General features: G+C 44.8%; 5 protein-coding genes across 8 annotated transcripts in view; 3 read left to right on the top strand and 2 right to left on the bottom strand.

Moving 5' to 3' along the window:
* Positions 1-4,545: 4,545 nt before the first annotated feature.
* MYLK3 (myosin light chain kinase 3) lies at positions 4,546-35,730 on the top strand. Of its 4 annotated transcripts, none has more exons than XM_081924029.1 (14): positions 4,546-4,568; positions 4,912-5,050; positions 17,653-17,743; positions 18,888-19,299; positions 21,922-22,484; positions 23,603-23,708; positions 24,872-24,965; positions 26,450-26,559; positions 27,861-28,002; positions 28,728-28,798; positions 29,336-29,464; positions 30,025-30,177; positions 31,564-31,696; positions 35,114-35,730. In XM_081924029.1, the coding sequence occupies exons 1-14, from the start codon at positions 4,561-4,563 to the stop codon at positions 35,183-35,185; spliced, it is 2,223 nt and encodes a 740-aa protein (XP_081780155.1). In that variant the 5' UTR covers positions 4,546-4,560; the 3' UTR covers positions 35,186-35,730. The 4 variants fall into 4 exon arrangements, with proteins under 4 accessions (XP_081780155.1, XP_081780157.1, XP_081780156.1 ...); XM_081924031.1 differs by lacking the exon at positions 4,546-4,568 and adding an exon at positions 4,683-4,835 and having other exon boundaries at positions 4,928-5,050; XM_081924030.1 differs by lacking the exons at positions 4,546-4,568; positions 4,912-5,050 and adding an exon at positions 9,452-9,604.
* Positions 35,731-36,579: 849 nt separating this feature from the next.
* ORC6 (origin recognition complex subunit 6) lies at positions 36,580-43,927 on the bottom strand. Its single transcript, XM_081924128.1, has 7 exons — positions 43,687-43,927; positions 42,660-42,789; positions 41,097-41,260; positions 40,555-40,644; positions 39,707-39,819; positions 39,400-39,474; positions 36,580-37,393 (listed from the first exon to the last, which is right to left on the bottom strand). The coding sequence occupies exons 1-7, from the start codon at positions 43,749-43,751 to the stop codon at positions 37,266-37,268; spliced, it is 765 nt and encodes a 254-aa protein (XP_081780254.1). The 5' UTR covers positions 43,752-43,927; the 3' UTR covers positions 36,580-37,265.
* Positions 43,928-44,231: 304 nt separating this feature from the next.
* VPS35 (VPS35 retromer complex component) lies at positions 44,232-71,105 on the top strand. The gene is made up of 17 exons (XM_081924035.1): positions 44,232-44,346; positions 49,323-49,421; positions 50,122-50,218; positions 50,994-51,117; positions 51,432-51,614; positions 53,396-53,609; positions 55,085-55,168; positions 55,380-55,489; positions 59,390-59,486; positions 60,614-60,762; positions 61,895-62,102; positions 62,297-62,452; positions 63,527-63,649; positions 64,602-64,781; positions 66,987-67,226; positions 68,617-68,760; positions 69,935-71,105. The coding sequence occupies exons 1-17, from the start codon at positions 44,344-44,346 to the stop codon at positions 70,112-70,114; spliced, it is 2,391 nt and encodes a 796-aa protein (XP_081780161.1). The 5' UTR covers positions 44,232-44,343; the 3' UTR covers positions 70,115-71,105.
* A 2,843-nt stretch (positions 71,106-73,948) lies between these two features.
* LOC309375715 (histamine H3 receptor-like) lies at positions 73,949-81,364 on the bottom strand. Its single transcript, XM_081921619.1, has 3 exons — positions 80,678-81,364; positions 78,245-78,411; positions 73,949-75,940 (listed from the first exon to the last, which is right to left on the bottom strand). Exons 1-3 carry the CDS (start codon positions 80,943-80,945, stop codon positions 75,056-75,058), a joined length of 1,320 nt encoding a protein of 439 aa, XP_081777745.1. The 5' UTR covers positions 80,946-81,364; the 3' UTR covers positions 73,949-75,055.
* Positions 81,365-113,572: 32,208 nt separating this feature from the next.
* Positions 113,573-121,896, top strand: part of SHCBP1 (SHC binding and spindle associated 1) — a 22,066-nt gene continuing 13,742 nt past the window's right edge. The window contains exons 1-5 of the mRNA XM_081924040.1: positions 113,573-113,947; positions 115,977-116,162; positions 117,715-117,830; positions 118,739-118,950; positions 119,567-119,659. Of these exons, the coding sequence (XP_081780166.1) occupies positions 113,683-113,947; positions 115,977-116,162; positions 117,715-117,830; positions 118,739-118,950; positions 119,567-119,659 (872 nt within the window). The 5' untranslated portion in view covers positions 113,573-113,682. The remainder of the gene's footprint in view (positions 113,948-115,976; positions 116,163-117,714; positions 117,831-118,738; positions 118,951-119,566; positions 119,660-121,896) is intronic.

Here is a 121,896-nt window from a genome sequence, read left to right as displayed (position 1 = left end):
GCTTGCAAAACTCTGTATTTGTAAAAACCATATAAAAAGTGTTTATTGGGGAAAATTTGAAATAAAGCACTGATGAATTTTCATGAGGATTTCTTTTTGAATTGGTGCAAAATGTAGGAAACACAATTTAAGAATGAGAAACAGAACCAAAATTAACTCATCCTCCCATCTCTAATAAACACCCTGCAAGCCTTTCAGAAGGGCTGCACATTGCTGCATAAACCACACTGCCAACAAAATAAAGATCAATGCTCTGCGAATCGGGATCAATGCTCATCTGGAGGATGTATTTGGGACTTTATCTAGCAGTCATTCACGCTTGGCACCTATTGAAAATCCAAATTGGGAAGAGGCGGCTTCTCTTTCCCCATTCTACGCTTCTTGCTCAAAGTAATCAGAGATGAAAGCAAAACTGCGGAGCTCAATGATGTACACATGATTTGCATTCTTTCAAACAACATTCCAGATGCACACAGGAAAGAAAAATATGATTAACAATAAATCGGAGCAAATGCTTGTCAAAGCCCAGGCATAATAATAATAAAAAACTGTGTAAGCTTTATGGAAACAAGATCAGTACGACTGCTCATTTAGCAGGCTGGCCTGGAGAGGGAGCCCCATGATATTCTCTTGCTTTAAAGCCTGACTTGGGGGGGGGGGGGGAGATACATGGCAACTTCTACAGCTAGGTGGCAGTATATTCCCAAGAGAAAAAACCACACACCCTGTATACTGCTGTACTGTGGCTATTTGGCCATTAGAAACAAAGGGCATGCCATGCTGCTGCCTGGTAGCCCTGGCTGCCCCTTATTTGCAAAGCACCCTCGGGAGTGAGCGATTTGCCTTACCCTTTCCTTGCCACATGCTTTCAGCTGAAACTGCTATCTGGCCCACACCCAATACTTAAAAAAAATAAAATATTTATTATGAGTTTAAAGATTACAGAATAAAAAGAAAAAGAATTAAACAAAACAATACAATACAATACAGAAACAAAAAGACTACATATACATAACAAAACAAAATAAAAACAATTAAAAACACATCCAATACTTTCAATATCTTATCTTTTCATTTACTTGTTTCAGCGACCTCCTCGCACCTCCCTTTTTTGTATTCCACTTCAATTAACTGTTGCAGCAAATCCTTTCCATCTTCCTCAGTTTTCTGTCCTATAATTTATCTTAACACATTCTGACCTTATTTTTCCCTTTGATCCATTAACAATCTATTTGTACTTAATTCTTTATAACATTTCTTCTAAAGCCATACAGGGACGCGGACTTATAAAAAATATTGGGGGGGCCCGGGAAAGCTCATGAATAATAAATAAGCTCATGAATATGCAAATAAAGTGGCGCCGCCTCCTCGTGAGCGAATAGGGGAGAGCGTGCTGCGCCTATTAATCAGCTCCAAAGGAAATTGGGTGGAGCTTTTGCTCGGGAGGGAGGGCAGGAGGCATGCAGCCCGCCCCTCCCTGTGCATTTTGGGCTGGGGGAGGGGCGGCGATGGCGCTCTGCTGGAGGGGCGCCGGAGATTATTGGGGGGGCGGAGCCCCCCCAAACGAATTTTTGAGGGGGCTCGGGCCCCCTCAAGCCCCATGGAGTCGGCGCCTATGAAGCCATATAACTTCATTCCAACATCTTTCTAACATTCATTAATTTTACAATATTTCTGTAGATAATCTTTAAATTTCTTCCAATCTTCTTCCACCGACTCTTCTCTCTGGTCTCGGATTGTGCCAGTCATTTCCGCCAGTTCCATGTAGTCCATCAACTTCATCTGCCATTCTTCCTGGGTGGGTAAATCTTGTGTCTTCCAATACTTTGCGATGAGTATTCTTGCTGCTGTTGTTGCACACACCCAATACTTTTACTGCTGGTACGCTCCAGGCCCATGCTGGTGAGCTGTTTATTTTTTAAACACCTCATCCATCACTCTGGAAGGTTGCCTGGATGGAAAAGTTGCCATTAGGTTGGAAACCCTCTGCTGTTTTAAGCCTCCTTTTATTATGCATTTCCTCTTCTTTTTGGTGAAGCCTAAGTGGGCACCCTATGTAAGAGCTTGCACACCATTGTTCGGGGTTCCTCTCCTCCCTCCCTGTGTGGGGTGAGCGGGGGACCCTGTTGCAACAGTTTAATAAATATGCTTACTAGCTGCTTTGCTTCTCAATATTCTCTGGTTGGCCTGGTTGATTATTTTCTACCGATAGAGAACCTACTTAAGGACTCTATTTGGGCTCTTGGATACCTCATAAGGGAAAAGGATCGGTATTTTTTTATAATACATGAAAACAGCATCATTTTTATTAGTGCAACCAATGAAGGTGGACGCCAACATGTTTTGCTTTAAGAAATTAAATTTTCTGGAGGTCGGAGCGAAACAATATAAACTTAAAGTTTTTGCAGATGACCTAGTTTTGACATTACAGGAGCCAGAATCTAGTACGAAAAGAGTTTTACAATTGATACATGATTTTGGACAGGTCGCAGGATTTAAGCTAAATAAACAAAAAACGAAGGTGTTAGGGAAAAATATGACAGATGCAGAGTCAGAACGGTTTCAGAGAGAAACAGAATTATCATTGGTGAAAAAGGTAAAGTACCTAGGGGTTAATATAACAGCTAAGAATCTGAGTCTATTTAAGGATAATTATGAAAAATGCTGGTCTGAAATTAAGAGAGACTTGGAAAGTTGGGCAAAATTGAAACTTTCTTTGTTAGGCCGAATTGCTGCCATTAAGATGAATGTGTTGCCAAAGATGTTGTTTTTGTTTCAAACATTGCAAATTGTGGACAATACGGAGTGCTTTCGGAGGTGGCAGAGAGATATTTCTAAATTTGTCTGGCAGGGCAAAAAGCCCCAGATTAAGTTTAAGATACTAACAGACGCAAAGGAAAGAGGGGGCTTTGCCCTGCCAGACTTAAGGCTGTATTATGAAGCCGCAGCTTTCTGCTGGCTGAAAGATTTGCTACTTCTTGAAGACACTGACGTGTTAGATTTGGAAGGTTTTAACAATGCTTTTGGGTGGCACGCATATTTGTGGTATGACAAAGTTAAGATAAACAAGGCCTTCAAGAACCATATTGTCAGAAAAGCAGTGTTTAATGTCTGGACAAAATACAAAGACTTATTAGAAAATAAAACTCCGAGGTGGCTTTCACCCTTGGAAGCTAAGGCTTGGAAAAGACCCAATATGGAAGCCTACTGGCCGAAATATTGGGAATTGTTAGAAAAAGATGGGGACAACTGGAAATTGCAGAGTATGGAGAAAATGAAGGATAAAGTGCGAGACTGGTTACATTACGCTCAGATTAAGGAAATTTTTAAAAGTGATAAAAAGCTAGGATTCCAGGTGGAGAAATCGAAGTTGGAGACAGAGCTGTTAGAACCTAAGACTAAGGTACTTTCAAGAATGTATAACTTGCTGCTGAAATGGAATACACAAGACGAAATGGTTAAGTCGGCTATGATAAAATGGGCACAGGACATTGGGCATAACATTATGTTTGAGGACTGGGAAAGGTTGTGGACCACTGGGTTGAATTTCACTGCATGTAATGCTTTGAAAGAAAATGTAATGAAAATGATATACAGATGGTACATGACCCCAGTTAAACTTGCCAAAATATACCATTCGTCTGATAACAAATGTTGGAAATGTAAAGAAAATGAAGGAACATTCTTTCACCTCTGGTGGACTTGCCCTAAAGTGAAGGCCTTCTGGGAAATGATATATAACGAGTTGAAAAAGGTGTTTAAGTATACCTTTACCAAGAAACCAGAGGCCTTTCTCCTGGGCATTGTAGACCAGAAGGTGCTAAAGAAAGATAGAACATTTTTCATGTATGCAACAACAGCAGCAAGGATACTACTTGCTAAGAACTGGAAAACTCAAGATCTACCCACACTGGAAGAATGGCAGATGCAACTGATGGACTATATGCAACTGGCGGAGATGACTGGCAGAATCCGAGACCTGGGAGAAGAAAGGATTGAAGAAGATTGGAAGAAATTCAAGACTTACCTGCAGAAACATTGTGATTTAGTGGAATGTTAAGAAGGATGCTTGGTTATAAATAATTGGCCATCATTAAAATAGATTAAGAATTGATATTTAAGCATGTGGTCATAGATTTGGAAATAAGATGATAATTTGCTTGACAAAAATTATTAAAGAAGCAAATGGGAGCGGGAGGCGTGAGGAAGCTCAAGAATATTATGAAATTTTGTTAAAACAAAGCAATAATGTTCATTATTATTGTATTTTCTTATTTAAAAACCTTAATAAATATTTATTAAAAAAAAAAAGAAATTAAATTTTCTGTTTTCTACTCACTGTAATAGATACACACACACACACACACACACACACACACACTTTCTTTTTCTTTAAAAAGAGGCCATGGCCTAAACCCGTCTCCAGAGGGCAACCTACGCTGGGAAACTGCATTTTATAAACAAGGAACAAGTCCTGATTTTCTCCCCAGCCTCATGTATCCTACCTCAAAAATGAGAAACAGCCAGGAGAAGTGTCCTGTCCCTGGAAATGTTGCCAGGATGTATATGTATGTGATCAGCCTTATGGGGGAAGGTTTAAAAATGGAACGCCTTTGGTCCTGGGGGGATTTCCTCCCTGTGTGTTAAGAAATGCAGGAGACAAATAGATACTAATTAGCTGTGGAGAGAGCCTTGTGGCTCCCTGACCTTTCGCTCTAATCCATTTGGAGCGGAGCACCCTATTGAAATATGTTTGTGCCAAGGCAGGACAGTCAGTGGAGCTCCGGCTGCTGCATGATGCCTCTTCTGCTGGAGACCTTGACAGATCCATAAGTGTATGTTCCTCTTTCCCCCTTTCCCCCGATAACAGTTTGCAACGGTCCTTTTACATCTTTCGTTTTGTAATTTAAGGCTTCTGCCCTCCCAGCCCATCTTCCAGGCTTTCAGTGTTGCGCTGCATTCCTTCGTCTCCCCTGCTGCTGCTCCTCGGAAGTGCTATATGCTGGTATCCAATGCGGCTTTGGTGCACGGATGGAAGACGAATGAAAGGGTAGGTACCAGTGGAATGGGCAATGTTGGCTTTTCTTTGTATTTGTGGCGCTTTCAGGCATATTTCTTGCGAATCATGAATGTGAAGTTGTAGCCGGGGGCCCCCTTCCAGGCTGGTGTTTTTCTGCAACATGCAATTGTAATGGATTAGTGGTGGAATTATCCCGGGCCGTCCACACATTGTGCTGCTTTCTTAGCATTCCTGTTGAGATGCGACAGGTGCAGGCTATCTGTACTTTCTGGAAACAATTGAAGACATGCTTGTTCTGACAATCTTTCCCAGGATCAAAGCAGTTTGATCAAAAAGGATAAAATGATAATTTTTTTTCCAGTAAAAACAACAGACAACAATAACTTAAAACAATTGAACAAATTTAAAGCAGTAATAAACTAAGAACAGATTGAAACAAGTATGATCACTGTGACTATCTTGGTAGGCTGGTTTAAAGAAAAATGCTTTAAGCAGAAGCTCAAAAGAGTACAGTGAAGGCACTTGCCTGGTATCAATAGGCAGGGAGTTCCAAAGTGTGGGTTCTTCTGTCTTGATTTAAATATATATGTTTCTGTGTTTGCAACTCTTTTCAACCATCTTACGTGTAAATCGCCTTGTGGTGGTGGTTTAGAAGATGATTAATAAATCAGTAACAACCACAATATAATGTTTTGTAATACCTCCTTAATGTTGTTGTGTTATTGCTATCTAGAGGGACGCTCTTGTTCCACAGAGCAACAAAACAATAACCCCAGAACATTGGCAGTATGAAAAGTTAGAGGATTTTATCAGGAAGTTGTAGGACACACAATGATTGCAAATGAAGCAGTCAGTCCACCCTGGAACTTTTGCAGACACAAAGAGTAGGCAAAGTGGGATTGCATCTCTCTGCCCTGAATGTCAGCACAAATCATGTGTCTCTTATTCCCATCTAGTTCCACTCTTTGAATTCAACCGTCACGCTGTCTCATTGTAACAGGAGCAGTATATGTTCTCTTGCGAGAACGGGGCACATTTTCTTTTTATATTTTCTTGATCTCTCGCATAATATTGAAAATTGTCAGCTACTTGACTGACAGTGCTATTTGACTCAGTTCAGACAAAATGGCAAAATGTAGCTCAGAGCTATGAAACAAGCCTTGAAAGAGGCACATCCTCCCCCCCTCCCCTCACATCCTCAGAGTAATTGGCTGCTTCCTGGGTTTTAGAAAACCATAGCTGGTTGTTATGTCAAAACAGGAATCTATGGGTTGGGTCCAAAGATCCCTAAATGGAAGTCTGCTCATGAACCAGCGTTTTTTCATCTACTGCAAGTGGAAGGGTGCCGTGTGTGTGTGTGGTAGAGCCATTTTTATGGGAAATGGCAAGGGGGCTGCAAGCAGCAGTGAAATATTTGTGTAAGTCTCTGCTGGATTGCAGCCTCTTCTGCAAATGGAGTGGCTCTCTTGTTTGGATATCCAAATCTATGGGTTTCAAACCATAACCAGACACCGGTTTGCAATTCTGATTTGCAGGACTACAGTATACTACAGCTTGGCAATTCAGATGTAATGACAAACTATGGTTTGCAGCAAACCAGGAAGTGGTACAAAAGGAGAAGGAAGCTGTTTATGAGCTTTAGACTTCCAGGTACCTTTGTGTAGCACCAAACTATGGACTAGGCTTTGTCTTGGGAATTTGATGGCTCGAATTTGCTGGTGCATATTTTTGAAATGTTATTAAAGTCTAGTGTTTGGGAACTGTTCTGTTTAGAGTAGGTAGCATAAGATGTTAAAAAAAAATAATCAGTATCTGAAATGATCTGTGCTGCAAAACTCTCTTGGAAGCAGTTCTCTCACAGCCATGTTCCCGCTTCCAATATTCTCTTGGGAACAGTTAGGGTTAACAGATTTGTAACGCCAAATGAAGAACATGCTGGCCATTTTACTTTTCCTCCCAAATCCCAAACACGTTTGCTTTCTCCCTGCCTGCCTCTTTTTGAATCTGAGAAATATGAAGAGGAACAACATATTCTGGCTTGCAGAAGATAAAGCAGAACGGCTCAGAGAAGCTGATCGATCAGTGGAATTATCTCCACGAATTGCATGTAAGACATGCATTGATTGAAGACAATGCAGGACGGGCGAGGTGACCTTTTACACTAGCATTCTCTATTTAGAGCCGCTAATGGAGGGTGGCAGGGTGGTGAGTGTGTTTGTTCCAGCCTGGCTGCCAAATTTCCTAACGGGGACCCACTCGATCACGCAAGCCTTGTCCTTTTTCTTCTTTGGCACTCGCTAGTTCTACGTGCATTTGCCGCTATGTGTACGCCTCCCCTCTGCAAAGCGCAGGATAATAGTGTTATTTGCAAACAAAAATATTGACTTTCCTCAAGTGCCCCTATCTAAACATGGTTGTTTATCATATTTGCATCACTTCCTTCAATAAGCTCTTTTTCTCTGCGGGTGGAGCTTAATGGCTAAGATCTATGATCCAGGAAGTTCAATGTCTGAATTTTGCCTCTGTTGCTAGGGGAAGGGACCGATGCACATAGCTTCAGCTGAGAGCGGCAGGAAGCTGGTTTGTAGCAAAACAGACCATTGTTCCATTTTGTTCAATACTATCTAAACCAGAGTTCCCCAAACTGGGGTCTCCAGCTGCTTTTGGACTACAATACCCATCATCCCTGCCCGCTGGTCCTGCTAGCTTGGGGTTATGGGAGTTGTAGTCCAAAAACAGCTGGAGACACAAATTCAGGAATCACTGATACACTCACAGGGAATGGCTCTCCAGGGTTTCAGACAGGGGCCTTTTCCAGCACTAGCTAGATATGCTGGTTCTTGAACCTGGGACCTTTTGCATGCAGCTGTGAAGAGCCTTCTGGGAACATTCACTTCAGGTTTCTATTTGTTTATTTGTCATTTAATCTCAATCAGACAGAGGTACATCTTAGCTGTGGTTAGTGGAAACAAGGTGTCCTCAAGCCATAGTTCATGGGGGTGGGGAGGGCTATCGATGGCTACTAGCGATGATGGCTATGCTCTGCCTCCACATCTGGAAGCATCTGCTTGGCTATTGTGTGAACAGGACTGCTGTACTACATGGGCCTTTGGCCTGATCCAGCAGGCTCTTCTTATGAGAAATTAAATTCAGTTTTCATTTAATGGTGCACTTGCCGAGTTCATACTTTCCGAAACAATATGCCCTTCCAAAACAACATAGCCCTCCTTCAAGAGTTGCACATGAGATGCCAAGAGAAACTGAGATTGACATAGTTGCCATAAGACAAACAAGCTAGCCTGGCCCAGTGGATTAAAACTGCCTCAGAGACAAGCACTCTGGGTAGTTTGAGGTAAGTCTCTCCACCTCCCAACTCGGGGCATCATGTGGGGGGCGGGCAGGGAGAATCAGCCTTCCCTGTGTTTCGAGGCCTCTTGACTATTCCTGTTGAGCACTTGTATTGTCAATCAGCCTATTCAGTCCTATGCACTGTGTTTCACAGGCAAACATAAGCCCATCCCCCACCCTCAAGGGTGAATAAGCATTGTGAAAAGGAAAGAGGAGTGTTGGGGATGGAGAGATATGGGCTAGTGGAGTCACACCCTTATTCAAAAGCTAGGTCTTCATTGCTGGCAATGAGGATCAAGAGAATTTCTGGCCAACTCAATGGATTCTGTACAGTGATGGCATAGCAAACCATAGTTTGGTGTGACAAGAATGGGCATAGCCTCCCGCTGAGCTCACACTTCCCTTCCCTTCCTCAGGTGTAGTCAAAAAGAGATCAGAAGCTTTCCCTTCTGTTTAGTGCTTTGCCTGAACCCTCATATGTGCTTAACCATAACTATGGTTGATGAAAACAAGGCAGATTCATAAGCTCCACAAGTTTCCAGCAACTGGTATTCAGACACATTGCTGCCTCTGACTGTGGAGGCAGAGCACAGCCATGCTGAGTAGCCATCAACATTATTATTTTATTCTTATTTATTGAATTTATATACCGCCCTATACACGGAGGTCTCGGGGTGGTTCACAGAACAGAATCAAAATACAAATCCACACAATATATAATCAAAATATAAACCCAATAACCCCCTTCTCCTCCATGAATTTGTCTAATCCTCTTTTAAAGCCAACCAAGTTGTGCTCATCCTTATACCTTTCACACACATTTTTTGCTCATCCAATAGCCAAATTACAAGGGGTAACAATGTGGAGGGGGGAGGGTGCCCTCTTTGGGGGGACTTCAAATTAACAGCATCCTCTGTTTTTGCACCCACAGACTTTATCAGTGACCCAGGAAGTGAGCTGTAGGAATACAGATAAAAGCCAGGGCTTGGGAGATAAGGAAGTGGCTGAAATGCCTTGTGTAGTGGCAGATAAAGCGGAATGCCTGTTATGGCAATGTCCACAGAGGCTTTGTTTCTTAATGCAGTCAATAGCTGCAGGGCGCCTTGGTTGTTTGGCCCAGCAACAAGGCCAAAGGGGGAGGGAATGAGGACGCTGTATCAAGGATCCCCGTTGCATAAGACGCTTCGCTTGAGCATGGGAGGGTCTTGCGTTTCCGATTACATAAAGAAGTTTGCGGTAAGCAAATATATATATTTATATATTTGTAAATATATATATTTTTAAAAGTAACTTTAAAAACTGCTTGTATGTAAGGTCTAATTGACACTGTTGCATTTTGTCTCAGACCCTTTCCAATTAGCTGAGGCTGTTGTAGCTAACCTAGGGATGTGTGCTGGTTTTGGTTTTAATTGTATGTTACATTTAAAAAAAAATAAATCTCATTGATGTGCACTGTTTTGATGCATGCAGTCTTGTCTGATGAATAGTGGCATAAGAGAGGACCAGATTATGATAATAATGAATAAAAAGTCATAAATACAACAAGGGATCTCTGTGTGTGTTTGTCCAGAATGGTTCCCATTTAAATTATTTTCATTTTGTTCTGCTTTTCTTCCAAATCGTAGCACCATTGTGTTGTTGTTTTCCTCTGTCCTGTCCTATATGAGTTAATAGTACATCATCATTGGAGGTTGGGCGGTAAGGTCTGGAATGGTTTCACTGGAAAACTGTCACAAATCATGCAAAGAGAGGGATGAACTTCAAGGAGTTTCCTGCTGAAAACTGTTCAGTTATTTTTCTTTTTGCCCAAGAAAGCAACATAGCATAAAATGAAAATCAGATAGGTGGGACTTGGGGAAGCCCACTTAACAATGTTTAGAAAAATAAGGATATGACAAGAATTTGTTCGTATTGTTTGTCTTTTCTGTTTGTGTTTTTATTTGTATTATAAAATGAATAAAAAATTTTTGGGGAAAAAGAAAGAAAGAAAGCAACATAGCTAGATTCTTTGTTTCTAGTTTTTCTCTGAGCATGTCACCTAATCATTTATCAGAGATGGCAGGGAGAGGGAGCTTTTGAGGGGTGGGGGAATGAGTAATAACCTTGGTGATTTACTTAAAGGATAGAAACCTTTGCTTTTAAATGTGCATTCCTCTAATCCTGGGACCTGGGACCTTGTGACGCTACAGATGTTGTTGAACTCCATCACTCATCAGAACCAGCCAGTAAATGTAGAAGTGAGAGTTGCAGTGGAGGCCTAAAGTTGTCCACAATTTTTCTAATCCCTTAAATCCACAATTGATTTTCAGTGAAGAACAGCAATGCGGCTAGGGCTGGACTTTGGTGCTGAAGTTCTAGGCCCCACAGCCCCTCCCTGCTCCACCCACAAATGACCACCTGGTTAAAGGTAGATGGTGTGGCAGTTGCAAACAGGCTCCATATCTTCACCTGACTTGGCACTGATATCGTAGAATTCCCTTCTGTTGTCTCCATCACCGTCATTTTATAATTGACGGGCAACCAGCCAACTATAGAGAGGTTATGGTAGTTACAGATACTTACTGTTACAGATACTCTTACTGTTTTCACCTTGAAAACATATCATACTTTTCTACATCAAAAATGAGGGCTTATTTCCAAGCAAATGTGTTGATCGTTAGATGGCCACCAACTTGGATGGCTTTAAAAGAGGGTTGGACAAAGTCATGGAGGATAATGCTGTCAATGGCTGCTAGCCACAATGGCTCGGCTCTGCCTCTACTGTTGGAGGTAGCCATGCTTTGCTTCTGACTACCAGTTGTGGCAAACCACAGGAGGGGAGAGGGCTCTTGCGCTGGGGGCCTGCTTGTGGGTAGGTAAGAAATAAAGTAGGCAGGAATATTTGTGGTATAAAAAGTTGCAGAATTTTGGCAAGGAGTTGATTGGAAATGAAACAGTATGTCTACCATGAACTTTTTGCAGGTGCGAACAATATTGAAAACTTCAGAGCATGGGAAGTCACCCAAAAGATATATAATTTGGCATTGAATATTTGGCTTTTTTGATTGTATCATAATTTGGAATGTTTTAATGTGGTTTTATAGGATTGTTAAAATGGAAAATTTAATAAATATTATTTTAAAAAAGGGGAAAAAAGAAAACACATCATGTATAACTGCCCCAATACAAATAATCATGGATGCACAACGGAAAGGGCATCTGAAGGGACCATTAATGGCCTAACTCATGCGTCATGGTAAGCCAAACCATGGTTTATCTGGGACCACATGAATGCAGCTTCCTAAAGAGTCACTTGCAGCCTCGTTGCTCCTTCCATAACTTTTTACTCCTACATCATGCTGAGCTAAGCCAAAGTTTTGCTCCACATGTACTCTGAACCCAGGCTCATGGGCCCCACCTGCACGTTACATTTTAAGTATCTTCATATGACATTAAACGGTCATAGGTTCCCTCAAAGAACCATGGGAACTGTTGTTTGTTAAGGGTGCTGAGAGTTGTTAGGAGACCTCTGTTCCCTGCACAGAACTACAGCCTCCAGTATGGTTTAAAAATCGACCTCCTCTTCGCAGGGAACTCAGGGATTTTGCCAGGCCTGTAGCTGTTTTTAGAGGCAAGTTGATTCATGTGGAGGCTTCTGTAGGTGGTCCGTTGCTGCTGGCAGACCAGCCCTGGGAATGTGGCTCCAAGTGGGGAGACACCAAAAGGAAGACATCAAAAGAGTTTATCCCTTTTGGGTATCTCCTTTGGGATATGGTGAGGCTGAGAACATTCCCTTTGATGATGGTTCTGAGGATGGGCTTGCTCCTGGGTGATAGAAAGAAGCAGGTGCAAAGATATGAGTCAACGTGACTTCTACATGTGAGGTAGATGCTGAGGAGCTGTATCTCTGATGACAGTATGAATGTGGCTCATGTATGTATTTTCAATATGATTGATGGTGCTTCTGGTGGTTTTTGCTCTTTTATAATTGTATTAACTTATTGTATTTATTTATTGTGCATTTGCATTTGCATTTACTGTACTTCTATTATATCCTGTATTTGTTTTAATTGGTTTCCCGCTTGTGTGTTGGGGGGGGGCAGTTTGGGCGAAAAGCAGTACAGTGGTACCTCTGGTTACAAACTTAATTTGTTCTGGAGGTCTGTTCTTAACCTGAAAACGTTTTTAACCTGAGGTACCACTTTAGCTAATGGGGCCTCCCACTGCCGCCACGTGATTTCTGTTCTCATCCTGAGATAAAGTTCTTAACCCGAGGTACTACTTCTGGGTTAGTGGAGACTGTAAGCTGAAGCATTTGTAACCTGAAGCGTTTGTAACCCGAGGTATCACTGTATATAAATAAACCAATGAATGAATACTATGGTTAGGTGATCAGAAACTCTTGCTGCTCTACTAGAAATCACCTGGAGATCTTCCAGTAGATTCAGATCTACCTTCTGTGCACACCTGTGGTAAATAAAATAGTCTTCATTGCCTTTCCTACAGCAGACAGTGAAGGAACCAGGCATTTCATTCTTGAGAGCTCATTAGCCAAATCCAGATGTTGCAAGGCACCAATTGGCAAAGTATTAAGATCCAAGAACTTCTTCTCAAAATACCAATAGCTTTAAAATATTAATTAAGTTGTGAATGAAAGAGTTCTTGGTCTGAATTGCATCTCTGCTGTGAATGCGCTGGATATTCTTCTTGGAGGGACTTGGACCCCTGCCCCCGCAGCAGGAAGATAATGGTCTTGGCCTACCACATAGGGTCGTTGTGAGGTTTGCGACAAGAGAACCAATGTGCAGTGCTTTGAATGCTTGACAGCTAAGTATTACTGTTGCCAGGCATGACTGCTCCTCTGCTCAAGCTGTTACCCCTTCCTTGGCTCTCTGTTGTTGTGGAACTGCCGAGCCTAAGCTTCAACCGATAAATTATTCTTGTACGTGTGACTGACGTCAAATGAAAATGTCACAGAGATCTAAGTTGGCAGGTGAGCATGTGCCAGAAAGCACACACTGAGAGGAAGGTTGTGGGAGACCCAGGTATCAAAAGAGACTGCTTGGGGAGCTATTCCCATGGTTGGTGTGGTGGCTGGGAGTTGTCCCTGCCCCTCCAGGAAATACTCCAGTTACTGCTAATGGAAAGAAGATACTGACTCTCTCTCTCTCTCTCTCTCTCTCTCTCTCTCTCTCTCACACACACACACACACACACACACACACGCACGGACACCTCGGTACAGAAACAAACACATAATCAAAAGCTTGTAAGAATTAGCCTGGCCCAATGATTTCAGCAAGATTCAGGTGCTGCAAACATTTCCAGCATTAGAGCCTCAGTAATTTTTGTGGGAAAATCATTTTTGAGGGCTAATTATTTCACCGTTAATTGTGGAAACAATGTTGACATGCCATTCTGCGGAGATTTTCTCTCCCCCCCTTTCCTTTTACACTGGGGGCTCTCTTGGCACCGAATGAAGAATTCAGTTTGAGTTGTTTCAGTTGACAAAGGCATGCTGGCAGTAGATATATACTCCATATCACTGTCATGACGGTCTATTTTTAAATTTCAACTGCCGGCCAAGCTTGGGCGCGGAAGGCATGTATGTGTTTTGATCATTGTGCGCACATTTCTGTTTTCACAATGCTGGCTTCTTTTAGGCCATACTATGTTGTATCCAGCTCAATTCCATCCTTTCCTCTTCGGACGAAGCAAAGCATTTTATGTGGTTTCAGTGCACACCGCTGGCCTTCCCCAAGGAGTAGGGGGAAAACAGCAAAACATTCTTGCCCTCTCCTTTCTCTGGGTGGGGATGTCTGCTACATGACCATTGCCAATTCTCAACATGCTTGGTTATCAACAGCCTCTCAAGGAAAGAATTTTAAACGATTCTGTGACGTCAGAAGGCCAAGTGGGAGGGGGAGACATCCCTCAAGCCCACCGCCAAGTTAAGATCATCATTATAAGCCTACAGGAGGAATATCTTACATAGCAGCTAATTAGTGACGCCCTCACAAAGTGTTCTAGAATTTTCCTTCCTTTCCAACTCGAGATGGAATTTCATAGAGCTATCCTCTAATTTCAACAAGTAATGGGGCTACCGGCCTAATCCTTTTTTTTTTTTGCCACAATGTCTGAAAGCAACCAGGAGATCGATGAAGAGTTTGTAAATAAGTCACGGGTTACGAAAGGGAACAGTTTAAGCACAATGGACCAAAAACTGAACCTTCTCAACGAGAAGGTAGACAAACTGCTGAATTTTCAAGAAGACATGACAGGAAAGCTTCAGAAGGTTAACCAAGGGATCGATGATTTGGGGAAAGGCCTTCACAGGCTCACCGTCTCACGGACGCCTGCCGACCAGATCGGTGGAGTAAAAAGGGGCCTGAAATTTGAAGACGGGGTTCACCAAATGGACACTCAAAGCACATGTACTGAGATCCTGAAGCTTATAAAAGTGACCCATCAAGATGCTTCAAAGTACAGGGAGAGGCTGGAGAAGATGGAGAAAATGGTGGACTCGGTGGACAAGGTTGTGAGATGTTTGGGAGAGACTTTCAAAAACTCAAAGGTGGTGGATTTTATCCTGAAGGGTGTTGTCCCTTGGCAGAAAGGGAGCCTGGTTGAAACCGCAGAAGAGGTGAGTCCCCCTCTCCCTACGTTGCTTGTTCAAGACCTCCTGCATTAGTAGAAATCTTATCACATTTATTTAGTGGGATGGGGAACCCATGACCTTCCAGGTGGTGTTGGCCTCTATCAGTCCCAGCTAGCATGATCAATGGCCAGTGATGTTGGGAGCTGTGGTCCAACAATATGCTTTAGATCCCCTCCCACTGTGTATGATTTTATATTCCAGACAACTGGTCTTCAACAGATGAGTCAGGACCTTGAAGTGGTAAAAATATAAAAATAGAAAACCAAGTATACATAACTAAGGAACATATTTTCAACATCTGCTGGATCAATATTTCCCATGGACATCTGGCTGACCACTGAGAGAAACTGGATGTAATGTTGATAGTTTTTGAATAAAATTGTTTGTGCCCTGGAACTGTAGGATTCAATGCTAAGTTTAGCATTCTCTCTGTGATGGTATTCTGCCCATCCTTTCATCTGATTATCCTTCCTTAAAGAGAAATAAATTTTTAGTTTTCAGGCAGACAAATTGTATAAGCCTTTACATTATTTTTTGTCTCAGTTTATGAATTGCTAAAAGAGCTGTCTTGACACATAGCACCACTGTTTCATTGTATTTGTTTATGTGTTCAGTTAATTTTATCAGTTTTGCCTTTGTTATGTGTTGTCTAAATATCAGTAAGTCATCACCAAGAGGGCTAGACCAGATGGTTCCCCCCCCCCCCGATCCAGCTGATCTCTTCTTAAGTTCTTTTGTCTGGATAGACCAGTTGAGATTCATTTGTAGCAAGTGTAACAACATTAGCAAGGGGGTGCAGGCCTGGTGTGCATGTGCGTGCTCACAAAAATCACCCCAGAAATATGTCTCCAGTTATCTGTGTAAGGTCATGAGTTTAGACAAGAGCTGGGAGCTGAGCAGTAGGAGAAATGGCAAGGCGGTATGAAGGAAGACGGCTGGAGACTATAGAGTGTGTGACATATATGCATGGGGCAATGTGCTGCAGCTGTCACAGGGAGATCAAACGGCAAGAGAAGCTTCTATCCTCATGGCACTACGGCACAAAGATGTGCATTTCCCCCCCGCCCTTCCTCCTCGCCTCACTCTGGATGCTTTAAGTACTTGGTTCATGTAAAATGTAGTAGTTTCTAATATGTCTATTGTAGTACAGTGGTACCTCAGGTTAAGTACTTAATTCGTTCCAGAGGTCCGTTCTTAACCTGAAACTGTTCTTAACCTGAAGCACCACTTTAGCTAATGGGGCCTCCCGCTGCCACCATGCCGCCGGAGCACAATTTCTGTTCTCTTCCTGAAGCAAAGTTCTTAACCTGAGGTACTAATTCTGGGTTAGCGGAGTCTATAACCTGGCGTGTACTTAACCTGAAGCGTATGTAACCCGAGGTACTACTGTAAAGTGATTTGTTTGTGTGTTGCCGACACAGCTCCTTGACAAGGGCAACCCTAGGTACGTCTCCAGCCTAACGTTAAACATGCAGGGAGTTTCAAAGCACTGGTGCTGCTACACCGAAAGATGCAACTCTGAACGCAGGCAGAACAAACAGCCTTGAAGAAATGTTCATTGCACACGTCAAAGTGGTGGAGCAAGGAGGTTGAGAAACCGCCTCCTCTTACTTGCTGTGCAGTGATATGGATTGGGTCCAGAGGGAGAGGGCAAGGGAAGGAGCATTGATTTCCATGGCAAGGACACCGAGGCCATTTTGACCAAACGCTTCCCAGCCCGAATCTGAAAATGACACCGAGGGAAGTAAATGAGGGGAAAGGCTATTTAATCCTTGCAAGTTAACCATGGCAAGTGGGTGGCTATTAGCCACAATGGCTATGTTCCCCCTCCATTATTGGATGACGCCCTAAATGGCCTTGGTCCTGTATACCTGAAGGAGCATCTCCACCCCCATTGTCCAGCCTGGACACTGAGGTCCAGCACCGAGGGCCTTCTGGCAGTTCCCTCACTGCGAGAAGTGAGGTTACAGGGAACCAGACAGAGGTCCTTCTCGGTAGTGGCGCCTGCCCTGTGGAACGCCCTCCCAGCAGATGTCAAGGCAATAAGCAACTATTTTACTTTTAAAAGACAACTGAAGGCAGCCCTGTTTAGTGAAGTTTTAAATGTTTGATGCTGTGTTGTTTTTAATATTCGGTTGCTGTACAGTGATATGGATTGGGTCCAGAGGGAGAGGGCAAGGGAAGCTGCCCAGAGTGGCTGGGGAAACCCAGTCAGATTGGCGGTGTATAAATAATAAATTATTATTATTATTATTATTATTATTATTATTATTATTATTATTATTATCCCTCTGAATATCCAGCGGCTGGGAATCACAAATGGGGGGAGTGCAGATGCCCTCAGGTGTTGTTTGTGGGTTTCTTGTAGGCAGAGTTCTTCTAATGTTCCTTTGCTCATCCCCCACCACAAGATTTTGGGATGGCCACCAACTTGCATGGCTTGCGGGAGGGAGGAGTAAGACAAACTCACGAAGGCTAAGACTTGTCAAGAGCTACTAGTCCTGCTCTTGCACACATGGGCTGCTTGCAGGCTTCCCATTGAGGCATCTTGTTGGCCCCTGTGAGAACAGAATATGGGACTAGATGGGCCATTGGCCCTGATCCAGCAGGCTCTTCTTACAAAGACTTTCCCTTTCCCCCCTTTTAGACTAAAGATAAACCAGAAGAAAAAGGTGCAAAAGGGAAGCATGTACCTAGCAGCAAAGGAATCCAGGGAGAAGGCAAGTACTCCTTGAAAGGTATCTACAAATGCATCACACTGAACAGATTTGCAGAGCGGGCACAGAGTCCATTGCTGAGAAATTTCATGGCACTTTGGCCAATATCAGGACTTCACTCGAGTTGGGGTCTTAATAAGATAAGAAATGCAACAAATGAGCTAAATGTTAATTTTATTTCTTGATTTCAAGTATTCGCTATACACCTTTAGGTGCCAGGCAAAAACATTTCTCTAACCAGGCCTTTGGTTGATTGACATCCAGTGCCTTTTAAAATGTGTGTGTGTGTGGGGGGGTGTTATTGGGTTGTTTTTGGTTTTTTTGTGATTTTATCTCGTGAACTGCCCAGAGACCTGTGGGTATAAGGTGGTATACAAATACAAATAGACAATTAATAATAATAATAATAATAATAATAATAATAATAATAATAATAATGTAGTGCACACACAGAATGGAAAGCGAGATGTAGTGGTGGTACCAATTTTGGCCTCGCACAGGTCACTGCTGAATTTTGAAAGACGAGAGTCTACCCCTAATACCACTTTACAATAGCTGCTCCCAAAGAATCCTGGGAACTGCATTTGTTTCTGTTTCACTTTTTTTTAAAAATAGTGTCCAGTGACTCTTACTTTCCTCCCAGAGCTACAATTTTCAGAGTGGTTTAACAGTTGAACCCTCTTCCCAGGGAACTCTGGGAACTGTAGTTCTGAGGGGGAAATAGGGGGGCCTCCAAACAACTCTCAGCACCCTTAACAAACTACAGTTCCCAGGCTGCAGGTTCGATTCCTGCATGGCAGGGTCCCTTCCACCTCTAAAATTCTATGATTCTAATACTTCCCCCCAGAGAATATACATCCTTATTCAGAGGCTCCCCAAAGTTTTTACAATGAAGACACACCTATCAAGCCTTAGTCTTATTTGGGACCAACATACACATTCCATGCAACTGATACAGGGAACATCCTTTTTAAGATTCTATGGGAGAAGTAATAACTGTTTGAAACGGTGTGGTGCTGCTTTAAATGTACAGTACAAATGAAGCCTTAGGCAGTGCTCTCCCATCTTTTTTTCTTTTGCAAAGTGGGTCCTCCACCCCATATATACTGCCTTCCACTAATGGTTCATCCAATGCTTTCTCTGTTGGTATCATTTCTGTCCTTAGGAAACAAAAGGGAGAAAAAGTTGGATGGCGGTGATGGAGCATGTGAAAAGGTGAACGTGGCTGGTCCGGTCCTTTCCAAAGTTGACTGCAGTCCACGTACGGAACAGCAGGCAGCCCAGTTGGAAACCAAAGAAGCTCAGGGACAGGCAGGTGACCCCAAAGGTTGCCCACAGCAAAAGGACGCTGCTGGGGTCAGTGCCTTGCTCCAGAACAATGGCCTCTCCTGCGTAAGCAGCGGCAATCCAGCTGAATGCCAGAAGACAGACAAAGCCTCTGGCCTGGAAGATCCTCTTAAGAAGCATGTCAATCCAAAAGCAAAGGGAAATGAAAACGAGGTTTCCCAGCTTGGTGCTCCTTCTGTGAAAACTGTGTCATCTGCCTCTAAGCCTGGTGGTGAAGTTATACGGACAAGGTAATGGCGTAGCCTAAAGGTAAAGGTAAAGGTACCCCTGCCCGTACGGGCCAGTCTTGCCAGACTCTGGGGTTGTGCGCCCATCTCACTTAAGAGGCCAGGGGCCAGCGCTGTCCGGAGACACTTCCGGGTCACGTGGCCAGCGTGACAAAGCTGCATCTGGCGAGCCAGAGCCGCACACGGAAACGCCGTTTACCTTCCCGCTGGTAAGCGGTCCCTATTTATCTACTTGCACCCGGAGGTGCTTTCGAACTGCTAGGTTGGCAGGCGCTGGGACCGAGCAGTGGGAGCGCACCCCGCCGCAGGGATTCGAACCGCCGACCTTTCGATCGGCAAGTCCTAGGCACTGAGGCTTTAACCCACAGCGCCACCTGCGTCCCTTAATGGCGTAGCCTAGAGGTGGGCAAAGCTTTTTTGCCCAAAGGGCAGCATTCCATTGCGAACAAGGCTTCCGGGGACTACATGCTAGTGGTGGTCAGGGATAAATGTGGGTGGAGCAAGAGAGGTGACTCATAATTTTGTAGGGTAGGCTATGTTCCAACCATGCAAAAGCCAGAGTCTTTGAGAGACAGGGCTGTCTCTCCTCCCAGGCAAGCAAGGGGCGTGATTGCAATTCAAGGACACATTCTAAGCAGGCGAAAGTTCTCAAGGGAGGCATCAGTGCAGGGTAGCTGAGAGATATTACCTGGGGAATGGGCCTGGGAAAAGGGCTGAGGGCTGGATAGAAAAGCCCAGAGAGCTACATTCAGACATCGGGTTCCCCACCTTTGGCATAGCCTCTTATTTTCTCGTAAAATGCTTCTGAATGCCAGTTGCTGGAAAACACAGGAGAGAGTGCACTCATGCTTGGGTCTTGCTTGTGGGTTTCTCATTCCGGGCATCTGGTTGGCAGCTGTGAGAACAGGATGCTGGGCTGGATGGGTCATTGGCCTAATCCAGCAGGCTCTTCTTACATTCTTATCTGGACTGGAGGGCACCATGTTGGCCACTCTTGAACTAGAGTACGAAAGCTGTATACAAAATGTGGTCGGGGAGGGGCATTGCTCATGCTACAAGATGCTCTTTAGATCCAGAATTATATACTTAAAACAAACACAAAAAAATTCCCTCCACTGCAGGCTTTTGGAACAATGTTATTGACAATTGAATCTATTCAGCAACCAGGGACAGCCTGCGCACGAGGCAAGGGGAAGCAATTGGCTCTGGGTGGCAGGCTCTAGACTGTTGCAGGGGGGCGGGGAGAGACAAGGGACCACAAGTTTGCGTCGCTTGTGTGCAGCAGATGGCAGTATTAGAAAAACAGGCATTGGACCAAACAGGTTACTGTTGGAATTCTTTATGGTAACAGTTACTTTGTGTTCCTACCATGTTGAAACCTTGATCAGGCAATACCTTGAATTATGATCAGCTTGGTCATGCTGCAAAAGCTGAAGTTTTAACTTGCAATAGTCTTAAGTGAAGGAAGTATTCTGCAGACATACCGTATTTTTCGCCTTATAGGATGCACCGGCCCATAGGACGCACCTAGTTTTGGAGGGGGGAAATAAAGAAAAAAAAATCCCCCCCCCAGCCCGAGCTTCCCCCGACCCCAGCCCCCTGAACAGGCAGCTCTCCGCAAGCCTTGGGAGACTGGCGCGACTTCCCACTGGGCTCCCACTGCTTGCGGATATCTGCCTGAAGCCCAAACCAGGTTGGGGAACAGCGGGATGGCGGCGCTGCGCTCCCTGCTGTCCCCTGAGCTTGCGCCCCAGGCTTCGGTTCCCCGACCTGGTTTGGAGGCTGGTGGCGGGGAGAAGCGCGCTTCTCCCCGCCACCAGCCTCCAAACCAGGTCGGGGAACCGAGATGCAGGCTGCTATCCGTAAGCCTATGGAGCCCGACAGGAACTCCTGCAGGCTCCCAAGGCTTGCTGAGAGCTTCCTGAAGCCTGGAGAGCGAGAGGGGTCAGTGCGCACCAACCCCTCTCGCTCTCCAGGCTTCAGCGAAAGCCTGCATTCACCCCATAGGACGCACACACATTTCCCCTTCATTTTTGGAGGGGGGAAAGTGCGTCTTATAGGGCGAAAAATACAGTAATTAGGGTAGGTCAGCCTTCCGCAACCTCTAGGTGTTTGGAACTACAACTCCCATCAGCCTCAGCTGGCACAGCTGATCTGAAACATATTTCCAGTAGGAAGAAAAATCCCTACAAAGGTAATACCTTCATTAGGGCCAGCTAAAACAGTGGCTCCCAAATGGGGCAGTGGGATTATCTAGTGGGGCGGTAAGACGCAAGGGTTTGGCAGGGAGGTACTAGAGATGCAAATGACTGTCAGACTTTGAAAAGCTGGTATCAGTGGATCAAGGTCATCCATTTGGACGATTTAATTAAACTAAATAGTTTTAATTAGATTTTGACTAAATGTGCAATTAATTGTTACTGCTTTGAATTTTATCGTCGTATTATCTTCTTCAGTGGGTTGTGCAGAATGCAGTTGTGAACAATGCTTTTAATGGGGTAGGATAAGGGAGCACTGAGGATGAGTTTGTGGAACCTAGGGGGAAGTGGCCCAAATCAGTTTGGGAACCACAGAGCTAAAAGTTCAGAAGGAAACATCTGAAACTGAAAAGTGTTTGCTCTGCAGGCTTTCGATCAACATGGAAATGAGCGATGCTCAAGACAAAGCGTTGAAGGGGAAAGAAGCTGGTGTTGGAAGCCAAGGAGGCAACAGCAACGGAGCACCAGCAATTTGCCCACCGCTATCAAAAGGTGAAGGAACAAAATGCTTGCCAGACTCTTGTAAAGCTAAGCAGCCCTCGAAGAACAGCAGGGCTGAGCCAGCCCAAGAACCAAGAGGGGCAAAGTCTTCGGATAAGCAATCTGAGCAGGCGCCCAAACTGATGGGTCCTCCTCCTCCATCGCCACTTAAGAAGACCGAAGGGAGAGCCGAGGTCAAATGCAAAATGGCTCCGTGCCCAAATTCAGTGGCAAGGGACTCTGGGAAAGATCCAGGAGGCAAAGTGAAAGCTCCCAAGGAAACGACAAGGATAACGAAAGACTCTGTGAAAGACGGCAGATTGGAGACTGTGGAATCAGGTAGCTCACCTGCAGAAAGGGAAGAGAGAAGAAGACCCAGTCAGGTTGCCACGAAACTGACTGAAGATGCTGCGTCTTTAGCAGCCGGTAAAGTGGAGGAGGTCATCATTGGTAAGAAGCAGGACATGTGCTATCCAGACATGCCCTGGGTCACATGGACACTACAAATCTAAAATATTTTGAAACTGATTCAGTGGCATTGAGGAGGGGGTCCATTGAGTGCAGTATTGTCCACACTGACTGGCAGCAGCTCTCCAGGATTTCAGGAAGGGGGTTCTTGTGGTCCTACCTGGAGATGCCAGGAGTTGAATCTGGGACGTTCTGCATGCCAAGCAGATGCTCCTCCAGTGAGCTTTGGCCCTTTCCCTTGTAGAGTTTCATTAGCAGTTTCCTATCCACCCACTGACCAGACAAAGACCTGTTTAGGTCCAGCAAGGGAGGGCTTTCATTTTTTATTTTATTTTATTATTGGAAATTTTATTTACAACATAACATAACCCCCCCTACAGAAATCCACCTTCATTAAACGTGAACATAACACAGGCTTTCAGACCAGGTGTGGGGGGACAGTAGGGGCTTAATTTGCAAGTAGGTCATTGAGATAAACTGGTCAATTCTGGCTCCCTTCAGTTTCTTATTTTTCCAATCTTAAATTCCATTCCTTTCATTTCAACATCACTTTGCATTAAAAAAAAATAAATTAAAAATCCTGATGAAAATTCACTGGTATCTTAGTGTTAATTTGGTATGCCACTTTGCCTAACATGCACAATTTTTGCAAAGAGGTTCCTAATGCAATGCATTTTTGCATCCCAATATATGCATTTTGTATGCACACTTTAGCCCCAGTACATACATTTTTGTACACATTCCCTTGGCTGGTGAAAGGCATGGCAAAACTGTGAGGAAGACAACGATTTTCAAGTGGGTGGGACATCACACAATATAGGCGTAATTGCCTATAGCGTACAGACACTCTTTTGACATTTTAACAGCCTCATGCCAAACTGGTTGGGCAGATTTTGGAAGCACTCGAAGACCTATAGGCTGCATGGAATAATTAGTTGAGCGTACTCACCATAACCAGTAATGATCGGATCAAGTTAATTAATTCTGTTGATTTAATACATTTTGTTGATTTATTTAAACGAAATAGTTTTAGTTGGATTTTGACTACATGTGCACGCAATAAAAACTAGTGCAATAAGCACGGTTTGTTTCTGCTTCAGACGACAGCCCTCCGCCTCCTGCTCCTTTTGAACATCGGATCGTGAGCATCAAGCAAACTGAGCTGACGGCGTGTTACTCTGTGTGCCATCACGAAGTCTTGGGAGGGTGAGTCCCACTAAAATGCCCTCCTTATTATTTTTATATATTTAAAAATCATACCAGGTATGAGAACATGTAAACCCAGGGAGGAGAGACTGGATACGGTTGCCAAGCCAGAAGGGGAGGGGAAGATCAGTGTTGCCCAAAGTGGGCAGTAGTGGCCGCTGAGGGTTGGTGGGGTTACCTAAGCAAGCAGGGGTGCCATATCCCGCATAAGCGATCACATGATGTGGTGCATGCACACCATTTGAATGACAATGCCCATCAACTTAGGGGGAGCCTGGCCCCCTCAAATATTTTATTGTGGGGCTGAAGACGCCTTGGAGTTGGCTCCTAAGCAAGGGGGTGGCAGCGAGGCACTGGAGATGTAAATGACTATCAGGCTTTGAAAAGCTAGTATCACCGGATCAAGTCCATCAGTTCTGTTGAATTAATTCAACTGCATCATTTTAATTGGATTTTGAATACATGAGAAATTAATTGTTACTGTTTCTATTTTTTATCATTTATCTTTATAATTATCATTATTATTCATTTAATTTCTATACCACACACACACATTCTTTGGGGTGGAGCCATGCCTGTTTAAAGTGCTATGATACTGCTTTAAACACGTAGTGCAGATGGGGCCTTTCATGTCAATGGGTCTATTCTGGGTAGGACTTAGTGGAGAAAACCCTACAATGTTAGTTTGACATTTCCCAACATCTGGACTGAGGTTGTAATGTAGAAATTGAGAACGCCCGCCCATAGCTATTGACTCTGGCATCATTTAGAAACAAACAGATTTAGCACAGAAATATCCACTCGAAGGAAGCTTCGGTAATGTGTTGCTAAAGGACAGAGACCAGGCGTGTCCAGTTATGGAACCCAGCGCAGACCACCGTCAGGTTGTCATTCCACGGTGAAAACGAGGAATACAAATGGGGTGTAATATTTTAACGTAAGCACTGGACAACTGGCTGGAAAGATCAAGCCTAATCCCCTCCTAAGCTGGGAGAAAGAAGAGCCCTTAGACCTCCCGACCTCCACGATTCCGTTCCCTTTGTACCAAGTTATTTTTAATTGACGATAAGAATAGTTTGTCTCCGGAGGCGTCTGCGGTGAGTGGGCCTCTAAGCCGTTTCCCCTCCGGGCTTCACTGCTTTGTCTTCTCCGTCCATCAACAGGGGGCGTTTTGGTCAAGTTCACAAGTGCACCGAAAAGTCAACGGGACTCTGCCTGGCAGCCAAGATCATCAAAGTGAAAGTAGCAAAAGAAAGGGTAATTATATCCTCGTTAAAAATAAAAAAGCAAGGCAAAGAGTGGGGACCTTTTCTTTCAAGCCACATCTAGGCATTGCCTCCAAGCGAGACATCCTACTCCCTTTCTAGCTGTCTCTCTAAACCCCATGGCTACAGAGAATCCTCAGTCCTGATTAGGTGCTCTTTGGGATTTTATTTTATTTAAAGCTTTTTTAAAAGCTTTTTTTCTGCATTTTTGCAAACCTTGAGGTCTCCCCAAGCATGGTGATACCAACCTCCTCTTTCAGCTGAATTTGTTTTGGTTACAAACTCGGCAACACTTGCCAGTCGAGTTTGCTGTTAGAAGGACTAGATAGTTATTCCCACAATCTAAAGCCCAGTGGGTTAGATCCTGGGACTAATCGAGGTTTGTGAGAAGAGATCAGGAACGGTATGCAGGTACACAGTACACAGGTTCGCATTTGATCACAAATAGCAGATCCAGTCCTGCAAATGCACACCAGTGGATATTGATTCCTTTTAGGCTATGCACTTGGTTTGTGGTGGGCAGTTTTTTGGTGCGACCCAAAGACCTTTCAATTGGAAGCTAGACTCCACTGAAATCATCAAATCGCACTTCCAGGCTGCTTGCATTTTGAGATAGAGCTTACTCCCAAGCAGGCTATTGTTTATGGGAAAGTGTCAGGCTTCAGGGGCTTGGCTTCCTCCCACACCCCAGCTGTAGATAAGCAGTACAATGAAAAAGCAGTCTCTTACCAGTAACAGAAATGTTTAATGAATGCAGCAAAAGAACAAGTGACCATTCTCGGAATGCAGGTGCTCCCAGTTAAGGTTCCGCCCATTTCCCTCTAGTCACTTCCGTCCTCTCGTCTCCTAGCCACCTGATCTCTCAACCATTGAGCCTTTTGCACAGCCATCTTACCTAATCTCCCAGCCTTGGGACTGAGAGGCTCCACATCTCCCAGTGAGAGAGAGTTGGCTAGCTGACTCTCTTCCTGTTCTTCCTCTTGCTGTTCACCTCCCAGTTCTGTCCGACTATTGTCTTCTGAACTGTGCCCCTCAGCAAACCATTGTTCCAAATCAACACGACTCCCCTGCTCCTGTGGAGTTTCAGGATCTTGGCCATGAGTGGGGCGGGGGTGGGCTCCACCATTCCTCATCAGAGTTGTACTCCTCAGCCTGGTTTCTGACAGAAAGCCACCTTAGCAGTTCAGGATCACCCAGAGCCCTAGCAATGGACAAATAAGTCAATTTTGGTTCATAGAAATCTCACTGGAACCCACCGCTGTCGCTGTGCCTTTGTGGGCGCCGTCATGTTACCCAGCTAAGGGAGGCCTCAGCGGTGTGTGTGTGTGGCCTGCAACTGGTGGTGGTGGTGAGCAGCTTTCTGTTTCGCCTCAGGCTGCTCCTGCTGTGTTCCTTCTAAACCCTCCACCCCGCTGAAACGCAATGTCTGCAGACTGCTGCTAACGCTCACAATACTCTTAATCTTTAATATTTCAGGAGGAGGTGAAAAACGAGATCAACATCATGAACCAGCTAAACCATGTGAATTTGATCCAGCTCTATGATGCTTTTGAGTGCAAGAACAACCTCACCTTAATCATGGAATAGTGAGTCATAAAATATCTTTTGAGGGTCTTGTGCGAGCAACTGCAGGAGAAACGCTACAGAACTTGTCCGTTATAACATTGGATAAACCTGCCCTCCCCGCCGGATACCTTCCAGATGTTTTGGACTACAACTCCCATCATTCTCGATCACTGGCCAGACTAGCTGGGGCTGATGGCAGTTATAGTTAAGGGGACAAGGCTGGCAAAAGTTTGAGCAAACAAAATAATATATAATATATAAAACAGCTTGGGTTGCCCTTTATTCCCAACTTTACCAATTGAAATTGAACCTTGCTGATCTATTGATAAATCAGCTAAACCTGTGATCCTGTGCACACTAACTACAGGATGAGTTCTACTGAGTTCCACTCCTGTTCCCTCTCACAGAGCTACAATTCCCAGGGTGGTTTTATCACCAATCCCGCTTCCCAAGGGGCTCTGGGGGCTGTAGTTTTTTGAGGTCTGCTAGACCTCTCAGCACCCTTAACAAACTACAGTTCCTGGGTTTCTTTATTTGGGGGGGGCATCACTGTTTAAGTGGTATGGTACTGTTTTAAATAGGGACGCGAGTGGTGCTGTGGTCTAAACCACTGAGCCTAGGACTTGCCGATCGGAAAGTCGGCGGTTCAAATCCCCACGATGGGGTGAGCTCCCATTGCTCTGTCCCAGCTCCTGCCAACCTAGCAGTTCGAAAGCATGTCAAAGTGCAAGTAGATAAATAGGTACTGCTCCAGCGGGAAGGTAAACAGCATTTCTGTGCACTGCTCTGGTTTCGCCAGAAGCGGCTTAGTCATGCTGGCCACATGACCCGGCCAGTAAAGCGAGATGAGCACCGCAACCCCAGAGTTGTTCACGACTGGACTTAACTGTCAGGGGTCCTTTACCTTTACCGTTTTAAATGCATATTGTGGATGGGGCTATCAGTGGCTCTGTCTGTCATTGACTCAGGCTCCACCTCCTAGCTGCCCTACTTTCTGCCCCAGTTGTTCCAGCAGGTACCGCCACTGCCTGATCCATCAGGTTCAAATTGCAAGACAAGGGATTTTCACTAAAGATTAGGAAGAACTTCTTGGTGGTGCAAGCTTTCTGACAGTGGAATAGGCTGCTTTGGAAAATGGTGGACTTAGGCTGGATGGCTCAGTTGGGATAGTTGGCTAGATAACTTTTGATGTCCTTCTAACACTTATGAGCCTATGACTGATGTCTGCTGAAGTTGGGACCTAATGTATGTAAATCAATTGAGCTGAAAAGAGGATACCCATCTCCCTTCCATGTTCTGTTCTGTTCTGTCTCCCTATTAGTGTTGATGGTGGTGAACTGTTTGACCGGATCACAGATGAAAACTACAACCTCACTGAACTAGACGCTATCCTTTTCACCAAACAAATATGTGAGGGCATCTATTACCTGCACCAACAGTACATCCTTCATCTGGATCTGAAGGTGATGGAAATTTCTGCTCCCTGCCAATTTATAGCCAAAATAATTGCGGCTTATGCAATTGCAGCAAAGAAAATCTGAGCGAGAATTTCAAGCCAAACCCCCATAGTTTGCAGAAGCAACTTGTAAATTTGAGCAAGCAAAAGTTAAGAGAAACCCCAAGAAGTTTCAAGGTTGATTTTAAATTTGATTCAGTTTTAACCAGAGATTATAGGAGACTTCTGCTTTGTGCATTTTTATTTATTTCATTGACTTATGGCTATGAACAATCAATATTTATTGTATCGTTAAAATTCAGTAACACCTCCCATTCACAATCCAGTGAGAATGGTGGCACCATTTTTTCTGATCTTTTTATACTTTACACAGCTTTATCATAATTTATGGTTATGTGTTGTTGATATCTGTGTTGCCAAGGTCAGCTGGTAACTTCATGGCTAAGTGAGGATTTCAACCCGGGTCTGTCTGGTCCTAGTCCAACACGCTAATCACAACACTTCATTTGAAATATCAAAGTCAGGCATCCAAGGCTAAAACCCAGTGGGCAAAATTCATCATGTTTTGGCGCCTGAGCAAATAGCATTTGAACTTGGGGCTTTCCCCTTGCCATGCTGAAACATAATTTTACACAGATGAGCTTTGCAAAAGAATTCATTGTAATCACATACAAAGATTGCAGATGATGACTTCTCAGATTAATCTACGCATGCTTTCTTCTTCCTCTGCAGCCTGAGAACATACTGTGTGTGAATCGCACAGGAAACCAGATTAAAATAATTGATTTTGGATTAGCAAGGAGGTAAGCCTCCCCACCCACCCCCACTTCTTTTGGCTGCTAATGTTTTCTTTCATCTAATACTTTATATTCATGTTGGGGAGCTCACACAATAAGACCCGCTAATGCAACAGGTTCCCCCCTTTCTTCTTCCCCTGACCCCACCCCCCTTGGCTCTTGAGGGGGTGTTGGAAAAACACCTTGAACAGTGCACAGAGTGGGGGGGCAGGGGAGATTGTTCCATTCAGCAAGCTGAAATGCTTGAGCTGATATCATAACAGCATGATGCCGAATTCCTCTCCTTGCAATGGAAAGGCGAAGCCTGCATGTTTTCAATGGCATGATAGAGTGTTTAGCTGTATGTATAGTACAGCTGGGAACCTCCAGCTCCCATCAGCCCCAGTCAATGTATCCATTGGTCAAGCATGATGGGAGTTGTAGTCCTACAACCGCTGTCAGGTTCATCATCTATGCATGGTCCATGCACCTGCCTACTGGAGCATCACATCATCGCTGACAAATTTGCACCTCTCTCTTTCTTTTTCCTCATTGTTCATCAAGGTACAAGCCCCGCGAGAAGCTGAAAGTTAATTTTGGCACGCCAGAGTTTTTGGCTCCTGAAGTGGTGAACTATGACTTTGTGTCGTTCCCGACAGACATGTGGAGTGTGGGCGTCATTGCATACATGCTGTGAGTAAACCCTCTGGAGAACATTTGCTCCATAGAAAAGGCCACCAAGTGGCATTTTGTAAGGTCAGGATGTGGAAAAGAGAAGAGGAGTGGTGTCACATAGCAAAAGAGGGAAAACCCCTTGTGACGCAGCTATATTTACACACTCAGACCGTAGCACCAAAGCAGCACTAGTTGGAGCGCATTGGCACATTTTATTTATTTATCTTATTATTATTTATTAAATTTATTGGCCCTCCAGATGTTGTTGCAGTCCAACTTCATCAGCCTCAGCCAGAATGGCCAGTATTCAGGGAAGCTGATGATGGGACTCGTAGTCCAGCAACAACTGGAGTGCTGCAGATTGCTCATCTCTATAGGCTGGATTGTTGCCCCCTTGCAGAATGTACCAGAGAGTTGGAGCAGCCCTGAGAAGGCCCTGCACACTGTGCTGGTCTTCCACTGTATCAGACTAGACAGATTGTGCAGCCTCTTGGGAAACCTTTCTCCCAGGTAGAGAGGCACCTGACATGCAAAGAGGCAGGAATGTCTCCATATGATACCTTGGTTTCCTGTTTCAGTGTGAGCGGCTTGTCACCCTTCTTGGGAGAAACTGACACGGAGACCATGAATTACATTGTCAATTGCAGCTGGGATTTTGATGCGGAAGCGTTTGAACAAGTGTCGGAAGAAGCAAAAGACTTTGTTTCCAGGCTCCTGATAAAGGAGAAAAGGTACAGTGCCTCTCGTTTTAAAAAAGCAATTTATTCCTAATAATTCTTGTTGCCGCCCCTTGACTTGGATACAATCACCCAGCCTGCCAGATTCCCTTGAAAATTCTCAGCCCAGCTGAATCTGCCTCTGTCCTTGTGCCCAATGAACCTGCTTCCCAGCTTTTGCACACCAGAGTGATGGAGGGCAATGGGCTTATATGGTCTGCATGTACACTGAGATATGGAATCTTTCTCGAACCAAAGGATGAATCCAGGACTGGTGGGTCGTTTCTGATGCATGGCAGGGCATGCATCAGATTCAGAATTCCTGCACAGGCTTGTCTCTTACCTACCACATTAAGGTCTGAGATGAGTCTCTGCCTGCTATGTCTTAAAACAAGCAGAATCTTGTCTCCAGTGGTGCTAATACAGGTAATAAGAGATCCCTTATCTTCCAGTCTTAGCAGTCGTTGCTCAGATTGCAGATAACAGATCTTGCGGATGTGATTGGCCCAGATTTGGAAAGATGACAAAGTCCCTACCAGAGAATAATGGCAAACCAAGTTGATGAACTATGCTGAGATGGCAAAGCTGACTGGAAAACTCAGAAACCAAGAGGATAAAAACTTTATAAAAGAATGGGGAAAATTTGTTAAAAGTTATCTAGGAGACCACTGTAAGCAGATGGAAACAAGAGCAGGATTCTGACACACTTGCACAGTGGTACCTCGGGTTACAGACGCTTCAGGTTACAGACTCCGCTAACCCAGAAATAGTACCTCGGGTTAAAAACTTTGCTTCAGGATGAGAACAGAAATTGTGCGGTGGTGGCAGCAGGAGGCCCCATTAGCTAAAGTGGTAGCTCAGGTTAAGAACAGTTTCAGGTTAAGAACGGACCTCCAGAACGAATTAAGTTCTTAACCCAAGGTACCACTATAGCGTAAAAAACATTACAGATAATATGGTTCGATATCTAAACTGGAGTACAGACTAATATGCAGTTGTAGATATTTAAAATAAGAGTCTATGGACGGGGGGGAAGTCGTGAAATTTGGAGAATCTCCACATACAGTATGACTTTATTGATGTGTGTTTATTTGTATTTTTTATGTGTAAAACTAATAAAATTTCTTGAAAATAGATAACAGATCTCAGTGACTGACAGGTGGGTGTGATTTGCCCAAAACGACCTCGCAGGCCAAATTCAGAGGCCCGCAGGCTAGAGCTTCCCCACCGCTGATGTAGACCATCCCTGCAACCTGTTTGCTTTCATTTGGTTCCAAAATAATCAAACAAGACATTCAAACCTAATGCTGAATGACTGTTGTTTCATTTCCAGAGAAGGTCAGATTCCACCTCGTGTGTCCATTCACAAATTCTCTTCCACCCTCCCTCGTATCTTCACAGTGGCAGAACAAGTGCCGCAAATTGCCTTAAACACGAATGGCTGGCAGACCTGCCTGGCAAAGCCAAGAAGTCCAAGGTGCGCTTGAGGTCTCAGCTGCTACTACGGCGTTACATGGCTCAGAGGAAATGGAAAGTAAGATCTGCATTGACTTCTGACTCTTTTTCCAAGCACCATTCAAGGTTATTGTGGTTGTCATCCATGAGGCCCACTGGCTGCGTCTCTCAGCTTGCCAGGCCATGTTCAAGTTCTTGTTACTCAGAAGTGAAAACCCTAAACAACTTGGGACCCGGGGTGCCTCCAGGCGACTGTTCTGCTAGCAAGCATATTCTGTAATACGTCAGTGAGGCTCGCCTGGCACCATGATTACATGTATTTAGGCACCAGGCAAAAACTTCCCTTTTTAATCAGGCCTTTAGCTTTTATCTATCTATGGCCTTTTTGAGTGGGTGGGATGTTTTATGTAGGCTTCATGTTTTGCTTTTTGCTTAAAGTATTGTAAGTCGCTTGGAGTTGCCATAGCGAAAAAGGTGACAAATTTAATTACAGTGGTACCTCGGGTTACAAACACTCTGGGTTACAAACTCCGGAAGTGGTACTTTGGGTTAAGAACTTTATCTCAGGACTTCCGGGTCGGCGCCATCGCCGAATGGCGGGCTCCCTCCGAGCTCCGGAGGGAGCCTGCTCGGCAGGGGCTGGGTCCTACCGCACCGGCGATGCGGGGACCCTCAAAAACCACGGCCAGAGTGAGGCCGTGGACATGGAGACTCGGCTGGCACCGTTAGCGCCCTCCCGGCTCGTGAAGGAGCCTTTTTAAAGGCTACGGATCGGGCGCCGGGGAGAAGCGTGGTGCTTTGAGTTCTCTGCTATCCCTGCCGAGCGCAGCCGCATGCCATCCGGCGGAGAGCGCTGACTTCTTCTATTGAAAATCTGGATCTAAAAGAAGAACCCGTGAGTAATTGGATTATGGATTAAAAAAGAGGGATAAATTTTTAAAATCTGGAGCGAACGGGGGAGGTGGAAAAAAGGAAGTCAGCCTACCCCTTAATTGTAGAAGAGCCAAAACAAAGGACTTAACGACTAAGATCGAGCGTATCTCTATCTTCATGAATTAGCAACTTTGCGAGGGAAAACTATAAGACTGTGCTGGAGGAGAAAAGTGGAATTTGTATTAAAAAAACAACCCCCCCCGGAATCCCTGGAGTGATCCGCGAAACTACCTGGGGAAGAGCATCGGGAGTTTTGACAGCTGTCAAAGGCTGTCAAAACGGAAGAATAAAGCAGGGACTTTGCTTTGAGGACTTTGCCGGTTACATTTGTTTTAAATTGTATACAAATTGTTTCAAATAAGGATTTACAAACTATTTGGACTAATGGATTTGATCTGGAAGGGAACTTAGTTACTGCGATCCACCTAGAGGAGCTGAGCGACATTGCATGTGTTTTTCTCAGGAAACCTGAACAGTTGTAACTTTTAATCTCTTGGGAACTGCAGAAATGGAACATTGTTTTGTCTACAGAGGGCTACAAACTACAGGAAACAATGGATTCTTTAGTTGGAAAACGAAAGGGACATGACATAATGTTTTGCTTCTGAATAACAAGCCTCTGCAGAAAATAAGAAGGTCATGGAAAAAGAACATTTTTGCGGGAAAACAGGGAAACAGAAGGAGGAGAGAGAATGACAAGAATATGGAAACATCATGAACTGGACAGAATTGGGAACATTTGGGACATCCAGATTTGACAAGCTTATGGAAATTAAATGGGAGTATCTTACTCCTGGATATAAAAATCTGGATAGAAAAAATGGGCCCCTTTTTGAGACAGACTCCTTCCAAGATTGGACATTTGTAATTAAATATGACTGGCAAACTACTAGAGGGATATGGATTAAGTGGGTAGGAACTTCAGGAAGACATTAGGATGAAGGGATAGAAGGAACACAACAGAGAAAGGGGGGAGGGAAATTTGGAATCCAAAGGTTGTAAAATTATTTTTTTTATCTTTATATCTTTTTTTCTTTTTTTATAAAATTTTGAAAGGGGGAACTCGTGGAAGGGAAAAAATCGATCTTAGGGGATGGGAATTTGGAAAAATTGGGTTATTGATGTTAAGTGAGTCATGGGATAAAAACTTGTTGAATTTAATTGCTTATTCGGAAGATTTGGAACGCAATTGGGGGCGGGAAGGGGAAGTCCTGGCTTTGGTTTTGGAAGAAAGTGTATGAATTGGATCTAATTTGTTTTTAATTTGGAAAATCTTAATAAAAATTATATTAAAAAAAAAAAGAACTTTATCTCAGGATGAGAACAGGAATTGCGTGGTGGCGGCGCAGCAGGCCCCATTAGCTGAATTGGTACCTCAGGTTAAGAATGGATTCAGGTTAAGAACAGACCTCCGAAATGAATTAAGTTCGTAACCAGAGGTACCACTGTAATTAATAATAATTGATGCAACATTTATGCAGTCAGTGTGCTTCTGAGTATCAGCTGCAGGAGATGGCCGTTGCCTTCCAGCCCGCCATTTGTGGGCTTTTAAAACGCATCTGCTTGGCCACTGTGCTAAACACAACAGAGGATTGATCCAGCAGGAGCTTTCTTACATTCTTATGAGATTTCCCGGCAGAACATCTGCTTTGCATGCAGGAGGTTCTAGGTTCAATCCCCAGCATCTCCAAGTGGGCCTGGGAGAGTACCCTGCCTGGAATCTGCTGCCGGTCAGTGTAGACAGCACTGAGCTAAATGCACCAAGAGCCTGACTCGGTGTAAGGCAGGCATAGGCAAACTGGACCCTCCAGGTGTTTTGGGACTACAACTCCCATCACCCCTAGCTGGCCAGGGATGATGGGAACTGTAGTCTCAAAACATCTGGAGGGCCGAGTTTGCCTATGCCTGGCATAAGGGAACTCCCTCTGTTCTCAATCCATTTGAATCTGACATCTCCTGTATGGCCATTGCTATTCTTCAGTATCTGAGCTGTCTTGGTTGCAGTGCTAGAGGAGTAACCACAAGAAAGGCAGTGACTGCAAAAAGGTGTTTGCTCCACGAAGATATTAAGAATTTCATGTCCCGCCTCCCCAGGAGGGTTCAGGTATCGCTCTGCATTGTCTGCGTGACAAAGACCAGAGGCAGCTGCTGCTTTGTTCTTTGAGCCTGTCAACACCTTGACATGCCCCAAATGGTTGCAATTAACAGCAGGGTACCTCCAGGCATTGGGTATGCTGGCAACTGGGCAGAAAAAGGATACCCAGCAGGCTAGATGAGTAGGATGCTGTCCAAAAGGTCCCCGTGAGCCGAAAGAGGGCATATGCATGTGAGGCCCTCTCCATCAAGAGGCAATACGCCTCTGAATGAGAGTTGCCGAGAATCGCAGGTGGGGAAAAGGCCCTTGTGCTTGCATCCTGGGCTAGATGGGCCATTGGCCTGATCCAGTAGTGTCAATATGATGAAGCAAGATTCAAACCATTTCCAGCTCTGTCTCCTTCCTGTGTGACGCGACACCCAATCCTGTCACTCTTAACATCCCGGTGTTGTTTGTTTTCTTTTGCAGAAGCATTTCTACGTGGTGGCCGCTGCCAACAGGCTGAGGAGGTTCCCAAGCATGACTGAGAATCCTGCATAACCTGTTGTAGAAGACCGAAAACGGAAGGACTCTGGTTTTTAGCCATTGGCCCACCTTTACCGTTTTGGCAATTAGGATGCATTTCCTCCTCTCCCATTATCCCATAGCCACAAGCGTGAAGTTTCTGCCTTTGAGCCCTAATAGGATAGAACGGGACTTGCTATATATAAGGAGGAAATGGGTTCTGTTGTGGAGGACGGCGACCATGAGTCTTGCCTCATAATACCTTCATTTCTCTAATTATATCTTAGTGCTTAGCAGTGACCCTATCTGAGTGGGACTGGTTTCCTTTGAATAGTTTGAGAACTGTGAGGCGTATGCTATAACAAAGCAACACAGTGTGTCCTTGCTTACAACTGATTTCAGCCTGTTTGCTTTCAACTTAGTACTTGGGTGGGTGCGATGAAACAAATTGTGTATCTTCCCAAACATTTGTTTCCCACTGGACACTTTTGCTTCTTCTTCTTCTGCTGCTTCTTGACCCCATTTGCCTCCTTCCGCTTTGTTGCCACTGCTGGTTGCAATAAATGATTATAATAATTCAGGATGGAGGGTAGAGATGCTTCAGGTTTGGGGGATTTACTTTCTATTTTACAATAATACCGAGGTCCCACCACCTGAGCCAGGTGTAAAAACAGGGGCTATGAGGGCAGCACCACTTACTTTAAGCATCTCATGAGCCTCACAGTGGGACAACTTACACAGACAAGTGTGAATGTTCATCAAAGTTCCTGCAGATCAAGAAGCTGATCTCCAAATCGTCAGCCAGCAGACACTCAAAAGGCAACCAAGTAACACTTCTCTTTTGGTGAGGACGAGATGAGCAATTGAAAAAACCAACCAGCTATCACAGCAAATTAATTCTTTTTCTTTACGTTTACTTAGTTGAAAATTCTTGCAGATAGACCCACTGCAAATCAGTAATTACAAATTACCTCCTGATGGCACACCTGTTTAAGCCCCAATTGCCTGTGGTGATCCACACAAATGTTTGCTGTGATCCATAACATCAGTTATTATCGACTTATTACAAGACACCTAAGGAGGGAGGTACAGTCTCACTTTGTGGGGAAGGCAGGATATATTAGGGATCAACCTTTTGGGGCCTGTTTGCAAAGTGGAGAAACTGTCATTCAACATGCTAAACCACTACACTACCAACTGGCTATTCTCAGTAGGGCGGGTTTTCTTTTTTTACACTTCCTTCAGCAGCCTCAGACACACACATTTTAAACTTCCACGTAGGGGATTCATCAATGACGAGTTCTGCATGCGTATGATAATTTGGAATGCGGTTGACTGGCAGTAAGAAAGGGAAACAACACTAACTCTGATTTATATATTGATCTCTGTCATTTGTAAAACAAGACTAAAAAGGAGAGGAAGAAAAAATATAGAAATAAAAGTATTTATTGATGTTGCTGCAAGTGAGTGATGTCTTACACAAAGCCACAATAAAAATAAACCTGAGAGACAGAGTGAAAATGTGAAGTTAAAAATTGTGTTGTCTAAAAAGATTTTGGAAGTGGGAATGAGTTGGCAGCAGGCATATTCAGATACCAAATCTTTGCACCCTGATTTGAAGTGTCTTCCATGGAAGCAACTCCCATTGCAAATAATGGTTTACATCTGAGCAAGCATGGTTATGGTTGAGATGCCCGGATTGCCAAATCCAGAATTGGCCATAACTTGCAAGATTCCCACCTCCAAAAATCTGAGCTGCGGCACAGAAGTTCTTTCTCACTGCAAAAACAGTCCCAAGCTTCCTTGAACAATATAACGTGGAGTTCACACAGGCCCTCAACAGCAAAATAAAGAGCACACACGTTTTGAGGGCCATTTCAGTAGTGTAGCCCTCCTGACCAAGGAGAACCAATCAGTAGGGCGGGCTTTCTGCACTCATCCCAGAAGCCTCCAGGGGAGGAAGCAGAGGCCAATTCCCACAATCCATGTTTTGCGCTACGACACCCAACTGGGAAGTGTGCGCGCTCAAACCAGTGCCCAAGAAAAACCACCACGAAGGTTGCTGGCCTAAAAATACCATTGATTCTAAAAATCCCAGAAGAGTTGCCTGCTCAGGTCAAACACTGTCCCTTTGTGATTTAGCTGCGCTTTCCAAAATTCTCCTCTTCCATTCTTCATACTCTTCTTTTGCCTCCGTTTCAATTTTCGGACGCTTGCGAGGGGTCTCTGCTTCCATTTCATTTGCTGTCGTGGGGTGGAAAAGAGACAAGACTTTGGAGAAGATGCTCGTACAACAAGTAGTCTGGAAGAACCCAAATCAAGTCTACTTCTAGCTGGTTAAGGACTTGCTCCACCCTCTCAGTCATCAAGTACCCCCCCAAGATATATTTACGCATGAAAGTATTTATAATCCCGCCTTCTTGCAAAGCACCGGGGCAGTGTGCAACCATATTAAAATAGTAATAAAAGAAATGCAAAACAATCATTAAAAGGTTTGGTTGCTCAAGGGACCTTTCAGACAGCTGCATAGGCCTGCTGGCATGAATAAAGGCCTTCAATAGATGCCGGAAATTCATAAGGGAAAATGCTTGATGAATCTCCGTTGGATGAGGGCTCAACAGCACGGAGGCCAGTCAATCTTATTTAACACGGAGGACAAGTATTAGCATCACTTCTGCTATATGTCTGCAAACCTTGGGGCTCCTTTGAGCTTGCAGACACCTCCCTCTTGTGGATAGATAGCAAATGCTTTAGCTAGATAAGCAATGGCATAACACTGGAAATAAAGGGAGCAATAGATGTGGCAGAGAGTTCTCTTGATTAATTTCCATTTCTAATGTTTGCGGAGAATCAAGATGACTCGTGTGTCCTTGTCTTCCCTTTTTATTTTACTCTTATTTATATCCTGCCTGCTGTTTCAGAAGCCCATCCAGGCACTGCCTGAATCATGACCAGTTTAGCTTTTTCCAGGTTCCCACATCTGGTTGCCTTAGACAAAACGTGGACCAAATCTTCCAGGCCTGGAATGTGGCTTTGCCCAATTGCTTAAGAAACACAGTTATGTCTGACTTGAAAGCAAAACACGTCCATCACTGGAGGAACCTGTTTCCTGCTGCAGACATTAAATCAGAGGCAGGGGCTCAGCATGAACTGTGAGGGTGGGCAAAGGTCTTGCAGGAGATGGTTGGCTTAGAAAAGCCGTGGGGATGGGGGAACCCCCAGCCCTGAAACCTAATTAAATTCCCTATTTGGTCCATGGGCCTTTTTTTTTGGGCCAAGCCACGTCCACCTGTCCTGTACCTGGCACCAGGTGTGTAACAGGTAACAAAGTAGTTCCTGCGTGGTTTGCAGGCACTGCTGATCACAGATGCTCGCAAAGCACCATGCCAGCATGACAGTCAGGTGAATGACAGGTGGGTGGCTAACCACACCTATCAAAGCTGTTCCACAAGTGTGTCTGCGTGCAGCTAAGAATCCAGCCAGTGGTGCCTGTTCCTCACCTACAGCACATGAATGCACACACCAGCTCCTGTGGCCTTTACACAGACCAGAAGATAACAGGGTCTATCTATAAATATATAAAATATGGTATGTTATGGAATGTCGCCAAAATCGGGGTATTACAATTTTATGCCTATTGATACATTGCCAAGTTGAAGGTCTTGGTACTAACATAATAAGGCCCTTTACAACTTAGGACTAGGTTATCTTAACCCATAGTAGATTGCTACGGTCTGTGGGAGAGTTTATCCTGCAAGTTCCAAAGATCTCAGAACCCTGCTCAAACAGTAACTCGGAGCAGGGCTTTTAGTGTGGCTACCCCTGTTGTCTGGAATAGCCTTTCCTGGGGAGATACACTCTGTACTTTCCAGAAACAACCGTATACATTTTAGTTCTGAAAAACCTTCCCAGCTGGACGAAAAGGTCACTGCCGCAAGGTCTACTCTGTATGGTCTTAGTTTGGTTTTAAATGTATTGGCTGTTTTTGTGTTTTTAACTATCTTTACTGCACCTTGGTTGTTTAGAATGCGACTGATAAAAACAACAAAACATTGCTCTAAATATCACTATAAAAACAGCAAGATGACTCGTTGACTTTTACCAACCCTGGACGCCCCAAACTGGTTCATCTAACACAGCTGAGAACACTTTCCTATCACTGAAGCTGCTCTTAGAGCCTGGCTCCCAAGTTTCCAACAAAGGACCCTGTTTTGCAGAAGCAGTAGGCGAGCGAGTCAAGTTTCACCTACCAGCATTCTTGCCAAGGCCTTCCAGCAAGGTCTCCTGAGGTTTGGAGGCCTCCGTGGCCAATGGAACACTTTCACCTTTGGAAGAAAAGAGAACAACCTCCTCAGTGTGGTTTATGTGAAATCTGGACTTCTAGACCAGAGCGGGAAGTCGTTACCATCATCCAACCAATTTTCAGGGATGATGGGAGGTGGCATCCAGCAGCTTCACACACTCCCCACCTCGTTTCAGATCATGGGTAAAATTTATCACCTGCACATGCTGGAGACAGAGGACTGAGGCTACAAGGGATGAATAAGAAATACGTACGGCCCATTTGCTGGCTTATCTTCTCTAGCTGGCCGTGGAGACGGTCAAATATGGTTTTCTTCACCCCAGACGCAGCTACCATTTTGTTCTTATCCACTTTAAGTTTCAAACACCTGCAAGAAGAGGCCGGCTGATTTTCAAAAGGATCACACAACTGAATATTTCACCATACTCTTCGCTCTGATTGTAAACAGTCATTTGCCTGTAGCAAGCAAGAGTTGCCTGCAGGAAACTGGACATCTAGAAAATGCAGGGGTGGCCAAAAATGGTGCCCTAAAGATCCTGCTGAACTACAACTCCCATCAGCCCCAGCAAGCATGACCCATGGCCAGGTACAATGGGTGCTGTAGTTCATCTACATCTGGAGTTCCTTGAAGTGCAATTATGATGGAAAGGACAATCCCAGGGAGGGCAATCCTTGTGTACTGTCTTCTAAATTGAACTGCACTCCCCTCTGTCCAAGAACTGTTGGGCAGGCTGGGGACAGCATGATATTGATGGGGAATGTGTGTGTGTGTGTGAAATTCTGTGTTGCGGAGGATGGGCTAGGTGAACGTTGGAGCCCTTCCAATTCTGCAATATTAAGCTTCTATGAATGGGTCCATTTACCATCAGCTCAGGCCCCAGCCATGAGCATGTGGCCCTTGAGTGCCTACTCCCTGCTGCGTGTGGCCCTCTGGGGCAAAAAGGCTGCTAACTTCTGCCCTAAACAATCTCTGCATTTCTTCCTGGTGCAGAATCCTAGTTGCTATCCCCACCCGCCCATCACCTGAGCAGAATTAACACAAGGAGAACTTCTTAGTACCAACCCCACCCCAAATACAAAATGGAACCTGGCCAAACTTTACCTGCAAGCTGTAAACAATGCTGCGGTGGTGAATAAGGACTTGGACAAATCGAGATCCATCTTCTGAGCTTCTGGCAGGCTGGATTCATACCTGAAAGAGCAAAGCCACTTTCTGAAACCGCAGCCGTTTTGTCACAACACTAACAGAGGTTGTCTAGAAGGGAGTGAAGCTCTCAGAAAGCAAATTGATGCAGCCAAACAGCAACATCCATACAGAGTATCCTCTCCGGCTAGAACTCTGAACAGGAATATAGGCAGCAATTGTTTTAGGCACATCTGATATGTGCGTGACTGCACACAAACACATTGTGCCAAACCCGGAAGTGACCCGGAAGTGTCACAAAAAGGGACTTGCAGGCTTTTCAATGGTGTTTCAGATATACGTGATTTCACGTAAATATGTGGTGCCTTGGAAAGTAACCCCAGTGTAAACTGGGAGTTGCCTGTACTACAAACCAGAATGTTTTGTTGCCTGCCCTGCTGACATTTCCTAAAAGCAAGGGTAAAAGTTTATGCTGCAGGATCTCCTTAAAAATTCCCTACCTTTGCAATATTTTTGAGGCCATATTTACTGCCTCCAGGCAGCAAAACTGAACAGCCAGATCTCGGATGCCAAGGCTGGAGTTCACACCCAGGAGGCTCTCAAAGGACCTCAAGCAGCTCTGGTAAGTAGTCTTGTTCATGCCAGAAAGTTTCACTAAATAAGCCTTGAGAGGGAAGAAAAGCACAGAAAATCATGAGAAAATTTCTCCTTGCAAGTAACAGCCTCTTACCTAGTTGCCCAGGGGTAAATAAGGATCTCTTCTGTGTGACTAGCTTAACGGAAGGTGGTCTTGCATAGATGTGTGTAGTGTGTCACACAAGAAACTAACTTCTGTTGAGTTTTCTGCTCTTCTTACAAGCCTGGGATCCTTCCCACAGCTAACTTGATTGCAAGTCTGACATTGGTGCATCAGACTTGCAATGTAGATGGGCAATTCTAGTGTTAAGAGTGAGAATGCCGCGTGTACAGATTTCATCGTGCAGGTGGGTTCAACACAGAGCCACCCTGTGTCTTATAGCATCCAAGCATCTGGTACACCTTAAAGCTAGAATAACAAGGGGCTTAACTGTCCAAAGCAGTAAGAACATAAGAGCCCAGCTGGATGAGAGCAAAAAAGATCCACCTAGTCCAGCCCAGTTACTCAAAGCAGCCAACCAGATGCTCATGAGAAGCCCTCAAGTAAGATGTGAGGGCAGCAGCTCTCCCACATCCCCTCTAACAGCTTGTGTTTCAGCAACACATATCATGGAGAAGGCGACTGTCAATGGTTGCTAGCCACGAAGGCTATGATTTGTCTCCACAGTCAGAGGCAGCAATGCTTCTGAATGCCAGTTTCTGGAAACCACAGGAAGGGAGAGTGCTGTTTTGCTTGAGTTCTGCTTTCAGGCTTCCCACAGGCACCTGGTTGGCCACTATGAGAGAAGGATGCTGGACTAGGTGATCCAGCAGGCTATTCTTATGTTCTTAATTGACTATGTCAGCTCAGGCTGATGGGAGTTGCAGTGCACCAAGATCCATTCTATTCACTATCTCGTCCAATAGCCATTGATGGATCTGATTCCTACCAATTTGTCTGATATCCTGTTAAAACCCATCTAAACCTGCAGGCAAGCAGGGTGCCAGTGCCTGGGATGCTGGAAGGCAAAGGCTGCTGCCCCCAGGCCCACTATGGTTGACACTGGCTTATCTTTAATTCCCTTCCTCTTGAGAAAGATAATTCTTAGCGGCTGGTGCTGTGAAGGGAAGAACAAAACCAGGAGGCTACAAGCACAGTTCACTGCCATTTTTATGATCTCCAATGCACCTCATCTAAGCTGAGTATTGTGTACAATGACTGGCAGCGGCTCCCCAATGTTTCAGGTAAGAGGCATTCTATTTGAAGATGCTGGGGCTTGAACCTGGGTCCTTCTGGATGATCTAGCCACTGAACTACACAGCCCTTCCCTAGATCTGTCCAATCCTGCATTTGAAGCAAAGGTTTCTAGTTGCCATGTGCAGTCAAAAGAGATGGCTTAAGAAAAAAGCACTTGGGGTGGGGAGGTGGTCGTATAACCATTTATTACTTTGTCCACGGGGTTCTTTGTGAAGGCAGCAGCCAAGTCCAGGCAGATCACGGCTTTGCTTGTGGCAGTCATCTGAGCCAGCAAGGTGGCACATTTCACTTGAGACAGGCGCAGATACTCTTCAGCTTTTCTGTGGTACAGCAAACAGAAGAGACGGTTAATTCCATTTTCACAGCCGGGACAGCCAAACAGAACTTGCATATATCCTATACCTTTAAAGCACTTTCAAACCACGTGCTTTCCTGCAAAGGATCCAGGGGACTGTAGCTAACAACTCATGAAGCTGCAATTCCCAGCAGCCTTTAAGGAACTACAATACCCAGAATCCTTTGAGGGAAAGCAAGCACTTTGGATATGTTTTAAAAGTACAGCGTGCACAAGGCTAGAGCCTTCAGTCCGATCTAGCAACTGGGCCCTTCTAGCGTTTAGGGAAACTTTTAGGTTATCATGAAATTAATATTTTTGTGTTGTGCTAATTTGAATGCAGCTGATTTATACAGGTCTGAACATTTGGGAAAGGACCCAGAGGACTTAACTAAAGGAAAGACAAAGAAATACATTCTATGAACCTCCAAGGTCATTAAAGGCAAGATAGTTTCTAACCAAAACTGGTTTTCGATGTTTTAATTGCAACTGCTTTCAGAAATGTTTTGATTGTTTTAGAATATTTTTGCTTTTCTCTTTGCTTTTAAATAACGGTGTGTCTGTTTGCCTCCCTTTGAAGGGTGGGATAGAAATAAGCCATCATTGTTAATTTATTGGTCGCTCCCTGCCACCTCCACCCCGTAACTCAAAACGGCAATACGTAAACGAACACATACGTTAGAACTGGCATAAAAGGGGTGGGGGAGGGAACAAAGAAAAATCTAAAAGTTTTTTTTTTAAGGCAGGATTAAAACATCCCTCTAACTTCAGGGAGGCCACAAATAATAAAATACCAAAGGCATTTAAATAAACAAATACAAAAATGCAATGAATGAATGAATGAATGAATGCAATAAAATAAAATCCCCTTCCCCCAATTCACCTGATAACTCCGGGCGCAGTGACGCCCAGCTTGGAAGCCAAACACTGGATCACTTCGCGCTCCATTCCCGGCCCGCTAAACTCAGCCTACGCCTCCACTGCTACGATCCTCCTTTGCTTTCCCGCGCGCGCATGGAACGACGCGACACCTTCAAAGCCTGCCGGGAACGTTGCGACACGCTTGCCGCGCCCCTTTCGAACGCTCGGCTGCCTCTCCGAACGTTCCCGCCCTGGCTCCGCCCACTCCTCTGCTGTCACTCGCCGGAGGCTCTCCTCAACCCACTCCTTCCCTTCCTTCCTTCCTTCTCCGGAACGTGACGTAGCGCCGTTCCATCCTATTACAGCTGTCCAGGAGGAAGGGCTGGTGAAGAGGCACCTAATCAGTCAGGAAGACGAGCCCGAGGAGCGTGGAGGCCCTATTGGCGGAGCGGAGCGTCCGTCGCCGCTCCCGAGAGCCAATCACTGCAGCGGAAGGGAGTCTTCCCCCTTCGGCTTTCGGCCAATGGGGAGCGAGAGTAGAAGAAAAAGAGGCGGGGTCCCGAGCGGGTTTCCTTTGTCACATGACAGTGGTGGGAAGTGGGGGGGCGGCTGAGCAGGCGCCTAGCTAGGAGGGGTTTGTTGCAAGCGCTGCGGGGGTTGCAGTGAGCGACGCGCCACTATGGTAAGAAAAAAAGAAGGGGGTGGTAAAGAGGGGTGCGGGGTGGGGGTCGCCCTGGCAAGAGGGGCTGCTCAGGCCTCCTCGTCCTCCGCAGTCCTTTCTATGGGGCAAGGCTGTTGGCCTGGCTGTTCACCCTCCTCCCCAATTAAATCTATTAAGCCTTATCAGTTAATTGGGTCTATTTATATCGCCAACGTTAAGTGTTCTTTGGGTGCATTGCAGTCAAAATGAAACTGCAGGGCTGGACTACTGCAATGTGCTTTCCGTGGGATCTTGAAGACGGCTTGGGGAACTTCAGTTGCTGCCAAAGGAAGCTGTCAGGGCGCTAAAAGTGAACGGGACGGGAGGTTTGAACACGCGACATGACTTTTGTATTTAGTTGTGCTGACTGCTGGTGTGTTTCTCAGCGCAACTCAAAAGGGCTGGTATTAGCCTTTAAGGCCCCCAAGCCCACCTTTCCTCAACCTCTGGAACAGGTGTGGGCGACCTTTGACCCGATAGATGTTGCTGAAGCACAACTTCCGTCGTCTCTGGCCATTGGGCATGCTTGCTAAGGCTTTGGGAGTTGTAGTGCATGTTCCCCGCTATTGCTCTAGAGATGTTTTGGGCTGTAATTCCCAGGTAGTGCGGCTGTGCCAACCTGGACTGATGGGAGGGCACATTGTTGGGGAAGGCCATCCTAAATTGGTTGGGAATGAATTACTTTAATATTGCCTGCACTCCTGTGATACTGCCTGTAATCCAAGACTTGGATATGTGCTTGTGTACTTACTGGAGAATTTGGTTAGGCTCATGAGCATTCACCAGAAGACCTTGTTGGTAGTGGCCTCGCAGTTGTGGAAGTTTTCCGGTAATATTTCTTTGGACCCCTTCACTTCAGGCTTTGAGAATGTCTGCCAAACTTCTTACTAATGCCTTTCCTTAAGAGAATTTTGGTGATCTTATTAAGAATCTCTTACACATCTGTCTTCAACCACTCAGTGCTTTGTACTGTAAAGTTCATTTCCCCCCATGGCTTTATAAGGAATTGGCTCTGAAAAGGGACGAACGTATAATTTTAACAAGCAAATCAATATTAAAAACGCAACAATAATAACTGAACATTTTAATGTCACTCTTTATTCTTTCAGGTTCAGGACAGTGTACAGCATAAAACATTTATTTTATCTTTTTTTTAAACTACAATACACATAATTTTTTTTTAGAAAAGGTTGAGCACATCCCTAAGTGTGTTTACTATTGAGCTCAATGGGATTTATTGTCTTCAAGAAGTGTGCTTAGAATTGCACTCTACAACTAAAGTAATTTAAACTGTTAAATTAAAAGACCACTTAAATTAAGGAAGTCTCAAGTTCATGTGGAGCTGCAAAGGTCCTGCTTAGCTAGCAAATACTTTTTCCAGAAAGGGGAAGCAGTAAATAGCCTCAGGTGTGGCTTTCTTCATGACTAATACTGCAATCCTATGGGAGCCTACTCAGAAGTAAGCCCCACACTATCTAGTACTGCCCTAGTATGTAGAGTCTTACAGCACCTTAAAATACTGAGAGGTTAGGGTAGGGCTGATGGGAAATGGGGGTCTGGCAACATCTGGCGGTCCAAAGGTTCCTTGCTCTTACATTGGGGGCTTTGTGTACAGTGGTACCTCGGGATGGGAACAGGATCCGTTCCGGAGCTCGTTTGCATCCTGAAGCGAACGTAACCCGTGTCTGCGCGTCTGCGTGTGTGCGGGTCACGTTTCGGTGCTTCTGCTCGTGATGTCATTTTGACGGTCTGTGCATGCGCACACGGTGAAAACTGGAAGTAACGCGCTCCGTTACTTCCGGGTCGCCGCGGAGCGCAACCCGAAAATGCTTAACCCGAAGCGTATTCATCCTGAGGTATGACTGTATATGGAAACTTATTCATATGCAAATACAGAAATAACATACAAAAGAGAGGAATAAATGTGAAATCTGGGTCAGCAGTAAAGGTTATGAATTTGGTGGGCTCGTGAGAGAGCCATTCATGCCTTAGAAATGATCCAAGAGTCTTCTATATTTTTTGTTACCATGCGTGACTTAAGACCTTGTTGCATCAGGGGTTGGGCATCTGAGTGGTCAAATACTGTGCAAATATTTTTAAATTGTTAACCTTATCAGAACAATGAAAAAGCTACCACGTTTGATATATATGCTAATTGCAACCCCCCCCCCCCAAGTCCTACGTAAGTTTGTGCAAACAGGAACTCCTAGATTTGGGTAGCTTTATTGAGTTCCATTCATTTGTTGGAAAGCCGCCTTCTTTGAACCCAAAGAGACCTCTTCCTCTGCTGTTGGGATAGCCAATATGGAGTCTTCCAGAGATTATTGGACAACAACTCCCACCATCCCCGCCTTATGGAAGTGCTGGCTGGGGCTGATGGGATTTGTAATCCAAAACATCTGATGAGTATCACTTTGAGGAAGACTGCATTATACTTAACAAGGCTGTGCAGCTGCATGGAAAAGCTGGCATTGAGGTAGATCAGTGATGGCCAAACTTGGCCCTCCAGCTGTTTTGGGACTACAATTCCCATCACCCCTGACCACTGGTCCTGTTAGCTAGGGATGATAGGAGTTGTAGTCTCAAAACAGCTGGAGGGCCAAGTTTGGCCATCACTGAGGTAGATGGTCGGAGGTCAGGAACATTATTGAATCTTGAGCTGAGGAACTTAAAAGCTCTGAGTCTGTTTGAAAATGGTAGGGATGAATAATCTTCAGATCAGAGCAGGGATAAATCATCTTCACCCAAGGAGCTCGTTGAAATGGCTGGACCAAGAGTGATGATTAATTTGTCAGCTTATGCTATGTGGTTGTTTGCCTTGCTGGCTGTTACGATCATCATTGAAGGTCTTCCTCTTGGTGCCTGCACCATCAGACGTGACATGGGTGGCATCCTTGTTTGTGGAACCCTCCCCATTTCTATTCATCTGGCGCCAATTGTAATTCATATAGTTAATTTATTTATAAGGATATATACTTGTCCCCACCACCAGAATTCCCAGGGTGGCTTACAGAATATGAAAGTACAATAAAGCAAATCAGGTTAATGGTCTTTGGGTGTCGGCTAGAAACACTTCTGCTTCTGGGGACATTCAGAGGCCTTGACATAAAGTAGCTAGACCATGCCAGCAGGGGCTGATGGGAGTTGGAGTCCAAAACATCTGGAGGGCACCAGTTTGGACTCCCAACTCCCATCCGCTCCAGCCAGCACGATTGTGCAGTAGGGTACCAGTTTGGTGAAGGCTGAGTGAAGACAGTGTTCTTCAACCCTAAGTCCCCAGATGTTGCTGGTCTACAACTCCCATTATCTCTGGTGATCGGCTAAGCTAGCTGAGGATGCTGGGAGTTGTAGTCTAACAACCTCTCGGGACCCAAAGTTGAGGAATACAAGAATATATAGATTGCAGCCCTGTACTCACTCACCTACCTGAGAATGAGTGAACTAAAGGGGCTTTACTTTTTAAGTAGACACAAGCTTGCAGTTTGGGTCTCCACTGTGTTTTATGTTTTTTGTTGCATTGTTTGAAAACTTAGATTGTCAGGTTGTCCTGAAAATGTGTCTTAAATGATACACTTTAAAAAATATAAACTAAGAGTGTTGGGCGTGTTTTCAAGAAATGAGGGAAATGAGTCATGATTGTTAGCTGTCAGTATACATATGGCTATAGAATATATTTTTTAAGATTACTGAAAGATACGGGGAGGGGGGGGAGAATATAACAGCATGGACTTCTAAAAGCAAATGTACTTCACAGAGTACAATTATTCAAAATAATATACTTGGAACATACCGTAATTGGCTTTCTACACTAAAATAAATGCATTTCCTCTGGAATTTTGGTAAATCATTGAATGTGGTAACCAAGAAAAATAAAACCATTATAAAAGTTGGCTATATTGGCATTTCATTAAATGGAAACAAGGAAACTTTGCAAGACATGTGAAATCCTTTCTAGGCTGGACTTTCTTGTGCTACCTTGGAAGAAAATCCCATGTGTTGACACTCGGCAGGACCTTATTTACTTACTGTGAGGTGTTTATGTCTTGCCATTTAATCAAGGAATCTTCAAGGTGGCTTACAACAGATTGTACCAATACAGGTCAAACAAAGACCGCACGTCCAGCCCCACAGCCTTCAGTTCTTTGGCTGGTGGGTGGGGTGAGAGTATGCTTCTCTATGGCCAGAATGGACTTTCTACTTTTACATCTGCAGTCCCAGGTCCTTGCTGATCCTAGCTTCTGGTTGTCTTTGCCTACTCTTGGGCAGCTAAGTGCAGCATTCTCCATTACTGATCACTAGTGTTGGTCCCACAAGAACTCACCATTAGCTTATTCCCACAATGGATAATTAACTTAAGAAATTGGTTGCCAGGAGATGAGCTCCTGGGCCCCTAAACTCAGATTATTTTAAAAGAGAATTAGACGAATTTAGGGAGGAGAGGGTGATCAGCTGCTGGCTTAAAAGAGCCCCTCCAGCCCCTTTCCATAAGGTTCTAGGTGGGGTTACAACAGTATGATGTACAGTTATGAGAACGGATTGAACCACTGCAATTAGGAAAGGAGAGTTGTTCCAAGGGGAATGGAGCCGTATAAACGACATTTAGCCATGTGACCTGCTTATTTAAGAAGTTCCTTACCTGCCCTTCACTACAAGGTTGCAGGGTGGATCCCCAACCATACAGTAATGAACCCAATAAAGCAAATGAAAGTACATCAGGCAGCAGAGGTATAGGGATCCTGCGTTGTTCGAAGATTGCACGCCAGTGGAAATGAATTCCTGGGGGGCAACAGCAGGGGAGAATGGTAGCTTCCTAGAAGCCTACAAGGAGGGCTTGATTGGTTTCTGGTTGGGGGAAGCGGGGTGATGGACTAGGTGGAATATCACTCTGACCCAGCAGCTCCTGCTCCTATGTTCTTGCTAGGAAGTAATCATCTGTTTCCCTTACCCCTTTTTCCTAGCCGACTACACAGCAGTCTCCTCAGGATGAGCAAGAGAAGCTCCTGGATGAAGCCATTCAAGCTGTCAAGGTCCAGTCCTTCCAAATGAAGCGGTGTTTGGTAAGAACTGTGGGGCTTGATTCCCCTAATAGTTTGGGCCCAGAGTTCTTCAACCTCAGTGGTCCCCCAGATGTTGTTGGACTACAATTCCCATCATCTTCAGTCAGCGGTCGTTGAGGATGGGTGTTGCAGCGCAGCAACACCTGGCCCAGTGTTTGTTAAGGAGCGCCATCTCCCCAATGAAGCTACCACTTACTAAGGTCTGCCAAGGAGACCCATCCTGGATCCCTTCTCTGCAAGGGAATGCAGAACACCACACGCTGACGCTCTGGAGTTCTCTTCCCCAAAGGGTCTACAAGGCTGCCTTTCCAACCATTTTAAAGCATAAAATTACATTTCTCATTCTTCTCAATTCATTGATTTCTGACAGGCATTGTCTTTTCAGCTTCTGCTGTTTTATTTGTGTTTTGTGTTTTAATTTTATTTATTTTTGGATATAATCTTACTGCTGTAAAACTGCCTTTGGATGCCTGTTCAAAATAGTGGCCTAGACGTCATATCAAAAATATATTTCGGGTTGTTCCGGAAGGGTGAATTGGCAGGTTGCTCCTTGACCTCCAGAGCACTGGATATTCCTGAAAGTTACAAAAGGCAATCACTACCTGTCTGTGTATGACTCTTGCATGGCGGGGCGGGGGAACTAATTGGGAAATGAGATGTGCGACCAATAATCTTACTTTTAAATGTTTTGTTTTGTTAGGACAAGAACAAACTAATGGATGCCCTGAAACATGCCTCTAACATGCTTGGTGAGCTGCGGACTTCAATGCTTTCCCCAAAGAGCTATTATGAGCTCTGTATCCTCTTGAGACTTACCTTGCGGCTAGCTGAGTCTTGTTTGGGGTGATGGTGATAGGGAGGGAGGGAACCTGGAACAACACCTGCAGATGGAAGTACCATGGGAGCGATTTTCTTGCTCATCGTATGATCCAACTCCTTGCTCCCATGCAGGGAATCCAGAACTGTATTATTTATTACATTTCTCAGGGTTGGGTGGGTTAGCGCAGTGGTTCCCAAACTTATTCAGGCCACCGCCCCCTTGGTTTCACAAACTCATCCCCAGTGCCCCCATCCCTATTAAAAGCATTATTCAGAACAGCGGTCTGCACGATTCGCTAGGGACAATAAGAACATAATAAAATTCCAAATAATAACATTTACGTGCACATTTATTCGAAAGCCACTTGAACCATTGTGTTGAATTAATTCAGCAAAATTGATGAACTTGATTTAGTGATACGAGCTAATAGTTATTTACATCTCCAGCACTCCCTGCCACTCCCTTGTCTCCTAGGTAATCCCACCACCTGCAAAGGTTGGTACAACTCACTTTGGGAACCATTGGATTTCAAAGTCTTTCCTTCTTCCTCTTGCCTAGCTATCTCTGCTTGAAGACTTGAGCTTTTTGCCCTCTGAAATGCCAGCGCCTTCCTTCCTGCTGTCCCCTTCATCTGCTTTAAATTTTGAACTCTTCAAGGGCTACTGATTTTCCCTTGGTATTTCTGGGTAGTCACACACCCACACGGCACATCACCTGCTGCTCTAATCTGAATCCTTAACCGCAAGGAAAAGATATGGCGATCTCCGATGAGCTGCACTACCTGGAAGTGTACCTGACGGATGAGTTTGCCAAGGGAAGGAAGGTGACAGATCTCTATGAACTGGTGCAGTATGCTGGAAACATCATCCCGCGGCTGTAAGTAACTAAGAATCGAGGGTGATGTATTGTGTTCTGGGACCAGTAATCTGCTTTCTACAACTGCAGTAGCTTTTCCATATCACCTGAAATTTTCCTGTGGTAGAAGGGAGCATTGTTTGGTGGGCAGCAAGTAAGTGGCCTCACTTGGGCAGATGTTTTGGACTATAACTCCCATCACCCATAACAACCACACGATGGGAGTTGTAGTCCAAAACATCCAGAGAGTACAGCGCATGAGAAAGTTGCTTTTTCTTCTGTGATTTCACTTAAGTATCCTTAACCGTTTCTCTTTCTCCTCCCTCCTTCCCTAGATATTTACTCATAACCGTTGGGGTTGTCTACGTGAAGTCCTTTCCTCAGTCCAGGAAGGATATCTTAAAAGACCTGGTGGAAATGTGCCGTGGTGTCCAGCATCCTCTAAGGGGCCTGTTTCTGCGCAACTATCTCCTTCAGTGCACGCGGAACATCTTGCCTGATGATGGGGAACAGACAGAGTAAGGAGCCTGGTGGGGCGGAAGTGGAGCTTTCATAAGTGTGTTGCGTGTGTTTGGTAGGCAGACACTGGAGCAAAGCTGCCTGGTCCCCGGGCATGGGCTGAGGTCACCTGAGGGCAGCAGCAGCAGGTGCAATTAGTGCCTGGAAGAGAGGTCACCTAAGACCCCTGTGTGCACCACCTTGGTTCCAAGATGGAAGACGGTGGAGTGTAAATGGAGAGTCCAATCAGGAGCTGTCAGTTTCACCTCTGATAACAGTGATGGCTCCCAACTTGGGCAGCTTTCTAAGCAGATTAGACAAATTCATGGGAGGATAAGGCTGTCAATGGCTGCTAGCTGCCATGGCTGTATTAAGAATATAAGAGGAGCCTGCTGGATCAGGTCAGCATCCTGTTCTCTCAGTGGACCAAGCTGATGCTCCTATGGAAAGCTGGCAAGCAGGACCAGAGCACAGATGCAGTCGCCAGCAACTCTTGAGACCCAAGATGCTGAGTTAGATGGGCCCTTGGTCTGATCCAACAGGGTTTGCGTGCAGTTTGCCAATCATTTGAGGTTCCTTTTCCTGTCTGCAGAGCAGCCCAGAAAGTCTTCCAGGATCTTCTTTCTCAGTTCAGATCATCTGCTGGCACATTCCCACGTGGGAATAAACACCTCACCCTTTCTAGTTCTGCTTAAAATGACGAGTTAGCGTTACAACTTATACAACTGCTGGTCTAAGGAAAACAAAGTAAAAAACTGTGTACAGAGAATCCTTCCTTCCTGTCTGCTCAGGACAGAGTAACAGCCACCTCTTTCAGAGCCCGTCTAATAGAGAAGTAGGTTGCAGGGGAGAAAACTTGTTGCTAGGGGCAAAACTGTGCAAGGATCATTTCAAGCCTTATTTTTTAGACTACACTTACACAGAGCTTTTCTGATGTTCTTAAGTCGTGGTTGGGCAGGGGAAGGGAGGAAACCTGGATCTCTGCTTTGGGACGTTTGCCAGCTATGCAAGTTGCTTCCCAGGAAGCTGAACATTGCAAGTTGGTTGCATTCTTTCGCTTTCGTTCCCTGTTTAAGAAACAAAATAGCTTGGCCCTCCAAAGTGATCTTCTGTTGCAGCTCCAGGGGTAGAACGTGCCCCTCTAGCCTTCTCTCTCTGGCCTTGGGACTCTTACCGAGGGCACTGCCATCACTGGCCCTGCCTTTTCCCCTCCTGCAGTGTTTTCTGCAGGGTGGAATGTGTCCTTGAATTCTAAGGCGGACTCTTGTTTGTCTGGATGGAAGATAGAGAGGGTTGTGTGTGTGTAGAAACTAGCCTCCTGTACAAAAGCTAAGTTTGTATTGATTTATTTGCCTACTTTTCCTTGAAAGGAAAGGACCCCCCCCTTCACCCCAATGCCTGATACATTGTCATGCACAAAACCTCCCTAGCTGAGCACTTCTATGGGAAGAGACACACTGTGTACAGGAGCACAGCTTCATGTCCATGAAAAGGACACTCAAATCTTGTTTGGAAGAGATGCAAATTGTATGTTACAGTGTGCGGCTTTCTCCCTAATCTGGCACAGGCTTTTAAAATGGAGTGGTTCCCAGCGTGTGTTTAAATCCAGACAGGGGTTCTTCAAGCTGCATATATTTAGCCCAAAGAGGGCTCTTTTTAACGAGCATCTCTCTTCATGGTTCAAAGAGGATGCTGCTTTGTTTTATTTAAAAAATGGATTTGACCCTCATCTTGAAAGCAAATCTTCTCTGTCCTCCTGTACATCTGTAAAAAGGAAGCGCTTGCTCTCTTGACTTTACAGCGAAGAAACGACCGGGGACATCAGCGATTCCATGGACTTTGTGCTGCTGAACTTTGCTGAGATGAACAAGCTCTGGGTGCGAATGCAGCACCAGGGACACAGTCGTGACCGAGAGAAGAGGGAGCGCGAGAGGCAGGAGCTGAGAATCCTGGTGGGAACCAACCTGGTTCGGCTGAGTCAGCTGGAAGGGGTCAATGTGGAGAGATATAAGCAGGTGAGATGGTTTCTTGGCTTGGCTTGACTCCAGTTCTGAGTGGGCCTTTTCAAGTGTGGCTCCCTGCTTGTGGAATGATCTTCTGTATTCAGGCACACCTGGTGCCATCACTGTGTCTATTTCTAGGCAACATCATTCCTTTTCAACCAGGCTTTGGGCCCTTAATTCGGAGGGATTTAAGTAAATTTGTGGTCACTTTCTTGCTCATCTTTTAGCCATTGGGTTGTGTTAAACCTGCCTTTTTACGTACATTATGGAGGTGTTTTTTAGATTTTTCTTTTGGTTTTAATTTTTGTGTTATTTTGTAAATTGCTCTGGGTAATCTGTCATGAAAAAGTGTGATAATATGCTATTAATAATAAAAAGAACAGCAACACTAAAAATGAATTGGTTAGTTGTAGTTTCTTACAGCTGCAGAAAATAAAGTTATATTATTTTGTCCCCAGTAGTCATAGTTTTTAATTCAGCTTGTTAGTCACCTAACAGAGGGTTTTCTCTAGGCCAGTGGTTTTCAAGCAGTGTGCTGTGGCACCCTGGGGTGCCTTGAATGATGGTCAGGGGTGCCGCGGGCAACACTGGCCTCTGTCCCTCTTTCCTTCCTTCCCTCCTCTGACACCCTCTCATGTTTCTGCCTCCCCAAGGCTTGCACAGCTCTTTGTCATAGCAGCCCTGGTTGCAGGTTCCCCAGGTGGATGGTGCCTCTGGGGCTGGCCAGGGGTGCTTCCCAGGCCCCTATGGGGCAGTTTGAGGAGTCACTTCTCTTTGGGGTGGGGGGAGGGCAGCTAAGAGACCAGGGGCAGCAACTGCAGCTGCTCAGAGGATTCCCAAGGAGAGGGGAGATGACTGAGGGAACACTCCACAAGGGAGGGTTTGAGAAAGGGCGAGGGGCTGCCAGCTCTGCAGGCAAGGGGTGACATAACTGGGCTCCTGAGCCCCACAGGGGTGCCACAGAAAGAATGTAGTTGGTCCAGGGAGCCTTGGATTCAAAAAGGTTGATAGCCTCTGCTCCAGGCAACTAAGAATACAATTTAAAAACCACACAAAATCAGACATAACCACCAGCCATCAAATTTAACAAATCAGTAGCAAAACCTCCAGCAGCCTCCACAGGAAACAAACAAACCAGCAACTCTGAGCAACGCTAACATAAAAATTTGGCACAGCTGGATCACAGTCCAAGTGCCGGGGCGAAGATGAAAGTCCTAACCTGGTGTTGGAAAGCTTGGTGGTGACACCAGGCAGGCCTCATTCCAGAAAGCGTTCTGTGTTGGTGGTAGGGGAGTGGACAAGCGAAAAAGCAGCCTTCCAAGTCTTGGAGGGAAACACCAGATGAGGGTCTTGGAGGGTCTGGGTACGTGCATCCTGGGAGAAGTGTTTAAGTGGGGAATAGATTTTAGAGATGGGAGCAAGCGGGCAAGCTTGCAGAAGGCCCAAAGGAGGGAATTGACACACAGCTCTTTTTTTCTTCCGACCAGATTGTCTTGCCCGGCATATTGGAGCAAGTTGTCAACTGCAGGGATGCCTTAGCTCAGGAATACCTCATGGAGTGCATCATACAGGTGAGCCTGCAGAGGGATATTACAGACGGCTTTGGTTAAGTGGCATGGCCAGTACATAACAGCATGCAGGGTGTTTCTTCCTTTCGACTCTTCTGGGCCAAGGAAACAGGAAGCAACTGGGCATAGTGGTGAGTCTGTGGGAAGTATGGCAAGCGTAGAGAAACCATTGCCCTGCTCTGCTCAGCCAACTGACTCTTACTGCTCTGTCTAGGTCTTCCCAGATGAATTTCACCTCCAGACCCTGAACCCTTTTCTACGAGCCTGTGCAGAGTTGCACCAAAATGTGAATGTGAAGAATATCATCATTGCTTTAATTGACAGGTGCGTAAGGAAGCATTTTAATGACACTTCAGGTGGGGAGGAAACCGATAGGCACTCAGAAAGAACAGCTTATCTTTTCCCGGTTATGAATTTCTCTTCATGGTTTCCAGGTCCTTTGCTCCATGCAGTCTTGTTATCTTAAGCAAAAAAAGCCCCCACTGGTACAATTCCTTCCAGTGATTGGTGGAACTCCTGTGATGTCATGGAATGCTCACAACCTTTCTTTGGAGTCTGGCAAGAGTTAACCCAGGGAAGTCTTATAGACAGTGTAGCTTTCTGTTGGGATTAAAACACACAGTTGGGGGTTAAAAAAGAAAAGCTGGTCTTGTTTGTAAGAAGTAAAGTTAGACTGGGGTTTGACTAGAAAGCGGAAGCAGGAGTAGAGTAAACAGAAGACTGAGAAGAAGGAGCCAGAGTGAAGGCTGGGCAAAAAGGCTGCAGGAAAAGTTTTGTTAAGGGGGGAATGCATATTGCTGCTAAGCTATATGCCGCTTAACTCCCAAAGGGAGTTCTGAGTGGCTTATAAGTATAAAACCAAAGCAAGAAGATGCATATTTAAAATACACAATATAACGATTCCATCAGAATAAACACCCAAAATTAAAATGTGAGAAGAAGCAAGCCAATTAAAACAGCACGGCAATTAAAACTGCTTAAATAGTCATTATAAAACAGGAGGTTAGGTCAGGTGGAACGCTTGTCTGGAGCAGGTGTGCTTTTCAAGAGCCCACTCTGCAAAATCATAATTGAGGAAATGAGGTTTTATCTGATTTTTGTTTTTGTTTTTTGGAGGGGGCAGAAGAGATCTAGCATTGGCAAACCAGAATAGGGATTCTCAAGCTCACATGTGGCCCTCTGGATCTCTCTCTCTAGCCCTTGGGAGCCTTCCCAGGCCACAGCCCTCACTTCACATCTTCCATGCATATTTTTGCCTGCCTGAAATGTGCCCTTGAAGTCTAATGTTTCTCGCTAGCCTGTGTGGAGGGCATGTGCAGAAACCAGCCTACTGTGCAAGGGTAAAATTTATATCCCTTGCTCTGCCCACGTTTGCATGTGGCCCCAAAAAGGTTACCCAGAAGACAATGCGGCCCCCGGACTGCAAAAGGTTATCTTCCCCTGCTTTAAGCAGTAGCAGTTGTGTGCTGTTGACAGGGAGGAGGGAAGGATGTCTGCAAGCCAGCAAAGGCTCTTGTCCATGCCGACAGCTTGCCAGCAGGATTGGGGCATGTGCTGTTGTCAGAAAAGGGTATTGCTGGGTTTGGGTGCTTGGAGGGCAGAAGAGATTAAGACGCATAGAGGCAACAGGAAGGTTGAATTTCACACGGATTGTTCAGCCAGCCAGCCATGCCTGTTTTGCAGGTTTTGGCATGGTGGTTTGGGAGATGTCGAAGCAGAGTTCTGCCATTCCCTCTTGCCTTTCTCCGTTCCCTTGCTGCAGATGGATAGCTCTGGTTGGAGGCAACAATGCTTCTGAATGCCAGTTCAGGAGGGGAGACGGCTCTTGTGTTCTGGTCCAGCTTGCTGGATTCCCATTGTGGGCATCTGGTAGGATGCTGAACTAGATGAGCCATGGGCCCGATCCATCAGACACCTCTTTTTAAGTTGTTGGTTGCATCTACCTACAGAGTAGACCTACTGAAAAGAATGGACCCCAATTAAGTCGTGCTCATACGCTTCTACTCCAAGTAGGTCTGTCTGGCGTTGGATACAAGCTCGGATGGCAGCGTTATCAGCATCTTTCCGAGAAATGTGTGTGGTTGCATCGGTGTCTGTGTTTATAAAGCTGATTGCCTTTTAAACATTGGCAAAAGTTTGCTTTTGCATGGCGGGCAGGGATAAGCTGTGCAATTGTGTGGGAGCAATGGGTGATTCAGCCGCTCGGAGTGAGCTGAGCGCCTGTATGTTTGGAGGTGGCTTTGTTTTGACGACCTCTCTGACTCACGCAGGTTTGCATTGGGAAAAGCCTTTGTACAGCGTGAAGCAGGCAACCTTTGGGTGACTTTTTGTACTCTCTCGCTTGAGTGTTTTCCCCGGTTGTTTCTCTGGAACATCCAGTCCTCACTGCAGCTTGAAATGGCGAGAGATGCGGGTGCAAACCATCCATTTATTTCTCTAATTCCAGTGTTAAAAGCCCAGCGCTTGACAGATTCCCCACCCCCACCCCCCCAGTTCATCCTTTTGGCGTCTAATGCCTCTAATGCAGGGAGAGACTGACTTGCTCAGCTTGCTGGCTTAAATCTGTGGATAAGTTTGCACAGATCTGGTTTTTGAAGTCCTGTGACCTGACCACCTTCGGAAGTCAGTGGCGGCACCAGGGGGGAAACAAAAATTTGGGGTGGCACAGGAGGGGCAAAATATATTTCTAGGTGGGCAAGAAATTAAAATAACAGTGTATGCTAATGACAGGTGTTCAGAAATGGGGGGCAAGTGATGGGATGAGCTCCTTGTTGGCAGGGGGCATTTCACTGTACCCTTTTTGGTGCCTGATAAAACAGGTGGCACTGTGGTCTAAGCCACTGAGCCTCTTGGGCTTGCCGATCGGAAGGTCAGTGGTTCGAATCGCCACGATGGAGTGAGCTCCCATTGCTCTGTCCTAGCTCCTGCCAACCTAGCAGTTCAAAAGCACACCAGTGCAAGTAAATAAATAGGTACTGCTGTGGCAGGAAGGTAAACAGCATTTCCATGCGTTCTAGTTTCTGTCACTGTGTTCTGCCGGCCACATGACCCGGAAAGCTGTCTGTGGACAAAAACCAGCTCCCTTGGCCTGAAGCAAGATGAGCGCTGCAACCCCATAGTTGCCTTTGACTGGACTTAACCATCCAGGGGTCCTTTACCTTTTACCTTAAAACAGGTTTGTTTAGACACAGATGTTTGGAAAGCTAATGCGAGTTTTAATCTATTTTTAGTCTATAGTTGTTTTACCTTTTCGAATGTCTTAAATTAATTGGTGTACATTTTTCTTACTGATTTTATTGTTTTATTATTTTTGTAAACCTCTTTGAGGTTTTTTCTTTCTTTCTCTCAGTCAAGTGGTGTATAAATGTGAAATTGACAGATAAGTAAATAGAAAAATAAATAATAACCTAGAGTAAAAAGTAGGTGGGCATCGTCAACTTAAAAGATGCAATCCTGCCTCAAAAGCGAAAGAGCAAAATGTTTATGAAGTGTCTGGGATCAGTTTCTGGCAGGTTTCGCTCACTGCAGCAGAATATTTGGCTGCACTCAGAGGTACAAATGCATGTTGATCCGAGCAGAAGGACATAAAATGATTGCCCTGGCAGATTTGGTAAACTGGGTTCAATAAAGGTTTTATGCAAGCCGCGGTAGAAGGAGCAGCACAGGAAGATTTTCATCTCTGACTCAAGCTCTCCAAAGCTTCAGGAGCACTTACATTTTTGGACTCCAACTCCCATCAGCCTCGGCCCTCCTGGACAATGGGTCAGGAATGATGGGAACTGTAGTCCAAGAATCTGAAGGGCCACACGTATTGATGTAATGCTTCCTAATGTAATGCCCACAGGGGCTAGGAATTGTAAGGTGGCTGCTCCCCATACATTTAAAGTGCATTCAACACATACTGGAAGCACTGATTTCCCGCTCCAAAGAATTCTGGGAAGTGTAGTTCCCCCTCATAGACTGACAATCCCCAGTACACTTAATAAACTACAGCTCCCAGGATTCTTCGGTGGAAGCAATGTGCTCTTAAATGGGCATTGGATATTTTTTAAATGTAGGATGTCTGTACGCTCTAGGAACCTAGATTTTACTTTGAGAGGAAGTAGATACTAATGCCACAACCCTCAAGCACCCTGACTTGGGAAAGAGCTTCGGTGGGTATTGCTTATGAGTAGGATTGGCCTGCAAATCACATTTCCCCAAACTTCCTTTCCACGGCTTTAGGCTTGCGCTCTTTGCTCACCGAGAGGATGGGCCAGGGATCCCTGCTGACATTAAGCTCTTCGACATTTTCTCCCAGCAGGTGGCTACTGTCATACAGGTAAGTGGAGAGTTCGGCCACTTCCCTCAGCGGTTTTTAAAAAACTCGGACTTACTCTGGGTAGTCCACAAGTGCAGCTGCTGAGTCTGACGATTGGCTAGTCCTAGTCAAAAGTGGCTACTGGGCTGGGTCCCCTCCCAGTCCTCGCAGTGAGCTTTGGAGACCCTTCAAAGTAGCACCTACCAGCCCCACTTCTGGTGTCATGCGTGACATCAGGTGTAGGGCTGGTGGGTGTGGCTTACCTGAAACAACTCCTCAGGCCAAATGGGGAGGTGTGGTGGGCCAAATATGGACCGCCGTCCAGGTTTCCTGCTCCTAGTGAAGTGTGTCGAGGGTATCTGAAGGCAGCCTTATTTAGGGAAGTTTTTAATGACTGATGTTTTAATGTATTTTTAATCTTTTGTTGGAAGCCTCCCAGAGTGGCTGGGGAAACCCAGCCAGGTGGGTGGGGTATAAGTAATAATTTATTATTATTATTATTATTATTATTATTATTATTATTAGCTCAATCCCAGCTTCCTTCTGTTGCACAGGAAAATCTGAAAGATTCTTCTAAGCCTGTGTTTCCCAAACTTGGGTCTCCAGCTGTTTTTTGAACTACAGTTCCCATCATCCCTGACCACTGGTCCTGCTAGCTAGGGATGGTCAGAGTTGTAGTCCAAAAACAGACCCAAGTTTGGGAAACACTGTTCCAAGGGGAGGGTTGGACTACATGACCCTTTGGTGCACTTCCAATTCCACAGTCCTCTGATTCTATGAAAAGCCTCCCTGCAATTAGGGTCCCTGACTGCTTAATGCAGAAAAGGTTGGGACGAAGAAGCTGGTGTTGGGACTCCCTTTATGCACCCCCAGCCCATTTTGCACCCTTTCACATCTGTCTGAGTGCCTCAGCAGTGCTTGTGTGTGTTAAGAAGGCATTTGGGAATTCAAAAGAGTCTCCGTACGAGTGCCTCTTCCAGTCCCGATGCGTGTAGGCCCTTGACGTAGACCACCTGTCCCGTCCCCCCCATCAATGCTGCCCTGTGTCTGTGCTTGAATTATAAATGTAATAAATGCAAGTGCCCTTTCTGCAGCCGCCTGACATGCAGATCTCCTCTTTATTTTCCCCGCGGTGTCCGCAACTCCAGTCTAGACAAGATATGCCTTCGGAGGACGTGGTGTCGCTTCAGGTCTCTCTCATTAACCTGGCGATGAAGTGCTACCCGGATCGTGTTGACTATGTCGACAAAGTGCTGGAGACCACGGTGGAAATCTTTAACAAGCTGAACCTGGAGCAGTGAGTGGAGGCCGTCTGGCTCGCGGCAGAGCAGGCTGCGCTCCCTGCTAATTGGGGGTGGTGGGCGGAAGAGGACCGAAACCAATTAAGTCTGCCTGGCTAAATTGGCCTGGCTCTTTTTCTTCCAAGTGCAGCAGATGGTTCTGTCCTAACAATGAGTTGTTGCTGAATGGCTGAACCTTGACAACAGGAGGTCTAAATGTTTGCATTGGGCAAATATCACTTTGCTTCTAGATCTGTTTCTGCTGTCCCCCCCTCTATTCTCTTGAGATGTCAGCTTCCAAAAGTGGGGCTAGGGGGTAGAATCCATTTGTTGTTTTTCTCCGGAAGCCAGAGGGCCCTTGAGTGGTTCCTGCGGCAAAAGAAATGAAGTAGAAGTAAAGAAAAGAAAAGAAAGAAAAGAATATTGAGCCTAGGGAAACTGGTTTATGAAACCAAACTTGTCTGGAAACCAAGCCCTCATGGGGTCACATTTAAAGGAGCTGGGGATATTTAGCCTGGAGAAAAGGAGTTTGAAGGGTGGTAGTGTAGCAATCTTTAAATAAACAAAGGGTTGTCTCAGGGGAGATGGAGCAAGCTTGTTTTCTGTTGCTCCAGAGAGTCGAACCCGAACCAGTGACAACAACAGAGATTCCAACTAAACATTAAGAAGGACTTTCTGAGAGTAAGAGCTGTTTGACAGTGGAACAGACTAGCTTAGAAGGTGGTGGACTCTCCTTCCTTGGCAGTTTTAAGGCAGGCGTTGGACAGCCATCTGCCAGAGAAACTTCAGTTGCCATTCCTGCATTGCAGGGGGTTAGACTGGATGCCCCTTGGGTCATTTCCAACTCTTCAATTCTGTGAGAGTACCAGAGAGCTCACAGCCCTTCCATACTCATGTTTTTACTCCTGGTTTACTCCTAGGCATCCTTTATTTCAGTAATATAATTTGGGGGTGTGGAGTCACTTTGTTCCTGTTATCAAAACAACTGGGAGTCAAGAAAACCTTTGCTGCTCTGCTGAAAATCACCCAGAAATCTACTAACAAATCCTGATCCCTCATCTTCTTCACCTGTGTCCTAAACTATAGGAAACTTGATACATGCCAGTCCATTGTTGCCTGCTTAATACTTAATTCATTTCCTTTTTTTAGCATCGCCACAAGCAGTGCTGTATCCAAGGAGCTGACGAGGCTTTTGAAGATCCCGGTCGACACCTACAACAATGTCCTGACTGTCTTGAAACTGAAACATTTCCACCCGCTCTTTGAGTACTTCGACTATGAGTCCAGGAAGAGCATGAGTTGTTACGTGCTCAGCAATGTGCTGGATTACAACACGGAAATCGTCTCCCAAGACCAGGTAGGGAAAGAGCGTAATGGAGTTGGCAGCACTGCTCCTTCCCTGTTGACGTGAATACCTTAGTTGTATTTCTTTTGGTGCCTGCCTAAAACCTTTGGGCTTGTGGCTGTTTGATCCAGGCCAGTATACGTTGCATACTGAGCTGCAGGGAGCATGAGCTGGGCCTCACTGCCCTTATCCTCCGCCTCCTGCAGGTAGATGCCATCATGAACCTCGTGTCGACGCTGATCCAGGACCAGCCAGACCAGCCGGCTGAGGATCCAGATCCCGAGGATTTTGCAGATGAGCAGGGCCTTGTGGGCAGGTTTATTCACCTCCTCCGTTCCGACGATCCTGATCAGCAGTACCTGGTATGGCTTCTTTAAAGCGTTGCAGTGGGGCTGCTTCAAAGAGATGCTTTCTCATCTAGTTCAGCGGTGGGGGACCTTGGGCCCAGGGGCTGAATGCAGCCACCCCAACAACTCTTTCTGACCCTTGGGGCTCTCCCCACGCCACACCCCCCCTCCTTGGCCACACCCCTTAGTGGCCCTTGCTTTGCACAACTGTATCCTAACTTGTGATTCCCAGCAATTGCCATTCAAAAGCATTGCTGCTTCTAACTGTGGAGGCAGAGCATAGTCATCAGCCCTCAATAGTCCCCATCTCCATGGATTTGTCAAATCTTTGTTTAAAGAGAGTCAGCGTGGTGTAGTGGTTAAGAGCAGTGGACACGTAATCTGGGGAACCGGGTTTGCTTCCTGCTCCTTCACATGCAGCTGCTGGGTGACCTTGGGCCAGTCACACTTCTCTGAAGTCTCTCAGCCCGACTCACCTCACATAGTGTTTGTTGTGGGGGAGGAAGGGAAAGGAGATTGTTAGCCGCTTTGAGACTCCTTAAGCGGAGTGAAATGAGGGATATCGAGTCCAAACACCACCACCACCACCTCCTCCTCCTCCTCCTCCTCCTCCTCCTCCTCTTCTTCTTCTTCTTCTTCTTCTTCTTCTTCTTCTTCTTCTGCCATTCAAGTTGGTGGCCATCCCTAGCTCCTGTGGGAGGGAGTCCCACAGTTTTAACTCTGCGCTGTGTGAAGGAAGTAAACCTGATACTTTTTTTAAACTGGAAGGGCTGAGGACTGAACCTCATGCAGAGAATCTGCTTTGCTACTGAACTGTGGTTCCTCCATAGCCATCATTCTCTCATCCGTGCACATTGGCAAACAAGATTGCCTGCTGACTTGTAGAATCGTGGAATTGTAGAGGTGGGAGGTGAACCTAGTCCAACCTCCTGCGATGCAGGGATCTTCCAAACCCAGGTTGATGCATGTTATTTAGTTCATAAAGCAGGGTGTTTGTTTCTTCGGATGGGGTGGGGGTGGCGCCTCCCATCTTGCCTCCCGTCAGTTATGGACATATCATTGTGTGATGCATATATTCTCTTGATTTAGATTTTAAACACGGCCCGGAAACACTTTGGCGCGGGAGGAAACCAGCGCATCCGTTTCACGTTGCCCCCCTTGGTCTTTGCTGCCTACCAGCTCGCTTTCCGCTATAAGGAGAATTCTAAAGTGGTGAGTGAACCGAGCCCAAGATGCAAATCCCAACAGGTTTTTCCTCTCTTAAGAACATAAGAAGAGCCTGCTGGACCAGGCCAGTGGCCCATCCAGTCCAGCATCCTGTTCTCACAGGGGCCAACTAGGGAGAGGCTTCTTCTGGGAAGCCTGCAAGCAGGATTCAAGTACCAGAGCACTCTCTTCTCCTGTGGCTTCCAGCAACCTAGTATTCAGAAGCATTGCTGCCTCTGAAAGGGGAGGCAGAGCATAGCCATCATGGCTGGCAGCCTTCAGTGGCCTTTAATCCTTCATTAGATAGGGCTTGGGTAGAAACAGTTGAGTAAGAGGGCAGTAAAATTGCAAGCTGCAAGAGATGGAAGTGCTTAAAGAGAGAGGGAGAGAGACATATTCAGTGATCAAGGGTTAAATACAGTGGTACCTCGGGTTACAGACGCTTCAGGTTACAGACTCCACTGACCCAGAAATAGCACCTTGGGTTAAGAACTTTGCTTCAGGATGAGAACAGAAACTGTATGGCAGCGGCAGCGGAAGGCCCCATTAGCTAAAGTGGTACCTCAGGTTAAGAACAGTTTCAGGTTAAGAACGGACCTCCGGAACGAGTTAAGTTCTTAACCCGAGGTACCACTGTATCTTAAAACTTTCAGGAACTGCCCCCCACATGGAATAGAGCAACAACAAAAAGCTGTTTCCTTGAGCCTGTCTACATGGGACTGGAACCCTTGTCATCTCGGGTTCCATCTTGGCCGAATGGTGGGATATGAATATTCACAGATTTGGGTTTTCCGTAATTTGTTCAGGTTGCGGAATTCCAGTTCTTGTTGCAGATAATGTGGAAATGTTAAGTGGAGCCCTCTTCTTGGCCCTGTCTACCAAGTTTGCTTCTTTTTTCTGTCATACTTTTTTGACACAGTACTTTGATGTCTTGGGGTGGTTTCCCCCCTGCTTTTAGGATGACAAATGGGAAAAGAAATGCCAGAAGATCTTCTCGTTTGCGCACCAGACGATCAGCGCTTTGATCAAGGCCGAGTTGGCAGAGCTCCCTCTGCGGCTGTTCCTCCAGGGGGCGCTGGCGGCAGGAGAGATCGGGTTTGAGAACCATGAAACGGTGGCTTACGAATTCATGTCCCAGGTGGGCTCAGCAAAGGTTTTTCTTCCCACTCCTTCAAAAAACATAAGTTCAATGTGTAGACTGGTCTGATAACAGAGTTGCACATGCTTATTCTATGGGGTTGAACCCTGTGCCGGATCAAGAGCCTTAACTGAATAAGAACCTAATTAGTGTTCTACTGGAGAGCACCCTGTTCTCACCAGTAGCTATCAATAGCCCTTCATGAATTTTCTCATCTTTTAAAGCCATCCAAGTTGGTGGCCCTCACTGCCTCCTATGGGAAGGTGTTTTGTAGGTTATGTATGTACTGCATAAAGTACTTCCTTTTATGTGTCCTGAATCTTCTAGACCCAGTTTCCTTGGATGTCCATGAGTTCTAGTGTCACATAATTATAGTAATAATAATTTATTATCTATACCCCACCCATCTGGCTGGGTGGCTCCCAACAGAATATTAAAAACACAATAAAATATCAAACATTAAAAACTTCCCTAAACAGGGCTGCCTTCAGATGTCTTCTAAATGTCAGGTAGTTGTTTATCTCTTTGACATCTGATGGGAGGGCATTCCACAGGGCGGGTGCCATTACCAAGAAGGCCCTCTGCCTGGTTCCCTGTAACTTGGCTTCTCGCAGTGAGGGAACCGCCAGAAGGCCCTTGGTGCTGGATCTCAGTGTCCAGGCAGAACGATGGAGGTGGAGACGCTCCTTCAGGTATACTGGACCGAGGCAGTTTAGGCCTTTAAACGTCAACACCAACACTTTGAATCGCACCTGGAAACGTACTGGGAGCCAATGTAGGTCTTTCAGGACCGGTGTTATATAGTCACAAGTCTAGCTGGAAAGAGGGATATATTTTTTTTATCTATCCACTTTCTCCATGCCATGCATAATTTTATAAACTTCTATCATCTCAACCCTTACTTGCCTCTTCTCTCAAAGTCCTATATTGGATGTCTGCAATTGATGGACTATATTTGGTTTTCATAGCTCGGTCCTTCCTTTCTATGGAATGGAAATGTGTGTGATAAACTTCAATACAGTGAATGTAGGAAGATGCCTTTGAGTGAGCCTGACTTAATTCAAGTGTTTCACTGGTATCTCCTTTTCTGGATCTTAAGCCAGGTGGCTCCCCCAGCTCTGCTGCCTGAGACCCTTTTAATACCCAGAGATTTCAGGTACTGAAGCAGAGACTTTGCACATGGGAATCGGGTGCTCAACCCACTCCCTGCTCTCCCTGAAAAGCACAAAAGACCCTGTATAGCCACCCTCTCCTGGCAAGGAGATCCAACTGAAATTGATCCTACGAAGCAGAGCAAGATGTGCTACCAGACAGTGTGCTAGGAGTCTGGCCAGAAGCATGGCATCAAGACATCAGAGAAGTACCGTATTTTTTGCTCTAAAAGACTCACTTTTTCCCTCCTAAAAAGTAAGGGGAAATGTGTGTGCGTCTTATGGAGCGAATGCAGGCTGCGCAGCTTTCCCAGAAGCCAGAACAGCAAGAGGGATTGTTGCTTTCACTGTGCAGTGATTCCTCTTGTTGTTCTGGCTTCTGGGATTCAGAATATTTTTTTTCTTGTTTTCCTCCTCCAAAAACTAGGTGCATCTTGTGGTCTGGTGTGTCTTATAGAGCGAAAAATACGTTACTTCGTCCTCCAAAATGCCATGCAAACACTTTTATTTATTTCATAAACTTTGTACATCACTGGATTGGAGAACAACAGCAACCCTCAAAAGTAGTTTACCAAAGATAAAATAATGACACGATCACTAAGAAAAGTTGACAATATTTTACAACTAGCAGTACTTTACGACTATTTTTTTTATAAAAAAAATAGACTAAAAACAGATTAGAACTCGCATCAACTTTATAAAACACCTGAGTTAGGCTTGTCCTAAACAAAAGTGGTGTAAGGCCAGGGATCATATAGGCCAGGGTTTCCCAAACTTGGGTCTCCAGCTGTTTTTGGATTACAGTTTCCATCATCCTTGACCACTGGTCCTGCTGGCTAGGGATCATGGGAGTTAAAACAACTTCAGGGCCTCAGATTCCCCATTCCTGCTGTAGAAAGTCGTCTTGAACATCCCCTTCTCTCATGTTCCAGGGAGCTGAGAGCTCTAGCTTTCTTCACTTGTTTGTTTTTGTGAAAGCCAGGAATTGCCACAAAGCCAGTAATCAAAACTTCCGGCTGTCCGTCCTCCCTCCCTCATTTCTCTTCTGAATCAGGCGTTCTCTCTGTACGAAGACGAAATCAGTGACTCAAAAGCCCAGCTGGCTGCAATCACCTTGATAATTGGGACATTTGAGCGGATGAAATGTTTTGGCGAGGAGAACCACGAGCCCCTGAGGACCCAGTGCGCCCTGGCGGCTTCCAAGCTGCTGAAGAAGCCGGATCAGTGCCGAGCTGTCAGCACCTGTGCCCATCTCTTCTGGTCCGGCCGGAACATGGACAAGAACGGAGAGGAGGTGAGGGAGTGACTTGGACCACAGCTCTTCCATCAGCTCCAGGAAGCACAGCAGCTGTCTGGCCCTGCTCTCGGGGTGGGAGTCGGCTACTGTCCCAGAATCTGCCCAGCCTTTCCACTTGCTGGTGCTGATTCTGATTTGGATTTGAGGGGTTGTCCATGTGCCAAGGACTGTGGTCCTCTGCGTGGTCCCAAGACATTACTGCGTTGCGGGGGTTGGATTATAGATGACTACCTGCATCCCTTCCAACTCTGCCATTCTCTGATTCTGTGGTCTAAAAGCAAACTTTCTGAAGTTAAGCAGGCATAAGTCTGATCTGTGCCTGGATGACAGACTCTAGGGCTGGGCGATACCTGGTTTTCAGCATCGCAATATATCACCAGCTAAACATTGCGACAAACTGATATATCACAATGTCTGAAATAAGGATGGAGCTGTGTAGAGGCGCTGGCTTGCTTCACAGTTTTCCCCATGTCGTGATTTTGCATAGCACACACACGCATCACGATTCGCAATATATTGTCCAGTCAGAAATTACGAAACCGATGTCACAATATGGACTTCAAATCGGTTTTGGATGATATATCGCCCAGCCCTAACACACATCATGATTTGTTATATATTCCCTGGTCAAAAATTGTGAAACGGATATCACAATATGGACTTCAAACCAAGATCTCTCCCATCCCTATGATCGACTGCCTTGTAACCTCGCATTCTCTGGCTTGAGTTTCATGATGGAAGCAAGGTGGGAATCGAAATGTGCTTCAGTCAGGGGTAGGGAACCAAAAGTGACCCTCGTGGCTTCCCTTTCTGGCCGTTGGGACTCTCCCCAGACTACACCTTTCACCAGTCTTCCTCCACACTCCTCTCTTGAGTGTTTTTCACCTGGGAAGAATGTGTCCTTGAGCTCTCAACTTTGGCTTTCCTGAACAGTGGGGGATTAGAGAAGGGCAGTGTGTGCTTGCCCTACTCTACCAAGCTATGTTATGTTCCTCTGCCCACTTTTGCCTCTGGTCCCTACCCAGTGCTGGCATGTGGTCTTACCAGGTTCCCTGGAAAGGAAGGCAGCTCTCTGGCTTTGAATAACTTCATGGGCCGAGGTGAACCCTGAAGCTGAGAAAGGATCCCTACTCCTGTACTAAATGAAATAGCTTCTTGCGAAAGAGCCCCGTTGAATATGGCTGGGCTAAGCCGAGTAAATACTCATAGGTTGGAGGTGGAAAAGCAAGTTGGTGGTGACAGTGACCGTGTAGCTATTTGCATGCAGTTGGGACTTGCTGGCTGAGTTGCAGTGGGGTGAGGGCAGGAACGGGGTAAGTTGTGCCCCAAGAAAGTAAGTGTTGATATATGGGAGATGCTGACCAACTCTCTTCTGTTTGGTGCTTAGCTCCACGGCGGGAAGAGAGTCATGGAGTGCTTGAAAAAGGCGTTAAAAATAGCAAATCAGTGCATGGACCCCTCTCTCCAAGTCCAGCTCTTCATAGAAATTCTCAACAGATACATCTACTTCTACGAAAAAGAGAACGATGCGGTAAGCGGAAGAGTACCGAAACAGCACATGTGTTTGGAGGTCTTCTTAGTGGGGAAGGCTGGGCTTGGATGCCAGTGGCCTCCCAGATGTTGCTGAACTACAGCTCCCATCATCCCTGCCTGTTGGCCTTCCAAACTGGCTAGGACAGATGGGCATTGGAGTCCAGCAACATCTGGAAGACTGCAGCCCTCTCCCCCCAAGTCTAAATAAATACTAGATATGTGATAGAAGCCTGACAGCTCTGCATTTCCCTCTGAATAGCAGTGGAGTTTTCCCTCTGCTCCCTTTGCCCCGGATCCAAGTTGTTCGTTCCATCTTTTGGAGATCCTGGGTATTTCAAAGCTGGTTGAAGACCCTGCACGGGAAAAGCACCTGTGATGGAGGGAATGCATTAAACACCCCATCCATACTGGCAGCGAGTTCCTGCCTTGTGGAGCTGTTTTGCAGTGTGGCTGCAGACCTACAGAGTAGCTCTGTGTGTGTGTGTGTGTGTGTGTGTGTGTGTGTGTGTGTGTGTGTCTGTCTGTCTCCAGTTGCTGGGGATGATGGGAGTCAGAGTCCAGCACAATCTGGAAGCCTGCAGATTCCCTTGCCCTCATTTATGTAGTTACTTAGGGTTGTGTTCAACATAGTGCTAGGCAAAATATTACACCAGTGTCCGGATTTCACAATGTGCAGCAGAGCCTTCCCCCTTCCCCCCTGTGCCACCCCCTAAATCTGTTCTGGGGACTCCCCCAACCCTCCAGAGCCAGATTAGGGGACTGCAAGGTATGCATTGGGGGAGGGGAGGAGCATTGGGGGGGGCGCGCGTTGGAGCTAATCCTTACAGTATCGCAATTATGTAGTTGAATACTGCCCCTGATCATCTTAGTCCCAAGTACTGCGAGGAATAATAGTTGCAGGGTAGCTTATCTGCAGCTACCTATTTCTTCACCAGGAAGCACCCAGAATATTTTTTATTTTATCTGTTTCTATAGACCTGTTCTTCAAAGCAGATTGCAGGGCAGGAACCACTGCATGATTCAGTTTGGCGGCTAGTTCCATGGACTAATAAACCCAGCTGCCTTCTGCATCCTGCCTTCGTTATATACATTGCTCTCTTCCTTCTGATCAAAGGTTCTGACTTCCTGTTTTTTCCACATTCTGGGCTTTGTTGGGTCTTTTTCTTTCTCAGGTGACAATTCAGGTTTTGAATCAGCTCATACAGAAAATCCGGGAAGACCTCCCTAACCTTGAATCGACCGAGGAAACGGAACAGATCAACAAACACTTTCACAACACGCTGGAGCACCTGCGCATGAGGAGAGAGTCCCCTGAGTCGGAGGGCCCCATCTACGAAGGGCTGGTCATATAGAGGGGGAGCCTCCTGTGTGTTTGCACCACACCCAACCGGATCACCTTTCCATTTACAACACAGTACCTGGGTTTTGTTTTTATTGCGGCGATGCTAGAGTTTTCATAGATTTGTGCCTTTCGGAAGTGCCAAGTTAGGCTATCTGCTCTCTCTCCTTTTTTTGCTTTCATTTCTGTACTTGGCATGTATGTGCGACGTGTTCAGCGCTTTGCTTCCAAGCACTTGCGTTCACCACTTCTACCAGGTTTCTTCCCCCCCCCCCCAACTTCTTGGACCAGCAGCTCTGTAGAGACCATCAGAAAAATTAGCATGGCTGAAGTCATTCCTTCCTTTTTTTAAAAAATAAATAAAATCCATGTGGCAATGCCTCCCCCTGCCTCTCTCTCTCCCCCCTCTCCTGCATTCTAATTTGTCTTAAATAACGTCTCTTCTCTGCCCCCCTCCCACCAGCTCAGAAACCTTTAATATCCTAACCTGGCTTTCCACCTGCAAGTGTTAATAGGTAGGGGGTGTGTGTTGGTTAACTTTTACAGAGAGCTTTCATTTTCTTTATAGGTTGGATTCTGCTTCTACCCTTCCCCCCCTCCCCACCCCCTGAGGTTATGTCAGATTTTTCTTCCCTCCTACCCCTCCCCCACCCCTCTTAAAAACTAGAATATATTAATGCATGTTTTTGGAGTTGTAAAGCACCATGCTTAAAAAATTAAATTCAGAAGTTTATATTTTGCATATGGAGGCTCTGTGACCCGCGGTGGAGGGCCAGTCATTGTGCACAGGGCACTATTTATCAAGGAAACTTTATTTCCGCATAGTATTGAGGAGGAGGAAGAGGAGGAGGTGGAGAAAAGTAATAGATGAATTGTGGTCTCTCTATAGTTATATGTATAACCTTCGTTACTGTAAAATTTAGAGGGGTGGGGGAACGCATTACACAGTTCTGCTCCGTATCATGAATTTGCACCAGTGAAACCAATAAAGTTGCTATTAACGAGTCTGGCTTCGAATGTCTCCCATTGCGTCTAAAGCGGAGGGGTAGCCATCGTGGTGTCCTGCAGGTGCTGTTGAACTACAGCTCCCATTGTCTCTGCCCCATTGGCCATGCTGGCTGGAGCCGATGGGAATTGGAGTCCAGCAACGTCCAGGCAGGGACACAGGTTCTCCACTCTGTTTTAAAGGTTGGATTTCTCTCCTGTCCAAGTTTGAACAAGGTTCCATCATGTCCTCCCCCCCCCCAAACAAAAAAATCAAGAAAGGACAGCCTTTTGGCTTAAGCTAGGGATGGGGAACTTGCGACCCAATGGTCAGGGCCATAATGGGAGTTGTAGGCCATCAACAACACCTGTCTTGCGTCTGTCCCTACCCCAACCTCATTCAACACCAGGAGTCTATCTACAACAGGCATAGGCAAACTCCAGCCCTCCAGATGTTTGGGACTACAATTCCCATCATCCCTGACCACTGGTCCTGTTAGTGCTTCATGTTTTCAAGTGACTCTTGGCCGCTTTGATGCTGACGTTGTTAGGGTGGTGAGCCAAAAGGTTTCTGGTATGGAGATGCTGGCCTGGATCCAAAGAGCTCTTGCATGAATGGAAAGGCACTTTCACTCTTGGAAGACTCCTGCTTGTGGTACAGCACCTTCTCCCTCCCTCCTGGAAATGTCTCACCACCTGCATCCTTTGGGATGCTGGCTGCCATCTGATTGTGTTAGATCCTGCCAAGCTGTCAATCTACAACAGGAAGTGCAGAACATAAGAGTCTGCTGAGTCAGGCCAATGGCCCGCCTAGGCCAACATCAGTTCAATCCCCAATGGCAACTCCTAGTGAGTCTCGGAGATGCTGTTACCTAGACGCTGCTGCCAGTCAATGTAGGCAATACTGAACTAGATGGACCAAATGGTAGGCAGCTTCATGTGTTTCTGTGATATACATGGAGTGGGTGGCGCTGTGGTCTAAACCACAGAGCCTAGGACTTGCCGATCAGAAGGTTGGCGGTTCGAATCCCCGCGACGGCGTGAGCTCCCGTTGCTCAGTCCCTGCTCCTGGCAACCTAGCAGTTCGAAAGCATGTCAAAGTGCAAGTAGATAAATAGGTACTGCTCTGGCGGGAAGGTAAACGGCGTTTCAGTGCGCTGCTCTGGTTCGCCAGAAGCGGCTTAGTCATGCTGGCCACATGACCCGGAAGCTGTACGCCGGCTCCCTCGGACAATAAAGTGAGATGAGCTCCGCAACCCCAGAGTCAGCCATGACTGGACCTAATGGTCAGGGGTCCCTTTACCTTCTTAGAAGATGGTCCTATCTAGCCCAGGACTGGCCTTCTCCAGATGTTAAGAGTCAATTCCCATTTGCCCCAGGAGCCATGACCAATGATTCGGGGAGAGGGGAGTTGTTTAGTCCATGAAACATCTGCAGAGAAGTTTGCACTGGCATGGCAGCAACTCTGAAAGAGTTCCAGGTCTTTTAGTAGGAAATGGAATTGGGCCCCTTTGGGCATGCAAATCTTGTCATCTGCTAAGCACAGAGCTGATGCCAATAAACCCACATTTTAGCAGCTTTCTGTGTTTATTTTCCAAGTTAGCAAGGTGCCTGCCTTAAAGCATTTCCATAACATGTTAAAGGTGCTTCACAATCATGAAAGCCGATAAGCTGACTTTGACTAGAACATCAAAGTGGATTACCTAAGGTTGAGCAAATCACCTCCTTTTGACCCAGTTCTCCAATATTAAAAACATTTATGAAATATATACAAATGCACCATTGACCTACCAAAGGCTAGACCAGTTCACGGTTCATGATGCCAATTTATTATGATACAATGAAGCATGGGATTCTTGAGGTGGGAGATGCCAAGAGACACTGACTACAGGAAATATCTCAAATACATAGGAAGTGGAAGTCTGTTGAACTGAACTTCAGCAGTCCTGAATGGGTCATGTTGCTAATCTTTCCGTCTGTATGAAAATTATGTACAGGCAGTAACAGCCCAGTCCGATGAACTGCAGTGACTGCTGTGTTGGAGCAACTTGCAGTGCTAAGCTTTGTTATGCTGTCCTTTGTAGCTATACACATCGGGGTGAAGGAACCCATGAACCTCCAGCTGTGGTTCTGCTCTCACAAGGTCTCACCAGCATGGCCAATGGCCAACCCTGAATGACTCGGGCCCCAAGAACCTGAAAGACTGCCTCCTTCCCTACAGACCCCCTTGGGTGCTGAGATTGGCGCACGGGAGCCTCTAGGGCAGGGGTGTCCAAACTTTTTTCAAAGACGGCCAGATTTGAACATGAGTGAGGGCTGACCAAAGTTGTTGACCTTTTTCTTAGGATTGAAGTTGCTGACCTTGTTTTACAATTTTACCCCAGGCAGGCTGGATTAGGCTCCCAGGCCGGACTTTGGACATGCCTACTCTAGGGTGTTTCTCTGCCATCAGAAGCACAGGGAGGTGGCCTTCTCTGTGGCAGCCCCTAAGTTGTGGAACTCCCTCCACAGAGAGGCACACCTGTGTAGTACACAGCTTCCAGAATATGAAGAAGAAGAAGAGTTTGGATTCGATATCCCGCCTTTCACTCCCCTTCAGGAGTCTCAAAGCGGCTAACATTCTCCTTTCCCTTCCTCCCCCTTCCTCCCCCACAGCAAACACTCTGTGAGGTGAGTGGGGCTGAGAGACTTCACAGAAGTGTGACTGGCCCAAGGTCACCCAGCAGCTGCATGTGGAGGAGCGGAGACGCGAACCCGGTTCACCAGATTACGAGACTACCGCTCTTAACCACTACACCACACTGGCTCATAAATGAATATGTATTCATTTATTTAATTTTAATTAAATTTAATTAAATTAATTAAATTGATTGTTGACATTTGTATATCACCAATTCTTCCAAGGAGCTCAAAGAGCTGTACATGGTTTTCCCCTCCTAATTTTATCCTCAGAACAACCCTGTGAAGTAGACTAGGCTGAGAAACTGGACCAAGGTTACCCAGTGAGCTGCATGGCAGAGTGAAGATTTGAAGCCTGGTCTCTCCCATGTCCTAGTCTTGACACTCTAACCATTTATACCACACTAGCTCTAAAATGCAGATGACGTAAGTCTTTAACCTGGCTTTTGACACTTTAGATGTATATCTTTAGGTTTGTTTTGATACACAGGCAGCCACAATAATCCAACTATTGAAGGCAACTCATCTGCTTTAGCACAAATCTTAGGAGTGGTCTTGAATTCAACTGCGCTAGAATCTGCAGCTAACTAAAAACCTTTCAAGTTAAAGCTGCTGTGTTAAATCTTGCTGCCGTTACACCTGCTTGCCTTGGGTTAAGCCTTTCCTCCCCATTTGCATCTCTGCAATGCAAATGCTCCCTGCAGCCAATGCAGCAATCAGGCTTGGAAACAGCCTTCCATTGGCTCTAATAGAAAAGGGGAGAAAGGAGGCAGTGGGGTAGATTGAAAGCTCCATGGGCCTCATCTGGCCTCCCATCCCATAATTCCCCACCCCTGCTTGAATGAAAACCTCGATTATTATTTTTTGCAGTTAAGTGCACAAACATACAGTGTTAAATAGGCAGTGCATTTCATAGCATTGCAGACAGAATTCCACTGACTGCTAACTCTTAAGAGCTAAGGCTCCAGTTTTAAGATGCCCAATGTATGAGTTGAGTTTCCCTACAACAATATCAATAATCAATGAGTCCTCATTGAGCATATATTAGCACTGCAGGGTATAATTTGCAAAGTCTTGTATTTTCTCAAAACAGCGCTGAATTTTCTAAATTTCTGCAACACTGCAAAATAAAATATAAAAATCCAGCACGTTTGAGGGTAGAATGTTGCAAGGCCATCTTTCGAATGCAGACAAGTCTTTAGGTCTTCAGACTAGTGTACAATCAATGTTTCTTTCTCAAATGAAAAAAACCACATCACTCTTAAAACCTGTTCTCTCGCCTTAAATGTTCTCACAGGAACATATTGGGGTGGATCTTAGCTTTCCCCGGGCACAACAGTTTGAAAAAAGCTTTTCTGAAACTCATGTGGCACAAAGGGTATAAAATGGGGTTAATGGCTGAATTCAACCACAGGAGCCAAAAGGAGGCTTCGTAGAGAGCATGCGGGATGCATTTCCCATGGCAAGCTGCTCTGATGATCATCAGCAGTGTGTAAGGAGCCCAACAAAGAGCAAAAATGCAGACGATGATGGCCAAAGATTTAGCCACTTTTTTATCCCGGGAAAGCCGGAACCGGCTAGCCATGGTGTTGGCAACCTCTGTTTTTCTCTTGGTGGTGGAAAGACTCTCCAGGGCTTTGTAGAAACCATCCCATGGGGATTTAGTCTGAAGATCCACTTGCAAAGGCAGAAGGTCTTGATTGACGTTAAAATCAGCCGGCTGGCTCTGGAGGTGACCAATGCTGAGCTGCTGGACCACGGGTTCAGCAAAGGAGGAGCTGCTTGCTGTCTTCTCCTTACTCCTTTTCTGGCTCACTTTCATAAAAAAGTTGGGGTGTTCTTGCTTCTCTCGGGGGCGACCTTTGCCGCCTCTGTGACTGAGTGGCAGCGTCTCCCTCCTCAGGGGAGTCCTCTTCCTAATGTTGATGTAAATGCTTAAGTTGAAGTAGGAGACGCTGATGAAAGGAGTGAAGAACTCTATCGTGGAGGCAATCATGAGGAAGTACCAGTTGTAGAAGAACTCAGCATAGCACTCTTTCTCGGGAAGGATGCTTCGATGTGCAATGTATTCCCAGCTGATGATCGCTGGGCCATAAAGGAGAAATGCTGCTACCCAGACCATAACCATTTTTACCACTGTGTTCCTGGTCATCCCCTTCTGAGCTCTGTAACTCACCTAGGTGGAAAGGTAAGAGGAAGAGTCAAGTGATTAAAAACCCATTGCCATTAAAAAAAAACCCATGTTGTTTCTGGGGTTGTGGAAGTGCTCATGGAATAGCTGCACTAGCTGCTGCTCTTGGCCGGAGGTTGAAATTAATTTTCATCCTTTTTGCAGCCAGGTGTGTGAAGGTTGAAAACAGGTTTGTCCTGCTCCCTTAGGGCAAGAAATGCAAATAGGTCTGAGAAGAAGGCTGGGATTGGTGTGATGGCTGCTGGTGTCCCAAAGTTTTCTGCTTAGAGCAGGAGAAAGTGGTGGGGACTGTGATATTAGCTCAGCAGGGATGCTGAGATGCTTAGAGGGAGCTGGAATGATGTGATGAAGTTGGACAGAATAAGGAAGGGTGGCTTGAGCTTCACAATAGTGGGTGCCAGAGAGCCAGGGGCAGAGGGGGGGGGGGTTACAAAGGAATTGGGGCAGGAGGAAGAACAGCATGGCAGAAAATGAATGGCAAATGGGGGCTTTGGGAGGGGATTTTATTTCTTTTACAGAGGGGCAGCTATGGGTCCAGAAGCAATTTTGTTGGGGTAAGGTAAAGGTAAAGGTACCCCTGCCCGTATGGGCCAGTCGTGTCTGACTCTAGGGTTGTGCGCCCATCTCACTTAAGAGGCCGGGGGCCAGCGCTGTCCGGAGACACTTCTGGGTCACGTGGCCAGCGTGACGAAGCTGCTCTGGCGAGCCAGCACCAGCGCAGCACACGGAAACGCCGTTTACCTTCCCGCTATAAAGCGGTACCTATTTATCTACTTGCGCTTAGGGGTGCTTTCGAACTACTAGGTGGGCAGGAGCTGGGACCGAAAGATGGGAGCTCACCCCGCTGCGGGGATTCGAACCGCCAACCATGCGATCAGCAAGTCCTAGGCACTGAGGTTTTACCACAGCACCACCATCGTCCCCTGGAGTTGTTGGGGTGGGGAGAGGTAAATGCCACACCTCTGAAATCCTTTTTATCTACAGGTCCTTGAACAGACAAATGCAAGAAATTTCCTAATATTCAAGCTATGACAGGAGTGTACATTTTTGCTTTGATAAGTGACTTCTCATGGCTGTTCTTTTGTACCAAGAAGCTCCTTGCATGTGGATGAAATGGATGCACTCAAGCTACTTTGCATTTTACTCTGGCTTGTGTTTACAATGCTAGAGGTGGTGGAGAAAGAGAGGAGGGGAGGGGAGCTTATTTTCCAAAGGAATGTGAAAGCCTCACAGCGTGCATCTGATTACCATAGGGCAGTGAGGGCTGAGATTAATACTTAGAGGAAATTATAGTAGCGCCACGAACAAAACGTTAGGAAGAGGAATGCAATAAAAGCAGTTTCCTTTCACCGCAAGCCCTTTGATAAAGGGAAAGCGATCTCAATGATAGAACGAGGTCCAGAATAAAGTTGGTTTTGCTGCGGGTTTAGCTCTCACAGCTCCCTGAAGGTCACTCAAATTATTCAGGGTAGCTGGCTGGTGCGGTCCTGAAATGCTATCGACAAAGATCCGGAGCAGGGTTGGGCAGCCTGCAGTCGTAAGGCCACATGTGTCTGCCAAGGCTAATTTTCTGTGGTCCTTGCACTAAATTCAGGTGGGTAGTGAGGAAAGGTGAAAAGAGGGGAAAGGGAGTGGAGAGAGAGAGAGAGAGAGAGAGAGAGAGAGAGAGAGAGAGAGAGAGAGAGAGAGAGAGAGAGAGAGAAGGGGATGGTGGGGAGAGAGGGAGGTAGAGAGTGAGAGAGTGAATGAGAAAGGGGTGGAAGAGAAATATTTGGCAGAAATAGAGAGAGAGAAGGAGAAAGAGAGAGATGGCAAAAAGAAAAGCGAATTGGGGTGGCAGAGAGAACGGGATGGCACAGAGAGAGACACAAAGAGAGAAAGGATGGCATAAAAAGAGAGGGAAGGGGGAAGGGGAGAAGGGAGGGCAGAGAAAGAGATAAAAGACACACAGAGAGAAAGAGATAAAAGATACACGCACAGAGAGAAAGGGAAGAGGTGGAAGAAAGATAAGAGTCCCCACTCACTTTGTCTCTGGCCTCATCCACAAATATTATGCAGCCCCTGAAAGATTACCCCTAGGGAATTTGGCCCTCAACAATTACAGAGAAAAATGGAGCTACACAGCATATAACCAATTTTTCATAACTGGGAGTTATTGATAATGGGAATTAACATACTGATGGAGTAACAGGAGAGCAAAGAAAAGCAACTTCCTAGTCCCAAAGCCCTGGGACTTTGGAAGGCCTTAAGAAGCTCAGGGTGTCAGTAGTAGAAAGTGATGTCCCTTACCGCCTTTGTCACAGAGATGAATCTGTCAAAACTGATCAAAACAATGTTGAAGACGGAGGCGCTGCAGACCAGGTAATCGGCCACCAGCCAGAGCTTGCACAAGCCCTTTCCAAACTTCCACTCGCCTGTCAGGATGTAAGGGATGTACAGAGGGATGCAAAATCCACCTGTGGATATTGACAAAGAAACAGCACAGGTGAGAGGGTCTTAGCCTAGCTTTCTTACCAGAGAGACAGGTTTTGATGTGGAGGAGCTTTCAAAGAAATATACCTCCCACCCTCCCCATTACACAGAACATGAATTCTGAGGTGGCACAGTCAAATATTGGTTGGAGACCTCCATTTTGTCAGAATACTTAAGGCAGGGGTGGGCTAGGTGATTATTGTTTGCACTCCAGTTGTCCAGCTGGGGCTCTAGTTTTGTGTCTGGAATGAGGTTAGCTGACACAAGAGGGGGAGTCTTCCTTTGGTGGCCCCACACTTGTGGAACTCTGTTCCTATGCAATACATCAGACTCCATCACTGTAGGGCTTTAAATAAATTGTGTGTGTGTGCGTGTATACGTGCATATGTAATAATTAATGCTTGTGAATGGGGGTGTATGCCATTACCAGGACATATTTTATTTTCCATTCTGTGTAGAAAAATACATGCTGGCAGTGTCTTCCTGGTGTATGTAGTGAGATGAAACGAGCACATTCTGCAACCTATCTTACACCACAAAAAATCATACAGCTTGTACAGCAGGAATCAGTTCTCAGTCTGCTTCCTCCAGACTTTCATTTGCTGCAAGCAGACAGCCAGTGCTACTAAATAGTACACTAAAGGTTCCTTAAAGATTTAGTTTAGCACATGTTTGTAGGCTCAAATACATGAGCGATTTCATATATTGCATGGTATTACAAGATAATCACTCCTGAGTGGAACACCCTCCCTTATTCCAGATGTTGCAATTGATTAGATGCCACATAAAAATAAAAGCCACCTTTAAGAGCTAGTGTGGTATAGTGGTAACCTTTAAGAGCCAGTACTGGACTAGGACCTGGAAAACCAGGGTTCAAATCTCTACTTGCCCATGAAGCTCACAGGGTGACTTTGAGCCAGTCCCTGCCTCACAGCCTAATCAACTTTGCAGGGTTGTTGTGGGGATGAAGAGAGGAGGGGGAGAACCATACACACCACCTTGAGTTCCTTGGAGAGCAAACAATACTTATTGAGAAGTGGTGGAAGCAACCTAATGCAATGTCTACTGATACAGCTACAAACTATGAATTTGCTCATATACAATTAACCCAACCATCTGTTGTTGATCATCTGTATAATGCATATGCAAAAACATTTTCTAATTTTGTTTGTGCTTACAAATACACATAGTGACTTCCTCTATCCACTTACATACATGGTAAGCTGAGGCTGAGAAAGATAAAGCCACGTAGAGGCCATTTCAATGCAAGCATCTTGGCTGCAGTTTACTGTTTATCATTTATACAGCGTGTTCATTTTGCCAAGTACTTTCATCTTGAGTTTGCATCCACCAAAATCTCCATTGTGTATTATTGTTGTGTTATACACACACACACACACACACCGCATTTAAACCCTTTGCTCCAAAGAGTTCAAGGGAGCCACATGCTTCTTTTCAATTTGATCCTCACAACAACCATGTTGGGTAGGTACAGCTGAGAGACAGTGACTGGTTGAAGGCTCTCTCCCAGTGAGTTTCATAGATAAGTGAGGATTTGAAACATGGGTCTTTTGGGGCTTAATCTGACATACCAGCCACTACACTGCACTGATTTTGTTACACACACACGCACACAATTTTTCAGTTAATGTTTCCAAAGTAGTGCCCAAGTAAATAACTGCATTAAAACAATTAAAAATATAAATATCAAATTAGCCTAGCACACAGGAAAAACAGTATTCAAAACCCTACCTATCAGCAGGAAATAGGCAACTTATTAAACGAGGTTCTGTTCCAAAAGCCCAGCAAAACTAGTTTGCTCACACTTGGTTAGGGAGCCATATGAAAGAGGGTGAAAAATGACAAAGGGTGTTCTGCTTCTGTGGGGCTGCAACCATGAAGTTTCTGCTGCTTGTGGAATCAGTCACACCTCCAAATAAGTTGGAACTTGAAACACAGTTTCATTGGCTGACTTTAAACTTTGGGGGCTTTCCATATATAATTATTAGTGTGTCCCCCATGGGGGAAAAGGGGCCAAGAGAAGAAGCTAGGGGCCAGATTTCACTCTACCAGATCCAACTTTCTTGATCCCCTGGCCCACTGCCCTTCAACCTTGTAGCCCCGAAACATCTGGGGACCCAACTCCCATCACTCATGACGATTGGCTGAACTGGCCAAGGGTGAAGAATACTGTCCTGGCCCCTGCCCCAAACTCAAGTTGTTTGTGGGGAGCTCCCTGGCTTGACTCACCTACTAGAAGATCAGCAATGGCCAAGTTGAGGAAGAAGAAATTCCCTTGGGTCCGGAGGCTCTTGTCCACCACGAAAGCCAAGATGACCAGCGCGTTGCCCAGCACCGTGATCAGAACCACGAGTCCCATCAGCGAGGCCAGTAGGGCGGAGACGGGCGCGGAGAACTGTCCGTGGTGCTGAAAGTGCCGCTCCTCTCCGGCCGCGCACCCGTTGCCCAGCGAGGCTGAGACGCTGGAGAAATTGGTATCCAGCCGCTCTTCCGCCATAGCTGCAGGGGGAGGGGAGGAGAGAAGAGGCAGGGCGGCCGGAGACCCCCAAATTGCAAGGGCGCGATTTCAAATAAAAAGTATTCGTGTCACAAGAACGAGGAGAAGCGTTTCATTCCTTGACTGAGACGCTCTACTTGGGAGGGCGAGTGAAGCTTCTGGCTTGAGCGCGGGACTTGGTCGGCTTGAGTGAGTCAGCGGTCGATGGGCTCCCCCCGCCCTCCGGCTGGTGGGGGAGGACGGAAAATGAACGGAGGGACGCGGCCGGGGGATCCGAAAAAGAAGCGGCGGAGATGGAGAGGCGAAACGCAGAGCAATACAACCTGCTTTCCTACCTAGCGCATCTGACAGAATCTGCATCCAATTCAATGCCATTCCCTTGTACGCTTGAAACTTGCAGAAGGTGTGTGTGTGTGTGTGTGTGTCCCGCTTAGTGCCGGACTACCGAGTGAACAGACTAAGCACATGCTTAGGTCACCAGCAAAAAAAGAGAGGGTTTGTTTTTTTAAAGAAAGAATTTGATATTTCAAACGACGACAACGACAACAAAGACATAAGGGCAACAAAGAGCACCCAAGTGCAGTAGGGGAAAATCAGAACTTTGATAGACGTCCTATCTCCCAACGCCACACTCTTCCCACATTTTTCTGTTCTCTTTTTATTATTTATCCCCAACTAAACCAGGGGGTGTTCAACAAAAGCAGATCAAAATAGCGTGAAGAAATCAGATCTGGTCATGCGTTGCAATAAATCCATGCTTTGTTATTTTAAAATTTTGTTGTTATGCTTGAATTACATAGGGGGGGGGGGAGGAGATACTATAATCTTTTCAGTGCTTAGAGACTCCAAACGTCTTAAGTCCAGCCCCACTATATGGACTTTGGTCCTTTCCCCTCCAGATCTTGCAGTTCTCCCTCCCTGTAGATTCCAGAGCTTTGCTGAATATTATTTCAATTGAAAGCATTGCAAGGTACAAAATGGCTCCTGTTGTCCAGCGGAAAATGCCTACAGCTGCAGGGGGTGGGGACCACGCTTTCCCCTGTAGCCAATGGGGAGGGGGGGAGATAGGAACAAGACTTATCCTATAAACTTTTGGAAAAACCAAAGTGATTGTGGTTAAGTCAGCACAAATGGACAAGTTTCTAGAACAGAGGAGGTGGATGTGTGGCCCTTCAGATGATGCTGGACTACAGGTGACCAGGGAACACGCTAACTGCAGCCGATCCAATGTGAATCTGGCTTGGGGAACTTGGCTGCCTCCATCCCAAATGTTGGACTGCAACACATTTTCTTTTGCCTTAAGCTTTGTTCTGGGCAAGTAACTCTGAAACGGGATGATGGCACAAAGCCAGTTTTTTCCTCTTTTTTGCCACTCATACACCAACAAAGCTCACTGACAAACTGGTGCAGGTGCAGAGAAGTTCAACCAGGTTGGTGAAACCAAGTCTGATAATGAATTGTTGAAAGAGCTGGACACGTCTAGGCTAGAGAAGGGATGACTAAGAGGAGACGCGCTAAAGGTCTTCAAATGGTTTAACATTGAGAATGGCTTGAGGAAAATAAGTCTCTGTCTCTGTCCCAACCCCAGCTGTCTGAGAACAAATTCGCTGTGTGTGCATGTGTTGTTGTTGTTTTTTTAAAGAAAAACACTTCCCCAATTTTTTTTCTTCTGCATATGTGGATGTTGAGTATATCCACATGCTCCCTGCATACTTGATTGTTTGGCAAAAATATTCCTTGAACATTTAGATCTCCCATAATATTTGGATTTAGTGTTTGACAAAATGGGACAAAGAATAGCGTTCAATATTTGGTAGCTGCCATGAAGTGATATTTCATTCTTGCCAGCATCTGATGGCTGCTATACAATGGCATTTAAAGTGTGAGATTGAATTTGCTAGATGACGTGCAGTCACATTTAATATAAACATATTGCAGAAAGAAAATAATGTGGTAAGACTGCTAGTTGAAAGAATAAAGGCTCTTTATAAAGGAACTCCTGGCAAACCCCTGATGCTTAAAGTCGGGGTACTGTGTAGTGTGCTTTGTTGCTGATATTATTCCCCATTGGTCAAAATGTTTTCAATCGTCTTTAACTGCTTTTTTAAAATCATGTGTTTTAAAGTTGGGTTTTTGTTGTTGTTGAATTGATGTGGGATGTGTCTGGGAAGAGAGGAACTGGGGAGATCAGGGGGTCCCCAATCATAGCAGTTCTGGGTAGGAGGAGCTAGGGTGTAGGTAGCTGGACAGGCCTGGTAAGGGATGCGGCTCTGAGTCAAGTCATCCATGACTTGATTATGGATGAGGAGGCTGATCTGGTCTGTATCACTGAGAACTGGGTTGATGAGCAGGGTGGAGTTGGTCTCACCTGGCTACTCAGGGCAGCATCAGGGTAGATGAGAGTTGGGGAGGGGGAATTGCTGTAGTCTATAGAGATTCCATCTCTTTCTCCAGCCTTTCTGTCCAGTTGTGTGTGTGTGTGGGGGGGGTCTAGAATGTAACTACCAGTCAGTTATTTTTGTTTTGTTATACATTTTGTGTTCTTTGTTGTATTTTTATGTTGTGAACCACCATGCGGCCTTTGGATGAAGGGCAGTATACAAATTAGGTAGATGATAGATAGACAAAGCCATTCTGAATACAAGCTTGGTGTCATGGTGCCATGACATTAACAAAAGTCAGGTCTAAGACTAGCTGACTGAAGAGTAGGAAGGAAGTGAAGCCTGGGAAAAACAGGTGGTTACATAGCAAGGAATCTGTGAGGGAGGAGTATGTTACCTCTCTGTCTATTGCTCCCACCCCCTGCTCTAGTCCAGGCAACTTATTGCAAGTGCTGTTGCTTTACTTCCAACCAGAAGAGAATGACCCTCCTCCCAGCTTAAGAATTAGTCTTCAGGTGTGTATATGAAGGAACAACAGAAGCATTTTGAGGATCAGAGGCACAGACAGATACAGCATATGACAGATCGCCAAAGAGCTAGCTGGAGGCTCAAAGCTGTTTTGGGGTACTGGGGTGCCTCTGTGGATCAGATGGGGTTAGGAGATTGTAGATATGTACCTTCAGCTGTTTGCCTGCGTAATAACATACGAAGAGCCTGCTGGATCAGGCCAATGGCCCATTTAGTCTAGCATCCTGTTCTCACAGTGGCCAACCAGATGCCTGTAAAGACAGAGCATAGCCATCACGGCTAATACCATCAGTAGTCCTCTCCTCCATGAATTTGTCTAATCCTCTTCTGAAGTCATCTAGGTTGGTTTCTATCATTGCTTTCTGGTGGAGCAAAGTCCTCAGTTTAACTATGTGCTGTGTGAAGAAGGGCTTTCTTTTCTCTAACTTGAATCTTCCAACATTCAGTTTCACTGGATGTCCTTGAGTTCTAGTGATGATATGAGAGAGGGAGAAAAATATTAATCTATCCACTTTCTTTGTGTCATGCATTATTTTATAAACTTCTATCATGTCGCCTCTGACTTGCCTTTCCTCTAAGCTAAAACATCCCAAATGCTTCAGCCTTTCCTCATAGAGGAATTGCTCCATCCTCTTGATAATTTTACTTGCCTTTTCCAACTCCACAATATCCTTTTGCAGCCTTTCCCTGGAAAGCACTATATTCATAATATATAATTGCAATTCTCTGAGGCCATGAAAAGGAACGTTTCTGTATGTATCCTGAAAACAAAACATCTCAGGAAAAGCAATGAAAAGACAAAGAAATGGCAATAATAGTATTCACTAGGCTCACAGGAATGCCCAATAACCAAGGTATAATGTACAGTGGTACCTCGGGTTACATACGCTTCAGGTTACATACGCTTCAGGTTACAGACACCGCTAACCCAAAAATAGTGCTTCAGGTTAAGAACTTTGCTTCAGGATGAGAACAGAAATTGTGCTCTGGTGGCGCGGCAGCAGTGGGAGGCCCCATTAGCTAAAGTGGTGCTTCAGGTTAAGAACAGTTTCAGGTAAGTACAGACCTCCAGAATGAATTAAGTACTTAACCCGAGGTACCACTGTATATTGTCTATGCCTATTGCAATTGACCTTTAGCTCAGTGGTGGTTTACAGAGCCTGGGTTGAATCCTCAGCATATTCTGCTCACAGAATCTCAAAAAAAAACTGCTGGGCTGGGAATGATCTGTATCCAAGATCTTGGGGAGCTGCTGCCAGTCAGAGCAGGGGATTCTGGACTGGTGGACACATTAGGGTGGGGGACAGGGGATGGAGGACAGGACCTAAAGCCCTTCAGATATTGTTGGACTTCAACTCACATCAATCAGCATGCCAAATAGGCATGGAAACTGTATTCCAACAACATCTGGGAGCCTGCTAGGTTCTCATCCCTGCATTAGGGTTGTATTCAGCTCAGTCATACTTAGAGTTGTGTTAGCAGAGTCACTTCAATAATGCATATGGAGTCCAGAGAGAAAAGAAACCGATAATTCTTTACTGTGGGAAATTGAACAAAAGCAGGGTATAACATGAGCAGAAATAAACAGAGAGCTTTGTCCTTCTTAATAGTTCAAGCCCAGTTTGTAGCAGGAAGATTTTCAACATATAGGGGGAAATTCCCTACGGCCTACACAGAAAGCCAGAGCATGAGTTACCTCAGCAAGGATCATGCCATTCTGACTGCTTGCTAGTCAACACTCCCCTTGTTTGGCTGACTAATTGTCAATTGAGTTAACCCTTACATGACTAACTGAATGATCCCTGCTGCTGTACTTCTAAGAAGTAGGCCATTTGAGATTAATGGACCTATGTTAATCATGCCTAATAATTTAAAGACTTCTAATCTGAGTATGACACAATGGGAGGCAACCCTTGGGGTCTGACTCAGTAGAAAGGACCTTGGCATGCAAATGTTGCTGGCTGGAAGTGTCTGAGGATGTTTTATGAAAAGAGTAAGGCGGTAGGAATTACTTGATCACAGGCTGCAAATCATTCACAGCCAGATTTGAGCTTTGACTCCCTGTGGTGCACTAAGAAGATTGATCTATAAATGTTAGAGATTGGTAGTTAAGAAAGTGCTTCAGTTCAACCCGGCTCTGAAAGATTGCAGCCAACGATTTATCAGCCAGAGAAATCAAAAAGCTTTCATTAGAAAAGTCTAAATTTAATTAAGTGGCTGGAGAAAATCTATCACACTCATTTCCTATCTGCTTACTTGGCTGCGCTTGACAAATTAACATTTTTGCGTCCACATGGATTTATTTGTGGTTACAGCATTTCCACTGCCCTTGGGTCATTTCCAGGCAAATAATAAAATCTTAGTTTGTTTACAGGAGTGACTCTTTCCTCTACATGCCTGCACTGTAAAGTGAAAATGACAGGAGGAGTTGGCTGCAAATTCCTGAATCGTTTACTTGTGGAGAGAATTCAGTTAAAGCCCCTCATTGGCATGACCCAGCCATGCTGCCACCTGCAGCCCTCCTCCAACAGGATCCCAGAAACTTTTCAGCGGTGAGCAGCAATGCTACTTTTGAATGGAGTCCCTTTCAACTCTACATTTACGCAATGACTGCACACCATTTTAAGTGACTCAGAATTTTAATGTTCTGAACCATAGATCTATTGCTTTGATAGATCTCTTGACTTGTATTTTGGTTAAGATGGCTTAACCAAAGACCCTTTATCATCTTTGTCATCCTCCCCTGCACACATTCCTTCTTAACTTGTGGTGCCCAGAACTGGACCCCGGACTCAGGTGGGGTCTAACCAAGACAGAATAAGTGGTATGTTTACTTTGTTTTATCTGGGTCTTATGCATCTCTTGATGCAGTCTAGAATTGCATTAGCTTTTTTTTTGGTGCTGCATCACACTGTTGTCTCGTTTTAAGCTATATCCCTTTTACATGTATATGTCAAGCCAGGTGTCCCCCATCCTATACTTGGGCTTCTGGTTATTCCTTCCTAACTGTAGAACCTTACATTGGTCCCTACTGAAATTCATTTTGTTGGTTTTTTTCCCAGTTCTCCAATCTGTTCATAACATATTGAATTTTGATTCTACCTTCTGCAGTATTAGCTGCTACTCCCAGTTTGTTGTCTTCTGCATGTCTGATGATCATTTTCAGCTGGATCAATGTGATCTGGAGGTGAGGAGAGCAGGGACTGGCATGGAGAAAGAACTGAGTCAGATTCAGCTTGGGTTGGGTTAGCCCCGGAACATCCTGAGTCAGAACAGGCCACTCCAAGGCACCAGATTGCACTCCAAACTGGATCCATGGGCCTGTGCACAGCCCTAGTTTCCATCACCATATCTTGTGGGGAGAAATAGGTACTTTGTTTTGCCTTGGCACACATCTGTGCTCCTTGGGGGAAACCATCACCTGTAGCACTGGCAATTATTGTTCTGTAAAGTGCTCACTCTGAGCTGAAATGGAAAATGTTCCATCTTCTTGACAGCATGTTCAGTATGCCAACTATGGCAGGAACACTGGCCCAAATGACAGGGAACTGACACCCGTCTGCTTGCTTTTCTGGCAGGCTTGCACCAATATGTTCCAGTGGAATGGTGCTAATTTGGAGCTGAAGCAAGGGTGCATTGGCAGAAATTTATTTCATTTCATTTATGTATTGCTTCCTATTAAACATGATTGCGTCTTATGATCGTTGCTAAAGAAAACAATATAGTGGTTGTTACATCCATGTGAGGTACCATTCAAACAAGAGTCTGGCTCTTGTGAACACCTGATCTGTTGCTGTGATCACATATGCCCTTTGCATAAAACATACTTTCACCCATAAGAACATGCTCTATCTGCTTTGTACATTTCATGCTTGTTGATGTCTCATAGTACTAAAACCGGCAGCCTCAAGTGGGATATATCATTTAAAAAAACCAAATCTGAACACAACTGATGAGCCTTCTAATTTTCCTGAGTACTTGGGGTTAATAAGCACTTGTTAGCTGAGCAGCAGAAGATCAAACCTATCCATTCTGAAGGAAATCAGCCCTGAGTGCTCACTGGAAGGACAGATCCTGAAGCTGAGGCTCCAATACTTTGGCCACCTCATGAGAAAAGAAGACTCACTGGCAAAGACTCTGATGTTGGGAAAGATTGAGGGCACAAGGAAAAGGGGACGACAGATGGTTAGACAGTGTTCTTGAAGCTACAAACATGAATTTGACAAAGCTGTGGGAGGCAGTGGAAGGCAGGAGTGCCTGGCGTGCTCTGGTCCATGGGGTCACGAAGAGTCAGACACGACTAAACGACTAAACAACAACAAAGCTGAGCAGCATTGGATGAATGTGTATACACTCTTAATTTCCCAGATGACAAAAGGAGTTTGAAATGGAGTTTTGAAAACTATTTTTTTTAAACTTTCATTTTTAAAAGATGGCAACCAATTCATTTTAATTGAGACAGGTGATCTTGCATTGAGTAGATTCACATTCAGTAAGGCCACACTAAGTAGAGCCATTCTGGTTAATGGTTGGATAAAGGGAATTGTAGCATGGCTCATTCACGTGCAGGAAAACTAGACGGAAACCCTGGAAAGCTCACAGTATGCTATGACCGCTGGGAGCTCTTAGGAAGTCATTCATTCATCATAAGGGTTGACCTCATCTGAATTGATTGATTGATTGAATACATTTATACCTCACCTTTCCTCTTCTCCCTGTCTCCATTCTTACCTGCACAACAACCCTGTGAGGTAGGTCAAGCTGAGAGGCAGTGACTGGCCCACGGTCACCTGGTAGGATAAAAATACAAAGATGGTAAAATAATACCCTTATCAGGATGAACACTCGCATCTTTTAAATTCTGTGTTCTGTACTCTCTGTAATTCATCTCCCTGAACTTTTAAAAGAGCTAATTAAAACTGGGAAACACCCCCCACCCTGTTCAAAGGCTGGCAGGTATTTATGATTGAAAGCTTGGTGGTTATTTAATAATTAGTGAGTGGCAAAAGGGCAGGGGGAATGGGGTGGGGATTTGAACGGGGCAGAGAGATGCTCCTACTTCATCCTGGCAACAATGGAAATTAATAACCCATCATTGTTCACACCAGTGGGATGGAAAACGGGGAGTGCTTTAGAGAGCTCTTTAGAACATCATGAGGAACTGGTAGGGCTTCTCAAACAGAAATTAGACAGAATGGCAAGCTAATTATTAGCTGAAACAATGAGAATACAAAACACAACGTGAACGGACGCTACATTTAATTATAAGAGCTAGCAAACCTTAACCTTTCCATTAAAATTGAATATTGCTGATACAAATGGACATCTATACTAATTTAGACTCTCCACCCAACACCCTTCCTCCAAATTCAGCAGGAGGATTAAATTTGTATGATCAAAACTAAACACTTTGCAATATAGCTCTTTTGATCAGCTTGTGGAGGATCAGAGATGTGCCGCAAGATGCTTAGCTTTAATCCAGCAAGTCTGGTTCTTGAGCTGCTAAATTGCTCAATAACCATGACTCTGTGCAGATATTTGGTTTAAGGGTGGAGGAGGTAATGATCACACCAGGCCTGAGCCCCTCACTCTTCTTGATATCTATATATTGCACATTACAGATTTGGTTCATGCTTAGAATAATGTAAGCCCCGTTGAGCTCAATGGTTCTGCACTAAGCATAACTCAGTTTGAATTCTGTACGAAGAGTCAAGCCCTACCATTAGGCAGAATGAGGCAGCAGATGCTGCAGTGCAGAGAGGCCTCTCTAGTAGGGGTCCTCTTTAGTAGGCGTGCATAAGTGGCCTGCCTAGTCCAGTTAGCAGGTCCTATCTGTGGAGGGGGCATTGGGTGGGGGGTGGGCTGCCGAGGAGGCAGCAGATCTGACCTCCAAGGAGCGTGCCTTCATGGCAGCAGCAGCGGGTGATGCATTCCTCGGAGGCCAGATCTGCTGCCTCTGTGGAGCCTGCCGTCTGAGGTGGTTGCCTCCCCTTGCCTCATAGGTGGGCCTCTAGTTCTGTTTGCTTCATTCTCCTGGCTGAGTTCTACAAGAACATTGCTGAGAGTGAGGAGGAGGAAGTTGACAGCCCTTCTACTGGATGTAAGTAGGTAGGGAATCAAGGAGTAGGGCTGAGTGAGGACAGCATCAAGTTGGTGGGGCGGCATTCCATTTGCCCTAAGGGACCAGGCTCCACTGTCTCAAACCTTGGTGTAATTCACCTAAATCAAGGGATGGGGAACATATGGCCTTCTAGATGTTGTTGGACTATGTTTCCCATCATAAGAATGTAAGGACATAAGAAGAGCCAAGCCAATGACCCATCTTCTCCAGCATCCTTGTCTCACAGAGGCCTATTGGAGGCACGTGAGAAACCCACAAGCTGGACCTGAGAGGAAGAGCACTCTCCGTTCCTGGCCATGCTGCCTGGGGATTCTGGGAGCTGGAGTCTAATGACATCTGGAGAGCCATCAGTTCCTCACCTAAATGTTCCCTTTGTTGTCAGCTGATGTGTTGGATGCATGCATTTCTTCCTCCTTGTTATTCAAACTGCTGCAATGCCATCTATGGAAGCGTTCTGCCTTTGTTACCTTCTTTGTCAATAGAGATTGAGTACCCGAGTCTCCATGGTAATGTGACCCCATATTTCCTGTTTCTTGGGCACGGTACAATTGACATAATTATGTCTGCTTGCTGAATGGGAGGCATCATTTGTGAGTTTTTAGTTTTTAATAGCGTCGCGGTTCAAGCAGAGAGATGGTGTTTCATTCTAATTCATCTCGTATGGTTCAAAAGCATCAATTCTTTGGCGATCAGCCTTCTTTATGGTCCAGCTCTAACTTCCATACATCACTACTGGGAAAAACATAGCTTTAACTATATGGACCTTTGTCGGCAAGGTGATGTCTCTGCTTTTTAAGAAAAGCACTAAGGCAAATTCAGACATGGAAGTCCCTTTATGATAATCATAGCCATGCCCTCATCTAAGATTATACAATAAACTTATAATTGTGCAACAATCATAATAAATAGGGATGCATTGCAACAATGCATGTGCTACCTTATAGCAAGACCTACCATGGTCTGTGTACGTACATGGGCAAGTGATTTGGAGTGCTCCAATATCTTCCTTCCGCGTCACTTAGGTTGTGTTTTCTGTGAAATTCCATTATATGTGACAGAATTTGTATACTCTTCCCTTGAAACTGAAGCACCTTGTGTTGGCAGGTTTACTTTGGAGCACACAGAACAATCCTCCTTGGTGTTCTTCCTACACACCTTTTCCAGACCGTCACCCTAGGAGCCAATCCTCACTGGTTCACTAGACTCCTTTCATTCTGATTGACTCCAAACCTCCCATTTCAAGCTGATTGCATGGAACTAAGAAGTTTCAGGCCGGGACCCTGCTTCAGGAAGAGTAACTCATCTTTGAGCCGCAACCTTGGACCACAATAGCACTGAGCTCACTTAAAGAAGGGGAGAGGAAACTGTGGCCTTCCAAATGCTGCTGTAACTACAGTTTTCATCACTCCTGCCCATTGACTTTGTTGCCTGGGATTGATGGGCCTTGCAATCCAATGAGAGAAAGTCGCTATGTGCACTCAGGTAGCTACTGTGCTCTCAAGAGCTGGGGAACTCTAGCAGCTTAACCATGGACTCTGTCTGTAGCCTTGGGCTAGCCACTTGGTAACCTCACAAAGATGCCCCTTCAGCATCTGCAGTACGGAACTGTTGTTGACATCTTTACGAAGGTCAAAAGCGAGGGGGAAGGAGGAGGCAGACAGTGCCTGCCAACTGGACTAGGGAGGCCACTTATGCATCCCTACAAGAGAAGACAGAGATTTGCAAAAAAATTGCAAGTGCTGATTTATAAGCATCAATGCCAATTTAGAGAAAACTGTTGTTTCAATAGAAAGGCAATTGTTATCACTGTAACGCGGGGTAAAGACAGTGCCCATGTGGTCTGTGTGCTTCTTCAGCCTGCTGTCTAGGTACCAGAGGTGGATTTAGGGCAGCGCAGCCAGTTACCCAGCACTGGGTGCTGGGCCAAGGGGGGTGTCGCAGGGCATTGAAACTTTGACACTGTTTTGCACACTCAAAACAGAAGGGGAGTGGCGGAGGGTGGGGGGCTCATACAGGACTCCGCTGAAAGACCAAAGTCTGCCAGTGCAGGAACGGACTGTCAATAGACTATGGTTACCAGATGTTCCCGTTTCCCGGGGACAGTCCCCGGATTTACAAATCTGTCCCCGGACAAAATCTGTCCCCGGAATGCATTTCATGTTCCTGGATTTATTTTTTAAGTGTTGTAGATTTATTAGTAGGGCATGAAAGTTCCATGATTGGTTCAATGGCACAAGACACAACATATGGGGACTTCCGGCAAGGCAAAATGGCAGGTGGCATGGCAGTGAGCAGCTCCTGAAGCCAGCCAGAGCTAACTGTGCTACCAGGCTGGCTCTGGGCTGCTAAGACTGCCGCTGCCACTGCCGAGGGGGAACCAGGGACACCCAGCGCATCAACTGGGGGAACTGCTGACCCCCTTCCCTGCAACCCAAATTGAGCCAGGAGCCAGAGCGCCCAGCCACCCGGCTGAATGCCCAGCGGCGCTCCAGGGTGAAAAAAATCCCAGAGCCAATGCAGGGAGAAGGAGGAGAGGAGAAGGAGAAGGAAGAGAAAGAAAGAGGAACAAGAAAAAAGAGGGGAGCCCTGACCTTGCCGCTGAGGAGAGGTAGGAGAGCACCGGGAGGGCAAGGACACATGGCCAAGCCCAGGCCCTGCCCTACTCCACGGCAGCTAGCACTCCAAGAGAGCAGACCAGGGCCCAGAGGAAGGCTGTGTGACAGAGGAGACCACAGAAAAGAAGATATTACTTCTTTTTTTAAAAAAACAACAACACAACTTTTTAAAAATATCTTTTTTTCCTCTTTTCAAAAAAAAAGTGTCTCCGGATTCTTCGGAAAAAATCTGGTAACCTTACAATAGACAGCTCTGTCTTTAAACTAGGCTTGGGTCAGACTACCTCTGACAGCTCTTCAAATAAAAAAGTAGACTCTATATTGGATGCTTTAGCAGAGGGCAAATTTTCAAAATCAAGAGTTTAGCCATCACCGCATGTATTGTTCCTTGTAGGCATTTTCACTCCACGGTCCTTGACAGACATGAAAGAGCTCAGATGTTCAAGTCTGGCCTCAATTAACTTTTTATTTCAATAACTGTTCAGACGGCCTTCCGCTGTACAAATTACAATGCAACCTTGCCTTGTACTGCTGGAAATGTTGATACGTTTGCTCACTAGACCTGGCTCTTGTGTCAATCTGTATTCATGGAATAAACATGTGGATTTAGATACCTTGTTGCTAGGACTGAGGACGTCTCCCTCCTCCCACCCTGTTTTAACTGGGACAGTGTGTTGGACTTGCAGTTGGCTCATTTGCTGATCAGTGATGAATCTTTCAGCTGGTTTTTGGGCACAGCTCATATATTCAGCCATCTATATAACAACAATCGCAGTGTCATTATTCACCATGGCTACACCACCTCCAGGATCAGAGGTAGCATGGAGGATATAACTAGACCTGACTGATATGCTCTTCTCTCCATTGTTGGAGGCAGTGATGTTCCTGAATTCCAGTTGCTGGAAACTGCAGGAGGAGAGAGTGGTCTTGTGCTTGGGTCTGGATTGTGCACTTCCCAGAGATACCTGGAAGGCCACTGCGAGAACCAGATGCTGGACTAGATGGGCCATTGGATTGATCCAGAAGGCCCTTCTAATGTCCTTGAGATTACCAGTTGCTAGAGAACAACAGCATTGTTTATTTATTGAATTTATATACCGCCCTATACCCTCAGGTCCCAGGGCAGTTCAAAGAATACGATATGACACAATAATCTTTATTGTCATTGTCCCATACAAAACAACGAAATTGAGAAAACTCTACATCAGACATTCAAAAACCAACAAGCTTGCTATCCCAGCTATCCCAGCCTGGTTAGCCCCCTAAAAACTCTGATACCCTATAATTAAGTACAATATACTCCCATAGAGACTACCTTACACTGCACTTAAAACCAAAATTGCATTTGGATAGAAACTGTTTCTCAGGCGGCTAGTCCTAGTCTTTATAACCCTGTACCTTCTTCCAGAAGGCAGAAGCTGAAAGAGATCATTTCTGGGGTGCGCACTATACTGCACTATCTCTGCAGCTTTCTTATGACTCCTGGAAGCGAAGATTTGATCCAAGGTGGGAAGAGTGCACCCAATTATTCTCTCTGCAGTCTTTACAACCCTGGACAGCATTGTTAAATGGAAGATTATGGCTATCAAGATTATTGCCATCATTTCCTCCCATTTGTCCTCTTTCCATAGGTATCTGGTGAACCACTGTGGGAAACGGGAGGCAGGAACAGTAGAACTCATGGACATGCAATGAAGCTGAAACTTGGAAGATTCTGGAGAGATAAAAACAAGTCCTTCTTGTGGCACATACTTAAATTATGGAACTCACTCCCGTGGGAGGCAGTAATGGCCACCAACCTAGATGGCTTCAAAAGAAGATGCATGGAGTAGAAGGCTATTGATGGTTATTAGGCATGATGGCTAAGCTCTGCCTCCATGTTTGGATGTAGCAATGATTCTGAATACTAGTTTCTGGGAACCACAGGAGGGAAGAGTGCTTGCAGGCTTCTCAGACACATCTCGTTGGCCACTGTGAGAATGGGTTGCTTGACTAGATGGGCTATTGGCCTGAGCTCTTCTTTCATTCATAGTAATTCTCAGTTGATTTAGTAGGATTGCCAACTAGGATTTTCTTGGTTACAGGATGCTGTTTATACCTGGGTTCCCCCTCCCAGGGATGCCTGGTCTGGCCATGGAGACAGCTCCTTCTAGCCCTCTCCTGAGGTCCAGGTGTGCCCCCTCGATGTGACCCTGTGTTTCAGGGATGCTGAAGGTCATAAAGGGCTCCAATCACAGGAACTGCAATCTAATTGTGAAACGGCAATAAATAGGCACTCCGTTGATAGCAGCTAACTGCAAGAGTTTGGCAGGCTGATGATGCTATACAGAGCTGCCAGGTGCAAATTTACTCTCCCAACCTCCACTGTGTGGGATGTGTAACCTTTACATAATCAACACATTCCCTTTGGGAAGACCTGCTTCATCGCAGCAGGACAATGGCAAAAAAAAGGAGTGCGAGGTTCTGAATCACAGCGGATTGCCTTGCCAAGTGAATCTCTGGGTGGGCTGTAAACAGTAGGGGAGCAGCGGCAGGATGTGTTTGGTGCCTTTGAGAGCTGCAATTCTTTGTTTCCCCTATTGTCTGAGCTGTGAATACTATCACATTTTGCAATTATTCAAGATGCAGCCTCGCTTCCATTTTATTTTGCCGTGCTCGGAGGTGCCCCCGAGGAATATCCACAGCCCGCTCTGCCTTGGTAAACCTAAAGAGTTTAATAGCTCCTTTAAGCACTCCTTGTTATAGCATTTATGTTGTCATCACTATTTTGAAATAAAGCAGGTCCAGGAAAATGGAGGTGGGGGGGGGGACATATGAACATGGCCTTGGATGAAGGTCAGTTGCTCTGATGGGGAGATAGACCCACTCCCCAGTTCTTGACACAACTGCTCCCCAGGCCTCTCCATGTCGCTCCCCAGAACTACCATCTCTTCCTCTGAATCACAAGGGACGCAGGTGGTGCTGTGGTCTAAACCAGTGTTTTTCAACCTTTTTTGGGCAAAGGCACACTTGTTTCATGAAAAAAATCACGAGGCACACCACCATTAGAAAATGTTAAAAAAATTAACTCTGTGCCTATATTGACTATATATAAAGTAATTCTCTTGAATAGGAATCAAATAAACACAAAGAAAGTATTTTATAATTACTTTATTATGAAATAGCAAGTAAACAGAAATATGAAAAATTATAAAATACTTTATTTTTAAATCTTTTGAATTTTTCAATTTTTCCCACCGCACACCAGGCAACATCTCACGGCACACTAGTGTGCCGCGGAACAGTGGTTGAAAAACACTGGTCTAAACCACTGAGCCTCTTGGGCTTGCCGATCAGAAGGTCAGTGGTTTGAATCCCCACAACGGGGTGAGCTCCCGTTGCTCTGTCCCAGCCAGCCTAGCAGTTCGAAAGCATGCCAATGCAAGTAGATAAATAGGTACCACTCCGACGGGAAGGTAAACAGTGTTTCCGTGCAATCTGGCTTCTGTTACAGTGTCCCGTTGCACCAGAAGCAGCTTAGTCATGCTGACCACATGACCAGGATAGCTGTCTGTGGACAAACGCTGACTCCCTCGGCCTGAAAGTGAGATGAGCACTGCAACCCCATAGTCGCCTTTGACTGGACTTAACTATCCAGGGGTCCTTTACCTACCTTTTACCTGAATCCTGAGACACCCCTGGCACAGAAGCCACCCTCTCTCCAGCAAGAACAATACAATGCGCTTCTACTTCCCAATATTTATATTCTCAACTAGCATAAAGTAGCTGACAGTTTCAGTGACAAGCTTTAGGAGAGGCAAGGCTGAAGCTTAGCTTAGACTACTGCAGGCAAGCCAATAATGGTTAACATGACACATCAGAAAGGAATGAGTATGTTATAAAACCAAGGTTGAAATGTCAATTCTCATGTATTGTGCTATGTATTGGACTGAGAAGCTAATGGGAACATGATGCTCTCCATACTGTGTTGAAAGGCATGGTTGTAGCTGAAAAGGAGTGGGTCCGAGATATTAATTCTCTAGGATCAGGAACATCTTTTTGTCCTGGAATGTATTGTTATCTTATAGAAGAGCATTGAAAGGTGACTAATAGAGTGTGAGCTGAAGTGCAGAAACCAGAGGGGCTGTGCGTCAAAAGTATTATTTTATTCTTGTATTTATTTGTAAGAGTATTCACACACCAGACTCTCATAAAATATCAGGGCAGTTATTTAAAGGGAGCTGACCTGGAACTGTATGTTGTAAAAATAAAAGTTGCTCCTACAGTAGCCATCTTTTGTGTATGTGTTGCATGAACATGTTGTTCAGCTGCTGTCATGATTGTATCTCCCTATACATATAAAAATGTAAGGTTGCCATCGCACAGCCCCCATTGGAGGATCTGTAGTGCTGCATTACAATCTTGGATTTCCATGATGGCAGGGGAGCAAAAGGGGGAAATGGTGGTTTAAAATAATGGCAGGAGTTTCAGTCAAGCAAGGATGGAGTAAATTGAGAAGAAAATGGATTTTTTTGTATAAAAATATCTATAAAATTGATTTTCAGGTATTACAACAATAAAAGAACAAAGGAAAAAAACCACAATGAAAACATAGGAAGTCCAAAAAGAAGCTTCTCTCAGGGTTATTTCCAGTGAACATACTATTGTTTTCCAGAAAAGAGTTTAAGATATAAATAGAAAATTGCATGTTTTCTTTTTACAATGGCAGATTTGAGTAAAAACCTTCATATAATGGACTATCTCAGGGCTCTGCAGCCTTTAGATCTCTCACCCGAGGCAGCTGAGAAATGGAAGAGGGAGAAGTTTGATCACAGTGAGAAGGGAGGAACACTGAAAAGAAATAAGTGGCTATTTTTGAAAAGTCCCCTCAAAAAAAACCACACAACTTATTGATTTTGCAATGATATACATTAAATGAACATAATAAACAATGAGAAAATAAAAACATCTCCTCTCCACTTCTCACACCAGAAGCCAGGGAAGTGTTCTTGTTTTCCATTGTATGATCTTCACTTGTGCTTGTTTACTGTCTATTTTTACCATTCCTTCAGCAGGCATATTGTATATCTTATTTGTTTATTTACTGCATTTATATCTCACCTGTTTCTCCAAGGAGCTCAAGGTGATGTGCATGGTTCTCCTTCTCATTTAATTCCACAACAACCTGTGAGGTAGGTGAGGCTGAGACGGAGTGACCGGCCCAAGAGCGCTCCCAGAGAGCTTCATGGCTGAGTAGGGATTCGAACTGTGAGCTCCCAGGTCCTAGTCCAACCCTCTAACTGCTATTCCACATTGGCTCCCATATCATCACTGTCTCCATCAACCGAAGGAACCAGAACACACACGACTTCTGGAGGCGGCGCCAACGGCAATGGCGGTCTCCTTCTAACTATGAGGGAGAAGCTCCGCAGAAACCGGGTCTGTCCGCAATGGCGCAGCGGAGACCCTTTAAAAAACCGCTGGAGGGGGAAGCCAGCGGCCGTGGGACTCGGCGGGTGCCAAAAGCGCCCCCCCGAGTAGCAAAGGGACCCTGCGAGGGGCTCCGGAGCGGAGCGGGGGTGGCGTGGCACTGTGAGTCGATCGCTACTTCTGTGGAGTGAAGCCGCAGCAGCTGTTGCCGGAGAGCGCTGTCCTTTCTTCCTTGAAATTCGGCTCTAACCTACAACCCGTGAGTAGGACTTTGCAAAATTGGAAAGGTCAAGGGATTTGTTCCTTTGATCAGTATAAAGTATTTGAACTTGGCTCTGAAGCGGGAAGACGCAAAAAGGAAGTCCGTCTTCCGGTTCTGTAGACAGTATTAAAGCAAAGACTGTTGGAACCAAAGAACCAGGAAAGTTGAGTTAAAAAGATTTGATTTTAATGCCAGATTTAAGAACTCCCCTTCAGAGCAGGGGGGAGGAGAAGAAAGTACTGTGATCTGAAGGGAAAAGTGGAAGGAAAAAAGAGACCACTGCTTAACCCCTGATATTGGGCTGCCAGAAAAGTGGAAAGTATTGCATCATTTAGAGACATTGTAACTTTATGTATTTAACCTGCATTTGAACTGTATTGAAGGACCCTCTTTGCAACTGTTGCCTTTTTATGGGAAAATTGGAAAGTCAAAAAAAGAGACACTGCTGCCTTTAGACAAAAGTTACTTTGAAAAGAACACTGTTGCCATTGTGCTCCCCTAGAGGAGACTCGGGATACAACTGGGGATTTTCCATTGCAGCTGGCTCAGAGACTTTTTCATAGCAAAACAAGTCAAGTTGTGAGAACGACCTTGGAACTTTAAGATAAAGTTATGGATCAGGATACACCCCAGGAAAAAACTACAAGGATAAAAACTAGGCAGCAGCAACGAAGACAATCAATAGTAGTCCCATCTGCTTCAGAAAAAGTAGATACTGGGCAGACAGGAGCAAAAGGCTCAGGCCCTGATGAGACATTAAATGCATCACTTGACAAAATATTTGGAGCTTTGGAAAAATTGTCAGCTAAAATTGACTTAAATACTACAACTATCAGCTCTAATACACAGGCTATTGACTGGCTGCTCCAGGAATCTAAAGAGACAAGGAAAATTGCTGAAGAAGCGAAAGAGAAGGTGTTGGAGGTAGAGGGAAAGATACACCCAATAAATAAGCAATTGGAGGACCACAAGGCCCAACTATCTCTAATTGAACTTAAAGATAAACAGAATAATTTAAGAATCAGAGCAGTACTGGACGTGGAAGGAGGCAATCTGTGTGACTTCCTTACACAGGAGTTTGAGGAATTTTGGGACCTTGAGCCGGATAAAGACTTTAAGATAGTGAGCGCCTTTAGAATTGGCAAAGGGGGAAGAAAGAACAAAGTAAGAGACTGCTTGATTTCACTTAGATCTAAAGAAGAGAGAGACAAAATATTGAGCCTCCATTACAAGAAACCTTTGAAGATAGAAGATTGGAGAATTGAAATTTACAAAGACATACCTAAACATTTATTGGATCTGAGAGCTAACTACGGTGACTTAGTCCAACTGTTCAGAAAAAAAACGGCATTATTTTCAGGTGGGAGTTCCCCCAGGGCCTGTCTTTCAACTACAAAGGGAAAAAAGTGAAGATAAGAACAGAGGAAGATAAAGTGAGATTCTTGAACTATCACGAGGAAGACCTATAAAAAGAAGTGGAGAAAGAGCAGAAGTCATTGGGACCAGGAGTCCTGGAAAAAGGGAACCCACCATCAGGACTGGAAAAAACAGAGGTAACACCACCCACTGACCAAGAACAACTGACGGGAGCAGTTGGCGGGACTACAGAATAACCACACAATGTCTCTGTAAGCATTAAGCTGGAATATCCGGGGTCTAAACTCCCCTGACAAGAGGAAGAGAATCTTTCATTTGCTGAAAAAAGAGAATTTGGACTTGATTTGCCTGCAAGAAACCCACGTGATTAGAACACATAGGAAAGTATTGATTAACAAAAGATTGGGTCAAGAATTTATTTCATCAGACAAAGTTAAGAAGAGAGGAGTGGTGATCTATGTGAAAGAAAGTCTGTCTCCAAAATTAGAAGGGACCAGCTGATTTAGGGAATTCAGGTCGGAGCTAAACAATACAAACTTAAAGCTTTTGCAGATGATCTTGTATTGACATTACAAGAGCCAGTACCTAGTACCAAGAGGGCTCTAGAATTAATCCAGGAGTTTGGTCAAGTGGCAGGCTTTAAGTTAAATAAGTTAAAAACTAAGGTTTTGGAGAAAAATCTAACGCCGATGGAGAGAGAGAGGTTTCAGAAAGAGACAGATCTAACACTAGCAAAGAAGGTAAAATACTGGGGGGTGAATTTGTCTGCTAAGAATGTAAATTTATTTAAAGACAATTATGAGAAATGTTGGTCAGAAGTCAAGAAAGATCTAGAGATTTGGTCGAATTTGAAGCTTTCCTTGATTGGTCGAATAGCTGTTATTAAGATGAATGTACTGCCGAGAATGTTGTTTTTGTTCCAATCATTGCAAATCATTGACAAGATGGACTGTTTCAAGAGGTGGCAAAGAGATATATCTAGATTTGTCTGGCAGGGCAAAAAGCCCAGAATAAAATTTAAGATACTTACTGATGCTAAAGACAGAGGGGGGTTTGCCCTGCCGGACTTTAAACTATATTATGAATCAGCAGCTTTTTGCTGGTTGAAGGAATGGCTACTTCTTGAGAACACTGACATCTTAGATCTTGAAGGCTATGATAATGTATTCAGGTGGCATGCATATTTGTGGTATGACAAGGTTAAAGCGCATAAAGCATTTAAAAACCATATTGTCAGGAAAGCACTATTTAATGTCTGGATTAGATATAAAGAATTTTTGGAGAATAAAACTCCAAGGTGGTTATCACCTATGGAAGCAAAAGCTACGAAAAAACTCAATATGGAAGTAAAATGGCCAAAGTATTGTGAGATTTTGGAACAGGAAGGTGACAAGCTGAAATTGCAGAGTTATGAGAAGCTTAAAGGGAAGGTGCGAGACTGGTTACATTATTTTAAAATAAGAGAGGTTTACAATCAAGATAAAAAAATTGGTTTCCAGGTGGAAAAATCAAAGTTGGAAACAGAATTGTTAGAACCCAATGCTAAGATACTATCAAGAATGTATAACCTGCTGTTGAAATGGAGTACTGAGGAAGAGACGGTAAAATCTGCCATGATTAAATGGGCACAGGATATAGGACATAACATTATGTTTGCTGACTGGGAGCAGTTGTGGACCACCGGGATTAAATTTACGGCATGTAATGCCCTAAGAGAGAATATTATGAAAATGATATATAGGTGGTACATGACCCCAGTCAAGCTTGCAAAAATTTATCATTTGCCCGATAATAAATGTTGGAAATGTAAAGAAATTGAAGGTACATTATTTCACCTTTGGTGGACGTGCCCGAGGATTAAGGCCTTCTGGGAGATGATTTACAATGAAATGAAAAAGGTATTCAAATATACTTTCGTGAAGAAACCAGAGGCTTTTCTCCTGGGCATTGTCGGCCAATTGGTGCCAAAGAAGGATAGAACTTTCTTTATGTATGCTACAGCAGCAGCAAGAATACTCATCGCAAAGCATTGGAAAACACAAGATCTACCCACCTTGGAAGAATGGCAGATGCAAGTAATCGACTATATGGAAATGGCTGAAATGACTGGCAGAATCCGAGATCAGGGAGAAGAGTTGGTGGAAGAAGATTGGAGGAAATTTAAAATTTATTTACAGAAGCATTGTAAAATGTATGAATGTTGATGACATTAAAATAATATGAAGGGGTTCTGGTGACAAGAGAAACATGAGTTTATAAAATTGGGAGGTAAAATATTTAAGGGTAAAGTAGCAGGGTTTGAATTTGCTGAATTAATTGTCAAATTGGGATACAAAAAAGGGAGGCTTGAGGAAGTCAGGAAAATAAGTGAATCAAAGATAAGAATTTAAAAAGAGGGATTTTTGTTTTTTCTTTTTGTGTATTTTCTGTGGTTTTTTGTGTGTATTTTTTTCTTTTTCTTTTGTATGTTGTTATCTTTAAAAAAAAAAACTTAATAAAATATTATATTAAAAACACACACAAAGGAACCAAAACACACACAAGCATAGTTCTAACAAAGGGAAAGCAATCAGATAGTCCAGAACTGCCCTAATGTAGCTGACATGGTGTTTTCCAATTCCGGATGTATTAATATGTCTAATAAATGGCCACCAACTGGCACGGAAAGCTTCTGGTTTCTTTCCCCCCTTCAATACTGCTACAATATTTTGCTGCAGGTTCCACTTGCTCCCTCTGCAAGTGCTGCTGCCTATGTAGCCCAAATTGCTGCCAGAAATAACAATTTCCTGCCCTTTCATGATACCCTGAATCAACTGCCTGAGATGGATGCCTCAGTCTGCCTAATTGTAAGACTCGCTCTGTTTATGCATCACTTTGGTTGCATGATTTATTTTATGCTGTACTCTGTTGGACACCCCCGGCTGGGGCACCTGTTTCTACAGTCCTCCTCTTGCTTTGTGGAAAGCTACACAGGGAATTCTCAACTGGCTTTTATTAGGCATTAAGTCTTACACAGTACCCTCTCCTTACCCCAGCCAACACCAGTGATGCCTCCCCCTGCACGTTAAACCAGTCTTCTTGCATTAGGGGTTTACACCAGGGGTGGGAACTGACCCACTGCTGCCTTCATTCTCTCTCTTTTTTTTAAATAAATTTTTATTAAGATTTTCACAAATTTTTAAAATAATACACAAAACATAAAACATAGAAAAAACATACAACACGTATGATTTCAGATCTTAATTTCTTATAACTTACTTTCCCGACTTCCTCATGCCTCCCCTTTCTGTATTCTCATGTCTAATTAATTGGTCAGCAAATCCTTCCCTTATTTTCAATTTAGTTTTGTTAACCCTCATTTTCTTTAATCATAACCATTGTTGCTATTTAACCCCTAACTTTCTCATCCAGCATCAATCTAACATTCGCTAATTTTTGAGTATTTCTTTAGATAGTCTTTAAATTTTTTCCAATCCTCTTCCACCGTTTCTCTTCCCTGGTCTCGGATTCTGCTTGTCATCTCCGCCAAAGTCATATAGTCCATCACCTTCATCTGCCATTCTTCCACGGTGGGTAGCTCTTGTGTCTTCCAGTACTTTGCAATAAGTATTCTTGCTGCTGTTGTAGCATACATAAAAAATGTTCTATCCTTCTTTAACACCAATTGGCCGACTATGCCCAGGAGAAAGGCCTCTGGCTTCTTATGGAAAGTATACCTAAGTACCTTTTTTAGTTCATTATAAATCATTTCCCAAAAAACCTTAATCCTTGGGCACGTCCACCAAAGATGAAAGAATGTTCCTTCCATTTCTTTACATTTCCAACATTTATTATCGGGCAAGTGATAGATTTTTGCAAGTTTGACTGGGGTCATGTACCACCTGTAAATCATTTTCATTATATTTTCTCTTAAAGCATTACATGCTGTAAATTTCATCCCGGTGGTCCATAACTTTTCCCAGTCAACAAACATAATGTCATGACCAATATCTTGTGCCCACTTAATCATTGCCGACTTGACCGTTTCATCTTGTGTATTCCATTTCAACAGCAAATTATACATTCTTGACAAATTCTTAGTACTGGGCTCTAACAATTCAGTCTCTAGTTTTGATTTTTCCACCTGGAAGCCTATTTTCCTGTCCATTTTAAAGACTTCCATTATCTGGCAGTAGTGAAGCCAGTCCCTCACCTTCCCTTTTAACTTCTCAAAACTTTGCAGTTTCAATCTGTCTCCCTCTTGTTCCAAAATTTCCCAATATCTCGGCCAATTAACTTCCATATTCAGTTTTTTAATAGCTTTTGCTTCCATTGACGACAACCACCTTCATTCTCTTACCCCTCACTCTCTAAATTTACATGTAGGGACAGGCCCCACCTGTCAATTAGGTGATAGGGTGCTTTGAAGTCCCTTCCTCCCCAAACCTCTGAACTTCAAAGCACCATACCGGGCTTGAAAAGAGCCTTGCTGGATCCACTGAAGTACTGATATCCCCTATTCCCCATCCAGATCTATGGTTCTCAGAGTTTCCTGTGACGAGGGTCTAATTGTTACACAACAGGGAGGGGAATAGAGGCCTCCTAACAACTCTCAATGCCCTTAACAAATGACAGCTCCCAGAAATCCTTGGCAGACGCCCATGCCTGTTTAAAGTGGTATCATGCTGCTTTAAATGTATGGTGTGAATGAAAAAGCCACTATTGCTATTTTGGAATATTTATGTTTTCCTAATGTACTTCAGCTTCTATTCAGTGAAAGCCACAGAAATAGCAACAAACTCTGGACCAGGGACACAGTGTTCTAACGATAAATGAAGGGACTGTGACCCCATCAAGGCTTGCTAACACAGAAGTGCGACACACTTTTGAGGTGGAAATCAAGCATCTTTTGTACACGCAACAAAGGAAGAAAGCAAAGGAACGGCCTTGGGAGCCCTATTAGGCCACTTAAGCAAAACAAAAGAAAATAAATATCCTGTCAAGAGTCAGGATATTTATGGAAGCTCTGGAAAGCATGTTTTCCAGACATTTTTCGCTGTCTGCTTTCCAGCTAGTTTAATAAAAAAAGCAGTGTCTGGATTAGGTATGGTTATTGAACAGCACTGCCATTTTCATAGAGCAAGGGTTGACTTGTTTATTCTACATTCCACCCCTTTGAGATAAATGTTATGTACCCAAGGGGCAGCTCACAAAGCACTTGAGTATAACAAAATAGGTCATAGGATATGAAGGTATACAACCCCCACCATCAAAAGCAGCAGCATCCCTTTCAAATAGACAGAAATAGCAATAACAATATAAGCAATTTTTAAATAGGAAAAAATCATTGAGCAAAATATTTCTAGCCCATCTTTCTGTCTCACAAAGTAGAACCCTCCATCCTAAGACAGCCAGCAATGAAGGGTTGATTCTAGTGCTAATCCTACTCAGAGCAAACCTATTGAAGTTAATGGGCAATACTAACAAATTAATTTCAATAGGTCTAGTCTGAGTAATATTACTTTGACAGGACCCTAACTTGTATTTTAGTTTAAAAAAGCAAACAGCAATCAGCAGCAAAAGCACCAAAACAAACCCAAGACAAGAAAACCCATTAATTAAAATATGCAAACAGAAAAAGGGGAGACCTTAGTTGTCTTCCCAAAGGAAGTCAAAATGAAACAGCTTAACTCAGTGTTAAAATGTATGAAGAGGGAACCAAAGGAGCCTCCTGCAGTTAGGAATCTCAAAGTCTTGGTGCCACAAGCAAGATGTCCTTGGTCACAGCATGCATTTAAAGCAAATTTATAGCACTTTAACAGTCAGGTAGGATGGGGAAAAGCTCCCACCTGGAACCCTGGAGTGTTGCTGCCACTCAGCAATGCTGAGCTCAATGGCTTAATGGTCTGACTCTGCATAAGGCAGCATCCTATGTTCCTTACTATAGATGCTGGATTGATCTTGGGAAGTTTGGCATGCAGACTTCATATATTACCTTCACAATAGCAAGCATTGGGATAATGAGTGACTGTTTCCTCTTGGCTTGAGAAAAAGCTATGGGCAGTGGAGGCTGGTCCCTATTAGGACTGGTAGGGCAAAAAGCAGGTGGGGCAACAGTAGGAGGAGCCAGTGTCAATGATGGTTGGAGCCACCGGATTCCAGTTTTGACCCCACTGACCTCCTCCCTTGTAAGTTGTACAAGGGCAACATTGAGTTCAAGGAGGAAGAAGCTGAGTAGTGGCAGGCAGTACAGTGGTATCTCGGGTTAAGTACTTAATTCATTCTGGAGGTCTGTTCTTAACCTGAAACTGTTCTTAACCTGAAGCACCACTTTAGCTAATGGGGCCTCCTGCTGCTGCTGCGCCGCCGGAGCACGATTTCTGTTCTCATCCTGAAGCAAAGTTCTTAACCCGAGGTACTATTTCTGGGTTAGCGGAGTCTGTAACCTGAAGCGTATGTAACCTGAAGCGTATGTAGCCTGAGGTACCACTGCAATGTCTTTGGAGAAGATGGTGTCCTGATTTTACTATCCTTTCCTACCTGGGATCTTTTATTAGAAATTGATGTGCACTCCTCTTAAACAATATTTTACAAAATGGCTACCACAGGTCCTGCGCCAGGGATCCTAGAGTGATAAATCTTGGGTGCTTGACCCTTATCTCCGTCACACAAATAGTGAAAATATTTCAAGCTCTTCTGTTGCCAACATGACGGCTAAGCAGACAGGGCAAGAAAAACCTCAAGAAGATTATGCCACCTTTGCAGGGCTTGTTCTACAGTTGAGCAACAATGTATTTCAAGAATGGTGGAAGACAACAACTCCTCTGAAATAAGAAACAGCTTGCCTCTCAGAAGCTCTATAGGACTTAGCAAAAACAGCAGATGGAGCCTCTGAACAAAACATCATGAATAGAACAGCTGTAAAGCAAATCAAATGCACACAGGTCAATGTAAAACTTCAGCTTGAGGACCTCTGTGATTGCAGAAGACAATTAAATATTAAGGCTGGGGAAAAGGATCCAGCCACTGCATTTACAGACTGGACACTACTTTCCCTACTGCTAAAGTGCAACTGCAAGTTTAAGAACGTATGCACCGCTTGCTGAGACTGAAACCTAAACCGGGTGAGAGACAAGGGACATCATAAAACAATTTGCACGTTTATTGGTTAGAAATTCTTTAACGCAGCTCTTTTGTGCAGCGGGGGTCTGTTAAATGCAAGGTCCAAGAGGCATAAAAGGAGGAGGAAGCTGCTAGGCAGGGCCACTTCCTAGGAGTAAGTAAGAAGGCAGTCAGGTGGGGGCTGGTTTAGGGCAGTGTGAAGCTGGCGGGGCAGTTACCCATTTGCCCCAATGGCTTAGCTTCCACTGCCCAAGCAAACAGCGCCTGCACTTTATAGAATAAACCTGTCACTTAGACTTCCTAATCGGGTGTATAGTACATCATGTTATGAGCCATTATTACTAGAAGACATTAAGCTGACACACCATATGATTCAGTGGATGTCCTCAGATGCTTCCACATACTTAGACACCGATGAACACCCACATATAAAGACAAATGAGGACACCACAGAAGTGAGCATAAGATAAGCACATGAGATCAGACCAAAGGCCTGTCTAGTCTGATTCTCTTTTTTTTATTTTTTGAAATATTTTATTTCCATGCTTATTACATACAAAAACGGGAATAATAATAATTCTTATTATTTATTTGTACCCTGCCCATCTGGCTGGGTTTCCCCAGCCCCTCTGGGTGCCTTCCAAGCATGATTAAAAATACATCAAAATGTCACACATTAAAAACTTCACTGAACAATACTGAAAAGGGGGTAAACTTAAGAGGGGATGGAAAAGGAAAGAAAAGGAAATTTACACAATCTGTTATGAAGATAAAAATTATGACAAAAAATTGTGATTACAATTTCATGTTACAATAAAAGTAAAAAATCTCATTATCTTTTATACCCGCCTTCCCATGTATTCCTTAATTTTTTTTGCATAAATTTACTGCCATATCAAAATACCATTTTTTATGTTAACATTTTCACAGTTTATAAATGTTTATATTTATATAAGCAATTAATAAAAACTGCTGGGATCACTCAAAAGCTGCTACAGATTTTAACATGGTATAGTTTTGTTTAAGAGATATTCTGAAGGCCTCCCATTTTGATACAAATTCAATTCTCGGTTTGTTTTTTATTTTTTTCAGATAGACTATCTAATTCAGCATATTCAGTCAATTTTTGTATCCACTCACTCTTGTCTAGAAGGAATTATGTCGCTCGTCCACCTTGTAGCTATAAGAATTCTCGCTGCCACTGTTGTATACAAAAAAAGATCTTTAATGTTTTTAGGAATATCTGTCTAGTCTGATTCTCATGTTGGCCAACCAGATGCCCATGAGCAGAACATGAGCACAACAGCCTTCTCCCTCTTCTGTTTCCTAGTAACTAGTTTTCAGGGACATACTGCCTCTGATCTTGAAGGTACTACATGGCCATCATGATGACAACTAGTAGGCTTTGGAAATAGCCTTAGCCTGCACAAATTTGTGTAAGCCCCTTTCAGTGCCCATTATGTTGGCAGCCATCGCTAGATCTTGAGATAGTGACTAAATAAGGAAGTAAATAAGTACTTCCTTTTGTCTGTGTGGCATACACAACTCTATTACGTATAGAGGAAGGGGGCTGGGAGCAGGGGAACCTGAGCACGATAGGTTTCTGCTTCCCAGCAACTGGCAGCAGGACAACATTCTCTCTGCCTAATGATAGGGCCGGCCCTTATTCCAGATAGTAGCTGTGGAACCCCCTCCCCAAAATATTCCTTTTTTAAAGACTGCTTTGTTATCAGAATAAAAAGGGGGTCAGCAACAGAATCCAAGAAGCAAAGAGAGAGAGAAGTCAGTCTCAAAACAGGACATTCTCTCTCACACACATACATGGGACACATCCAGGCACACAATAACCCCTGTCCCCACAGCTAATCTGTGATTTATTGCCCAGGGTTGTGTTAATACTGTACTTTTAAAAGGTTTGTTGTTGTTGTTGTTTCTGCTGCCTGGACGGGATAAAAAATTACCCAGGGCTCCCCATCAGGTCCCTGAATTGGGGGGTTCGGCACTCTCAGTACAGACCATTTAATGATGATAAGCAACATATTTGTACAAGGCAAAACCAATTATTCATTCAAAGAAGTAACCAACGCTGTGTTCCTATCCCAGAAACAATGTGATTTTGTGTCGATCACATTTATTCTACAGGAGAGGTGAAGGACTAAGGGGGAAGTGATGGCTTATGTTGCCAAATAAATTCTTTCTTTTATCAATTCCCCCCCACAAGAGCTCTGGGGAAATGTTGGAGAAGACTTTCAGTTAGGAAGAAAGAGAGAAAGAGATTGTCAAGAAATAGCAGGTTACCCTTGCACATCCTGCACGTGGTTGCTTCATCTCCCAAGAACTAGCTGTTCTTGGCCTGCTAGAATGTGTGACAATCTGCCTCCCTCCTGCCTCTCATTGGTAGCTAAGCTTTCAGGCGACCTAGGGAGAGTGAGACCCTTGATGTTGCTAAACCCAATTTGCATTAATAAAAGATGATGTTAGTGGGCTCTAATCTGGCCAGCCTTGAACTAGCAGGTATCCAGAAAACCATACACAGGCTACGTTTCCATCCCCACGTACTGTATATGGCACATTGCAATAGGCATCATATTGAAACATGATCCAGGAAGGTAGGAAAACATGCTTTTGTTGTTTTGTTAAAATACATGCAAGGCGTTAAAAAAAGAGAGCTTGCAAAGTTGCATCTCCTGGTTGGTCTGCTCCCTCGCCACCCCAAATAATAATAATAATAATAATAATAATAATAATAATAATAATAATAATAATAATAATAATTTATTATTTATACCCCGCCCATCTGGCTGAGTTTCCCCAGCCACTCTGGGCAGCTCCCAATCAGTGTTAAAAACAGCACAGCATTACATATTAAAAACTTCCCTGAACAGGGCTGCCTTAAGATGTCTTCTGAATGTCAGGTAATTATTTATCTCTTTGACATCTGATGGCTACCAACTGCCTTGTGGGAAGGATCCTGATATAATCTATGCTACTGTATTGTATTTTTAATTATGCATTTTCATTGGTGTTGCTAGTAAGCTGCCTTCGGAGGATCAGTATCCTGAAAGGTTGGATATAAAGATTTGAAATACAGAAGTAATAGGGGAATTGCACAATGGGGCTTATTCAATTTAGCAAGCATGTTTATGATGGCAGTTTAACAGTGCAATCTTATACATTTCCAGTTAGAGCAGGGGTCAGCAAACTTTTTCAGCAGGGGGCCAGTCCACTGTCCCTCAGACCTTGTGGGGAGCCCGGAGTATATTTTTTGGGGGGAAATGATCGAATTCCTATGTCCCACAAATAACCCAGAGATGCATTTTAAATAAAAGCACACATTCTACTCATGTAAAAGCACGCTGATTCCCAGGCCATCTGCGGGCTGGATATAGAAGGCGACTTGGCCAGATCCAGCCCCTGGGCCCTAGTTTGCCTACCCATGAGTTAGTGGAAAGCCCCATTCAGTTCAATTGTATTTTTCTCCCAGATCATGGAGCAAACAGGATTGTAGCCTAAATCATGTTTGCTACATCTCTTTGTGGAAATTACTTACAAAGGAAACCTCTTGTAACAGAAAGTGAAGCCTCAACAGAGCAAGGCTCAGACTAACAAAAACCAATAAAATCTCTATTACTTCCAACTCAGGAAGGATTTATCCTTTAATCATTTGAATGGAGTGCCTTCTTGCATCTACTTAATGAGACAGCTCATTCTGTTCTGAGAATTACAGAGAGCATTGTGGTTTATGGGCAATCAAACTAATAAGGTTGTTTATCGAAAAATGGATTACCAGGCAAGAATCTGACCATGGAAGCAGAGTGCCTGTTTCCAAGGGCTTCATTAATGGACACTTAAAACAAAAACAAAAAACCCATATGTTTACTGCAGGCTGTCACTCACCTAGCAAAAACAAAACACAAAAAGATGACATCTATTCCACACCATAGATATACACACACTCCCAAAGTTCCATCTCTTAGTTACACAAGTCCTTTCTGAAGGTGTAGTCCCATCAGACATCTTCTCTGTGGCCTGCCTATCTCTAGATCAACAAGTCTGGGACTTGCAAACAGGGATGCAGCTGGTCACCTGGGGTGAAGATAAATCTTTTCCAGGTGACCAAATGGGTAAAGTTTTAATTCTTCTTATTATTTTTCAAATTTATATAATGCCATTCATCCGAGGATGACAGGGTGGTTTGACAACATAAAAACACCAAAAATTATTTATTTATGCACTGCATTTATATCCCACTTTCCTCCCTCCAAGCTGAAGGTGGAACACATGGTTCTTCCTCTCCTCATTTGATCATCATAACAACCCGGTGAGATGAGCTGACAGAAGACTGTGATTGGTCCAGGGTCACCCCGTGAGCTTCGTGACTGAGTGGGGATTTGAACCCTGGACTCCCTGAGACAGGAGTGTGCAAAGTGCTGGCAACTTCCTCACCCAGGATGTTGGTTTTCGTCAAGCTGATGGTGAGGCCAAACTCCCCGTAGGCTTGGGCAAAATGGTTGATGAGCCTCTGTAGAGCGTCTTTGGAGTGTGCTGGCAAGGCTGCAAATACATCTTTCAGATAAAGACCTGCCATACTTTCGTCTTGGGGCAGAGATTTGCCAGGTTGAGTCTTGGAATGAAAGGACGCACCTCACACCGCTGTAAATAAATCACACTTCCTAGTTTCCCATTGTTTGTGTTTCCCCTCTTATAAATTCCCTGAAACAGAAGCATTGGCTGCTATGCAGTTTGAAGCTTCTCCTTCTCAGGCTGAAAAACAAAGGATGGCTGTTTTTTCTTGTACACTGAACAGTCAAGAGAATAGGTGGGACAGACATTGCCCTGGAATCCAAGCTTTCCAACAGGATTTGAAATGTTACATTGCCCCCTTGTGGCAGTTCTAATCAATTCCAAATCCTTCTCAACTTGTCTACGGTATTTCATGAAGCCTGGAAGGTTACAGGCTATACAGACTCTAGCCCTTGATTTCTTTTAAAGCAGAGGTAGTAGAGACATTGCGACTAGAAGCCACTGAAAAACGTATGTCTTTCTAATTTTTTTAATTAACTTTTATTGAATAATACAAGAATATCAAATCAAATTTGTAACATATCCATATAGGCATAATTATTTACATATTTGCCAAACGAAGACTATAGAAAAGGATAAAGAAAGATAAGAAAGAAAGAAGAAAAAAAGAAAAAAGAAAAAAAGACTTTCCATAAACAATAATACCAAATTTGTACTTACGCACATTACAAAATACAAATCTTAGTTAAAATATTTTAAAAGACTTCCACCGCCTAAACCACACGTCTTTTATTATCTAGTTCACCTTTACCTCTGATCTTCACTTCCTTCCCTTAATAATAATAATAATAATTTATTATTTATACCCCGCCCATCTGGCTGAGTTTCCCCAGCCACTCTGGGCGGCTCCCAATCAAGTGTTAAAAACAGTACAGTGTTACATATTAAAAACTTCCCTGAACAGGGCTGCCTTCAGATGTCTTTTAAAAGTCAGATAGTTCTTTATCTCCTGGACATCTGATGGGAGGGCGTTCTACAGGGCGGGTGCCACTACCGAGAAGGCCCTCTGTCTGGTTCCCTGTAGCCTCACTTCTCGTAATGAGGGAACCGCCAGAAGGCCCTCGGCGCTGGATCTCAGTGTCCGGGCTGAACAATGGTGGTGGAGACGCTCCTTCAGGTATACAGACCATTTAGGGCTTTAAAGGTCAGCACCAACACTTTGAATTGTGCTCGGAAACGTACTGGGAGCCAATGCAGATCTCTCAGAACCGGTGTTATGTGGTCCTGGCGGCCACTCCCAGTCACCTGCCGCATAGCTGCCGCATTCTGGATTAATTGCAGCAGGTCACCTTCAAAGGTAAATTCTTCCCCAATCCATTAAATCTTTGTATTCTTTATAGTCCTCATAAGGTTAATCTAAACACAACCAAATATTCGTGGCTGAGCCCTGTTTATGTAAATATTCATTTAAACAATCCCACTGTTTCTGTACCATAGTTTTGGATTTTTGCCTTATTAAGTCCATCAATTTAGCTAATTCCAGGTACTTACATAGTTTACTTAACCATTCTGTTTTTGTTGGGATATTATTTCCTTTCCAGTGGCTGGCTATCAGTATTCTTGCTGCTGTTGTTGCGTATAAAAATATATTGATTTTGTCTTTAGGGATATCTTTACTCAAGATTCCTATGTCTTAAGAGCAGTGCTGGATTTACGAATAAGCTAAACAAGCTATAGCTTAGGGCCCCAAAAAATTTAAAGGAAAAAATCCCTGGATGTACATTTCCAAAATATAAGATAAAAAACAAATAAAATAAAACCTACATCATTTTAAGTTAGAGCTTAATAATTATTTCACTATTAATATACTTCTTCTTAATTGTATTTCGGTTCAACAATTACTTTGATAAAATACATATGCAAATAGCTTTAGATACCTATTAGATCCATAAATTACCATATAGCATATATGCAACACAAAAAACAGCGACAATTTGTTGTTGACAAAGGACAGCTGGACATATAAAGGGCCCCATTACATTCAGTAGTTTCGGGCCTCATCAAACTTAAATCCGACCCTGCTTAAGACAGATTTCAGAGCCGACTCTCTGTACTTTCCTTCTCAACCTTCCATTACTTCCTTTTCCCCCGCCCACTTCGAACGCTGGGACACCGCCCTGAAGTATCAACGTTCCACAACTCCCCCGCTGCCAGCGCACCGATTGGCTCCCGAGTCAGACGTTCCGAGTCTCCCCTTTCGACCAATCCGAGCTCTCCCGCCCCGTTACGTAGAGGAAGACGGTGAGCTCATTGCCCGGGAAGGTTTGAAATTTACAAGGAAAGGCTTGTTTGGCCGCTTGGCTGTCGTTGAGGGTTGAAGTTGCGGGGACCCGGGCCGGGTTGAAGGAGGAGGGGGACGATGGCTGATCCGGCGCCCGAATCGTTGACGCCGCCGCTGCCGCTGGAAGAGGCAGCGATGGAGACAGAGGCCTCGGATGCCCCAGCGAGAGGGGAGGAAGCGAATGAGAACGGACCAGGCGAGACGGTGAAGGGCGCTGTGATCCTGGAGACGGAAGCAGGAGAAACGGAAGAAGGGCGTGATGGACGGGGAGAGGAGTCCCTGGAGCCCGCGCCAAATGCCCGCATTTCTGAGCCGCAGGAAGAACCAGAAAACCTTAAACTAGGTAAACAAGTGGTTTGTTTGTTTGTTTACCTTCTGCCTCCTTTCACAAATCTCATTATTGCGTACTTGTTTTAAATCCTATAACTGATTACTCACATTGGGGGTCACTAAGCTGTATTACAAAAGTACAATATGGATCACAGCGTAACTATAAGTTTATGCCACTCCCTCTATGAACAGTTTTCCAGGATTCAGATTACATTTGATTGAAACACAATCTATTCTATGAGTAGGATTAAGTATCTTGTTAATATATTTGTTCTACTACAATACAGTAGTAGCTTGGGTTACATACGCTTCAGGTTACATGCGCTTCAGGTTACAGACTCCACTAACCCAGAAATATTACCTTGGGTTAAGAACTTTGCTTCAGGATGAGAACAGAAATCGTGCAGTGGCAGCGCAGCGGCAGCAGGAGGCCCCATTAGCTAAAGTGGTGCTTCAGGTTAAGAACAGTTTCAGGTTAAGAACAGACCTCCAGAACAAATTAAGTACGTAACCAGAGGTACCACTGTATCTAGTTCTAATTTCCCCCTCTTTACAGTGTTCATTGTTTCCCACAACGTATAACCAAAACAAATGATGCCTTTAATTAACTCCACATTTCATTTTTTTTAATTAATCCAACCCTTCTTCAGTTGATCCTGTTTTCCATTTAAAAAGACCAAACCATTTTATCTGTAGTTGGAGCTGACGTTGGTTACCATTTTTTACATTTTCCATGCCATTGTTCCTTCCAAAGAACGTGGCTTGGTGCAAATCCTGTTGTTGTTGTTTTTTTGTAACAACCACCTTGTTAGGTAGGTTAACCTGAGAGGCTGAAGCAGTGACCCCTCCGAACAAAGAGCCTCTTTTCCTAAACATAATGCTGTCAGCAAAACCTACTGTGTGAATGTGTTTGGAATAGTGCGTACAGTTCTGATTGGCTCACCTCAGAACAGTCTAAATGTAGAGCTGGAAAAAGTTAAGAAAAGGGTAAGCAAAATGATCAAAGAGATGAAGTGACTCCTCTATGACTGAAGGTTGCAGCGTTGGGGATTTTTTAGTTTAGAGAGCAGGTGAGTAAGAGCTGACATGATAGAAGTTTATAAAATTATGTGTATACACACACACACACACACACACACAGTGGTACCTCGGGTTACATATGCTTCAGGTTACATACGCTTCAGGTTACAGTCCACTAACCCAGAAATATTACCTTGGGTTAAGAACTTTGCTTCAGGATGAGAACAGAAATTGTGCAGCGGTGGCATGGCGGCAGCAGGAGGCCCCATTAGCTAAAGTGGTGCTTCAGGTTAAGAACAGTTTCAGGTTAAGAACAGACCTCCAGAACGAATTACTGTATTTTTCGCTCTATAAGACGCACCAGACCACAAGACACACCTAGTTTTTGGAAGAGGAAAACAAGAAAAAAAAATATTCTGAATCTCAGAAGCCAGAACAGCAAGAGGGATCGCTGCGCAGTGAAAGCAGCAATCCTTGTTGTTTTGGCTTCTGGGATAGCTGCACAGCCTGCATTCGCTCCATAAGACGCACACACATTTTCCCCTACTTTTTAGGAGGGAAAAATTGAGTCTTATAGAGCAAAAAATATGGTAAGTTCTTAACCCAAGGTACCACTGTCTACATACTTCCCATTGTGGCCACTGTGAGAGCAGGATGCTGGACTAGATGGGCCACTGCCCTGATCCAGCCAGAGCTCTTCATATGTCCTTACACTGGGACCTCTGAACCTGAAGGAATACTTCTTCCCATATGAAGCCACCAAGGCCTTAAAATCAGCAACCCAGCAACATCTGGAGCACAGCTGGGTCCCTACCTAGGAATTAGGCCTTGCACTTTAGTAGAAAGGCATTATGGGTGTGCTAAAAGCGACCAGTGTTTAATGCATCACAAGTTTTCTACATATATGTTCTGTGTAGAACTGCAAAATATTTAAGTTGCATGTTTTTTTAAAAAAGGCTTCATCTGATGTGTTCAAGAATAAATCAATTGGACGTATGATTTCTCTCTCTCTCTGGTCTAAGACGAGGGTGAAGGCGGAGAAAGCGATAGTGAATGCAGCAGCTGCAGCGATTATGGGAGTCATGGCAAGCCAGGGACCTCTTTGCAAAGGCTTGTGCCAGAGAGGAATGCCCTCTTCCCAGACACTTTCCAGACAAACAACCTCCTGTTCTATGAGCGGTTTAAGACCTATCAGGACTACATGTTGGGTGAGTAGCCTCTTGGTTTCCGAGGCTGTGCTCTTGATATCGGGGTTCCAGATTTATTTACGGTTTCTGTATTTGTCAATTTATTTACACCTTGCCTGTTTCAGGTGCAAACCTTCACAAGGTGGCTTACAGAATAAATGAATAAGTATAGGCATGAAAACTGATGAGTTAAAATGGCAGCAGCTAAAACATTACACCTAAAGGTAAAGGTAAAGGTACCCCTGCCCGTCCGGGCCAGTCTTGACAGACTCTGGGGTTGTGCGCCCATCTCACTCTAGAGGCCAGGGACACATAGAGTCAATAAAGCCAGGCAGAACAACAACAGTGAGTCTGTTTTAAAATGAGGGTTGTGCGGGGGTTGAATTCTGTTTATTGCCATTTCAGCACAGGTTAATATCACCATTAAACTGCAAGTTCAAACCTGCGTCTGAGTTAACTACAGGCCAGGGATTCTACCACCTGAGCGTTTCCCCCCTTTAAAATCTGGCTGGGATTCAGGCACCATTTCTGAGCTGCAAATCACCCAGTGATTCACCAGTAGATTCCAACCTCTTATCTTCTCTCTGCCCAAATGGAAACCATAGCCCATTGTTGCAAGCCTTCTCTCCTAGGAGGTATTTGTGTGGGTTTGCAGCAGATTGTGAGCCCCTCCTAGTTTCTGCAAGGTCTGTGCTGCTCAAATTCTTGCAGCTAGCGAAAGGGGGTTGGGGACTTGCGGCTTCTCCATATTTCATTGTCTCCAACCCTGCTCAGCCCAAGCTAGCATGGCCAGTGGTCAGGGAAGATGGGAGCTGGAGTCCTGCAGCACTTGCAATGCCTTGGGTTCCCTAACCCTGGCCTGTTGGCTTCCTTAATGTTGCCCAGTAACAATTGAGCAGTTCTCATTGTATCTCTTTGTGCATTGAAAGTGCTCACCTAAAATCATTATCATCATCATCATTTATACCCCGCCCATCTGGCTGAGTTTCCGCAGCCACTCTGGGCAGCTCCCAATCAAGTGTTAAAAACAATACAGCATTAAATATTAAAAATTTCCCTAAACAGGGCTGCCTTCAGATGTCTTTTAAAGATAGGATAGCTGCTTATTTCCTTCACAGCCTAAGGGAGGGCATTCTACAGGGTGGGCGCCACTACCGAGAAGGCCCTCTCTCTGGTTCCCTGTAACCTCACTCCTTGCAATGAGGGAACTGCCAGAAGGCCCTCGACGCTGGATCTCAGTGTCCGGGCTGAACGATGGGGGTGGAGACGCTCCTTCAGGTATACTGGACTGAGGCCGTTTAGGGCTTTAAAGGTCAGCACCAACACTTTGAATTGTGCTCGGAAACGTACTGGGAGCCAATGCAGATCTCTCAGGACCGGTGTTATGTGGTCCCGGCGGCCACTCCCAGTCACCAGTCTAGCTGCCGCATTCTGGATTAATTGCAGTTTCTGGGTGACTCCTTTTCATTTGTTTTCTGTCTGCTCTGCTCACAAACGCGTTCAGGGCATTGCCTGTGTACTTTCTGATGCGTGGATGTGTGTAATCTCCCCTCCCCCCCTATTTGATTTCCAGCTGACTGCAAAGCCTCAGAAGTCCAAGAATTCACAGCATCGTATTTGGAGAAGGTCCTTGAGCCGTCCGGGTGGCAGGCGGTGTGGCGCACCAGCGTGTTTGAGATCCTGGTTGAAGTAAGTGTAGCCGGGCAGCCCAGAGGCTTGGTTCCACGTGGATCATTGACAAGAGCTGGGTGTTTAGATGCTCGCCTTGTGCTAGGGGGATTGCTTTCGTTGCATGACCCAATTTGCAATATAATAACAAAATAAAAATTCAAAACATTATTATTTGCACATTTACTCAAAATCCAGTGAAAACTGTTTCATTTAATTCAGCACCGTTGATGATTTTGATCCAGCAGTACCAGCTTTTCACAGTCTCTTTTTAAATAATATTTTTTCCATATAGAAAATTACATTTGTTACTCAACAATTATATAACAAGAGTTAAACACACCTCCAGCATTGCCCTGCATCTCCCTTGCCTCTTAGCACCCCACTAGGTATTCCCTCCACCCCCAGATGGCAGTATCAGCCCTGTTGGGAGCTATTGTTTTTAACAGGGTGTTTTAATTGTTGTAATCCACCCTGGGATGTTACAGTGAAGGACGAGGCGTTGTTAGAATCATAGAATTGTGGAATTGCTCTGGTTCCCAAGGGTCCTCAAGTCCACCCCATTGCAGCGCATGTGTTGCAGCTAAAGTATCCCGGAAAGGTGGCCACCCAGTCTCTGTTTGGAAACCTCCAACAAAAGAGTCCACTTTCCAAGGGCTTCCGTTCCGCTACCAAAAGCAGATCTCAGCGTCCAAAATTCCTTCCGAATGTTTAGTCGGAATTCTCGTAACTTTAATCCAGTGATTCGAGTCCTACCCTCCTCCGGAGCAGCAGAAAACAAGCTGCTTGTTATTAATGAATAGTATTATTAATACTATTCTTATTACATTGAGTTTTTTGGAGGGTCCTTGAAGCCATCCTCCTGCCCCCAGATGGCGCTGCGCAGACCATGAAGGTGCCTCTTCTTGCCTCTCTTTTTAACACAACAGGTTGTTGATGTGGATTACTCTGCTCTGAAGGCGGTGGTGCACCTCTGTGACCCTTTCCTGTGTGAGACTCGCGAGGGCGATGCCTTCACTCAGGAGTGTATACAGGAGCTTTTAGAAGTGAAGGCGCAGAAGCTGCCGTTGCGGGAGTTGTGGGTTGTCTTTGACGAGTCGGGGGAATTTGACCACACCGCACTGGCTGTCGAGCACGTCAGGTAAGATAACATGGCCTGCCTATGCTGGGGACCTGCTCGCCCATGGCTTGGCCCTAGACCCAACATGATAGACATTTATGAAAGAGAGAGAGAGAGAGAGAGAGAGAGAGTTTTCTCTCTCATAACGCTAGAACTCATGGACATCTAATGAAGCTGAATGTTGGAAGATTCAGGACAGGCAAAAGAAAGCACCTTTTCATGCATTAATGTATTTTAATATTTTGTTGGAAGCTGCCCAGAGTGGCTGGGGGAGCCAAGCCAGATAGTTGGGGTATAAATAATAGATGATGATGATTATTATTATTAAACTGTGGAACTCAATGCCACAGGAAGATGTGGCATTGGATGGCTTTAAAAGAGGATTGGGCAGATTTATGGAAGAAAGTTCTTCCAAAGGCTGCTAGCCAAGATGGCTATGACCTGCCTCCATGGTCAGAGGCAACAATGCTTCCGAATGCCAGTTGCTGGAAACCACAGAAGTATTTTTGTCCTGCTTTCCCCTAGGCATCTGGCCGGCCACTGTGAGAACAGGATACGGGGCTAGATGGGCCACTGTCTTGATCCAGCAAGCTCTTCCTTGACATCCTTAACATTTCCTCCTTTTTTGATTTTGAAGGTTTTTCTACAAGCACCTCTGGCGGAGCTGGGATGAAGAGGACGATGACGACTTCGATTATTTTGGCAGATGTGTTGAACCTCGGCTCAGGCTGTAAGTCCCTCTTTAAAACATTTCTGAGCTTCTGCTCCCAACTCCAAAGCAGTTACGTTGTATTGCAAATGTGCTGGTGGCAGTGAATCTTCCCACATAATTTTGGCGCAGCATTGGTGTGTTGGCTGGGAATGTTCAGTTACTTGGGCAACAAACCTGCTTGCAGTGCAGCTCCTGTGAGGGAAGGGGAAGTTGTCAGCTTGACTGAGTGTGAAACCTTGTTGGCAAGGATGGAGAACTGGAAAGGTCCCAAGAAGCATGTGGGGTTAAGAGGCAAGAAAAGGGTGCAGAGGAGGAACACCTAGGAAGTGTATGTGGAGAATGAGGCGAGGCTTGAAGAGATGGGGAATTGAGTTGAGAGGTTAACTGGAGAGCGAGCTCTGAAGAAACGCCAGCACAATACTGGGGCCTGGGACCACCCAATGAAGGCGAATAGGAGAAGCTTACAGGACAAGTAAGAAGAAATACTTTGGCCAGTGCTTAGTTGGACTATGTAATTCACTGCCGCAACACTTAGAGATGACTTCAAATAGACACCAGACAGATTGGTGGAGGAAAATGCTGTCAATGACTATATACTAGTCATGATGGCTGTATACTAGGGCTGCACATTGGTTTTGTGTGTACCCCGAATGACAAGGCAAATTGGGGTGATTTGGGTCAGACTCCCATGTTTCTGAGTCAGATAGCACAGTTAGCAAGCTGTCTCAAATTGCATCATGGACTGTCTAAGCTTCTGAGCCGTTCTGTGGCTTTGGCTGCCTCAAAACGTAAACACACAACTCCCTGACCCCTCCACTTTAGTTCTGAAAACATTGCTGTGGAATGAAAAGGAATCTTGGGGATAGTTCTAGGGGTGTTTTCTAAAATATATCCCATGCACGGGGTCACTTTACCTCAAGGTGGTGCTATAACACCAACAGTAGGATTTTATAGGCAAGAAGAGGCACTTTGAGAAGTTATGTCCAAATTAAAATAAAATTGGGCGTTCTGAGTTTCCCTTCAGTGGCCTAGGGCTGTATGATAGATTTAAAACAGGGTTGTATCCCCTTTCTACCCCCTCTTTTTTTTTTTTTTTGCTAAGTCCATCTTAAAAATTACCGACTTCCCCACATGCTTCTTGCTTCACAACTCTCTTTTGCTCGGAAAGATTTTACTGTTTCATTTCTGGTGCACCTCCCCCCCCCCCCCGGATCTCAAAGTGGCATAGACCTCTCCATTTCACCCTCACAACAACCCTGTGAGGTATGTTAGGCTGTGAGGGTTGGTGACCGGCCCAAGGTCACCCAGTGATGTTTGTAGCAGAGGAGGAGTTCTGAACCCTGGTCTCCCAAGTCCTAGTCCAGCAACTCTAACCACTGCATCACACTGGCTCCAAAGTATCGCAGGTCATATTACGAACCCAAAGTATCAAATGTGGTTACAGTAATAATAATACAACAAAGCAACACCACCACAAACTGGCTTATAAGTATACAGTGGTACCTCGGGTTAAGTACTTAATTCGTTCTGGAGGCCTGTTCTTAACCTGAAACTGTTCTTAACCTGAAGCACCACTTTAGTTAATGGGGCCTCCCGCTGCCGCTGTGCCGCCAGAGCACGATTTCTGTTCTCATCCTGAAGCAAAGTTCTTATCCTGAAGCACTATTTCTGGGTTAGCGGAGTCTGTAACCTGAAGCGTATGTAACCTGAAGCGTATGTAACCCGAGGTACCACTGTAAAACCATATTTACTAGAATAATAGCTAGAATAGAGTTAGACTTGTAACCATTCAAACAACAAACATGCTAAGGTGCCATGTGCAAGACAAAGCCCGGAGATACTGTAAACATGGAGTAAATAAATATACAACTGTATCTCCAGTCTTTGTTTTGCACATGGCACCTTAGCATGTTTGTTGCTTGAATGGTTACAAGTCTAACTCTATTCTAGCTACTATTCTAGTAAATTTGGTTTTATATCTATAAGCCAGTTTGCGGTGGTGTTGTTTTGTTGTATCATATTACGAACCCAGCCTTAAGAAGAACGGCTGAGGGAGCTGGGTATATTTAGCCTGGAGAAGCATGAGTGGTGATATGATAGCCCTCTTCAGGTATCTGAAGGGCTGTCATGTGGAAGATGGAGGAAGCTTGTTTTCCTCTGCTCTGGAGGGCAGAATCCGAACCAGTGAATTCAAATGACAAGAAAGGAGAGCCTGACTGAGCATGAGGAAGAACTTTCTGACTGTAAGAGCTGTT

Source organism: Podarcis melisellensis (genome assembly GCF_964234715.1).
Source record: "Podarcis melisellensis genome assembly, chromosome: 8".
NCBI lineage: Eukaryota > Metazoa > Chordata > Lepidosauria > Squamata > Lacertidae > Podarcis > Podarcis melisellensis.
Note: the sequence above shows the minus strand (reverse complement) of the source record. Positions and strands in the feature narration are given on the sequence as shown.

Bases quoted from the DNA above. Each gene is read 5' to 3' on its own strand.
- VPS35 (XM_081924035.1), top strand. The intron at 50,219-50,993 runs GTATCCTCTTGA...CGCAAGGAAAAG, and splicing joins AAAGAGCTATTATGAGCTCT to ATATGGCGATCTCCGATGAG. The intron at 63,650-64,601 runs GTGAGTGAACCG...CCCTGCTTTTAG, and splicing joins ATAAGGAGAATTCTAAAGTG to GATGACAAATGGGAAAAGAA.
- MYLK3 (XM_081924028.1), top strand. From the start codon at position 14,481: ATGTCTGAAAGCAACCAGGAGATCGATGAAGAGTTTGTAAATAAGTCA. The intron at 19,300-21,921 runs GTAATGGCGTAG...TTTGCTCTGCAG, and splicing joins GGTGAAGTTATACGGACAAG to GCTTTCGATCAACATGGAAA. The intron at 23,709-24,871 runs GTGAGTCCCACT...GTCCATCAACAG, and splicing joins CATCACGAAGTCTTGGGAGG to GGGGCGTTTTGGTCAAGTTC.
- LOC309375715 (XM_081921619.1), bottom strand. From the start codon at position 80,945: ATGGCGGAAGAGCGGCTGGATACCAATTTCTCCAGCGTCTCAGCCTCG. The intron at 78,412-80,677 runs GTGAGTCAAGCC...CAATATCCACAG, and splicing joins CATTGCTGATCTTCTAGTAG to GTGGATTTTGCATCCCTCTG. The intron at 75,941-78,244 runs GTAAGGGACATC...CTTTCCACCTAG, and splicing joins TCATCTCTGTGACAAAGGCG to GTGAGTTACAGAGCTCAGAA.
- ORC6 (XM_081924128.1), bottom strand. From the start codon at position 43,751: ATGGAGCGCGAAGTGATCCAGTGTTTGGCTTCCAAGCTGGGCGTCACT. The intron at 42,790-43,686 runs GTGAATTGGGGG...GCTGTACCACAG, and splicing joins ACTGCGCCCGGAGTTATCAG to AAAAGCTGAAGAGTATCTGC. The intron at 41,261-42,659 runs GTAATAAATGGT...TTCCCTCTCAAG, and splicing joins CAAAGAACCCCGTGGACAAA to GCTTATTTAGTGAAACTTTC.